Raw genomic sequence first — 144,179 nt, forward strand, 5'->3', positions numbered from 1 at the left:
GGTATCTTTTTTATGTCATCTTTGGCATTTGTCACGAAGGCATATGTACAAAATCGTTGATCTTTAAAAATAACACATCGCAAAATTTGTAATTCTTTAGTGTAGATAATCGAATGAGTCGACACTTTAAAGTTTGGTGAAAAACTTTCAAGAAATTATGTCAAGTATATAAAAAGGACTGACAGACCGTACATTCTCTTTAGATTATTGCTGCTAAACGACCTTCAGTATCGATATCTCGACGTTCTCAAAATTAGGTATTCATGATTCGACTGCTTGCTGGATTTTACCCGTGGATGTACCATGTCCCATATTTAAATGATGCCATTTTTTACGTATAATTATTAAGCGTCGTATTTTGAATAAAATTAGTGAAACCTGAAAGAATGTATATGTTGTATTTTAAAACAACATCTGGGTGTGCCTTTTGAAATACCCTTTATTAGGCTTTAAGGAGAATATGTTGAAAATGAAAAATGACTTAATTTTAATGACGACTCATGTTATTTCCTCTACATTCTGTGAAGTTCAATTTATATCATAAATTGTCTGAAAATACTTATATACTCTGGGCAGGAAACTCATAGAACGTAACACAGTTTTGAGTAAATTTTCTTGGAACATATCTGGTATGCAACGTATGCAGCTTAATTTTTTGTCGACTCTCAGATATTTTCGTACATCATTTTAGCTAAAAATCCTTGCTATGTTATTACTTATTTATTATACTACATTTTACTGGCTACGGAAAAACTCTTCGGGTTAGGTAATCTATCAACTTCAAGTCTCAATGTCAATGTGACAGGAGTCTATTACGCATTGGCCTCGGCTCCGAACAAACTAACCCGCTCCGTTTGCGTGTATGCATGACTGCACGTTTGTAACTTTATGTGCCAGTATGCATAACTGTGCGAAATTCCAACTCGTTTTCATGAGTAAATGAAGAGAAATTAATTGAAAGGATAAAGACGTCTAAATTGTATGCAAGTCACATAGCCGATAAGCTCATCAGGAGTTGTGTGTGTTGCAGAGCAGACGACAGGCGGCGCGCACGAATGCACAGCGAAAGATTGATGAATTACAGAGGCACCAAGTCAACGCAGGACTGTGGCTACTTGTACACACTATACATATGCTTAAAGCACAGTCCACTGGGAAGAGTGGCTGCTACTACTGCTATCGATACATCACGGCAATGAGTTTCGTACACTGTCTTACCTTAAATTTACATTATTTACTTACTTACTTGTCTACAATAAATAAAAAAAAAACCCATTCCCTTTCCCCGCAAATTCAAAGTTGCACACAGTCTGCGCCAAAATCCATTATCTATCTGCTCCGACTCCCACTGCGACTTGAAGAACTGCGACGTTTGATAATTGCCAGCAGACCGGATGCACTCGAGTCTGATGATTGTTGTTTAATTTTCGTTTTCGTGAATTCCAACTGTTGCTACATGCTGGGGTTCCAACTCGACGAAGAGGAGTATCTGCAAAGTAGCACCTTTTTGAAGGCTTTCCGAAACACCTCATTGAAGGTTGTGTAAAAGATGGGATTGACCATCGATGAGGCATAGCCCAGCCATGTAACGACATCAAATACCCAGTGTGCTATGCGATTTTCGCAGTCACCACATATTGTGGGTAACAGATTGAGCACAAAAAAGGGCGACCACAGTATAACGAAGGTAAAGAATACAACACCCAGCACTTTTGTTGCTTTCTGCTCGAGTTTGATGATACGTCCATGGCGCGATGAATTCCGTGAAATCACGCTTGAGTTGCGCGAATGGTGTGAGCGTACGGTCTGATTGCGTTGCAGCTGACATGGTGAGGAGTGTGGTGTGCGAAATTGTGGACGCAATCTGCTTAAGTCAATCGTGTTGGTTGTGCTATCACCCGCGGAAGCCGAAGCATGAAGATAGTTCATATTGTTGTGACTGCGCAGTGTGGCGGAACGTTGTAGTGGGGTTGCTGACGATGATGACGTTAGCGCGCTGCCGGTTTTGGTTGGGGTGAGCAGTAATGTGGTGCGCGCACTGCCGAAGCTGGAACCACGTCTGCGGTGCCGGCTCGCATCCCACATCACAACCGAAGCGGTCTTTGAGATGCTGAGCTTACGTCGTCCCGGGCAGGGTGTGCCGGGTGGCGCACCTACGCTCAGATAACCAGTCGTACTGCCATCACTGGAATGCACGGTAAGCGAACTACCCGTATTGTTGCTGTTCATGTGCGCCGCCGAGTTGGGGCTGAGACGTGAGACGGTGCCATTGCCGTTTGCAGTGCTTGTAACCAAAATACTACTCAGCTCCTCCTCGGGCGGATTGAGCAAGCTTTCGATATCCATAGCGTTGGTGACCTTAAAAGTGGTTGATATGATTTTGACCTCGGCTGGTTTAACGCAATTTTGCAGCGGCCGATCGCCGAAGTATGGGCACGTGCATACTGGCGGCAACTCAATCTGCTTTTCACTGACTCGCTGATAATGCGATTTGTTGATTTGCTCTACATCTGAATCGGAATGTCCTTTAGCGGGCGATGCATCACAGTCGGTACTAGTAGTCGCTTGACTGTTTTGGCGGGAGAGGAAGAGTAATGCATTTTTGGGCAAGCTGTTGAAGCGGTTACGCCGTTGTGGTGGTGGCGTATCGGGCCGTACCTCTCGTATGCCCTGTGTGGCCGTGGAATAGCGCCGACGATTCTTGCAGGGCATCATTGAACGCTGCGCTTTGCACGATGGCGAAAGAGATCTGAAAATATTTAAAAACGGAGGAAGGGTGAAGAAAATTTGACGAGTAAGTTTTTCAAGTTCTAAACAGATATATGTATATTTTGGTTTAACATCGGACATTTTTGAGGTTCTAAGTGATTCACTTGCATTTGCGAACTCCAAGAAAAAAAAAGAAATAGTAACGAATGAGGCACCAGTGTTGAACTGGTAAGGGATACCTTCTTTGGTTTTGACCAGAAAAATATATATTTTTAATTGGTTCATGAGTCTAAAGCGGAGGTATAGAAATTACTCAAACTCTTGAAATCACACATGAGGAGTTCGATAAACAGACGAAACTAGAGCTCAAACATAAGAAATTTGTATCTTTAGCTTGAATTTTTTCAAAGAGCTTTCCAGTTTCAATAAATTTTTAACACTTGTAAAATGAATTATGGCCAATCCAAACTTCATATTTCTACCTTTTTGATTCCAATATTTATTTAAAGAGCATCAGCTTATCTTTTAATTTGAGTGTTCAGTAGCAGGCCTCAATTAGAAGTAATAATAGAGGATTAAATTTACGTTGGTGTGAGTGATTGTAATAATTTATATAGTTATATTTCTACAACTGATTTAAATGGAAATATTCAGTCAGGATATTCAAAGATGACAATTCTAAATTGGCAACTTTTTTAAGATTTTTCTACCACAAAAAAATTATGGAAAAAAATATTTTACGATTATTTGTGCTGCCCTCTTTCACTTGATACTCACTTTTCCATATTCTTGTCGTAATATTAAGGTCCTTTAAAAAAACATTCACTTATTCTAAAAAACTAAATGGATCTCCAGTTCATTTCGTTAAAAATTAATTTAAATGCGACCAAATTGCTATACTCTAGTCTTGATCCAGTCGCTTTTAAAGAAAACTTTTTATTTTGTATTAGCTTACTAATTATATCACTGCGTAATAAATGATCTCCAAACCTTGTAGTATGAGTTGAATGGCCGATTTTCTTATGCAAATTTATTAACAATTACAAAGCTATATTAAGTATTTCAATCCATTAAAAAACGAAAACTCAGGACTCAAATTTTCGCTGATTACGGCCGCCGTAGACAAATGAGTTGGTGCGTGACTACCATTCGGAATTCGGAGAACGTGTTTTCTAATAGTGGCCGCCCCTCGGCAGGCAATGGCAAACCTCCGAACGTATTTTTGCCATGAAAAGCTCCTCATATAAAGCATCTGCCGTTCGGAGATGGCTTAAAACTATAGGTCCCTCCGTTTGTAAAACAACGTCAAGACACACGCCACAAATTTGAAGAGGAGCTCTACCAAACACCTAACAGAAGTGCACGCGCCAAATATGCTTAGTCCTGCCAAAAGTTCTGTTACAAGTTAAGTCCGTTATAGATATGAAATTATAATACTTTTTTTTAATGAAGTTAGTTTTATTTGAACATGTATATAATAAAAAACAATTTAATTTTTATTCGAAATGGTCACCATTTGCTTTTACACTAGCCTTTAAATGATTAGGCCATTCAGTTATTGCAGTACGCACGGCTTCCACGGATATTGACAGCGCTACTCGAACCAAAGATTGTTGGAGACTCTCGAAATTTCGGTGAGGTCTTCGACAGGCCAAGTTGTCCAATTCTGACCACAAACTTAGCAAACTTAAAAACTTGTTCAAATGTGAAAATTTTCTCATCTGTGAAAATAATATTTTCATGAACGTTGAGCGAGTGCCACCGAAGAAGCTGCTTGCATCTGTCGAGTATAATTTTCTTCAAGCGCGTTGCCAAAAGATGACCAGTGGAGCGATTAGTTGATTGAATTAATTAATTCCCCTGAACATAATTTTCTGCATTCTAAGGGGATTTCTGCTAATTCTTCCACGAATGGCCTTTATGGCTGCACTAGTTTGAAACACACAAGGACGACCACTTCTTTTTCTGTCCGTCACTTCAGACATTTTGGGAAAAACGAATGATTGTGTGGCAAAGAAACATCCTCGAAATATTAGTTTTTTCCAATAATTCGTAAATCTCACTTGTACTTTTATCCCACTCCGATTTTCCTTAACTCTCCACTTCATTGTTAACAAGCGAAATCTGCCACGAAACTGAGTATAATTTATGTATAGACAATACAGACGCACAAAAGCTATAATAACAGAAATTTTTTGAACGAATTTGTTCACACTGTATACATACATTGTAGAATTTGCCATCGAATTTATGGCAAGACTAAGCATATATTGTACTTAATTGTTGGGGTTAACCTTTTTACCTCACACTCTTAGTCTAGCGCTGTTCTAGTTTGTTGATCCCTTCTGAGTAATAGGATTTGCCCAAGTCTGAAAAATAGCCATTCGTTTCTGCAATCACTTCCAGACAAACGCCATAATATACCGATCTGGCTGAAACTTGGTGTTTGTTATTTCATTCTTCTAATTAAAAATAACTTCGATCTGCACCAGTAGTACATCTCTCTGACTTTGCGCCGGCTTTCCAAACGCCCCGTGTAAATAACGTAACCTAACCTAAATAACTCTGCTTCAGACAAAAATGACAACGCCGCTGCACAGTAAAAAATGATGGTTTATATTTAATACCAGTTGCTATTGAATTTATACAATTTTGGAATTAAATTTGATTTTTAATTCTAAAAAGTTTTATTTTAACACGATGAAATATTCTTGCAATTATTTTAAATCCAAAATGGGTTTAAAACAAAACTTTAATTGGTGCTGAGCGTTGCGTTTTTGAAATTTAATACCTATTAGATTTAACGTAAGACCAAAAAAACATTAAAATGCTCTCTTTAATGTTTCAAGTTATTTTGGTTTCAGTTTAAGTTTCAATTATATTAAATTTTAAGTTTATTGGTTTAAAAGTAACACCAAAAAAGTATTAAAAAATTTTCTCACTCTCAATTAATTTTAATGTACTCTGAACTTTGGTATTATTTGCTTTAAAGTAAAACCAAGAAAGTATTAAAAAATTCTCTCACTCTCTGTCAATCACTCACTCTCAGTGTCATTTTTTCCACTATTCTAGAAGCATGTTTTTAAAAGTGAAATACCACGCGGAACGAAAGCGATGATAGCGAGGTAATTTCTGAAGAAGATCTTCGTTTTTTCAAAACTGCATAGTTAAAGACGAACTGAATTTGGTGCAGCAGAAATTGCGAGAAACGTTAAAATCGAGACAAAAATTTATCGCAACTGCGTGGAATGTTTTGGAAATATGAAAGCAGTGTGGAACAAATTTTTATTGCTGCGAGTGGCGGTTCTAATTTGGGAAACTGTACAGAATGGACGTTTGAAGTAATACCTTATTTGATTTTCTTAAAGTTGCTGCCATCCACTGCCAGTGGACGCGAACAAAAAAAAGCAAAATTCCAAAAATCTGTCGACAGTTTTATTTTTGAAAACGTAATTTACTATACATTTTTTGTTCTTTTACAGCTTAGAAGAATATAAAATAACGTCTGGTCAGCCCACAATCGTTGCAGTTGGACAAGACAAAGCCACAATTTGCCAATATTTTATAACAATTGATGGTAAGAAGATAGCAGTTTCCGAGCATTATGAGTTTAGGCAAGTTTTTGACTTGTATTTTAAAGTATTTTACGTATTTAATATACAGTTTGATGTAACTTATATATATGTTGTCGATAACGAAATTTACTTAAGTTTAGAAATCTTTGTCACTAAGGAATTTAATTCCATTTTGCAGTGTTATGAAATTATTTCAACAGATCTTTCAGAACTAATTAAATTTAATATCCTTAAAAATGTAAAACCATTTGAAGTGTACTTTATAGATTCAAAAATGTTTTTATTAATTCCATGTGAAATTATAGAATAAAATTTAAATATGTATTATTATTTCACTTATGTATGTATATAAATTTATGTCATCACTACATTTATAAAACAAAGTCGCTTTTTCTGTCCCTATGTCCCCATATACGCTTAAATCTTTAAAACTACGCAACGGATTTTGATGCGGTTTGTTTTAAAGATAGACTGATTGAAGAGGAAGGTTTATATCTATATAATGTGAAGAAATATATAAAGGGGGCGTGGCAATCGGTCAAAATGTGGCAAAAAAACATAATTTTTTTGTTTTCACGGCCATAAATCATAAACGAATCAACCAATTAAAATGAAACTTTCTTGAAGTTTAACTTTGAAATATTTACTTTCGTTCTGCATCAAAAAAAATAATTGATTTATTTGTTATTTAACCAAAATTGTTTAAACAAAAGCAGCTCTTTTCCAAAAAAAGCTGTTTGTGTGTGTGTTCGCTGTCAACCGAATGAAGCAACAGGCGTTAAGCGATAATCTCACCACACCTCATTAATGTTGAATTACATCGTATGGTGACGTATGTATGTATGTATTTACGAATCGCTCGCATTATTTCATTTCGGACATATGTACATATGTATCTATGTATGTACTGAATTCCATGTAATTATATGTACATACAATTTTACAGCGAAATAAAACGCTATTTTCAGGTTCTAGTAAATCTAGTTTCAGTAAATCGCACATAATTAAAATACAGTTTTTGAATAGTTTTTATTGATTCGGAGCGCGTTTAGTTTGCTATCAATTCCATACAATAACATTTTTTGTCATTTACTTTTTACGACAACTAATAGCTTATTTTCGAAGCGATTTCAACAAATGGGTACAACATTAATCCTTATCCAATTAAATACCTTAAATACATTGTTGTTTTCATATAGATCTATGTATATGGCTCTTTACAGCATATAATTAAAAACAATATTTTTCAATATATTACAACAGTAATTAGTAATTGAGATCTACCGGAAAAATTGCGTTAGCTGTTGCGTCATCCGGCATTGCCGCTACTCTTTTGGAAAGAGTCTTTTGGAAAGAGGCCGAACCACACACTCTACAATGAAGCACCCGCTGAAAATCGCCACCGATGATGATAACAGCGTCTGTAGTGTTTCTAGACAGAGCAATACAGGAAAATTGATGCGTGACTGCTCATTAATAGTCTGGGACGAAGCTACCATGTCAAACAAGACGTCTGTGGAAGCACTGGATAGGATAATGCGCGATTTGCGCAACAAAAATGCACCTATGGGTGGATATACAATTCTGTTCTCAGGAGATTTCCGTCAAATCCTACCAGTTGTGACTCGAGGAACACGTGCTGACTAAATAAATGCTTCGCTAAAAAGATCCCACCTTTAGTCGTATGCCAATAAATTAGAGCTTAAAACTAATATGAGGATTTCGTCATCTTCACGTGAGAACAGGCTATTTCCAGAGATGCTGCTAAAAGTTGGCAATGGAGAATTAACACAAAGTGAGGGAAAGATTAGCCTAGAAAACCTTTGTGTTTTGATAGACAACATCCAAGAGTTAGTCAACAATGTCTATCCAGACATTGATAACATAAGTTATAAGACAATATCTTGGTTTAAAGAAAGAGCTATTCTGTCACCAACTAACGAACAAGTAGATAAAGTAAATAACTTGATTATTTCAAAGATTGATGCGCCGACGAAAATATACTACTCGGTCGATACTGTTCTCGATTTGGAAGAAGCTGTTCAATTTCCTACAGAATTTCTAAATTCTTTGAAACCGTCTGGACTCCCTCCTCACAAAATGGAGCTGAAAATGGGTTGTCCTGTTATTTTATTAAGAAACCTAAGTCCACCTAAACTTTGCAATGGCACGCGTTTGATGGTAAAATCACTGAAAACTTGCATAATAGAGTGCACAATACTCACAGGATGTGGTACCGGAGAAGATGTATTGATTCCCCGAATCCCTCTGATACCATCGGATCTACCATTCCAATTTAAACGCTTACAATTTCCGGTAAAGACATCTTTTAATAAATCTCAGGGTCAAACCTTCAACGTTGCAGGCTTAGATTTGAGTGTTGACTGTTTTTCACATGGCCAACTGTATGTCGCTCTTTCAAGAGTAACCTCTAGAGAAAACATGTTTGTATTGTCTAATGACAAGAAGGCTATGAACGTTGTATATAAAGACATTCTGTAATATAGTAATTGTTGTAAAAATAAAATAAATACATATGTAAAAATGCAAAGAGTTAATATGCAAAAATGTAGGGTATGAATTTAGATATCCCAAAGATAGCAGGAAATCTTCATGCTATAAAGAAAGGGGAATTGTTTTACTCCAAATTTAACGCGTGCGGGCCACGGGCAGTAATGAATGAGCCAAAACTACTGGACCGATTTTAATCATTTTTTCATAGGGTATATATTTTATACCCGTGCGAAGCTGGGCGGGTTGCTAGTTTTAAATAAAACGTAAATTTTTATTTAAAAAATTTATTTTGTTTTTTGTTTTGAGGATTCGTCAACAATGTACTAAATCTACTACAATTTTGGTTTGGATTCAATTCCTTTTTGGAATTAAAATATCATTCAAGGGTTTACTTTCAATTCCAAGAAAGTTCTACATTCAATACAATTTTGGATTTACTTTAATTCTAATTATTATTAAATTTATTTCAATTCTCGTATAAAGTCAAAACCATTTTAGCTTTATTTTTAAACCCTTAAAAGTATATAATTTAGTCTCGTTCTTAGTTTTTTAAAGATAATATTTTAATTAACTTCTCTCTCTCTTTTCTGAAACCGGAATGGTTTTAATCTTATACTTTCTGGAATTGTTATATTGTATATAAACACCAAATTGGTATTAATATTAAACTAAAATTTTTACTGTGTGGTAGATTATATTTCCTCATGAATTCTGAATATAATCCGAAACAGATTATAAATACAAATTTTCAAAATGACTAGCGCCGAGCGACGCCTCACGTGTACAAATTTAATGCAATTAATCTGCAAAGTCCGAAGAGAAGTTCTATCTGCGCACAAGAGAAATTATGTCTCATGCAAGTACCATACCCAGTATTTATATTTTGCTTCTCTGTTACGGCGGCCGCCGTAGCCGAACGGGTTGGTGCGTGATTACCATTCGGAATTCACCGAGAGGTCGTTAGTTCGAATCTCGGTGAAGGCAAAATTAATAAAAACATTTTTCTAATAGCGGTCGCCCCTCGGCAGGCAATGGCAAACCTCCGAGTGTATTTCTGCCATGAAAAAGCTCCTCATAAAAATATCTGCCGTTCGGAGTCGGCTTGAAACTGTAGGTCCCTCCATTTGTGGAACAACATCAAGACGCACACCACAAATAGGAGGAGGAGCTCGGCCAAACACCTAACAGAAGTGTACGCGCCAATTATTTATTTATTTTTTATTCTCTGTTAAATCTTAACAGAATGTTAAAACACTGTGAATACAAAGCAATAGCGCTGAGGTAATTGCGTCTGTGGTTGTCCAACTTGGTTTGGGTCACAATACGAGTATATACAATTTCTTTTCAATCAATATTTCCACACATTTTTATTCGTTGCTAAAATATATTCCATTGTTACAAATTTATTGGGGTGGAAAATCAATTTCCTCCAATAACAAGGACGACTAATGAGAAATGCTAAAAACGGGGAAGCTAAGTAGAAATGAATAAAGATAAAAAATGCTGAAATAGAAAGTTATATAAATATAAATGTAGAAATGAAGGCACATATTTGTGCACAAGTACTCAGGAGCTAACAATAATGTCTTGATGATATTATCTATTTAAGCTGAAGATTCTAATTTGGAATGGTCTCGTTCCCACAATTTTTTCCTATTTTTTGTATTTCTCTTTAGCGACAGTTAGCTGACAACCAACTATTTTATTCAATTGAATTTCTAAAAGAAATATGTGAACAATTTGTTTACTTGCATAATGTAAAAGTATATCTATCATGTCGCACGTGACTAAGTTATGGGCATTTAAAAAATTTTTTTTCTTATATAGTTAAAAAAAATCGAGTTTGAGCCGAAAAACAAAATTGCCGATAACTCTTGAAAAAAAAATTTTTCGGGCGAACAAAAAAATACGTGTCTCATTATTTTGACCAGAGAGCAACATATTTAAGTTACATCGATATCGAAGAACATGACCCGAATAGCCCGGTTGAATTGAAATGGAAAGCATCCTCTTCACATATTTTTTATTTTTAACAGTTTTAAAGATGGATTTGAATTTGCAACAACGAGCTTGTATTAAATTTTATGTTAAAATATAATGTTGTGAAAGAAATCTACGAAGTCTTGGGTTAATATTCAGATATCTGGGCTTTTTGCCACACCTGCGGATATAATTATATTTATATAATTGGCGCGTACACTCTTTTTGCGTATTTGGCCGAGCTCCTCCTCCTATTTGTGGTGTGCGTCTTGATGTTGTTCCACAAATGGTGGGACCTACAGTTTCAAGCCGACTCCGAATGGTAGATATTCTTATGAGGAGCTTTTTCATGGCAGAAATGCAATCGGAGGTTTGCCATTGCCTGCCGAGGGGCGACTGCTATTAGAAAAATGTTTTTCTTCATTTTGGTGTTTCACCGAGATTCGAATCTACGTTCTTTCTGTGAGTTCGGAATGGTAGTCACGCACCAACTCATTCGGCTACGACAGCCTGCGGATATAGCAGGTTTAAACATCATGCACCTGGTGAATTTCATTACAAGATTGAAGTAGTTAACGTAATTAATCACCGATTGGTCATCATCCTCCTTCTTCCTTTACCCAAATTTTACGGGGTTTTGTTTTATTTTTTCCTCTGTATGGCATCAAAAATTTGATTTTTTGTCCAAGTGGGTTATCTTTTGGGCAACCATTTATCCTACCCTAACCTTACATTTATAATATATAATATAAATAAATATAATGTGGTGGCGGTGTAAAATGCTTAACCCTGAAAAGCGCTCAAAGCACGGCAAAGGCTTTTGCTAGCACAGTTTAATAAACATAGTATGTATGTCATCCTGGGCAAAATATCTTCATTATATCCGTGGTGCACTTTTGTATGGAAACTTTCGCACCAATGGGGTTTTTATAGCGGATTAAACAAACATTTTTTTACATTGCATTTTCGTTTTATATATAATATATACGAGGTGTGTTCAAAAAGTATTGCGAATTTTTTGTTTTTTCAAAAATTATTTATTTATTAATTAATATCTATTTTGTCCCCTTCAAAGTAATCCCCATGAGATGTTATGCACTTGTGTCAACGCTTTTTCCAAGCACTTCAAAAAATCATTTTTTTGATCTTGTTCAGCTCCTCCTTCGATGCCGTCTTTATTTCGCCAATTGTAGCGTGGCGCACAGTGCGGCTGATTCCCAAAAAGCTGACCAAAAGTCGAAAAAAAAGTTTCTAGATAGAGTTTTTTTGTCTTTGGGTTGCCTACAGTAATGCCTTGAGTAGTGAAAACCGTTCATAGCAACGTCCTGTACCCTAAGTATTCTCTGTATTTTCAGTCGCAACGTGGCCTTCGTTTGAGCATCGTATTACTGTCGATGAATAGTGAAAGTTGTACACATTTGAAAGATTTTGTAATGGAGTAAATTGAACAAAACCAAATGGAATCTTCTTCGGAAGGTTAGTAAAATACGAGAAATCTTTAGTACATATCAATACCTCGACACAAAATTTTTAGCTGCAGCAATACGTAGATACATTTTTTGCAATTTTTTTTATAAAATTTGAGTTTTCAAACTGTATAGTAATACAACGCCGTCATATGCTGCTTTGAAACCTATTAAAGGTTACTCAAAAAAGTAATGGTTACTGAATAAAACAAGATTCAGCTGCTACCACTTGCTACCTTGCGACCCCGAAAACATATAAATTTACATGCATCTTGATTATGTTCTTGAATATACGCTATTTCACGTGAGGGGGTGGCCAATAGGGGTGGAAGGGGGTGGATTTTCAAAATTTTAAGATCAAATTCGTAATCAGCGACCCCGACAACCCCCGAGTAAGAAATTTTGAATCAATTACTTAATTTTTTGAGTTTTGGCCAGCTTTTCGAGAATCGGCCGCACTGTGTGGAGTCGTCTTTTCTCGGGCCTCTTCAGTTTCGGGAACAAGAAAAAGTCGCAGGGAGCAAGATCTGGGGAATACGGTGGCTATGGCATCATTGCGCATAACTTGCAGGTAATATTCCTTATTGACCGTTTTACCCTGTGGCAAGAACTCATGATACACAACGCCCCTGCAATCGAAGAAAACGGTAAACAAAACTTTTACATTCGACCGAACTTGGCGCGCTTTTTTCGGTCTTGGTTCGTGCGGCAGCTTCCATTGAGATGATTGAGTTTTGGTTTCCACGTCATAACCATAAATCAACGTTTCGTCATCAGTTATGACCCTCTGGAGCAAATTTGGATCGTCGCGGACAGAGTCCAATATCTCATTAGCAATGTTCAACCGATGCTGCTTTTGGTCGAAATTGAGCAGTTTTGGTACGAATTTTGCGGCGACTCGTCTCGTACTCAAATAAATAAGTGAGTACTAAATTTGACGGATAAGATCTTCGTTCCCCTTAAAAATATTCCGAATCAGTGTTAAACTCTGCAAAATATTCCTGTGAAGAACACAACTGCAATTTAGTTGCTGCAATATGTATTTTATGAGCGGGCGCCGTATGGGTTGCCATATCGCAACCGTTTTATTGATAACGTCTCGTTCATATTTGAGGAGAAGGTACATTTTGAGTTGTGACCCTTTTGTATTTAGGGTGCGATATATTCTTATATGTACATACATATACGAGTACATACTTATAAATGAGTAAGAGCAAACATAAGAAGGCGAATACGAATACGAATGAGTAGGTATATACAAATATGAATGTGAATAAGAAATGAAATGCTGGAGCTGAATCATCGCAGTCGCTATCGAACGCAACTCCAAATGTAATTTTGAGATTGCGGCAAACGATAACGAGTAGGCTTAGACGATTCAATGTGTATTAAGAAGATATTTTCTGTTAAAGAAATTTAAATCCAGTTTCCCTCAGCGCTACATTTTGCACGTTAAAGTCACTCTTCTTTGTGTTTTATACGTCGTTACTAAAATAAGTATTAAAGTGACTAAAAATAATATTGTTGTTTCATTACAATACTGGCATTGAGCCGAAGAAGCAAAACCAAAAAACAAAAAAAATAAAAAACAAATAATTCGAAAGCAGAAATGAATAAATAAAAAAATTAAAAAAATAATTGGCGCGTACACTTCTGTTAGGTGTTTGGCCGAGCTCCTCCTCCTATTTGTGGTGTGCGTCTTGATGTTGTTCCACAAATGGAGGGACCTACAGTTTCAAGCCGACTCCGAACGGCAGATATTTTTATGAGGAGCTTTTTCATGGCAGAAATACACTCGGAGGTTTGCCATTGCCTGCCGAGGGGCGACCGCTATTAGAAAAATGTTTTTATTAATTTTGCTTTCACCGAGATTCGAACCAACGACCTCTCTGTGAATTCCGAATGGTAACCCAACCCATTCGGCTACGGTGGCTTATGGCTTATTAAAAAACTGCATGATTTATTAGCCTCACTTGATTCCCTGTTCCTTATTTCGTTTTTGTTGAGTGAATCTTCGACACAAAACCGTTTTATTCGTGCAGAGATTGTTCCTTTAAATGCTAATTAAGAAAATCATGAAGTACGTAAAACAATACAAATACGATAGAAATCATATTTGGCCACATTATGCCAAAAAGCGTTAGTGTAAAAGCGAGGTACGAAAAGGAAAAAAAAATCGTGTAACGAAGCTAAAAGCTTCTACTAGGAATGCAAGCGTAAATTTTTTATAAGAATAAGTGAGTAGAAGTTTTTCCTCTAACATCATGTTGATGCCTTTATGAATGATGCAGAGGGCGGTAAAGGGTGCTCGAGCAGAGAAGTTGATATTTGAAGTAGAAGCTCTCTTAATTGGAAGTTCTTCTTATAGATATAAATTGTTTTTGGGACAGCCGAACTAAAAATGTATGACGCTACCTCATACACTGTTATTGTTTTTTTATTGAAACCAAGGAATATTTTGGTGGAAGTAACTAGCACTCTAACGTGATTAACCGTGATTAAGTTTATCCATACCTCTGCGCAAAACCATTTTGGGAGAGAGAAATTATTTTATAGAATTACGAGTATGACGCCGAGTGCGTCCTTGAAAGTTCGATTCGTGTAGTTGAAAGTATTTTTGGTGGTCAAATGAGATTTTCACGCCTCTGAACAAGGTGGCCTCCGGAAATTGGAAATAACATTTAATATATGAATATTAGTTAAATAGAATGTTTGGGCATAAGAAATAAATTTCCAAGATTAATTTTCGACCCTTTTCTTTTTGACCCTTTCTTTAATAAGTACTTCAATTTTCCATTAAAAAAAAGAGTGATAGTGTTAAAAGGTGCTACAATTATATCATCTTCCTCTTTACCTTTTATTATAGGCCTGTTCTTCTTTATACAAAAATTAGAATACATAAATATATTTTCATTAAAGTTTACATACATATGTATATGATGTTTTAGTGCACATTAAGGGGTTAGGTGGGTTTCAAAATTTCAAAAAATCGAATTTTTTTTTGCTTATCTCATAATTGAATATGTTGAGAATATTCCTTTAAAATTTTAAAACGATCCGAGTCATATTCTAAGAGATATAGCCTTTGGATTGGCAGGTATATCGAGGCAGCTGCTTACCTATTAGCAATCTTCAATCGCGTTTTTCTTGAAACTACATTTTTGAAATCGGTAGCCACGATTTATCGAAAACTTATGAACCGATCTCTTTCAAATTTTGCACACTTCTTCAAAATAACATTATCTCGTGCTTGAACGAAGGAATTTTTTTTTTTTCTATTCCAAGTAATTTTTCAAGGGCATGAAGTGTGCAAATTCTACTCAAAATAAGGGTTTTTTGTTTTCAACGCCGCCAAAAATGTAATTTTTTTTTTTTTTTTTTCCTTCGTCCAAGCACGAGTTTGAAACATCTACTAACAGAAAATTTTTTGTTTTTGAATTTCAGATAAATCTGTCATGAGTTATCCTGACTACGCCCAGAGAACTTTTTTTTGAGGGGTCATAGGAGACGACGTGTACACGCCTTAATTTTCAAAATTTTTCAATGAAAATTTCACAAACTACTTATAAAATATGTATCTTTTATGTGTTAAATTGATGGAATGAAATATTCTGTTGATTAAATAAAAAAAAATTCATAAAAATGTACCTATTTTGAGCTTTTGAAACCCACCTAACCCCTTAATATTTAGAGAAATTACACAAAAATTGTTGTATATTCCTGTACAAGATAATGCATCCATCTTATATCATTGTTGTGTTTAATTTTGTGTTGAGGTGGATATCCAACTTTCTGCTCGTCTTCCTGATTGTCTTCTTCCTTTTGGTATCCCATCACGAGCTATTTTTATCAACCGATTGGTAGGGGCTCGCGTCACATATTCGATCCATGCCCGTCTTCTGCCTCTAATGAATTTTATAATGTCGGTCACACCTGACTCTGTTCTTATCTTCTCGTTTCTTATGTGGTCTAGTCTAGTTTTACCAGCTATAGCCCGAAGACCGTGCATTTCGGTAGTCCGCAACAATTGTTTCTTGACAAGATCAATAAAAATTAGCAAAACATTGAAAAATTAACACCTATGGAATGATACATATTTCTTTTTTTTCATGGGTATATGAGCGATTCCAAGTAATATATTAATTTGCAAAATGGACGTATTACGAGTACTTTTTTTTTTTTTATTTATTAAGTAGTAAAAAACGTTCAATATAAAATTCTTTTTTGGTTAAACCTAATTTGCAGAATATGGTGTACGCTACCTTAATTCTTAAATATACTCTTTCCATAAGATAATGTTGAACAATATATATAAATTAAACTAAGGGCGAAAAACTATTATAAAAACCCTTATGAAAACTACGAGTACTTATGCTTCAATATTTTGCACTGATTTTTCAATGGTTGGCTGTACGAATTTGAATATAAAGCGTTTTTCAGTAAGAGCGCTTCAACTTTTGAACTTTTTTGAATAAAACACAAACGGTTTGACTTTTTTAACTAATTTTTTTTTTATTATCGAGTTTGAACATATACATTTAAGAATGAAATTCGATTTCTTTTGCATGACCACCGCGTGCACGTTTTACGAAGTCCAATCGGTGAACCCAATTTTCGACCACTCTTTTGCATAAATCGGCCGAAATTCCAGCAATTTCGCGTTCAATATTGGCTCTGAGCTCACAAATCGTCGCCGGCTTGTTAATGTAGACCAATGACTTCACATAACCCCAAAGAAAATAGTCTAGAGGCGTCAAATCACACGAGCACGGCGGCCATTCGACCGGCCCATTTCTGGAAATAATGCGCTCATCGAACTTACTCTTCAACAAATCAATTGTAGCGTGCGCTGTGTGGCTTATGGCCCCGTCCTGTTGAAACCACATGTCGTCTAAGGCCATACCATTCAATTGCGGCCAAAAATATTCGTTTATCATGTCGCGGTATCGATTTCCATTCACAGTAACGTGGCGATGGTTCTCGTCAACGAAAAAATATGAGCCAATTACGCCGCCGGCATGTAAACCGCACCAAACAGTGATTTTTTCGGGATGCAACGGTGCCTCATGAATCACGTGTGTATTGCTTTCTGCCCAGTAACGCATATTTTGCTTGTTGACAAAACCATTGAGCCGAAAGTGAACTTCATCACTGAAGATGATTTTTTGGAAAAAATCTGGATTAAAGTAGCAGCAACAGAACGATTATTTTCATAAAAAATTTGCACGATTTGCAATCGTTGCTCAAGTGTGTAGCGTTCCATGATGAAATGTATACTAATGAAGTTTACAAATGACAAGCGAAAATTAAAAAATATTGCGTCGTTCGCCCTCCCTATCGGAAAAAAGTTGAAGCGCACCTATTGAAAAACGCCTTAGTTCGAAATTTACGAAGCATCGTCTCGTCTCAGCTACAAATGAAAAAAATTATATAAAACTCTGAGCGAAATTTTCATTAATCACAAACCAACAGAAAAAAAAAACAAAAACGTACACATTAAAAAAAGATGTGTTTTGAAATAAAGTTGTTTAAAGAGTACATTATATCCTAAAAAACTAAAAAATTTGTTTCAATATTATTTCACTTTAAAAACTTTTTATAAAAATTTTGTATATTGAATAATTTGCAAAATTATTAATTTTTTCTCGAACGTTTTCCAGTTATTTTTTTTTTGTACTCAAGCCTATAAATAAATCAATTTTCAGAATATCCAATAAAAATAAAATCCATCATAGAATCGCTAAAATATATATTTCATATTAAATACCAGTAGATCCATGTAAGTATCTACCCCCACCTCGAAATATTTACCTACCCGTGCAATTTTGATATACTCACCCAAAACCATCATTCCGCAGCGAAAACTCCTATCCCCCACAATTTGGTCTTCAATTTGTCTTAAAGTGCTAGGTAGGTATGTGGGTATAGTGGTTGCCTAGGCCTGATGTAGCATCAGGACTGTCCTCCCTCCTCAATCTACACTGTCCTCATTGAATCAACCTCCGGCTTTAATGTATGTAACAATCTTTGTTAATTTTAAATTGACTACTTCGGGCAAATTGTTCTTCTACCCAGAGTCATGCCCCCACATGGAAAGTGTTCTACAGTCTCTTCTTCTTCAATGCCGTTAGAGCTTCTGCAGTAGCCGTTATAGGGTGCTCTGAGTCTGCTGGCATGTCTGACTATAAAATAATACCCTGTTAGAACTCCAAAAAGATTACACACGTCTTTCCTGTTAAGTTTCAATAATCCGTTTGTGCGGCCCATACTCCATTCTGGCCACGCCTTCCCACTTGTTGCACAGGTCAGGGACTGAGTTCATACTACGTTGGCAGATTTGATGGTGTGTTTGTCTATTAATAGCTTAGTTTATGGCTTTGCACTTACCTTCCATGTCTTCCATTATCTTCCATGTCTTTGTGATCAAACAAATAACAGCAGGTGCGGCCCAAGGATCAATACTCGGACCTGAACTCTGGAATATAAGCTACGATGAAATCCTTCGAATAGAGATGCCTGAGAATGTGCATTTAGTACGATACGCAGATGACATTGCAGCTGTAATAATCGCTCGAAACACTGACGAAGCCAAAAGGAAGTTAAATCAGGTGATGATCCGAGTTCAGACATGGCTAGAAGTCGATGGATTAAAGCTGGCCACAGAGAAAACAGAGCTAATCCTTCTAACGAACAGACGTATCCCATTAGAAGTAGACATACAAGTACTCGATGCCACTTTATCGACAAAAAGAGTGGTCAAGTACCTAGGAGTGCAATTAGACACCAGGCTAACCTCATGCTGCCACAAGAGCTGCCAAAGTAAGCGGCATATTAAGTAAGCTCATGGCAAGCCTTGGAGGTCCAACGCAGAACAAGCGAAAACTTTTAATGGACACGACGAACTCGATTTTCTTATATGGATGCGAAATATGGGCAGATTCGCAAGGGGATGCAATGCCGGTGGAAAACTCTGCAATTTGTGCAATGCACCTGCGCTATCAGAGTGGCTTCGTTATACAGAACAGTATCTGAAGCAGCGGTGTTAGTTATCAGCTGAACCATCCCTATATATACTCTAGCACAAGAGCGCAAACGGAGATCGGAGGCATAAAACCTTCAAGTTCAAACGGTATGGTAGATGGACAGCGATACTAATACCCGATCTAAAAAAGTGGGTAGAGAGAAAGCACGGTGAGGTTAACTATTACCTCACACAGTTTTTCTCCGGACATAGGTCCTTTCGCAAGTATTTGTGGCGAATGGGTAAAGTGAGCCAACCAAACTGCATATATGGAGATACTGAGTATGATGATGCGGAGCACACCTTCTTTAAATGCGAGAGGTGGAACGTAGAGAGAACAGGTCTGCAACGAGCTATTGGTGTATTTACACCTGAAGAAATTATCGAGAAAATGAGGATAGACGAAGAAAAATGGAATGCCGTCACAAATTTTGTGGAGGATATTATCCGAAAAAAGAAGCGCGAAATGGAAAGTTATGCTGAAGAGCATTGAGCATAGGTTTCTCAAAACAAGCGTCTCTGGACGCAGGGTGAGGAAGTAAGTGTCCTTCTTAGGACGCCGTCTTGGCCCTCTACCTCGAAGCAATGCGGAAGCAGTCCCGGGGTGGAAGGAAAACTCCAAGAGAAGAAGAGGGATATTTTTAGTGGAATAACCACACACGTAGTAGCGACGGTTACTATATGGTGCGAGGGTAATTTTAACCCAACATCACCGCCAAAAAAAAAAAAAAATGTCTTTGTGATAGTTCTGTTAAAACGACGGTACATTGTGCATTACAAAAGGTAAGAAAGGGTATTCGTCTAGTCTTAAAGTGCTATCAAATCTCTTTTTAAAATTTTGTGTACAAAGTGTAAGCGAAAAAACGTGCTCCCTCTCCCTCTTTCCTACTCTATTCCTAAAGGCCATATCGTTGATTAAGAAGTACCATTTGCACTTTATATCTGTTGCGCTTCCACATTGAGTATATACAATTTTTGATACACCCTGTTTATAAGTACATATGTACATACATCAACTTCGGTTACTTACTTTAGTTGAGACTTGAGTTTTGTCGCACACATTTTCACAGAAAAATCCATCCGTTTTTTCTTTTGCATAACATATCCTTTTCTGTAAGATGCACTCTCCATTCATACTACGAGACTCTTACGCACACTCACACTCGTATATATCATACACTTGTGCACATTTTGGTATCCACGTTGCAATACGAGCATTAACATTAAGCAAGGCTATATACCTTCTTAAGTCCCTGCAATAGCAGCATGTGGCACACGCAATATGGTCGTCATGTTACAGCTAAGAAAAAATTTAAATATTTTCTCTGGCATTGTAAAATGTGCAATATTTCATAAGCGAGCAGCTGCAGAGAAGAAATGAATGCAGAACGGCACCTGTCCTGTGCATGTTTAGTGGCTTTCCGAAAAGGAGCGCTCTACACATAAGTAAATTTAAATGTTATATTATAGTGCAAGTATATAAAATATTGCAGAAAGAAAGAAGTAGAGAATGGACGTGAAGCATATTTGTAGAGTACTACATACATATTTTGATATACTTAGATATATCCTTCACCACATCTTGCATTGCAAATATTTTTAGTTTGAACTATGATTTTATTTTTCCTTAGACGTGCTTTCCAAGAATTTTGCATAAAAATGACATTTTTTTCTTGTGCAAAATATTTAAATTGAATTTTGTATACCTGAAATGCTAAGCATTGTTTGCATTGTTCTTTGGTCTCTAGCATTTGCTGCTAGTAAGTGGAGAGTGTACATGAAGGCCTCTTAAGCTGCTTAAATGTGTTTGTTGTTGTTTTTACATTTTAGGCGGAAGTTTTACGATTTATGGGAATTTATATGCTTTCTGAGTATATATTCGAAAGGATTTCGTAAAGCGCGAACACGAAGTTGATTCATCAGACTGATGATATACGCTGAGTAAGAGCTAGAAGGTGTTTTTTTAGCGCTTGGCAATTTTTGGTTTTTTAAAGAATTTTATACCTATTTATTTTTGTATCTTGCAAAATGAAATACTGTGGCATGGACTATTCAGTATACAGTGTATACACAAAAAAATAGTTCCAAAGTAACTAAGAGTTATCGTTTTCAAAATACAAAGTAGCGCAAATGTCATGAGTTTTTTTTTTTTTTTGAATAACCGTTTTACAAAAAAAAAAAATATTTTGAGTAAGGAAAACTTTTATTTTGATAGCAGTGTAATCATTCGTCGGTGTAATGACAGATTTGCCATTAAAATTCACCGCAGAAGAGACTTGAACGCTTGACTTTTAAGATTTAACAAATCGCTTAAATATCTTAGGATTTCACTTAACCCTTCGTTGCACACCTTTTTTAAAACCATCGGTTGGATATCCGGGGGTGGCCTACGTTACATTAGTTGGCATTATGCGAGCCAACAAACACTGCATTCTACCAGAAATGAAAAAGAACAATTCTCGCCCAGTGCTTTCCTGATTGTTTGGTTTTCATGAAAACCTTGTTACACTTAGCAGCTACGCACTATGGGTGTTTGGCCGAGCTCCTCTTCCTATTTGTGGTGTGCGTCTTGATGTTGTTCTCCAAATGGAGGGACCTACAGGTTCATACCGACTTCGAACGGCAGATATTTTTCTTTTTCATGGCAGAAATGCATGGCATTGTTTGTCGAGGGGCGACCGCTATTAGAAAAACGTTTTCTTCATTTTGGTCTTTCACCGAGATTCGAACCGACGTTCTCTCTCTGAATTCCGAATGGTAGTCACGCACCAACCCATTCGGCTACGTCGACCACCAAAACATAATAGAGTGGTTAATTTAATATACTTGCCACCATTCAAACCAAAGATTGCGAAGGCGAAGCAAAAAAACTATCGCCCATTATTTATTTAATTATAATGCACACAATGCTGGCGTCGATTATATGGATCGAATGGTGACATATTTCACATCAAAACGGTCAAAAAGTCGATATACCTTTGCTTTCTTTTGCAACATATTGGATGTCATGGTATTGGTAACGTTTTGTATTTGCAAGTAAGTTGATGGGCTCAGAAAACGTGATGCGGGACGAAATTTATCGACGACTTTATCGCACACATTGGTCCTTGCAAACATCGAAAATCACCGTTATCTCAATTCACTACTCGTTCGGCTATAGAACCACTTTTCAACAAACCAATTGCTATCCCTGGGAATATTGTAGTCAACCAACCAGCCGGAGCTGATACACGGACAGCGAAGAGAGATTGTCGCCTTTGCCTACAAGGAGCGAAAAGCTTTGTTAAAAAACTGTTCCTGTCCGAGCTGTGTTCAAAAAATAAGGTGAATTTTAATTTTTCTCAAAAAATATTTATTTATTCATCAATTTCTATTTTATCTCCTTCAAAGTAGTCCCCCTCAGATATAATACACTTGTGCCAGCGTTTTTTCCAATCCTCGAAGCAAGTCCTGATATGCACTTTTTGGTATGTCCTTGAGCTCCCTTAGCGATTCGGTTTTTATCTCTTTAATCTTCGCCGTCCTTTCATGGGTTATGAGTTATCTTGGGAACAAGAAAAAGCCAAATCTGGTGAATACGGTGAGGCAAATAATCTCCCACAAGCAAAAATGAGTAAGCAGGTGCTTAATCATGATGCAAGGGCCACGCATTTTTTTTCACAATTCTCGGATTTTTTTCGTTTGCCTCACGTAAACGGCGCATAACTTCAAGGTAATATTCTTTATTTATGTACCGTACGACCTAATCGAAGAAAACAGTGAGCAAACCTTTTTTTGGTCTTGGCTCTCCTGGACTCTTCCATTGGGACGATTGGGCCTTGGTTTCGATATCACAACCATATACCCATAATTCGTCACCAGTTATAACCCTTTTAAGCAAATCTGGATCATCGTTGACGTCATTCAACAATTCCTGAGCGATGCTTATGCGACGTCGTTTGTGGCCAAAATTCAGCAATTTAGGATCGAACATCGCTGCCACACGCTTCATGCCCAAAATTTCCAAAAAGATTGCATGGCATAAGCCAACCGATATGCCAACATCCTCAGCAACTTCTCTTATAGTGATTTGATGATTCTCCATAACAATTTTCTTCACTTCACTTTTTCATCGGTTGTTGATGTACTGGGGGTGTCCAAAGCAAGCGTCGTCATTTACCTCTTCTCGATCTTCTGTGATAAGCTTCCACCACTTGTAAGCATTTTTTTTACTCAGATTATTCTCAGCGTACGCCACTTTCAACATTTCAAGTGTTTTTGAGCACTTAATTCCAGTTTTTACACAAAATTTGATGCAACTTCTTTGATCCATTTTTTTCAAAAGCAGAAAAGGTGGCATTGGTAAATCATCTGGTTTGTTTTTTTTCTTTCGCCGTGTCCGTGTGGCTGAATGAAACGAGGCGAATTCATTTTTTGTTTTCTACTTTTCTAATACTATGCTCTAAAAATTAAATGTACAAACCATTTTGTTGATCTAGTGCCACCACCTGTAATGAATGCGCTTTTGTCTCGTCTTATTTAGCACTGATAAAGAGATAAAGAATTCGATTGAGCTTATTTTCAAAATGATTAATTTGTACTGAGTTTAGGCTTAACAGATTATAAATAAAATGAAAATGTGACATTAGTTTGAACTAGGCTTTGCTTGCAGAAGTTAGTAGACCAACCGAATTTCGGGAAATTAGTTTTAATGAGCAAGCAGGGTGCGCTTGCCATTACATGAGCCGGTTGAGAGCAGTGGGTATGTGATAGGCTAATGAAGTAAAAAGCACACAGCCCAACTTGATACTGAGAATTAAATAATTATTGGCTTGAAAGTTGATTAGCATATCTCTTAAACGCACACAGTTCTGCAAGAAATATTCATCAGTAGACTAACAAAGTTCTACTTTTCCTATCCTCTACTCACTTTCAGCATTGCTCTTAAATGTCGAACTGCGCTAGCTGTCATTGCAATGCCATAAGCAATTTATGATTTGAAATGTCACATTTCACAATCTTATTACCCGAAGATATTTTTATATCTGCACCCACAATAAAATATTACATATATACGAATAGAACTATCAGTGCCTTATGGCAAAAATTATTGGAAACGCCTGACCTAATTTACCTTTTGGTATAAATATGGTGAGTCGAAAAATATTCGATTAGCAATGGCGCGTAACAAATCGACAGACGTGCTGCCACGTGCGCAACGTACAAACAACATAAAAAACTGAAAGTAATGCAAAAATTTTCAATAGCAAGTCAAATAAAAATTGTGGCTGACGAAAAATTGACCATTTGGCTTGGTGCAAATGGTCAAAGAAGAAATGCAGTGGAGTAGCGAGGGCGAAATGCGAATGAATGAAGTGAAGTGTAGTGTGAAAATATGCATACATTTAAAAGCCATAACAATAATAGTAAAAGCAAAGTGAAATATCTAAAAAGAGTAAAAAGTGAACTACAAAAACATCACTTTAAACTGGTGTACGTGGAAAGATTCGCGAAAAAAGCAAAGTTCGCAAGGTGTGTTATAAAGGGTGCTTAAATTTCAACGGCCGATGTTGAATGTAAACCACACCTAAACGTCAAGTTTTTTTCTGCATTTCATTTCCCATTTTTCAATTTCTGACTAATTAAATTTGAACCATAGAAAGATACACAATCGAGCAACGCGTTAAAGTTATTCAGGCTTATTATGAAAACGGGCGTTCAAATCGAAATGCATATCACGCACTTCATCTTCAGTGATGGGGCACATTTTCACCTCAGTGGATTCGTCAAGAAGCAGAATTGCCGCATTTGAGCGAAAGGTACTCCAAGAGTGATTGCCGAAAAACCAATGCACCCACAAAGAGTGAGTGTTTGGTGCGGTTTATGGGCCGGCGGCATCATTGGGCCATATTTGTTCCAAAATGAGACCGGTGAGGCAGTTGCTGTGAATAGTGTTCGCTTTCGTTTTATGGCGCGAATTAGAAGATATGGATGTGGACGATATGTGGTTTCAACAGGACGGTGCCACTGGTCACACAGCTCACGAAACAATGGCTCTTTTGCGCGAAAAATTTGATGACCGAATAGTCTCACGTCGCGGTAATGTCAATTGGCCGCCAAGATCATGTGATTTGACCCCGTTGGGCTTCTTTTTTAGGAGTTATTTGAAAGAAAAGGTCTACGTCGATAAGCCAGCAACAATTCAAGAGCTAAAGGATGAGATAATTCGGCACATTAATGGCATAGAACCTCGATTATGCCTCAGCGTCATCGAAAATTTGGATCATCGGACGGAGGTGTACCGCCGAAGCCGCGGCGGCCATTTGGCCGATATTTTGGTGTATACGTAATTGAGATATACCAGTATTATCATAGTAAAGAGAAATGATAATAATTTTTTAAATCAGTTGTATTTTATTCGAAATCAACACCGCCCCTTGAAACTTGACCACCCTTATTATATAAAAGAGGGCAGTGTGAAAATTAGTTTGTTTTTCAATAATACCAAAGCAAAAGTATTTATTTAAAATTTTATATTTTAAAACTAAGTATTAGAAAAATAAAAAAAAAATAATGGTGCAATGGATCATTTACATTGAGAGGATATATCTGGTGTTTTGTAAGAGCTTAAAAACTTAAAATAAGAGTACAAAACAACAATTTGGGAATTAAATTTTTTTTATTATAATCTGGTAAATCATGGCATTTTTGACGTGATAACGTCTTATAATTCGATTTAGCCCGCACGAAAAAATGTGTCGTTACCTTGCTCAATCGTCGTTATCTTGCTCATTAGTGTTACCATGCTCATTCGTCGTTACCTTGCTCATGGTCGTTACCTTGAATGCACTGCAAGCGAAAGCGCGAAACGAACGACAAAGCAAACGAACGGCAACGTTCGACATCTTGCTCTCTCCTACTTGAGTGAACATATTTATGTATGTATGTATATGTATGTATACGCGCATTTGTATATAAATTCACATACTTGTATTTGCATATGCCTTCTTCCTGTGTGCATGATAATGAACCATTTCTCTGTTGAAAATAGGACGATGATAGAAAAAGTAGGAAATGAAAAGGAGTGTTTCGAGTGTTAAGTGTCTTGAAAAAGGCAAATCGATGATGGTACCTCTTAGTGTTGTTGACTTATTAACGTCTGATGCACAATCGAAATTGAACATATCTTTCATGAATTTGATAAATGTTTCGTCATTTTTCACGTTTGTGTTAATGTAACTTGACCTATTCCATTGCAATTCCATTTACCTCCTCCTCTATATCCATACAAAATATCTATCAAACAAATAAAATTAAAATTTTGTTTTGAAAATTGTAACCATAACATCAGTATTTTCTTATGACGTTGTCACGTTAAACTATCGTCAGTAAACCGACTTTACAGACAACCTCTTTTCCTTATGATATCTGCCATTTCCGCCGCGATTACGGGTCCATTCGATCAGTCTAATTTTTAACTATTTTTTCCAAAAAAATTGGCCGTAAGGCGTCAATAGTAGTTTGAATATTGCAATAAATTGATTGTCAAGTGCGCTGTATGGCAAGTTGCGCCGACTCGTTGGAAGCAAATGGCGTCGATGTTATGCTGATAAAGTTTTGGAGGCAAAAATTCAGTCAAAGCGGCTCAATAGCGCTTGTCTTTCATTGTAACGGCAGTTCATTCCTCATTTCGAAAGAAATAAGGACCGATGACCACTAGTTCTCAATAAAAATGGTTTTTAAGTAAACTTACACAATTCGGTAGCGTCGTTCTGACATTAAAAGATTCGGGATAACTTGCAAAACCTTACTGAACAGAAATGTCAACACAGTTTACCACTCTTAGCTGTGAACCATAGAAATCAATATCAATAGTTCTCAGCGCTAGATCCTAATTTTCAAATATTATAAAAGGAATGAAAATAATGTATTGTAATTGCATCTCATATTTGTTAAAAAGTGGACTAAGCTCCTTTTCACTCTAATCAGCGACATTTTTCTTCATGTTACTTAATTTCAGTATTTAAAATTTTGTTTTCGAATAACTTTAGAACATTTATTTTAGTATTGGAGGTCTTTATTTTTGTCTATAAATTTCCCACACCACGTGGCACTTGTTTTTTTCTAGCAGAGTTACGCATTTCCTACGGTATATTTATTTCAGTGATAATTAATGGGAATTTGTAGCCACTTCAAACTTTCACTATAATTGGGTCATAAAATTCGTACCCAACAAGGCTAAGCCTATCATCTACAGTGCTTCTGGCATACTATTAGATACCCTTAAGATGGCAACCAAAGTTTTTGCCACATCGTCTTTGACTGATTCTTTCATTCATTTAGTTTTTATTTATTATTAAAAACGAGGCTGCATCTGTATGACTTTTTCGTTTTTTACAAAACATCAATTAACAAATATATTTATATAGGGTTATTCAATAGGTGCGCTTCAACTTTTTTCCGATAGGGAGGGCGAACGACGCAATATTTTTTATTTTTTGCTTGTCATTTGTAAACTTCGTTAGTATACATTTCATCATGGAACGCTACACACTTGAGCAACGATTGCAAATCGTGCAAATTTTTTATGAAAATAATCGTTCTGTTGCTGCTACGTTAAGAGCATTACGGCCATTTTACGGTCCATTTAACAAGCCGTCCCGTTTTGGGGTTATGTGAAGTCATTGGTCTACAGCAACAAGCCGGCGACGATTTGTGAGCTCAGAGCCAATATTGAATGCGAAATTGCTGGAATTTCGGCCGATTTATGCAAAAGAGTGGTCGAAAATTGGGTTCAACGATTGGACTTCGTAAAACGTGCACGCGGTGGTCATGCAAAAGAAATCGAATTTCATACTTAAATGTATATGTTCAAACTCGATAATAAAAAAAAAATTAGTGAAAAAAGTCAAACCGTTTGTGTTTTATTCAAAAAAGTTCAAAAGTTGAAGCGCTCTTACTGAAAAACCCTATACAAAGCAAACTTAAAACTAACTATGCATAAAAAAAGCAAAATAAACTTGGATATAAATATAAAAAAAGTGAGACACATAAATAGGAACTTATAAGATGGGGATTAACATAATAGTAGAAATTAGAGAGACAGAGAAATGGTGGCAGTTTAATTGCAACCTCATTCATTATACAGAAATAAAGTGATCATATGCACAGATATAATCACAGATATAATTGAATTCTAGCGCCTCACAGAAGAACAGCTTTAATGAGAACAAGTAGAAATATTTGGTGATAATCAGAGTTTGATGCCTATTAGATAATATCAATGGTAATTTCTCGTAAAGGGAGTTTGGGAGTTTTGGAAAAAATTATCTAATGAAAAATGCTGCATCCTAGAATTTGTTTTTTCCACAAACAAATTCTTTTATATGGTCAACACCGAATTAACAACGAAGCCTAAATTTTCATCTTGTTAGTGAAGATCAGTGTTTTGGAGGATGGTCCATATGTAGAACTCCACGCAATTGGGGAAAGTTACTGATTGCTATTCACTAGCGAGTGGTCAGGACGATTCTTACGCACATGGTCCAAGCAGCTCACAACTTTAGCCCAAGTATCCTCTAGGTAGCTTTCGAACACCCGTTCGAGAGCGACCTAATGTGAGAGGCCGAAGAAATCCAGGATAGCTGGTTTTGCGCTGGGTTCAGAACTCGCCACGTAAAATCCCACCCAATGAAAACGAAAACGAAGAAGAACTAGGATGAGAAGAAGGATGAGAACTATCTATACTGATGACGACCACTGCGAATGAACTAAGAGTTATGATTTGAAGGCATGCACCAGGAATGTCAGGCCCGTTAATGGGGAAGATGTCTCTACCTTGTTGGTTGATGTCCTCATAAGAGCAAAGGCTGACATCACTGCCTTTTAAGATACGCAATAGGCGGGACAAAGCAAGAGGAGCATTGAACCTTTCGACATCTACTACAGCTGCCATGTAAAGAAGCGCAAATTCGGTGTTGGATTTGTATTGGAAGAGAAAATTGGTCGCCAAGTACTGTCGTTCACTCCTGTCGATCGAAGAGAAGGACGTTGCGGCCAAAGATTTCTTCTATGAGTGCTGTCTCGACCACGACATAAAAATCGTGCTTGGCGACTTCAATGCCAGGGGGGCAAGGAGGAAATTTGTGGTCCCACAGTCGGAAAATTCAACTTGTACAACGAAACATCCGGTAACGGATAGAGGCTGATCGATTTCGCCTGTGCTCGAAACATCGCAGTCTGCCGCACCTAAGCCGAGAGCTAAGAAAGGAAGAGAGACGTATTATTCGAAGGAAGTAACGAGAGGCCGAAATACGTGAATGGGAAGAGCTTGAGATGCAGGCCAATAGGAACAACGCCTGTTAGAACAAAGACGGTGATCTAGTGCCTGACATCCAGGGCGTGTTTAAATTATTGAGGGAATACTTCGCAAACCTGCTAAATAGTACCAGCTGCGCAGGTTAAAGAGAATGTGAAGATCCCGATACCCCAATCTTTGACGACGGAATTGCCGTTCCGCTATCCGACCATGACCAGGTGAGAATAGCAATAACGCGGCTAAAGAACAAGAAAGCTGCGGGCACCGGCGGACTGCCGGTTGAGCTATTCAAACATGGCGGCGAGGAGGTGGTAAAGTGCATGCATCAGCTTCTATGGAAAATATGGTCGGATGAAAGCATGCCTGCCGATTGGAATTTCAGTGTGTTCTGCGCAATTCATAAGAAGGATGATCCTGGAATCCGTCCGGGATTAGTCTTCTTAATGACGCCTATTAGGTCCTAGCGTGCGTATTGTGTGAAAGGCTGAAACCCACCATCAATCAACAGATTGGACCTTATCAGTGTGGCTTTAGACCTGGAAAATCTACAATCGATCAGATATTCACAATTGGAAAAAGTCATGGAAAAATCCATCAAATTGTTGTCGATGTCAAAGCTGCATTCGAGAGCACGAAAAGGAGTTGCCTATATGACGCGATGTCTGAGTTTAGTATCCCCGCCACACTAATACGGCTATGCAAAATGACGTTGCTCAGTACCAGCAGCGCCGTCAGCGTTTGATACCAAACGAGGTTTTAGAGAGGGTGACTCACTGTCGTGTGACTTCTTTAACTTGAAGCTGGAAAAAATCGTGTGAGCTGCATAACTTAATACCTCCCTCACAGTTTTTAATAAGAGTTGCAATTGTTGGCTCATGCCGGTGATGTTGACATCATCGGACGTAACAACCACGCTGTTCATTCTGCCTTTTCCAAACTGAATAAAGAAGCAAATCTAATGAATCTGGTGGCGAGCTAGGGCAACGCGAAGTACCTCCTATTATCAAACAAACAGTCGGCGCCCTCGCGCATCGGCACCCACGTCACTGTTGACAGTTATAATTTCGAGGTTGAAAAAGACTTTCTTTATATAGGAGCCAACATTAACAATGCACAGTGGTCCCGCTGCGTAGGAAGAGCGGTCATAGGAACTTTTGGCGTGATAAATGACTTTTTAGTACGTTTTTAAGTTGATAAATGTTTTTATTTGTTAAAAAAACATTAAGACATATAAAAAGTAATATATATATAATAAGAATATATATAAGATATAATAATAATAATATATAATAAAGTAATATATAATATAATTAATATAAAAAGTCAAAGGAAAATTAGGTACACACATTTTTTACATAAAATTTTTTTGTTCCGTTTAAGGTTTTGCATAAATCTTAAATTATAAACAGTAATAGAAAAAACATTAAATTCCGAAAGGATGAGTTAACTTATTCTTATTTATGAAAATAATAAAATATTCACTTTCCAAAAAGTTAATGTACTTAGAAATACAAAACTTTTAACTCAGTAAATCTAACACTTCTCTTGACATCATAGATTTCTTTTTACATGGTAATTTTCGTAGACTAGATATAAATGGATCGGAATTAAGAAGAAGCCTGTGTAAAAGATCCGTGTTAGTTACAGTTCTTGAGTGCTTTCTGGTATTGTCACGTCTGAATTGTTTCACTAATTTATTACATGATTCAGCTGCCTCCTCTGATAATTCTCCAATTGATAATAAACAATGATCGATTACCTCCGACCCATGAATGAGCACTTTATGAACTGGTGCAGGTAAATTATACCATGAATATTTACTAACTAGAATTTTAGCAGTGTCTAGTGCGTATATTTTGAATTTATCCGAATTAATTTTAAAACCAGATGAAAGGCATTGTAGGAGATAACTACATCTGTCTATAACGTGTTTGTCTATTCCTGTGATTTCGGATGATATGGTTGAATGAAGGAAAAATTTTCGTGCTGTATTTCCATCAATAGAGATGCCACTTCCTCCACTTCGCGGTTTGTCAACTATCAAGCCTAATTGTTCTCCAAACTCCCTCTGAACGAATTCCTTTCTCTTAGCTAAAAGTGCTTTTTCCTCAGATGAACGTGCTTGCCACCTTTTAAATTCGATTCTATAAGAAACATGAATAAAGTATTCAAAAAATCTAATCCAAGAATGCAGGGGTGATAAACCAAATTCAAATCTACTGGAGTTTACTTGTTTGTTTCTACACTTTTCTACGCCATTCATTTCTTTAGGTGTCGCACCACAAATCTAACATTTACTCGTAGATGAGTCACATAGGTACAGATTAGACCCTATATCAAGCGCAGTCGCAGGTCATCGCAGCTGGAAACTATTTTTTCTTAAAGAGGACATATGTAAGAATATTTTAATGTATGTTTCATTTGTGCGAATTCGTGCGAACTTAGTTAAAACTTTACAAACTTCTTATAAAAAAAAAAAAAGGGAAATTTTAAAGTACGTATTTCGTACGGTCTGAAAACCCATCAAATAATAATTAAAAAAGATAAGAAAACGTTCAACATGTTTTACATACCTTCAACTTGAATTTCCATTGTACAACAGGTCATAAACACAGTAATTCTTAGAAAAATAACACTTCCCGGAACTGCGTAAGTGCGGAGCGGAGACCACGCTAACTATCACTTTTCAAATTCTCTTACTTTGGAGGCACAATTATAAGTGAAGTGTTTGTGCAGTTGAAATTTCTTTTATACTCTAAGTTACTATGACTAATGAACTAACATTTAGCTAAATATTGTTGCATCATTTTAACATGACTATTTTCATCCAATGTCCTATGGCGGAACCACTGTGCAATGCATCAAAATTTTTGTGAACTACTGTAAGTAAGCGGCTTTGGGTCGAAATCTGTAAACCATTTTTTCATAACTAAGATAAGGGCAGTTTTATAGAAATTAACTTTATATACAATAGAATGAAAGAAAAGTTAAAACAGAAATACTCCTAAGGCACCAGTCATAAAATTGAATCCCACGCTTTCATTTAAGCACAGATTATGTAGAAATATTTTTCTGCTATACATTTCTTATTCATGTATGTAAGCAAATATTTATGAATATTTACCATATGCCGGCCATTGCCCGTGAATATGGTGCAATGCAGCGATTCACACTCTGGATTGCGATCGTACGAGTATTGTGTTCTGACAACTTAAAATGTCGGTAGCGAAATTCGAGTTATTATTCTTGTGGAAGTCACATAACAACGCAACACAGAAAATTATGCGAAAACCAATAAACTGGTGCAAATTGATTGGCACAACAACAGGCGTAATTGTGCATAAATATGGCATGAATGGCCAGTTTTTTTTTTGGTTTTTGTTTTTGGTTTTTGCAATCCTCACCCACGCGACGGGTGTAGAAAATTAAACGGGCTAAACTGAACGTAAAGTCTGATAAATACATAATGGCTTAAGGCATACATACATAGATGACCAGTGGTGGTTGAGACTGAAATGAATTGAAATGGGATGAAAAAAAAGAGAAGGGAAGGAATTTCGAAAAGAAATTATTGTAAAAAAAAAAATCCACCAATTTATTCAAAGGATAAGAGGCCTTCCGAAGAATGTGATTTTTATAGTCTTCTACAATATATTCAGGTAAAAGGCACAGCTTTTACTCTCGATAATTTGTGAAGGATTATATACCATTACGAATCTCATAGTTTAGGAAGGGGTATCTTTGCTCCATTTCCTCCTTAGTATTTTTAGTTAAACAAAAGTTTAGAGCAGAGTGAAAGGATTAAGTTGCCATGACAGTCGGTTCTACGTTACCGAAACGGCCCGGACTTATATCCGGCCAAGGACTGTCACTCCAGCAGTATTCCCCGTATGTAAGTATGGGGAATGTTTATGCTGCTAAAACAACAACAACATTAAGTTGCCTATTTAAAAAAACAGAGATTTTTAAGATAGAGTTTAAATTCAACACATATTACAAGTGGGAGCTCATTACCTGTTTATTGTTTTAAATGTGTATTAAATAATTATTTCCAAATGCTATCCGCATGCATTCTTATACATGCCCTTTTTTTTGGTAAAAACTTCGATAAGATTTGAGTAAAATTGTGACTCTATCTCGCCCATTTGATGCCCTTCAAAACTTTATTGCTTTTGGAAGATTAAAATCACTTCTACTTTTTAGTTGGTTCTACAATATATAGTTAAAAGACATTCAATAGTACGGACTTGTAATTCAACCTGCTGCAGAATTTCGTGTCTACTAAATTGATTATTTCGATAGTTGTGTGGCGTACTGCACCGTTTTGTTGAATCCACATATCGTCAACATCCGTACCAATAGGCAAATGTCTTGGCTACAGTTTCAAAATCAAGAATAATTAATTCTGCCTGACTATTCAAAAAAAAAAAAAAAAAGAGGTTGTCTGTAAAGTCGGTTTACTGACGATAGTTTAACGTGATAACGTCATAAGAAAATACTGATTGAATGGTTGCATTTTTCAAAAGAAAATTTTAATTTTATTTGTTTGATAGATATTTTGTATGGATATAGAGAATGAGTTAACATTAACATAACATAATATACTTTAACATAACATAACATAGCATAACATAACACAACATAACATAACATAACATAACATAACTTAACATAACATAACATAACATAACATAACATAACATAACATAACATAACATAACATAACATAACATAACATAACATAACATAACATAACATAACATAACATAACATAACATAACATAACATAACATAACATAACATAACATAACATAACATAACATAATATAAAAAAAAAAAAAATAATTGGCGCGTACACTTCTGTTAGGTGTTTGGCCGAGCTCCTCCTCCTATTTGTGGTGTGCGTCTTGATGTTGTTCCACAAATGGAGGGACCTACAGTTTCAAGCCGACTCCGAACGGCAGATATTTTTATGAGGGGCTTTTTTCATGGCAGAAATACACTCGGAGGTTTGCCATTGCCTGCCGAGGGGCGACCACTATTAGAAAAATGTTTTTATTAATTTTGCCTTCACCGAGATTCGAACCAACGACCTCTCTGTGAATTCCGAATGGTAATCACGCACCAACCCATTCGGCTACGGCGGCCGCCGTAATGTAATATAACATAACATAATATAACATAACATAACATAACATAACATAACATAACATAACATAACATAACATAACATAACAAAACATAACATAACATAACATAACATAACATAACATAACATAATATAACATAACATAACATAATATAACATAACATAACATAACATAACATAACATAACATAACATAACATAACATAACATAACATAACATAACATAACATAACATAACATAAAATAACATAACATAACATAACAAATTACCCCGTATTAAAGCACTTATCAACAGCTTTCATTTGATACCCATATTGTACATACACAACCAAAGGTTACCCGGGTCCACGTTTTGACCTATATCTCGAGACCCCAGTCACGGAGCGGCATGAAAAATAATCTGGACTAAAGCATTCACCAACAGCTTCCATTTGATACCCATATTGTACATACACATCCGAAGGTTACCCGGGTCCACGTTCTGACCTATATCTCGAGCCCTATTTCCAAAATAAAATATAATCCATGTTACTCGTGGAGGATGTAGCTTTCGAATGGTGAAAGAATTTGCAGTTCATTCAATGCAATGAGCAAGGTAACTACATATGAGCAAGGTAACACTAATGAGCAAGGTAACACTAATGAGCAAGGTAACACTAAAGAGCAAGGTAACACTAATGAGCAAGGTAACACTAAAGAGCAAGGTAACACTAAAGAGCAAGGTAACACTAATGAGCAAGGTAACGACACATTTATTCGTGCGTGCAGCCTGTTAAATCGAATTATAAGACGTTATCACGTCGAAAAAAATAATAATAATGATGTTAGTCAGCACAAGCCACAAACATTACCCTAAAAGTAGATCTTTAATGTGGAAATATCTGCAAACTACAGACTACAAGTACAGCCAATTCTTTTCCGTTTCTAAAGAGATCTGCCAATCCTAAGAGAAGCAGTTTCAGTGAAAGGTCTATCAAATACGCTAACATCAGATATTACTCAGCATATGCCCGCGACGACCCTTCTTCCCAGTGCCTGTAATACATTAGGATGTCAGCGTATTCCTAATTGGTATACGTTGTCATGTTTACAAGCAGAAATCAAAATCCAGTTCTCGAGCCATGTTGCACAGTCAGAGAAACTTTCTAAAAGTCCTAGCCAAGTCATGTGTTTACAAATATTTTCCAAGGGTACGTTGTAGCACTTCTAAAGTGGATGAAACGCATAAGCAGACTAAAGAAATAAAATAGAGACCAAGATAGTTAGCTAAATAGGGGTGTCAGGGTGTGCCAGATATTAAGTAAATAATGTTTAAAACCGACGTTTTTTTATGTTTGGCTATACGAGGAGGGTTCAATAAGTACCCGTGTTAGAAATGAAGACAACATTTTTTCAAAAATTCTTCGTTTTTATTTTTCGGCATAGGACATAGGATTTTAGGAAGTTACACTTCTCCCAACGCTCCTGCCATTTTTTAAACCCCTCCAAAAAATAGGATTTGTCGAGCTCTCCAAAATACACCTTTGTCTCGGCGATGACTTCCCCGTTTGAACTAAATTTTTTTTCATGTTAGGGAGCAAGAAAAAGTCGCAGGTAGCCCGATCGGGTGAATACGGGGGGTGCGGCAACAATTCATAATGGAATTCATGTGGTTTGGTGGCGAGACTTCTTTTTCGCCAAATGCGGCCGTGTCTCCTCCAATTTTTTGAGAAAGCGGTCCAATAACTAACTGTAGTATTGTCCAGTGATCGTTCTTCTTCCTTCTCTTTTTCTTTTTCTAAAAAAATCATGAGGATGACACCGTTCGTATCTCAAACAATAGTCGCTATGACCTTTGCGGCCGATGGGACATTCTTCGCCTTCTTAGTTGGAGCAGATTCACTGAGAGAAATCCATTGTTTCGATTGTTGCTTAGTTTCTGTTGTGTAGTGATGAATCCAGGTTTCATCAACGATGACAACTCGATGCTTGTTGTTGCTTGTGAGCAAACGCGGAACGAGAATTTTTTCATCGCCAATTTATCCTGTAACATATTAATTGCCGTTCCAGTCGACACACCTATGGTATCTGCTACTTCGCGCACTTTCGTTCGTCGATCAGCGAGAATCATGCCATGGAATTTTGGAATGATTTCCTCGGTGACCACGACTGCCGCGCGTCCTGGTCGCTCCTTATTACAAAGGGATGTTCGCCCCCGTTTGAATTCGTTGAACCAATTTCTAACTGTAGTCATAGATGACGAAGCGTCCCCATAGACAGCATCCAACTTTGCTTTCATCTGATCGCATTTTTTTCCATCCAAAAACAAAAAGCGAACTACCGAACGATACTGCTTTTTTCATCACGAAACACGTCTTACTCCAAAAAGCTGTCAAATCCAAACTGACCTATCAATGTGTCTGAAATTTGTTTTGCCTTCGTTTAATAGATGGCAGTACTCAAACCACCCTCGTAATTTGCAGAATACAAAGAATTTAGTTTTAATAACGTCAATTAGGAAACACTTAATGGAAGATCATAAATAAAAATCTCTTTCTAACCTTTACGAGGTTAAAAAAAAAATAAATAATTGGCGCGTACACTTCTTGTTAGGTGTTTGGCCGAGCTCCTCCGTCTATTTGTGGTTTGCGTCTTAATGTTGTTCCACAAATGGAGGGACCTACAGTTTCAAGCCAACTCCGAACGGCAGATATTTTTATGAGGAGCTTTTTCATGGCAGAAGTACTCTCGGAGGTTTGCCATTGCCTGCCGAGGGGCGACCGCTATTAGAAACATGTTTTTATTCATTTTGCTTTCACCGAGATTCGAACCAACGACCTCTCTGTGAATTCCGAATGGTAATCACGCACCTACCCATTCGGCTACGGCGGCCGAACGGACCTTTATTTTAAGGGCTTGATTTAAATTTTATTGATTATTCTTTTCAAACGATGCACCTTTTAACTAAAAATAAAAATAATATCGGAACCTGGTATTAACAATAAAAGGAAGCGGTGAAAGTACAAGCAAAAAAAAAAAAAAATAATATAGTTTTTTTACCGTCTTTCCCGGTAACTTTGTATATATAATACTATATATAAGTATAGATATATAAATGAACTTATATGATATAACCCGACATCATAGCGCTGGGGTTCACCGAAATATGTGGAGTTCGCGTTGATGAATTAATTTATCGAAGTTAGAGTCCCAGATAACAGAGTTCCGAGATTGTCAGCCTTTTCCTGGACCTGTCTGTAAGGAGACTGATATACCGACGTAAATATAATTCCACAGATTCTTTGGGGTTATGTTCAGTCGAGATCTGAATGGTAGAGGGAGTTTGAGATGTCTGTCTGGAACCATCACCCTGTACGTATGGCTTCAAAACGGATATATGTATATAAGGTTAGGGCTTCTATGATTTCTTGCGGAGCAGAATATCCTTTCGTTTGCCTGATTTAGCGGGTACTTGTAAAGCAGAAACGTTCGCTTATGTCCAAAGCTGCCATCTTTAGAAGGTGAGCTATGGCGTATTATGACCCATTCAAGGCGAACACGTGAATCGTAGAATCCAGCAACTTCAGACCATTAGCGGAACGTAGACTTAAAATTGCGAAGATCGCCACCTTTCTTACTGGGCACTAGCCTACTAGCCATCCCGATAAAAGGCTGGTCAAAGCAAAGAATATTTTGCTGAATAGGGGGAAAATGCAGAGTAGGCAGTTAAAAATTTTCGATGTATTATATTTGAATGCCCGACTTTATTGAGAAAAAGGTAGGTCACATAATAGGCACATTATCACCATCATCATTCCTTGATCTCCGTTGCGGAGCATAAGGTCAAAGTAACATTTTTCTATTCACTTTCTGCCAAGTTAGGGTTTTGTTCACGGCTATAAATTCCTCCTGTATGCATGGTCGCCAAGTACTTCTAGGTCTGCCTCTCCAGCGCTATCCTTGAGGGTTCCAGTCCAGTCGTGCTTATCTGCTGATTTCAGTCCCGCCTTTCCGCAAGGCATCGCGAATTCCCGTCCATTTGCGTTCTTCGATTTCTTTTGCAGTACGTTTTTGATAGCACCGCCTATTCCATTCGGTGTTGTATATCGAATTGTCTGGCCACCAAATACGTAGAAGACGCCGCACCATGTTTTCCATTCGTAAAAAGGGACCGGCTTCCCTTTTGGGTTAAAAACTTGGATTTTGGTTATCACGCGAATTTGCTTGGACTGCCACACCGGACGGAGAAAAGCGAATACACTTCGATATGAGTGTATGCACTATCCGCTTGAATTAGTTTGGCGCTATTGAAAAATATCTACATTTTCAATATTTTCTTCTCCAATATTGAAGAATGTATCGTTCGTGTGTACTGCCAGATTTTTTGTTTTCTTAACATTGACTTTAAGTCCAGCGAAACTATGACGTTTCATAAGGTCATTCAACTTACGCTGCATATCCGATTAGCATTGAAAGAGGAGTAGGATGGATGATGTGCGGAGCAGAGGGGTTTCTTCTAAATCAGCCAATTAATCTTACTTGGAGGTTTGCCACTGCCTGCCGAGTGGCGACCGTTATTAGAAAAATACGTTTCCTTCATTTTGGTGTTTCACGGAGACTCGAACCTACGCTCTTCGAATTCCGAATGGTAGTTACGCACCAACCCATTCGGTTACGAAATAAAATTACTGACGAGATTGCTCGGTATGGGTCGACTTAATTGGTCTCAAAGGCCACTCACCCGGCCATCGGTGTTCTCCTGATTGTTGTTAAAGAGCAGTTGCACAAATAATTTCTCAGAAAGACGCAGATCAGATGAATCTCCATTCGTGTGCTATTTCGAAAGCCCTTCGGCCAAGTACGATAGATGCAGGACACAGAAAGTCCCTTGGAGTTTGTAGCGGTGTGTAATGGTCAATGGACGATCGACACTGTGGGGACCAGAAGCTGTTGGGACCTTTTGGAGAAGGATGTTGAGCACTTTCTCTATAAATGTCCGGGCTTGACAACTAGACGACTAAGGCTACTGGGGGCTCCTTTCTTCGACAGGCTGAGGTAGTGCGCCAACTTAAGTCGCATCAACCTTCTCCGTTACATCAACAGCTCTGGTTGCTTGTAGATACTCGTATCTGCCCATTGGATGTCTCATAATAGTATCAAAACGGCGATTTAGTGCTACTTGGTACCATTTCACGTACCTACTTACGATGCCATCGGCCAAATCTAAAATATTCTCAACTTTATAAACTGTACTCGTTGGGTTTGACACTGCATTCAGGAGGTTATGTTTCAAAATAGTACTTAATTGCTACTGGAGCATTGTGCCTCTTCGTCACATTCGTAACTTCATGTAACCTTATCAAGAACGAACGTGATATGTGGCCCAGCTTTGCTTACTTCCTTCCTGGAAGTGAACCAAATGGTAGAGAAACTATTCTGTAATTATCCTAGTCAGGACAAGACAAAAATGACAACTCATTTAATCGCCTACTACATTTTTTCAACCACGGGTTAGGTTAGCCTGGTTGGCAACAAGCTACGCATAAACCTTTTGGTACCTAGCGATACCACGGGTTAACTGAGTACACAACTCCAGCTCTTCTTCTTTCTGATTTCTTGGCTTAAGGCATAACAGCATACTGGAATTCGTTAGGTATTTTACATCACGTACAAGCCGTATTGGAAAACAAACGCTTGCGTGATGTATTGAAAATTTTACAAATTAAACATAGAAATCAGTTTGAAAAATGGAAACATTTTCTTCTCTTCAAACATGTCGGCTGGACTGTACTTTTAACCCATACTGCACTGTTCATCGCTTCTGCCGCGTTGGACGCGTGAAAAGCAAACATGACCGGACACTAGCCGGCACAAAACAAAAACCTTTTTACTGACGTGCGAAAGGCGTAAAAATAAACAAAGAACACCGAGTTTACGGGGCAAAGAATTTATTTTATTTTTAATTTGTTTCGTAGAAAAGTGAAGCAGGACGAAAATGATGGAGGCAAGAGCAATAAAAGCGCGTCGGATTCTGTTTGTTTTGATGTGCTTTTGTTTTTGTTATTTTTATATGACTTTCGTGATTGTTTTCGTTAGTGCTGCTATTTTATTATAGTGTACGGTTGTTTGTCTGCCTGTGTGCCGGGGCATTCGAGCACACCGTTGAACAAGAATCAAACGGAATGAAATTGTTTGCATAACACTTTAAGTTCGAGCAAAAATTGTATACATAAATAAATTATTTATGCCCGTACACTGGTTGCATGATGAGACGAATATTTAACAAAATTAAAATAATTGTTTTTGTGTTAATTCGAAAAAATGAATAATGTAAAAGGTTAGGCGTTTTACGCTGGACGCTTTTAGTGAGCAATATGTCACGGTGTGTACGAGTATACTGCACCGGGTCATACTAGTCAGCGATTTAAAGGTGACCTTATGCTTGAAACATTTTTTTGACAGTTTTGTATTAGTTGCATACTACGGCGCTCCAAAATGTGGTTAAAAAAGAGAAAATTCGGTACACTCACCAGTAACTGGCCATAAAGACTTGGCCTCAAGTGAGAACTGCCGTAAAATATTGTGGACAAATGGCAGATCGGTAAGCTCACATTAATGGTCAAGAAGGTGTCGTTGTGCGTTTGATGGTACTGCAAGGGCATCATTCACTAAGAGTCACTGCCATTGATACAAATACTCAATTTGGATCTCTACTGCCAACAACTGATCAGCTTAAAGTAGGCGATTGAACGGAATTGGCGAACAGGCAGAGTGTTGGGTTCAATCACGACACACCAGTCCACACAACTTCTTAAATATGAGCCAGATACCCAGAGAACTTGAATGAGAGACTCAGTGGCATTTGCCGTATAGTTCAGATTTGCCATTAAGCGATTAACACTTTTTCTAGTATTCGGAAATTTTTCGTTTTGGTACAAAATGAGCTGCGGAGTGACTTGCGTGACAGGTTTTTTAGGGATTAATCCATTTTTTTTAATGGATTAAATACTACAGGGTAGGCCAAATAAGACCTACTAATGTTAAACACAAATAACTTTTGCAATAATCATTTATTTTGGTTAATTGTTTTTATACATTGAATATATTTTTCCATTGCACCACATGATGTTTCTGGTGAAGGCTCAGCATTTCGTCTCGAATATTTTGCTTCAGCTGTCTAATAGTCTCTGGTTTATTAAGATACACTTTGTCTTTTAAATATCCCCATAAGAAAAAGTCGGGTGCAGTCAAATCTGGCGAACGAGGTAGCCAAGGGATCTGAATTTTTGGAAATCACACGCTCGCCAAAAATTTCACGCAGCGGGTCCATAATTTGTCTAGCAGTATACGCAGTTGCTCTATCTTGTTGAAACCACAAATTAGGATACTGCTCCGCCATTGACCGCAAAAAGTTTTCAATCAATGTTTTGTAAGAAGCTCCTGAAATCGATTCCGGCGTTTCATTCTCATTTTCGAAGAAATATGGACTGATAACTCTAGTGGCCATAACACCGCACCAAACAGTACATTTAGATGGGTGCAACTGATGTTCGTGTGTTGCCCTTGGATTTTCAGAGGCCCACAATCTATAGTTTTGTTTGTTGACTTAACCAGTTAAATGGAAATGCACTTCATCCGACATCAAAACATTATTTAAAAAATCAATTTGTGTGGCTAATTGTGTAAGAATAGAAAAACTTGATAATTTGTGTTGTACTGTAGGGTTCCATAATAAATTTCCAACAATTCAATTATAACCTACAAAAAGAGTAAAATATATATGTTAAAAAATAAAAAAAGTTATTTGTGCTTAACATTAGTAGGTCTTATTTGGCCCACCCTGTACTTATATAACAGAAATTTTATAATAATAATTGACGGCATGTCTTCTGAACTTTTTTTCGCCTCCCCTGTGGTTTCCCAAGCTATTGCTACGCTTGTTCACAAATAACATAACCAGCTTCAGTTTACCCAAATTTTTTCCTATGCTTTGGTTTTGTGTGTTTTTAATTTTTTAGAAGGCGTTTGAGCCTTATATAAAAGGATACTAATAAGCAATATTCATTTGATGATTTAACTTACTTTAAGAAGCACTTTACAATATAATAGCTATCCGCTCTCCATAAGGTCTGCTATTGTTGTATGCTTTAAACGTCTTTGAGTAGAATTCAGCCGATGACTTGATTTTTTATTCGATGTTTGTGAGCTATTATAAGCTGCTTCGATACTTCAGCCACATTTGATAATAATATATTAAGAACACGATGAAGGTTGCTCCTTATATAGTATGGCGCATTTACTAAGCTCCGCGGTATTTTCTTTTGCAGACAGTTGATAGAAGTGATGTCATTTTGACTTACACATCCCCAGACTTGTATATCGATAATTCTTGCCGGTCTTAGTGTTCGTTTGGCTCAAAAATTTTGAATGCATTCAAAATACATTCTAGGGTCAAACAGGGATGCTTATTGCCGCCAATGTTATTTGCCCCTTGCATAAATGACTTACATGAAAGCTTAGAAAGAGGATTATACACACATAGAAGGAAAAAATATTAGACTCCTAATGTGTGTGGATGATAATATTTTGTTAGCAAATCTCCCCAGCAAACTAAAAGATATGATTAATATCCTCGAAAGTTACTGCAACTTTTGAAAACTTGAAGTAAACTGCTCAAAGGCACAAATAATGCTTTTCAGAAAGGGTAGAACACTTATTAAAGAGCAGAAATGGTATTATAGTACGGAAGAAATACAAACTGTGACTCGATATACTTACTTAGGAGTGGAAATAACACCTCAGATGAATTTAGAAAAACATGTTGAAAACAGAACAGCTGGAGTAAAAAATGGTATTAGTGCTTCGTAGATTTGTCTTTTAAAAAAGAAAGACATTCCAATTTATGCTAAAGGGCAACTTTTTCTTGCAGTTTGTCGTCCATTACAGTCATAGACATCACAGGTGTGGAGTTTTGGGTGGTTTTAAGAAGTTGATATATTGAAAAAGTGTTTTGTAAAGCGAATTCTGAAGCTGCCATCACGTATGCCTGTCTACATACCTACTTTTTGTGGAAATCGGCATGCAAGAAAATCATTTGTTTACTATAAAACTTAAGTATATGCAAAGAATTTTCTTTATGTACTCAGAAAATCGGCTGCCGCATTATCTGTCAAAAATTGTTATATAGAAAGAAGTTTTCTGGATTAAAGATTTAAAAAAATATTTAGTAAAAATTATGTCATTTGGCAAATAGATAACAGCCGGAAGCTGGATAGAAATCGCAAAATTGCTTTAACAATCCACAATCAGGCAAGGATGAATGTGTACATACAAAAAGCCTTAAGTAGTAGTAGGATATATGAGGAATTATACTGATCGAAATGTTGGTTTATTTATTCAGATTATTAATGATTAATGTTATGAAATCCAAGCTGTAAAAAGATTTACTTAGTGTCATACGACAGGTGTAATTAATAAAGGAGGCAAAACAAAAAAAGTATTTGGAAAAATATGACTTAGAATAAAGCATGTGGATAAAGAAGAGTAAAGGCGTCAGGGTAATTTTAAATAACAACAGATTTCTCAGGAAATAAAACTTACACATTAATAATTTCGGCGAGCCCAAATTAAGAGTAAAATGAAAAGTCTTTTTCGGGAAATTTACATTAACTGATTCACAACTGATTGAGATACCCAATGCGGTACATCTTAATTCGAAGAAACTTTTGTGCTTTATTAAATGTGCCTTTGGTAGAAAGATTAGTTAATAAAAGAGTTTAACTGGTTTTAAAAGCTGAAAACCGGATAATTTTTTGCACGAAAAATAAATTGAGAGACGGCTCATGCCATGATCGTTAAATTATTCCAAATATTTTTTTTCTTAATACTAGAATAAGTATATATATACATATATGGGGCACTTACACCCTTTTTGAGTGTTTGACCGAGCTTCTCCTCCTATTTGAGGGACCTACAGTTTTAAGCCAACTCCGAACGGCAAATATTTTTATGAGGAGCTTTTTCTTGGCAGAAATACACTCGGAGGTTTGCCATTGCCTACCGAGTTGCGACCGCTATTAAAAAAACTTTTTCTTCGTTTTGGTGTTTCATTGAGCTTCGAACCTGGGTACTCCGAATTCCGAATGGAAGTCACGCACCAACCCATTCGGCTACGTTTGAAAACCTTGAGCGTCTCCCAGTGAGATAATATAAAGTTTATTTAATTTCAAGTCAAGATTTTTTTTGTTGTTTCTCGACAAGAACTTTCCGGCGCAGTTTGGCAACAAGTGTTATGGCAAAATATTTGGCCTCGTCGACATATGGGTTTATCGACGCGTCGACGAAGATTGGTAGCGGTTTTAGGGAAAGAACGAAGTGTGCTGTCTTGCTTTTGTTTAAGTTTATTCTCCTTTTCTTAGCCCTTATAGCAAAAAGGTTAACAGCTTCTTATGCCAGTATATTTAATACACAAGCGGATAGCCTAAGAAAGAACTAACAATAAAAAAGAACGAAATAAAAGTCCTTCCTAGTACAAAGTATTTTGGTGTAACTATAGATCAAAAACTTAATTGGGAACGACATGTAGAAAATAAACGAAATGAAATCAAAAACAAGTTCATACAACTATAGTGGCTGTTCAACAGAATTTCAAAATCAAGCCTTAACAAAAGTGGATAGAAATCTGGGGCACAGCAAAAAAACAAACATCCAAAAGCCCCAATCTAAAGTTCTTTGAATAATAACAAAAGCATGCTGGTATATACCGAACGACGTATTCCACAACGACCTCAATATCGACACAATTAGAAAATGCAGCATCCGATATTTACAAGGACTAACAAATCATCAAAATGGACAAATTCGCAAACGACCACAATCGGATAAAGTAAACAAACGGAGATTAAAGCGATTAACTCCAACAGAACAGATTAAACAAAAAAAAAAAAAAAAAATAATAATTATAACACTTAATATAAAACACTTAAAATTATATAATATATAATAACATAAATTGAATTTAATCTGAAGCAAATTTTTAGCTAATATTTAGTATCTTGGAGACCTCTTATACTATAATATTTAACATTATTTACTATCCAGTTTGTACGAAACCATGTTTAAACGAAATCTGGGCATTACTTTTTCGAGTAAATTTTCTACTACTTTTCTTTTAATAGGCACATTAGTCATATTATTTCGAAGCCTTACTCAGCCTTAGGCATTGTGAGGCGAAATTGTTCCAAATTTTCTAACCTGCGCCCTCTTAAGTTATAATAAACAGCTTTCGTTCGTTCTAATTTAGAATACGCTACTTTCGTCTAGGGGTCAAATCAACGCAATTACATAATTTTTTTTTTTAATATGCACTGTCGTAAGGCGCACATTGAGGAGAATGAAGCCGAGAGTGTGCGACTAAATCCAGGAACATTATCATTTAATATTATCAACAGATTTATCAGATTTTGCACAAATACCTTGCAATATTCGCTTACAAGGACCACTTGTTTCAGGAATTGCAGGCACATGACTAACCGCTTTGATATTACTTCTCAGTTTTATCCTTGTAATAGACTCGTAATAGACAAAAATTTTGCTAGAAAAATGTTTCTTTCTGACAAAGAAAGAGCGGTGGCATAATTGGCTAATTTTTCTTTGCAAATGCTGCTGATACGCCATTCGGTCAACGGGCAGCACAACAGTGGCATGGTAAACTCAATCTTTTTCCTTTGGCATTCCACGTGGGAACCAAACAAAAATCATTTTGTTCAATACTTTAATATTATTTTATAATTTAATTTTCCAGCAAAAGTCATCGAACTCTCGTAAGTGAGTAAGTACGGAAAAATGCAAAACTTCAGACAGTATGAATATTTTAAGATATTTAAATTTAGTCTCCATCCTGTCCATTAAATAAAAATTGCATTGAAGTGCCTGATCTGAATTCGGCGCCGCTGCCTACTTCTGATTTAAACACACTTCCCTTCAGCTACGCTTAAAATTGATGCTGCGCTGTCCTTCAACTGTACAGTATCTAACCAATGAATTGCGAACAGTAAGAGTTTGTTTTTATATACACACAAAATGTGAATCTAATAAAGGGTTTTCCAATAACAGGTGTTATCTATCGCTATCGAGAGATGATTAACGATATTTTATGGCCACAATTGGTTGGGATTGATCTGGACAACTTTTATTTTCAGCAAGACGGCGCTATGTGCCACACAAGCAACGAAACCATTTATCTTTTACAGGAAAATTTTCCGGACCGTGTATCTCTCGAAGAGGTGATCACAACTGGCCACCGAGATCTTGGGATTTAACACCTTGTAACCAGAAGGTCTACGCCAACAGCCCAGGGTCGATTCAGGACCTCAAAGAAGGAATTCGTGAGGCTATCGAGGACATAGGGCTGCCAATTTGCAATTCGGTTATGGGAAATTTCATGAAAAGTATATTGTCCTGTAAGCGTGGTCATGGAGGTCATTTGCCTGATGTTATTTTTCACTATTAACGGCATACCTTCCTCTTTTTAATGAAATAAACATCCGATCATTTATATTAAAAACAGCATTTTTCTTTGAATATCAAACGAACACCTCTTATTGGAAAACCCTTTAGATTAGATTCGTCCCTCATTGTGGACTTAACTACATGAGGACTACAATTAAACCTTTTGGAGCAAGATTTAATTCAAAAAAAATTCGTATGTTATGTAAATTTAATTTAATTTCTAGTTTGAATTTACGTAATTTTTACGTTAATAAAATATAATATTATTATGAGCAAAAATAATAAAGCCCGTCATACTTTTTACTCATTAAAGGTGACGAAATTTGGTGACGAATACTAATCGTTTATGCTGTGCTAAAAATGCAATAGAGCTCCTGTTTGTTTTTATGCCAAGACTGCGGAAAATACTAATTGAATGGTTGCATTTTTCAAAAGAAAATTTTAATTTTATTTGTTTGATAGATATTTTGTATGGATATAGAGAATGAGTTAACATTAACATAACATAATATACTTTAACATAACATAACATAACACAACATAACATAACATAACATAACTTAACATAACATAACATAACATAACATAACATAACATAACATAACACAACATAACATAACATAACATAACTTAACATAACATAACATAACATAACATAACATAACATAACATAACATAACATAACATAATATAACATAATATAACATAACATAACATAACATAACATAACATAACATAACATAACATAACATAACATAACATAACATAACATAACATAACATAACATAACATAACATAACATAACATAACATAACATAACATAACATAACATAACATAACATAACATAACATAACATAACATAACATAACATAACATAACATAACATAACATAACATAACATAACATAACATAACATAACATAACATAACATAACATAACATAACATAACATAACATAACATAACATAACATAACATAACATAACATAACATAACATAACATAACATAACATAACATAACATAACATAACATAACATAACATAACATAACATAACATAACATATCATTAAGCATTCACCAACAGCTTTCATTTGATACCCATATTGTACATACACGTCCGAAGGTTACCCGGGTCCACGTTTTGACCTATATCTCGAACCCTATCTACCAATAGGTATCCAAACTATACGGAAACCATCTTCAATACCTACTTAACAATGTGTGTAAGTTTGGTTTAATTCGGTTCAAAGACACGGCGGGTCCACGTTTTGGCATATATTTCGAGACCCTAGTCATCAATAGGTATGAAAATTACCCCGTATTAAAGCACTTATCAACAGCTTTTATTTGATATCCATATTGTACAAACACATTCTAGGGTCCACGTTTTGGTCTCTATCTCGAGACCCTAGTCACGGAGCGGATGGAAATACTCTGAACTAAAGCATTTAACAACAGCTTCCATTTGATACCCATATTGTACATACACATCCGAAGGTTACCCGGGTCCACGTTTTGACCTATATCTCGAGCCCTATTTCCAAAATAAAATATAATCCATATTACTCGTGGAGGATGTAGCTTTCGAATGGTGAAAGAATTTTTAAAATCGGTCCAGTAGTTTTTGAGCCTCTTCATTACAAACAAACAAAGTTTTCCTCTTTATAATATTAGTATACAACATATCTTATAAGGTATATGGCAAATATTATTACCATACATTTTTTCCTTCATATATAATAAAAAAATTAATAATAATAACATTAAAACAACAGGTATTAGTAACAAACTTGGTTTTATTTTAAATTCTTCAAGTGAATCAAATTAATAATAATCAATAAGAAGGCATATGCAAATACAAATACGTGAATTTATATATGTACATATGCGCAAATACATACATATATACGCTCACTTAAGTAGGAGAGAGCAAGATGTCGAACGTTGCCGTTCGTTTGCTTTGTTTGCTTTGTCGTTCGTTCCGCGCTTTCGCTTGCAGTTCATTCAATGCAATGAGCAAGGTAACGACAAATGAGCAAGGTAACGGCAATGAGCAAGGTAACTACATATGAGCAAGGTAACACTAATGAGCAAGGTAACTACATATGAGCAAGGTAACACTAATGAGCAAGGTAACGACACATTTTTTCGTGCGTGCAGCCTGTTAAATCGAATTATAAGACGTTATCACGTCAAAAAAAAAAAAAAAAAAAATGGTTACAAGTGAATCATTTAAAGTATTGCCAATCGCTGGCTACTATTCTTTCTCATCTTTCTGGTAGATCTCGTATATCATCGCGGTAAAACTGTTTATCGTTTGATGCTATCCACAGATCAAGCCATTTTTTGATGTCTTCATATGAATGGAACTGCTGGTCAGCTAGACCATGTGCCATCGATCGGAACAGGTGATAATCGGTCGGCGCAATATCTGGAGAATATGACGGGTGGAGTAGGATTTCCCATTTCTGTGCTTCCAAGTAAGTTTTAATGGGCTTGGCTACGTGAGGTCGAGGGTTGTCATGCTGTAGAATCACTTTTTCATGCCTCTCCGCTTATTGCGGCCGCTTCTCGCGCAGTCCTCTGCTCAATCGCATCAATTGAAGTTGATACCGATCCCCAGTGATGGTTTCGCTTGGTTTTAACAGTTCATAATAAATAACACCAACTTGGTCACACCAAATACATAGCAAAACCTTCGCAGCGTGTATATTCGGCCGAGGCGACGACGTAAAAGCATGACCGGGTAGTCCCAATGACTTTTTTTTCTTTGAATTGCTGTAGTGAATCCATTCTTCATCATCCGTCACGATGCGATGAAGAAAATCCTTCCTTTTTTGCCGCTGGAACAGTTGTTCACAGGCGAAAAAACGACGTTCAACAACCCTTGGTTTTAACTTATAAGGAACCCAAGTCCCCTGTTTCTGAATCATTCCCAAAACATTCAATGCAATCGCTTGGAAATGGATTGGCGGGTAACTGCTAATACTGAAGCAAGCTCTTCTTGCGTGTGACACGGATCCTCATTGAGCAATGCCTCCAATTCCCTGAAGGTTTTTGGCCTTCCTTCACGCGGACGGTCGTCAACATTAAAATCACCGTCTTTGAAGCGACGGAACCAATCTTGGTACATTGTTTCGCTTAAGGTAGCATCTCCATAAACTTTTTGGAACTCTCGATGCGCTTCAGCCGCCGTTTTTTGCGAATGAAAGAGGAAAATCAACACTTCCCACAAATGACGATTATTCGGCACAAAATCACACATTTTCACAAAACCAAAAGTATATCATACCAAAAAAAAATCACTAATGTGTCGAAGCAGTTGGTTTACCATATATCTAAGGTTGGTTTATGCTGTTTAGGTTATGTTATTGTATAATCGATTAGCACACACTACTGGCGGAATCTATTGACAAACAGCGGGAACTTAGTTGCGCTCTTAATATTATTTTTATATAACTTTTCTAATTTTTGCCGTTCTTTATTAAACTCCAATCTCAACTTTCGACCGTTCTTTATTAAACTCCAATCTCAACTTTCGACCGTTCTTTATTAAACTCCAATCTCAACTAAAAACTATATTCTTACAATCTACCCTAAATCCCTACTTGCGGTGTAGCTATTGAGTTTGTGTTGGTGTAGTTGCGCCGGCAGCTTTGTTTGTATGTTGGTACGAATGCATTCTCAGCTGCATTCCTCAAGCTGCCAAAAGTCACGTACGTAAATTGATGATCAGCTTGACCGCTGTAAGATTTGTTTATTTGCAAAATCCAAAAGACGGGCAAGCGTAGGAGTAAGCTGTGCGATCTAATTACGAACAGCCAGTAGCGTGGGAGTGATTCAAGGGAATCATCAAATCTCTGTTTTAGCTTTGCAAGTGTGCAATGCGCTAACTTCTCCCCCTCTTAAGACGAGCCGTCCTCGACTCGTGCCAAAATTTCCTCTACTGCCCTCTGAGTTTTTACTTTATTAATATACTTGCTAATTTGTTTCTGCGGTGGATGAAAAAAATTGCTATTGCGATCAATAATAATGGAGGAAAAGAAAAAATCGTCCAGAACAAATTACGATGAACAGATATACCCTCCTTCAATTCGTGAATGCGAGAGATGTTGTCGATATAAATTTGGTGCAAATATGGTAGGGACAAACTCGTATGGTGTTCCAAGTAATTAATGGATACGGTTTTTGGAGGATGTGGTTGGATATAAGTCGGTTCTCTTTTTACCACGTAAGTTGTATCATTTATGGTGATAGAGTCACGAAAAAGAAGCAGATACGTTCCCCTTATTTCCAATTTTCGTTGATCAAATATTGTCGTTGGTTGCACGTTGTTAAGAATAATGATGCCCTCTTCTATTTTTTGAACTGATGGTATGTGATATGCCGATTCTGATGAACAATTAGCTGTGTTATTATTTAGCATCTGACCCAAGCAATCTGAGTGAGCCGGTTTGCACACTTTAGCTACCAGAGTGTCATTGCAGTTCTCGAGTGGTTGAAACGTATCGCTACATTTTGCCGCAAGCGTGGTCTCTAGCTTTACGATACTATTATTATGGACTACAGGATAGATTTTTAGGAATTGACAGAAATTTGTAACCTTAGGAACCTTAAGAATATAGTAAATAACATCAGAACTTTGCAAAATTTTTACCTTAGATACTAAAAGTAAATTACTTAAACTAAAGGGTAATTGTTCGGAATTGAACGCTTGATCCATCTCTTCGTCATCCAAAATAAGTGGATTTATGATATTACTTTTTGCCAACACAATGGAGAGTGCTAGTCTGTTTAGTTGGCTGATTATATGGTTATTTCTTCTTACCAAATTTTCACAGAGCAATGTTTCCTCGTCTTTTAATATCCAATCCGTTTGATTTCCGCGAAGTGTATTGATTAGGTTGGTAATTTCGTTAATTCTATTTTGTAAATCGGAGTTAATTCTAATCTGCCTATTGTTGTTTTCTATTAGTATGCTTTCCTTTGTCAAGAGCAGTTCAAAATCTTCGTGGTCCGGGGTACCGGCTATAAATTTTAGGGCGGACCCCAGAAAATCTATTGACCTTGCAATTCTCTTAGGTATTTCCAAAGTGCGAATTATGTGTAGTATTTCCTCACCTTGCTGTTTCAAAATATTTTCGTTCACTACCTGATTTTTTGATTTTGATGTGAACCATCGGCTTTCGTAAGCTATCTGGCGATAATCTGTTAGGTTGGTGGCGTGCACGAGGTAAATGAATTCATTATAAATAGCCACATTTCCCCGAGGGATGGTGATAACTTGTGAGGAGGTGTAGTCAATTAAATTGGCTCTAGTGACGAAGACTAGGGCAAGCGGCAATCTGAAATTGATTTTATCGTAAATTACTTTTATGAATTTTCCTGCCTTCTATCTGTACTGTTGTACCTAAATCTCTTTCTACTATTTTTTCCACGAACACCTTCTCAAATTTATTTCCCAATCGCTTATTTCGTCGAAGAAACACCCTTTCACCAGGCTGATATGTTTTGGTTATTCTTTTCTCATTCAATCTATTCAATACTAAATTCTGGGCTCTTATTAATTTATCTCTAATTTCCCCAAATTTCTCCGCTGGGCAGTTCTGCAAAATTTCGATTGGTTTCGAATCTACAACCGAGTGAATTGTTCTGTTGTACTTGTAAGCAGCAAGCAAAATCAGATCTTTAACCTCGCTTATCTGCTGCTGTGCCTTCACGCATCTGGCTATTTCCAAAAGGGTTGAATGAAACTTTTCGACCTGTCCGTTGCTTTCGCTATGTAAGGTGGGTACGAAAAACTGTTCTATGGAGAAATGATCGCGTAGCATGTTTCTAATTAAATTTGAAGTAAACGCTCTTTCGTTATCTGTGACAATTGTTTTAGTATTTTGGAACATACCTAATACCTCTAATAAAGCTTCTTTTATATCAATGGTACATCTTGAAATAACAGGTTTAACAATTGCAAACTTTGAAAACCTATCAACAGCAGTTAAGAATAGCTGCTTTCCAGTAATTAAAATGTCTAAGTGGAGAATTTCTCCTGGGTGCTCTGGGATTGGAGTTTTCCCAATTTCCGGATTTGGTGGTTTTCTTTGGTATTTATTTTCCAGACAGATCTTGCAATTTGATACAGCTGACCTGAGCATTTTCCTCATGTCGGGAAAGTAGTATTCTGATAGAATTTGCTTAAAATTCTCGGACAGAGATCGATGGGCACGGGCATGCTCCGTTGCTATTGCTTCCTGTTGATCGTTCGGATTCGTTAGATCGATTACAAATTTTTCTGTATGAATAAATTTAACCCCCGGGAATGCTTCGACAAGAGGTCCCTGGATCTCTGATAGTGTCGGAAGATCGCAACAAAGAGCGTTTGTAACGCTAGGGTTTACGAGTTTCTTAAGATTATGCAACAAATTTACTATTGTGTCGTAATTTATAGTATAACGAATTTTTTTCTGAAAAATTATTTTTGTACTTTGGTGATAATGATCCCCCTTCGTCAAAATGAATTGTCTTTTGAATTGGTTTACTGGATACTGGATAGTTTTAATTGTGTTTGAGAGCGATGACTCGCTATGTGCTGTAGCATCTGTATCAGTCATATTATTCAAAAACTGACGGGACAGAGCGTCTGCTACGACGTTGTCTCTGCCGGGTTTATAAACAAATTTAGGCGAAAATTCTTCTATGAACGCACGCCATCGCTTCATTTTTGTATTAGGATTTTTGTTCGAAATAGCGAAAGTTAAAGGCTGGTGGTCTGTGAATATTACGATGTCTTTAATACCGTATAAGTAATGTCGAAGGTTTTTAAGGGCCCACACTATAGCCAAGAGCTCACGCTCGTTGGTTGCATAATTCTCCTCTGTTTTTGATAATGTTCTTGAAATCATTGTAATGGGCCGACCATTCTGGGAGAGGACCGCGCCTAAAGCGCTAGAGGAAGCGTCTGTTGTTAGTTCGAATGTTTTGTCATAATCCGGATAAAACAGCAAAACATCTTCCGATGCCAAAATGCTTTTTACCCTTTTAAATGCTTGAATGGCCTCGTCATCAAGGACTATTTTAGTGTGTTTGGACTTGTGGGATGACACATGGCCATTCTCCCCCCGAAGATACTTTGTTAATGGTTTGACGATAGACGCATAATCCCTTATAAACCTTCTATAATAACCTGACAGACCCAAGAAAGAGCGTAATGCTCGAAGTGTTTCCGGCTTCCTATAGTCGATTATGTCCTTGACCTTATTTGGACATGTTTTTATCCCCCTTCGAGAGACAATAAAGCCAAGAAACTCAACCTTATCTTTAAAGAATTTAGTCTTTTCTGCTGAAACTCGCATACCGGCCCTTTCCAACTTCCCCAGTACCTTATCGACATGTTGAATATGAGACTTTTCGTCCCTTGAAAAGATGATTATATCATCCATATAAACTTGGCAACTTTGGCCAATGTCGTCTCTCAAGACGTCATCAATAGCCCGTTGAAAGATACTGGGCGCATTTTTTAACCCGAATGGCAATCTATTAAATTCGTATTTGCCATTGTTAATGCTGAAGGCTGTTTTTTCGCGGTCCTTCTCCTCAAGGATTATCTGGTGGAATCCAGACTTTAGATCTAAAGTAGTAAAAAATCTGGAACTGCCCAGGTTTGCCAATATGGTAGAAATATCTGGTATAGGATATTTATCCGCAATCGTTTTTTCGTTTAATTTTCGAAAGTCGATTACCATGCGGAGCTTTTGTTTACCATATTCATCCAGGCCTTTTTTATTCACTACATGGACCGGAGAGTTATACGCCGAATTAGATTTTCGGATAATTCCTTCTTTCAACAGTATTTCTATTTCCTTATTAATGAATCCTGCCGCCGAAACCGGGTATGGATAAGATCGGGTGTAAATTGGTTCCGAGGAAGTGGTACGAATTTTAGCTTTGACCTTAGTATTAAATGGCAAAGCGCGGTTAGGTTCGGCAAAGGCCTTAAAATTCTTTTTAATCATAGAGTCAAACTCGTTTTTCACAAGAGCTGGGACCGAGTCCTTGTCCAAATATATGGAGTTAACTTGCTCACATTTGACGTTATTTAATTTTTCCTTACCACCCTCGTAATATAAGTATCCGGATGTCGTATCAATTTTAGATTCTATCTCCTTAAGGAAATCGTATCCCACTATACCATCGAAGCCCTTTATATTAGGAAGAATGAAGAAAGTTGAGACTTTCCCCAAAACGAAAACCTTACATTTTTTTTCTATGAGATTACATCCGTTTATAGTTTTGACCGTAAACTGTCTCTCCACAGGGATAATTCCCTTTAGGAAGCTCAAATTTTTGATATAGTTTTTTGAAGTTCCTGTATCAATCAGTAACCTAAGCTCCTGCCCCTCCGACGCCTTCTTGGTAATGTAAGGTAGGAGCGACCTTATACTAAAAAATTAACCTCGTCTTCCATCGCGAAATTGGAAGCGATCTCGACATCCGAATCACTGTCACGGTCCACAGTAATTTTCTTTTGTGGATCCACCTCTGGGGTTGTCTCCAAATGGTTGGTCCGTTGCACTTTCGGCTTCCGTGAATTTACTGAATCTCCCCTTCTGTGCTCCCGTTTATTCACGTATTGATTAGCATCCCTTTTGGGGTGCCCTCCCACGGCATTTCCCTTTCTATAACTCTGGTTGGACTGTTTTGTACGTCGGAATGCGGAGGATCCGCGGTCTACATCCATTGGAGTAGGGGTGTCCTTGAGCATTTGGGGATTGCCAGGATAGTTATTGTGGTATTTTGGGCTAGTGGTAGTTGCTACGTTGTTAACCGCAAATGTTCTGGCGAAATCATAACGCATGCGGTTGTTCGCTAACCCCTGGGCAGTAGCCAGTGCAGAAGGCAAATCTTTAGGATTGGCAGAAAATAGAATGTCGCATAACGGCCGCTTTAGGCCAGAAATAAAAACTCTTAATGCGTTTTCTCTAGCTCTATCATTGAGCGCGGCGGCAAGCTGCGTATTGTTTGAATGAGTCATTATATTTTTATTTGTTATGAGTGTTAATTGCTTGTCTACCGTATCATAATATTGGTAGATTGACAAACTGCCCTGCCTCAGAACGCTGAGCTCTGTTTCCAAAACATGTAGCGGTCTTTTGTCCGCGTATGCTTTGTCCAATCTAGCTATTATAGCTTTAAAATTTAAAACAGTTGAGAAGGAAGCGAGCGTTGCATTTGCGGGGCCTACTATCTTGTTTCTAAATATCCCCATGGCAACATAATATTGCTCTGAACCCTCTTTGTAGTAGCCAATGGCGAATTCTGCTGCGGAACGCCAGGCCGGATAAGAAGCAGTATCCCCCTTAAATTCTTGTATAGATTTTATTAAATCCATATTTGTGTTGCCCCCGACCACAGTTGGATTTATTTCCACGGGAATGTAACTCTCCGCGGATGGCGGCTCTAAGCGCCGAAGAGTTTGCATCACTTCATCCAACTGGGCTTTTAATTCTTTTTTATTTTGCTCATTTTGTTGTCTTAAAATTTCTATTACCTGTTCCCTAGTTACACTCATGTTAATTTTGTTTTGCTTTTTTTTTTTTTTTTAAAAAAAGGTAAGAAAGAGCCGAAGGTATTTCGCTTTACAAAAACTTTATATAACTTTTCTTTAATTGCACTGGATCAAAACCGAACAATTACTTACAGTATTATTATTTCACGTATTGCAATCATTTCTGCCGTGCAGGTTTCCTTCGTTTCCACAAATAGTTGATTGTATCCTTCGTTGTTAGATTCAGTTGTTCTGCCAGTTGGGTTCAGTTGTCCTGCTAGTTGGGCTCGGTTATTCTGCCAGTTGGGTTCAGTTGTCCTGCTAGTTGGGCTCGGTTGTTCTGCTAGTTGGGTTCAGTTATTCTGCTAGTTGGGTTCAGTTGTCCTGCTAGGTGGGCTCGGTTGTTCTGCTAGTTGGGTTCAGTTATTCTGCTAGTTGGGTTCAGTTGTCCTGCTAGTTGGGCGCCACTTTTCTAATTTTTGCCGTTCTTTATTAAACTCCAATCTCAACTTTCGACCGTTCTTTATTAAACTCCAATCTCAACTTTCGACCGTTCTTTATTAAACTCCAATCTCAACTAAAAACTATATTCTTACAATCTACCCTAAATCCCTACTTGCGGTGTAGCTATTGAGTTTGTGTTGGTGTAGTTGCGCCGGCAGCTTTGTTTGTATGTTGGTACGAATGCATTCTCAGCTGCATTCCTCAAGCTGCCAAAAGTCACGTACGTAAATTGATGATCAGCTTGACCGCTGTAAGATTTGTTTATTTGCAAAATCCAAAAGACGGGCAGGCGTAGGAGTAAGCTGTGCGATCTAATTACGAACAGCCAGTAGCGTGGGAGTGATTCAAGGGAATCATCAAATCTCTGTTTTAGCTTTGCAAGTGTGCAATGCGCTAACTTATACATACTGTATTTTATTATTTTATATACATACCGCACATGTAATATTTTGCTCCGAACACAAACAGGTTTACCGCAAAAAACTTATTTTAATTGACATAAGGATCGGGTAAAATTTACGTTTCTAATACACATTCAATACATCGGTACTTACTTCGAAACGAAAGTTTGTAATACTTTCATTGGACAGATACTGTATTTGTTCATTCACTACTTCCAAACGCACAAAAGTTCTGGTAATTCTACGCACTGCAAACCATTGAATTGAATTTGATAAAAAAATTTCTCTAGTCGTTCCTTCGCTGCTTATCTCTGTATTCTCAATCCTCTTTTTCATACTCTATCGACTTTTTAAATAATCTAGTTTGCATTTTTATTGCCCCACCTCAACTTAGACTCCGCTTCACTTATCTGCGTACCTCCTTCCCATCCAAATTCACCTATTTGCTTACCTTTTGCGTCCCCTACGTGCACTACGCCGCAAACTAGTTGAACGCAGTAGCAGAGGACTATCAGCTGCGGCAGCCGCCAGCGCCGCTGTGGGTATTTGTTGATGTTCCCCACTCAGATGTTGTTGTTGTTGTTGATGGTGCTGGAGGTGCGACTGTTGTTGACTGGATTGTTTGTTGGTCACATAATGCTGTGGACTGTTGCCGGTGAAATGATTTGATGATGAAAATTCCGATTTGGTTGGTGAGCAAGTGGTCGAAGAGGAGGCAACCGACTCTAGACCTCTCGACAATTTCAACATTTCCGCACCGAATTGTTGCAATGCCGTCACAGTAGTGGCTGCGTGCTCTGGTGTGCTTTGAAAGCCCAAAGTAAAAATTAGCCGAAATATAGTTGAAATTGAAAAATTGGGAAAAATGGAAAACAATTTTAAAACATGCAAAACGCTGAAAGCAGATGGCCAATTAGAATGCACACTTACTTTGATTCGGTCAGCCACAATTCATGGGTATCCAGGGTGGAGAGCTCTGTGTCGGTGGAGTTGGCCGATTGAGCCTGCGTCACTGCGCTAGAGTTGGGTCTGAGTAGTTGACGCCAGGTGCGACGACGTTCTGAAAAAAAAGCAATGAATGTAAGAAAACATAAAATTATTTAGAGGATTAAGAAAATCTGTAGAAAATTTAAGGAAGGATAACACACAGGTTTGCTCGAGTACAGCTGAGCAATATTTTTATCATCAGCGAATGAAAAGCTGAAAGCAGCAGCTTAACTGTAACGGAGTTTGGTGCTGTTAAAAAAATGATAATAATAAAAAGAAACCTTATGAAACAACAAAAAGTGCGATGTGAAAATTTCATACAGCAACATAAATATTTCTGCACTCAAACCAGTGCGCAAATATTATCGCCTTCGGCAAAGGCAAATGTTTAAGCAACTCGACTTTAGACAGGCTACGTATTATAGAATATTATAAGCATTACCTTGGCCGGCTTGTTAGCAGCTGTGAGCACAGACATCCACATTACTAAGAGTGGTGTCGGAGGTAAGTGAGATTTGGTATTTGCTGCGCATGAAGCTAGCGGTATCTTTAGTCACTGCCAACAGTCAGCTTCTACTGGTTGTCAGCTTTTACTGGTTGCCAGCTTCCAACTTCCAAGGTACAGTAGCGAAGCTAGCTGGCAGCAGGTAGTCAGCAACCAACAGCGCTGGCAGTAGCTTTAAGTAGATTAGCACGTCAACTAAACTGCTGGTTGGCAGTCGACAAGCTGGCTGTTTGCGTACCTACCTGTGATAGTGAAAAGTCTCAACATTATGTTTGTGACAACGTATGATACACGGTGCGCAATTTAAAGCTATTCGTATTGCGCTTGAAAAATATATTTTTCTGTCATATATATATATATATATATATATATATATAATTGGCGCGTACACCCTTTTTGGGTGCTTGGCCGAGCTCCTCCTCCTATTTGTGGGGTGCGTCTTGATGTTGTTCCACAAATATATATATATTTACATATTTATATGCAAATATTTTCGTTGGTTTTTCGGAAACTGTTCTTATGATTTGGATTCAATTTCTTACTTTGCTAATATTACTATCGTCCCTGGGATAAATGCGCGAAACGCTAAATAAAGTGGCAATATATGGATATCCATATTTATATTATATATGTATTCATATTATCTTTATTACACCAAATTGAGGATGGTAGATTACAAGTTTTGACCATCCAAAGAAAAATTGTGAGAGTAACTTCAGCTGTCACGCCATCGGGGATTCGGCAGCAAAATTGTGTCGCTCTATTTACACGTACTCTTACGTTCCTCCAATCAGTCGTTGTTCAGATGGCATTGAAGTAACATTGATAGTGGCTGCCTTGATTTTTCCCTATACCACTATTAAAAATTCAGTTTTTTTGTGAACAAACCGCTGTCATATCACTTGTTACGTCAGCAAATCAGCTGTTTCTTTCAAAATCGCTAAGAGCCAGTTAATGGTCTGTTGTGGAAGATATGGAGAGAGTAGTACTTTTGGTTTCTAAAAACTTAAGATTACTAAAAAGTAGACAGGAGTGGTAGGATGGGATTGGATCGAAGAAATTTGGAGATCTAAAAGTGAAAGGAAAGCATTTGAATGCTGTCTTGTAAAGGATTCGGACAAATGTTGTTTTTGAATAAAAAATTTAAAAAATTAAGATTCTTTCGTGTTTAAAAATATGTCTACTAACAATTATATCTGAAAAATGAAGCCATTTCAATTTGTTCAAAGTTCACGTCTACAGGTGAAATCCGCCAAACAGTCGATTCATGAATATCTAATTATTGAGAACGTCGAAATATCGATGCTGAAGGTTGTTCAGCAACATTTAGCGCTACACCGGCAATATTCTCAACAGAGAATATTGAAATATTTTCACCTACATTTGAGTTGTCGACTCATTCTCACGATTATTTCTACCAAAAAAATCACGAATTTTGCGATATGTTTCTCTTAAATATCGACCAGTTTTTTAGTAAGTTTAAATAATTTTATTGCGTTGCTCTATCACGTAAAATTTTTTATCTGTCTACTTAACAAATGTCAAAGGTGATTTAAAAAGGATGCTTTTTAGGAATTATTCACTAGGCGTTACTTTGTGGAATATTTTTTAATATGAAATGTATGTTGAAATATGCTCGTACATTGAGTATATTAAGAAACAATGTGGCGGTCACCATGCACCCGACTAGTATTGAGGACACCCTGGGTAAAAATAGGATGTCTGACAACTGAATATAGAATTGTCGAAGGTGTTTAAGTGGGGCTAAATATAAATAAACTTTTCGCAAATTTACATTTTGGTAATTACAAATTTACAATTTCAAATAACCATCGTTTCGAAGCTTTCAGGACGGAAGAAGACAGAAATCTTGAGAAACCATGAACGCCTCAAAGGAGACCGTGAATACATCGAGAATTACGAATGTAGTGGCAGGCCATCGACATCGAAAACTGATGAGCACATCAATAAAGTGAAAGAAAAGTTGATTATTAACCGCAAACTAACCATCAGAGAGCTGGCAGAGGACTTGAACATTGTTTATGGATCCATTTAGAACATTGTAGTTAATGATTTGGGTTTGCACTGTGTGGCTGGAAATTTGGTCCCAAAGGACCTAAATTTCTTGCCAAACCGAAACCGCGTTAATATCGCCAAAGACGATTTCCAATACTGAATCCGACCCAACATTCATCAAACGCATAACTATTCGAGACGAGACGTGGGTTTATGAGCACGAGATGCAGTCCAGACCAAATCAAAGGAGACCAAGGAACGGTTTCAGTCAAAACTAAAAACGATGTACACGGTTTTTATGGGCTACAACGGTATTGTACACCACGAATTTTTAGCATAGACGAATTTTATGAGATGTTTATGTGAAGCGATTCGCCAAAAAAGAAAGGATTTGCTCCATGAAAACACCCAGTGACATCATTGTCCGTGAATTTTTGACCAAGAGCGGAACGATTACTATCCAACGGCGATGGAATTTAGTTAATATGGCCTCCCGCGATTTTGTTTTGTTTGATCGATTCAACAAACTACTACGGGGAACAGACAAAAAGAAGTAATGGAAAAATCGAAACGGCTCTGATGGCTCTACCGATAATAGAATTCAAAAAATGTTTCGGGATATGGATCAAACGCTGGCATAAGTGCGTTGCAGTTGATGGGGAGAATTTGAAGGCGGTGATATCACTTTTGAGGAAAATGTAAAGTTTCATTTGTTTTTGTGTGTTAAAATGTATACACATTTCATCAAATTGACCATTTATTTATTTTATTTATTATGATTAGGTACAATAATACAATTATTATACTTAATAACTAACAGGAGTGCTAGCAGCCAAGGCCTTCGACTCTCTTTTAAAATTGCGTTTTTGTTAATCCTGTAAAATGTACATATACATGTATTATGTTTAATATCTAAGTACAAAGTTTAAAATTATTTAGCTTTTATGTAGTATATTACAAGCTTTAAGATAGTTTATAAATTTAGACATGTTTTCAAGGTTTATAGTAGTTAGAAGTGTGCTGGGTGAAATAGTTCCGAAAAATTTTAGTCGAAAGACATTTAGTTGACTGCAGTCGTTTAAAATATGCTCCGTGGACAGTGTGCTGTTGCAAAAGGGGCACGCTGTACGTTGTGAATTTTGTAATAAGTGTTCATGTGTGAGGTGAGTATGGCCAATACGAAGGCGAATGAATGTTTGTGTTTGCTGTCGAGTAGATGTGCTTGGGAAAATAGCTTTTTCTCCATGTTTATTAATCAATGTGTACTTATTATTATAATTAAGCCATTTAGTTTGTTTATCAAGGGCTAATGTTCTGTAAATTGCGTTTAAAATGTCATTGTTGCTTGTTGTGTGAAACGTGAAGCAAGGTGTTAAATGTGTATCGTCTGCAGCGCGGTCTGCGAGTTCGTTTCCTTCTACACCTTTGTGCCCTGGTACCCACATGATTCGGATTTTATTGCTGTTTTTAATACATGTCGTTCTGATTTCGGATACGATATTGTTAGCGTTGCCTATGTTGCGTATTACATTGATTGCGGATTTGCTATCGGAACAAATTACAAATTTCCCCTTATTTTTTTTTGCGTAATCGGTAGCTAATTTTAAGGCTAAAGCTTCGGCTGTAAATATTGAGCAATGTTGGTCAATGATTCCTCGGGTAATTAGCGTGCCACTACTTCTCAAAACTGCAAACGAAGTGCTATAATCGGTTTTCGAACCGTCAGTGTATAAAAAATTCCACCCTTTCTTCCGGTATGGTTCAATTATATTAAGGAAGGATTGTTTAAAGGTGGCACTGGTAGTACTTTCTTTAGGAAATTTCTCTAATTCCAAAATAAATGATGATTGGTTTAAGTTCCAGTGTGGTTCGTTTTCCGGTTTGATCAGTTGAGGTCGAAGGATGATTTTTAATGTTTTAGCAAAGCGTACACATCGCCGAATCGTTGACTCGACCTTGTAATTTTTTTTGCTTTTAATTGTTGACAAAACATCCTTGTAGAGGAGCTCATTGTGGGCGTTATAAAGTTTGGGGATAAGCTTGTATGTAGATTTAGTTACTAGCTCCAAAATACTTGGTAGTCCTGCTTCAGCAAGGATGGCAAATGTGGGCGAAGTTGGGAAGGCATGGATGCTTCGTCTCACTGCGGCGTGGTAAGGTTTGTAAATAAGTTTCAAATTACTGACAGCGCACCATCCGTATACGGGCAGAGCGTATTCGATTTTTGACAGTACTAATGCTTTCGTAACGTTAATTAGGGTGCTAACATGAATTAAACTATGTTTTGAGGAAAGAAATTTTACAATATTTAGTCTGGCTGCTAGGCTATTTCTTAAATTTATACATTGTTGTTTAAAACTAAAATTTTTTTCGAAAATTATTCCTAAAATTTTAATATGATTAACAAATTCAATATTTATGCTGTCAAGGTACAAATTAAATTTCTTACAGTTAATTTTTCTACAAATGTGAAGCATTTTACATTTATTAATTGATAAATTAGCTCCGGACGAATCGCCCCATGTTTTTATGTCACTTAAAATATTTGTGAATAGTGATTTTATTATATCCATGTCAGTTATGTTTGTGAACAGTATAGCATCGTCAGCATAAATTGAATGTTCTATTTTTTTGTACTTGGATATTATTTTGCTCAGTTGTTCAAAAGCAATTATAAACAGAATCACCGATAATGGCGATCCCTGGGGCATACCGTTGTGAAGAGGGAAGGTATTTGAATACTGAGAGTTAATTGTAACCCGAAACTTGCGGCAGGTCAAAAAAGCTTTAACTACATTAAAGACTTTTGGACCAGTGCCCCAAGCTTCGAGCTGTTGAAGGACCACATGCACACCGATACGGTCGAAAGCTCTTTCGAAATCCGTTGCCAATATGGTAACGTGATTTCTGCATGAAAGTGCATTGGATACGTAATGTTGCAGGTGCAGCAGCACGTCGGTTGTACTCTGTTTACCTCTGAAAGCAGTTTGGTTGGGGCTAATTAAGTTGTTTCTGGTAACAAACCACATTATCCTTTTGGCAATAATTTTTTCGAATGTTTTGGCAACGCACGATAAAAGTGAAATAGGTCTGTATCCGGAAATTTCCGATGTAGGTTTATTTGGCTTGGGGATTGGAACAACCACTGCCGTTCTCCAGTCTTGAGGGTAAATGCCTCTATCAAAAATGCTATTAAATAAATGAATCATTCGGCTTTTAACTGTCGGAGGAAGGTTTGCTATCATGGGGTAGTTGATGCGGTCGAAACCTGGGGTTTGCCCCTTTGATCTTTTTAGTGCTTGCTCTAATTCTATAGAAGTTATATTAGTTTCTATTTTCTTTGCAAGATTTGTGATGCTGGATGGTCTGTAGTTGTTGTGTAGTGTTGCGTTTTTCTGCCTAATAAACTCTGCATGGAAGTTTTTGTCTTCGGAACAAAGAGACCAATTTGTACCGAAAAAATTTGCAATTTCTGAAGCGCTTGTTATGATTTTTGAACCGGTGTTTACTAGTTTAATAGAAGTATTAGTTCTGTTACCTGTCAGAATTTTTATGTCATTCCAGATCTTTTTAATAGGGGAATTTGGGTTAATTTTTGAGGTAAGGTTTTCTAGGCTCAAGTTTTTGGCGTCTTTGACCGCCTTTTTAAAGTTGTATTTGGCTTTTTTGTATAAGATGAGGTTTTCCTCGCTTCTAGATCTTCTATAGTTTTTCCAAAGGGTTTGTTTCTCTTGTCTGAGCTTCTCAATGTTTGAGTTCCACCAGGGTATAACTGATTTTGCACGGAAGGGTTTAGATTGTGGAATTGACATATTTCCTGCAGAACGAATTATTTTGTTTAATTTAGCCGCTTCTTTATTTATGTTGTGTGAGTGATTAGTTTGAGAGGAAAAATGAGAGCAAAGATTTTGGTATAAAGGCCAGTTTGCCATGTCGGTTTTAAATTTAAGTTTAGGTCTAATTAGTTCATAGACGAGCGTGGATTGCATGCTAGTGACAATAGGGAAATGGTCACTACCGTGAAGGCTGTCCAGAATTTGCCAAGTGCACTTTGGGGCTAGTATAGGAGAGCATATGGTGAGGTCTACATGGGTAAACGACTGATGTGTGGAGAAGTGGGTGGCTGATCCGTCATTCAAAACTACCAGGTCTTCGCAAATAATAACGTCTTCGATTAGGATACCTCTTTCATTAGATTTCTTTGAACCCCATAAAGGGCTCCAAGCATTAAAGTCGCCAGTGAGTATTATTGGGGGTGTGGCGTTGCGGGTAATTGTGGCTAATTCGTTGGTGGAAAAATTTTGGTGTGGTGGAATATAAGTATTTATGATTGTGAAACTAAAATCAATTGCTATTTCAATTCCTATCGATACGATCGATGAAGTAACATGTGTTTTTTTATGAGGTATATGATTTCTTATCAATATAGCAATTCCCTGTTTAGAGGAATTTATTGTAGGTAGATTTGCAAAGTATCCGGTGTACCCTTTTGGGAGTACTGTGTTGTTTTGAGTATGGGGAAAATGTGTTTCTTGAAGACATATAATGTCTGGGTTTAAATTGTTTATCAACAATTGGAGACCGAGAAAGTTATTCCAGTAGCCTTTAATGTTCCACTGAAGTATACTAAACATAAAAGAAAAATAGCTTAAAAAGAAAAACAAAAAAATGGTTTTGTGTGTGTTATTGATATTGTTGCTATATGAGAGTTAAGAGAGTATTTGCTTGGTTTATTGTTTTTTTTTTTTTTGTTTGTTTTTAACTGTTGGTTGTACTACTTGTTATGCTTAGAGATTTATTTCGTTAATCATCTTCTGATGACATTGTAGTGTCATCAGCGAGAGGTAGGAAGCTGTATTTGGTTTTAACCATTGGGAGATTTGTGTTATTTGATTGTAGGTGATCGGAAGAGAAGTTTGAAGTTGAGCTAAAATCTGTGGTAGTAAAATTTGGGGAATGAATAAGAGAAGAGTGAGAGTCTGTGTTAGCAAAATTGATAATGGATGTTTCTTGAGTTTGAGCGAAATTCGAAAGTGAAGAGATATTTATTGGGAGATCTTCTGTTGAATGAGTGAATGCTGGGGCTATGAATGGAGTGGTTATGTTATTTAGAGTTAAATCGGATGCGCGAAGAGTTTTTTCTGCATTATTGTACAATTGATGTTGAGTTAATTGTGGATGTGGATTGGAAGGTGTTATTTCTGGAATATTTGGCTGGCAGTTTTCCATAGAAAGAACTGTTGAAAAGGAAAGCGCGTTTTCGGGGAGGGAGGGAGTAGAGGTCTGGTATATTTTAATAGCTTCCCTCATGGTACATTTATTGGTTGTTTTAATTTTTTGTATGTCTTTTGCCTGAATAAATTTAGGACACTTGTTCGACGAAGATGGGTGATCTGCTAAGCAGTTAGCGCAAAGAATGCGAGTGCAGTTATCCGGCTGGTGGGGTGGAAAATTACTATTAACACATGCTGGCGAGCGTTTGCAAAATTTTGCTGTGTGCCCAAGTAGCTGGCAGTTTTTGCATCGCATTGGGTTGGGGATATATTGCCTTATGCGGACGTTTCTCCAAGCAATGTCAATCTTGTCAGGAAGGTGAAATAGGTCGAATGTTAATAAAACGACCCCGGATGGAACTAGTTTATCATTGGTAATCTTCTTTTGAAACTTATAGGCCGCCACTACACCTTGTGCGCTAAGCTCACTTACGATTTCACTTTCATTGACATTATTGAGAAAAGGCGCGAACACGGTGCCCTTATTAAAGTTAAGATTTTCATGGTATTTTGCTTTAATGTTGCATATACCAGGAAGCTCTTTTAAGCCAAGGAATCTTTCTGCCACGCTCTTGTTATTGACTAATAACAGGATGTTGCCGTCACGTAGTTCAGAAATGGATTGAATTTCTCTGCTTACTGCACGTATGGATTTGTCAACTGCAAAGCACGAATAGTGACTCAATGGCTTATTTTTGTCAGTTGCCTCGAGGACTACGAACTTGGGGTTAGGTTTTTTAACACTAGGAAGGCCAGGGAAAAGGTCTTGCAAGTTAGTCGTTAGAGACTTATTCTTTTTGTCTTTGGATTTTTTATTCTTTTTGATGGTGGTGCTATCGGCTAGTAACGCAAACCGATTAGTACCTAAATTGGGAGGCCCAGGGGCCATGGCGAATGGTCTAGGTGTAGCACTGTATACTTTTGGATTTTGCCACTCCGAATCAAAACACGAACTTAGTTTTATTTAAGTGAAAAAATAGACTAGGTAAACACGTGTCAATTTGTGATTGCGAAAAGCACTAAAGAAAACCAGAGAAAAAAAAAACAACACCTCTGTTCAGCGCGAGTGGTAGTCGATGACTGTGAACAAAGTTGATGGGGAGAATTTGAAGGCGGTGATATCACTTTTGAGGAAAATGTAAAGTTTCATTTGTTTTTGTGTGTTAAAATGTATACACATTTCATCAAATTGACCAATTCACCTTTAAGTCATGCATTTGCCAATGAGTGATGAGAAAATGCAAACTCTAGAATTTATAAACTCTATAATAACCCATTATCTATCTTCTGGAATTTTCTTCGATGACTGGAAACTTGGAAGTATTTTCGATATCACTACATATTATAAAACAAAGTCGCTTTTTCTGTCCCTATGTCCCCGTATACGCTTAAATCTTTAAAACTACGCAACGGATTTTGATTGTGTTTTTTTTTCAAAGATAGATTGATTGAAGAGGAAGGTTTATATCTATATAATGTGAAGAAATATATAAAGGGGGCGTGGCAATCGGTCAAAATCGGCAAAAAAACATAATTTTTTTGTTTTCACGGCCATAAATCATAAACGAATCAACCAATTAAAATGAAACTTTCTTAGAGTTTAACTTTGAAATATTTACTTTCGTTCTGCATCAAAAAAAAAATTGATATATTTGTTATTTAACCAAAATTGTTTAAACAAAAGCAGCTCTTTTTCCAAAAAAAGCTGTTTGTGTGTTTGTCCGCTGTCAACCGAATGAAGCAACAGACGTTAAGCGATAATCTCACCACACCTCATTAATGTTGAATTACATCGTATGGTGACGTATGTATGTATGTATTTACGAATCGCTCGCATTATTTCATTTCGGACATATGTACATATGTATCTATGTATGTACTGAATTCCATGTAATTATATGCACAAACAATTTTACAGCGAAATAAAACGCTATTTTCACGTTCTATATTAGTAAATCGCACATACAGTATGCAAAGTTCGTATTAGTACACCCTCTTACAAATAAAAATACCACGTATATTTTCAAATTTACTTTAAAGCAATTGATTTCAATCGTAGTGCGGTATTGTATAATTCATAAAAAAATAGAATAATAACAAAAACTCCGAAACATTTGCATAGAATTGAAAAAAATAGCTTTAGTAGCAGTGTAGCTATTTCTACTGCAGGCAAAATTCATATTAGTACACTTAGTATGCGTTGAATTTGTAAACAATTAGTTGGTATTTACCTTTATTTTCGAAACGATTCAATGTTTAACCTTGGGCAGTTGCGTTTTAGTAGCCATTTGTTCAAGTTCTCGGAGTTAGCTTGCAATGTCGCCAAAGTCAAACGAAACTAGGAGATTAATAATGAATATGAACAAAAACGGAAAGTATTTACGCGAAATTGCGAGAACATTGCAGAAAAGTGTGTCTACAATACAAAACTTAGTCAAAATTTTTAGAGACAGTGGAAGGATTGACAAAAAGCTTCGAAATGTGAACAGGGCAAAGCTTGGGCAGAGGCACAATACTTATTTGAAACGCCTTATGAGAAAAGACCCCACCGTCAGTGGAGTTTCACTAGCTGCAGAACTAGAAAAATACTTTTCTATCAAAGTTACACCTCAAACAGTGCGCAATTAAGTAAAAAAATTGGGATTTAGAAGCAGAACTGCGGTTAGAAAACCGTATGTAAGCTCAGTCAATAGAAGAAAGCGTGTTATATTCGCCAGGCAATATTTAAACAAAAATATGCGGTTTTGGAAAAGGGTAATTTTTTCAGACGAGTGTAAATTTAATATAAAAATGTCCGATGGACGCATACAAATTTGGAGAGAGTGTAATACTGGCCTTCAAAAACGAAATCTGCAGCCTTCTTTCAAGCACGGTGGTGGTTCTCTGATGGTATGGGGATGTTTCGGGGCAAACGGAGTAGGAAAGTTGCATTTTATTGATGGAATTATGACTGCGAGGCAATATATTGATATTTTAAAAAAGAATCTACGCAAAGGTGCCAAAAAATTGGGTTGCAAAAAAAAATGTATATTCCAACAAGATAACGACCCTAAGCACACGGCGTTGGATACAAGGTTATGGATGCTTTATAACTGTCCAAATTATCTCAAAACACCATCACAAAGCCCGGATATTAATCCCATAGAAAATGTATGGTCGATTTTCAAAAAGCAGCTGGAACATCATCAAATAAGGAACCGAGAACATTTAAAAAAAGTCCTCAAATCAGAGTGGAAGAAGATTTCTCCAAATCTCACAAAAAAATTGGTGGAATCTATGCCGAAGAGATTGTCTGCTGTTCTAAGGCAACGAGGGTATCCTACAAAATATTAATTTTCTGAACTATTTTTTATTTACTCTTTAAATCATTAAAAATACATGTGTACTAATACGAATTTTGCTTCTGTGAAAAGTGTTCATTTTTTTCTTTCTTATTTTTTTTTTTTTTGCATTTCAATACACTTTGTGAGCGGTTTTTTTATTTGGCCTTATTTTAGTTAATTATCTATAAAATAAAACGGTTTCAAGCATTTGTTTTAAAATTAATTTGAAAATATACGTGGTTTTTTTATTTATTAGGGGGTGTACTAATACGAATTTTGCATACTGTAATTAAAATACAGTTTTTGAATAGTTTTTATTGATTCGGAGCGCGTTTAGCTTGCTATCGATTCCATACAATAACATTTTTTGTCATTTAATATACTTTTTACGACAACTAATAGCTTATTTTCGAAGCGATTTCAACAAATAGGTACAACATTAATCCTTATCCAATTAAATACCTTAAATACATTGTTGTTTTCATATAGATCTATGTATATGGCTCTTTACAGCATATAATTAAAAACAATATTTTTCAAGATATTACATCAGTAATTAGTAATTGAGATCTACCGGAAAAATTGCGTTAGCTGTTGCGTCATCCGGCATTGCCGCTACTCTTTTGGAAAGAGTCTTTTGGAAAGAGGCCGAACCACACACTCTACAATGAAGCACCCGCTGAAAATCGCCACCGATGATGATAACAGCGTCTGTAGTGTTTCTAGACAGAGCAATGCAGGAAAATTGTTGCGTGACTGCTCATTAATAGTCTGGGACGAAGCTACCATGTCAAACAAGACGTCTGTGGAAGCACTGGATAGGACAATGCGCGATTTGCGCAACAAAAATGCACCTATGGGTGGATGTACAATTCTGTTCTCAGGAGATTTCCGTCAAATCCTACCAGTTGTGACTCGAGGAACACGTGCTGACGAAATAAATGCTTCGCTAAAAAGATCCCACCTTTAGTCGTATGTCAATAAATTAGAGCTTAAAACTAATATGAGGATTTCGTCATCTTCACGTGAGAACAGGCTATTTCCAGAGATGCTGCTAAAAGTTGGCAATGGAGAATTAACACAAAGTGAGGGAAGGATTAACCTAGAAAACCTTTGTGTTTTGATAGATAACATCCAAGAGTTAGTCAACAATGTCTATCCAGAGATTGATAACATAAGTTATAAGACAATATCTTGGTTTAAAGAAAGAGCTATTCTGTCACCAACTAACGAACAAGTAGATAAAGTAAATAACTTGATTATTTCAAAGATTGATGCGCCGACGAAAATATACTACTCGGTCGATACTGTTCTCGATTTGGAAGAAGCTGTTCAATTTCCTACAGAATTTCTAAATTCTTTGAAACCGTCTGGACTCCCTCCTCACAAAATGGAGCTGAAAATAGGTTGTCCTGTTATTTTATTAAGAAACCTAAGTCCACCTAAACTTTGCAATGGCACGCGTTTGATGGTAAAATCACTGAAAACTTTCATAATAGAGTGCACAATACTCACAGGATGTGGTACCGGAGAAGATGTATTGATTCCCCGAATCCCTCTGATACCATCGGATCTACCATTCCAATTTAAACGCTTACAATTTCCGGTAAAGACATCTTTTGCAATGACCATTAATAAATCTCAGGGTCAAACCTTCAACGTTGCAGGCTTAGATTTGAGTGTTGACTGTTTTTCACATGGCCAACTGTATGTCGCTCTTTCAAGAGTAACCTCTAGAGAAAACATGTTTGTATTGTCTAATGACAAGAAGGCTATGAACGTTGTATATAAAGACATTCTGTAATATAGTAATTGTTGTAAAAATAAAATAAATAGATATGTAAAAATGCAAAAAGTTAATATGCAAAAATGTAGGGTATGAATTTAGATATCCCAAAGACAGCAGGAAATCTTCATGCTATAAAGAAAGGGGAATTGTTTTACTCCAAATTTAACGCGTGCGGGCTACTGGCAATAATGAATAAGCCAAAACTACTGGATCGATTTTAATCATTTTTTCAGTGAGTGACATAGGGTATATATTTTATACCCGTGCGAAGCTGGGCGGGTTGCTAGTAAGTTATAAAATAATATCTTGGTTTAAAGAAAGAGCTATTCTGTCACCAACTAACGAACAAGTAGATAAAATAAATAAGTTGATTATTTCAAAGATTGATGCGCCGACGAAAATATACTACTCGGTCGATACTGTTCTCGATTTATAAGAAGCTGTTCAATTTCCTACAGAATTTCTAAATTCTTTGAACCCGTCTGGACTCCCTCCTCACAAAATGGAGCTGAAAATAGGTTGTCCTGTTATTTTATTAAGAAACCTAAGTCCACCTAAACTTTGCAATGGCACGCGTTTGCTGGTAAAATCACTGAAAACTTTCATAATAGAGTGCACAATACTCACAGGATGTGGTACCGGAGAAGATGTATTGATTCCCCGAATCCCTCTGATACCATCGGATCTACCATTCCAATTTAAACGCTTACAATTTCCGGTAAAGACATCTTTTGCAATGACCATTAATAAATCTCAGGGTCAAACCTTCAACGTTGCAGGCTTAGATTTGAGTGTTGACTGTTTTTCACATGGCCAACTGTATGTCGCTCTTTCAAGAGTAACCTCTAGAGAAAACATGTTTGTATTGTCTAATGACAAGAAGGCTATGAACGTTGTATATAAAGACATTCTGTAATATAGTAATTGTTGTAAAAATAAAATAAATACATATTTAAAAATGCAAAAAGTTAATATGCAAAAATGTAGGGTATGAATTTAGATATCCCAAAGACAGCAGGAAATCTTCATGCTATAAAGAAAGGGGAATTGTTTTACTCCAAATTTAACGCGTGCGGGCCACGGGCAGTAATGAATAAGCCAAAACTACTGGATCGATTTTAATTATTTTTTCAGTGAGTGGCATAGGGTATATATTTTATACCCGTGCGAAGCAGGGCGGGTTGCTAGTATTATATATACAAAGACCAATTTCTAAACTCTCGACAATTTCTAAACTTTTTGAAACTATATATAAAGAAATGATGCCCTTTCTCAAATTTCATGAAATCAGCACGGATTCGTCAAGGGACGGTTCACCGTGCGTAGTCTTGCAGTTTTTAATTGAGATTGCATTAGAACCTTCTCAGCAGGGCTGCAAGTAGACTGTATCTGCACTGATTTTTCCAAAGCTTTCAACAGAGTCTCTCATAATAATTTATTGGATAAATATCCTCGCCTATGTTAGGTGGTGTCAAGGACTAATATATTTCTATGGTATGACGCTTAAGTTTACGTTTAAAGTTTTTTTTCAACTTATATAGGGGAATGAATTTTGATAATGTTTTTCTGTTTTTTAAAGGCGTGCGAACGCACAACATCCATCAACTTACGTTATAAAATATGTTCAACAATTTTATTTGAATTACTGTAAGTATATTTTTTTTGTTGCGACCTCGGTAGATTAGTGCAAATGCACTACCGTGCCGTCCAAGAGGGTGTGGGGTCGAACCCCACGTGAAGCACGGTTCATGCATTTTTCGAAATTCCTCTTCTTTAAAAAACTTTCTGACCCCAGCAACATCTCCCACTCACTCCCGCATAATTGTCAACATATTACTTGCATTTTGGCTGCTAAAACGAGCAAAAACATACAGTTATACAATGCATTAGCGATATTAACAATAGGAAATGGGCAGTGGCGGTAATAAGACAGAATAATTCAACTGTAACGAAGTCCTCAACCATCTGTGCGATCCTTCTGGGAGACAACAAACATAGATGGTGCTTTAGCCAAAAGACGATGTTGTTCCCAACTAGCGACAAACGGGCATCCCCGCTACTTAAGACTGATAGCGGCAGGCTAGTCACCTATCCTGGCAGTAATCTATCTGATTAACGCAACCAATACAAGACAAAGGCTCGAATTTACGATCTCGCCTATGATAACGACATTCGGCACACGCACCAGGTCAAGGACAGCATAATGGAACTTTAGAACTCTCAGGGAAGCATCCAGAATTATCGGCCATGTCAAGATCAAGCCGAACTGCAGGAAGAAAACCAACAAACTGCGTCGACATAATCGATTAGACGTCCAGCTGCTTCGCTATCCTGCGACCAGAAAAGAAATACTACTCACTAACCAGAACAACAAAGATTGGAAAGCTACAAATACCATACTTAGTCAAATCGATCAAGAAAAAATTAGCACAGTAAAACCCAGCAATATTAAACTATGGATCTCTGATGCTACTCAGCAGCATTTATTTAGCGCAGAAATGAACTCAAATATCAACTTAGCTCACTTCGGTCAGCCGATAGAGAGGCAGCAAAGCAAGTCAAGCGGCAGCAGGAGCAACTAATATGCGACAGCTGTACCCCTTAGTTAGCCGCCTGACCAATCAGCAGGGTAGTAGTAATTAGTCGATGTTGCTGAATGTTGCTTAGAGTGAAAGAACACTTTGAAACAATTAGCAACGTTGGTCTTAGCCGTGAATCTAGCTTTGAGGTGGGTGGCATAGCAACCAGCAGCAAAATAACCACATTCTGCTCCAACATCCATAGAATGTAATTAAGAATTGAAGCTCAACAAAGCCGAAAAGCGCAGATGACTATATCAGGTACTACTGATTGCCGATTCGAAATTCTTTATCCCCACACCCACAGCCACAGACAATAAAAGCTGCATTTGTTCTGGATAGAAGGCATTATCGTGAATCAGCCCAAGAAAGACGTCACCTATAAAATTCTAGCCATGATCATACAAATCAGACTCCAATGTATTGAATGCTTTTTAAGAGACGAGCAAGCTGGATTCCGCTCTCACTTCACCAATACGTATTTGATGCACCTAGATTTAAACCTACGCACTAACGTATTTTAGTCACGCATGAAACCATTTGACCATTTGGAATCACTGAATTTTCAGACTTTGTCATTAGTATCTATACGTAAATGTCGTTTTACTTCCTTCTCCATTTTGAGGTGACTCAACATTCTTCTTTTTTAATATTTTACGCATGCGGCGTTTCCTTACATGTTTGCATGGTGGAACAATATTTCTTGTTCACCTTATAAAGGCCCGTTTTTGTCCCTGTTGGGTGTACTAAAGCATCAAGCTTTTCTTTATATATCATCAATTGACAAATATTCGCAAATTTGTAGATGTTTTTGTTGTCTATGGTCTTGGACATTCAATGGTTTTTGTCAAATCCGCCTATTTCGCATGTAAAAGCCAATGATCAAGGCATATCTCGCCGTAGCTAAGCTAATTGTACAATTTAATTATCCTCCGATCCTTAAGATTATTCGTTAGTTTTAGTAGTGCTTCGTGTAATGCTTTTGCGAGCTTCTCTGGCAATCGAAGTATACATTTATTTTCCAAGTCGACGCCATCATCGCGGGACTTTGTTTCATGCTTTACCTTCGCCGCATTCTTTTCAATCATTCTTTTCTCTTAATTAGAAATTTGAGGCATAAACCTTAAAAACGTTATGCGACAGATTCTTACAACAGCTTGGCAGCGTCACCATCGAGAGCTTTGCATCGCGACAAATAAAGCTCAACTTGAGTCGTTGGCTGATTGGCTATCAAAATAGGATAAGCAACCAAGGAGTGCATCTCCTCAACTGAGGGTTTGCTAATGGCCACAATTGGCTGAACGGGAGCCATAAAATTCTTTCGGAAGAAACGCGGACCTACGGAAAAATTACTTGTAGAGTAAAGACACAAATGAATACATTTAACCCTCGCTTGTTTTATTTAGATCGGGTTAAGAAAACTTAGTTTATTGCTTACAACAGATATAATTCTTTGGCACTCTTTATCATATTCCATTGGCGAAATCTTGCTATTAACGGAAGAGCTCATTTTATGATAATTGTTCAGTGTAATATTTCTTTAAGTGCAGCTGAAAATATAATGCATGTATAAAGTTACTTTTTCTGCATTAGTAGTTCTAACTGACATCGTCGTTACCGCCACCTTAACCGCTACCTTTAACACTTTCGCATACATTACCGTTATTGCTATTCTACCTGCTGCACATTAGAAACGTGACAGCTAACCATACCAAAGTCAACCAAATTACATTCATGCCAAGCAGATAATCTGGTCACCGTCAACTTCAAAACTGGTGTGCAAGGGCATATCCCAATCCAATAGCGAAATCAGCGTACCGTTAGAAATTACAAAAATGTATACGCATACATATGTTTATACAAACACATTTATACAAACATATTTATGCAAGATCCCAGCGGGGAAAAGCCAAACATTCAAGTTCAGGTCTGGTATTTAACAGCAGAAATCATACCATTTCGTCATTGAGTAGGGTAGTACCAGTAATAAAATGATAAATTTGTGTGCAAAATATGGTAGTAAGTTTTTATTTTTCCAGCCTGTAGATGCACCAATGCATCGGTTGTTCGTTGGTTCAAGTGGTGGTTCTCCAATAATCCAATTAGCTCTTCCGTATCATTTTACTGTCATATCCTCGCTACCAACCAGTTTGTCAAGGGTTAAGATCCTCGCCTTCCATAAGGCAGGACATTCACAGGGCATTCCTTTTGCTCCGGTTGATTACAACTGTGACAGTATGAAATGTAAGAGATACCCATATTGGTTGCTTGTTCTCCTATGGGTCAGAATCCAGTTACCACTGTCGTTAGTCTACCGACATTCTTTCGTTTCATATGTATCAATGTTGACGTTTGTTAGTGGGTGATTGGGTTTGTAGGTGGGCCATAACGTTTTGGTAACTTTGCATGGCGTCTGACCTCTCCATTTACATACAATTCACCATTCGTAGGTGGTATAAGGATATAATATTTATCCTGTATATATGGGCCAATATTGCCTAAGCCACTTTTAACAATGAATATTTCTATAGAGCTTTCATATAAGCCGATGGCACTTTTTTACTTTTATTATTTGTTAAAACTAAATTTGTAAGTCGTTGATTTTTTGTTATATCTGCCATTGGATGCGCTGGGAAAAAATAATTACGTATGCTGTATCTGGGTCATAATTACCCAACAACTTAATGGCACATGTTTTATTATAGAAATTATAATTTTGGAACATTACCTTCAGTGTTTGGGCACACTTGAGTTGAACTAGATAGCATAACAATTAAAATATATTTTGGGATTTTGCTCATATCTGGAGTATGGTATTTCGATTCCATGTCGAATCACTCCATAGTTTGTGAGATGATACAATAGTAAATGCCTTCTGACTTTCAAATCGGCAAAAAGTTGGCGTAGATTTCAAAATAACTCTTGAGTTGTAAGATTTGAAAATCAATTGAATAGAAATGAGCGGCAAGCTCGCGATAAGCTGGCTCTAATTAGAGATGTTTGGAGCCGTAAATTGCTTTACATCATAAAGAATATAGTTGTATAATAATAAAAGTAAATGCGAAATAAGTTTCTTCAATATATTTTTATACAGAACAGGAACAGAAAATTATTAATATTTCAAATTCATTGAAGGGAGATATACGAAAATGTTGTAAATATTTTATGATTATAAAATTGATTGTGCGCGAAATTTGGTTAGCCATATGCAGTTAAAAACAAAATATACGTGTTTGGATAAAAAATATGTGTATATTGTGCTTTTAGAATGAAGGAAGAAGGTTCAACTTTCTTATTCATGGTCTGGAAAATTCTTTTTGGGTGCGCGTCATTAAATTTCCGCTGTGTATTTATGTTCACATCCATTCACGATAGTAAAGTTGACGTTTTTAGTTTTTGTACCGTTGAATACTAGCGACCATTTAGATACACAGCCTTTGCAATTATGTCCCAAACATTTTCAATGGGATTTAGGTTCGGACTTCTGGCTGGTCAGTCAAGCAGGGGTATCGAATTCGATATTTTCGTATTGCTCTTACATTATTTGGGAGAACTGCCATATTTCTCCCTAGTTTCAAAAAAATTCTTACAATCTTTTCCGATCAGCTAATTTCTTTTTTCTTTTTTTAATTTAGCCCTTTTGGACATCATTTAAAGCTGTGTTTCGCACCATTATTGAGAGGTGCAAGTAATCAACAGTAAAGTAAGCCTAACAATAAAAAAATATTCACATTCAATTGGAACTCAAAGAGAACGGATACCTTACCACGAGAATAAATAATATAATATAAGAACGCGGCTAATCAAATTACGTTCCGTATATCAATGTTTTATTCACATTTTAGTACTTTGATACAGTTAGGTTCTTGATTCTGCTAATATTTGTACTAACTGCTGATTATTTACTAACACGTTTTAGAAAAATAACAACACAACTTTAAGAGTGGAGACATGAATAGTTATTTGTTTCACGTTCTGTGATCGCGGCTAAGCAAACTTCGCTCAGTGCATACAAAAAATGCGCAATCTTGGTGAATGCACCACAGTTGATGAACATTTCAGCCCATTCAAGCAGTAGGGCATATGCCATTGAAACCTGGAAAATTGGGGATTGAATTATTGAAAAGTAAAATAACCCTAGTTGGGACAGTCCGAAAGAACAAAACATTCTTATCTGTAGAAACTACTAAGAAATCATACACTTCTTTTTTGATAAAAACAACAAAACCAGAATTGATGGCATTGCGGTATTACGAACGACAACGTAACATCAAGGATCTCGCAAGGATCCGTTTTAGGCCCACTGCTATGGAACGTAATGTACGACAGTGTTCTAAGACTAGATGTGTTGCTTACTATAACAAAAGTCAATGGGTTCCCGGACGATTTCGCGATAGTAATGATAGCAAAGCACATCCAAGATATTAAGAGTATCGCCAACGAATTTGTAAATTGGATCAAGGCTTGGTTGATGTCGACGAACCTGGAATTAGCTGAGCTCAAAACGGATGTGGTTTTAATTTCCCAAGACGCTTCCTTTGTCATTGCTGACTAATCCTGGTGGACATTTTGGCAAAAGAAATGAAGAGAGGATATATATAAGTCTATCCAACCATGGCGGTAGAGCAAGACGTAAAGAATTTGCAGCAGAAGAAATACGTCTCTCGTTCACCCACTGACAAGACCGGTGGAGCAGATCACCTAAGGGTAAATGGAAACATGAGTTAATACCCACCCTTACGACGTGGTTAGAAAGGAACCACGGGGGAACTACATAACTCAATTCCTTTTAGGACACGGAATACACCTCCTTAGATGTGGTCATGCTAGTTCACCAAACTGTCCAATCTGTTCAGAGAAGGAAGAAGATGTTAATCACTTCTTGTTCCACTACCCACGCAATGCTCGAAAAACCTTAATTATCTTGAAAGGAGATAATACTGTAGACTTTGTGCTGAAGTCAGCTGATGATTGTAAAGAAATTTGTGCGCATGTAACGTTCATAAAAATCTAAAACGTGCGGAGTTTCGTAGGCGTCAATCATAATTAGGAGCCTGTGAGTTAACCACTCCCGTGAGGTAATACCTTTTTGACAGTTCCGCGAGGAGAGTGATAGATTGGGGAGAGGGGTTTAGTACGTGGGTATAGCTGTGAGGCTACAAGTCGTGCATACAGCGTCGGTGGTGTAGCAGTTTCACCTTCATGGGCGTCATCATGGGGGAAAAAAGCATTTCATTTACAATATTGTCGATATAAGCGCAAACAAGTTTTTTATATTTTTTAGTGAAATAAACCCTGAATAGAGAAAACTAAAATACTTAAACGTCGTATGTTCCTTGTAGAGCCCCAAACTTAACTAGAATCTCAGAAAATATCGTACAGAGCTGCCCTCCCTCGTGCCAGTCCAGTCAAAATCATTGTTAGAAAGCAAACTTCATTTGCATAAATCGATGAAACGACACAAAATATAGCAATAAATATGTCAGCTGCAAAAAATTCATTTGTAAAGTTCTGCAATAAAGAGTCTGCTTCAGAATTTGAAATTTGGTTCAGTACTCAAAAATCTTAGACAGACATACGATGGCTTTTTGGGTGAAGAACTCTTACGTAGGTTGGGTTAGCTTGAATTGGGTGACTTGTAGGCACGCATAGAGCGACCTGGTCCATAGCGATACCAGATGGAGTTCATTGGTTATGTGTTTTGAAGTAGTCCACCCGCTTTTACATAATTAAAAAAAAGTTGTAAATATGTTTTCTAATTAATTTATTTTGTTTCAGAATCTAAAATAAGCTTTACCACCATCGATGAACCAGAAGTCTTATAAAGAAAATCACTTAGTATATAGAGTAAAAAATGGTTTTCCCAAAATGGGGTCGTCGCCAAAAAATTCTCGTCTTTTTATATTCTTATTCTTTCTCGCTAGAACGAATTGGTATTTAGTTGTCATTTTGCTGATACATTGTCGTAGATTTTAAATTTTGCAGGCCATCGCCGTATTAAAAATACCACTTGCTAAAGATAGAAAAGAAAGGAAATTGAATTGCCATTATTCTAACTCACAACTAGCATTTTTCCCTGCAGGGACAGATCTGCAATCGTGGCAAGTGGAATGGAAAGAAGAAGCAGTTCAGACTCTAGCATTTAGGGGAGAGAACAAATATAAACTGTTGCTAAAGCCAACAATCCAACATTCAGTCAGTTGTGTCGGCACTATGGTAAGCTAGTAATATGCGTCTAGATTGACATCTCAATGTTGCTCTGTGTGGGTTAGGCAGCTAATGGAATTGCCTGGAGTGGCCATGCAGACTGTAGAGATGTAAAGTGAGTGGAGCAGATATGCAATGACAGCGAATTTGGTAGACAACAGTAGAAAAGGAAGCTAGGCTGTGCAAAAACTACGTTTTATGTATGTAGTGTAGTGTAACTGCTTTTGTATTAGATCTTTTGTCGAAGTTTCAGTTATGACCCAGGCTTTGAAAATTAATAAATTCCTATAAATTACCAAATGGGTATCAAATGAAAGGAAAATAAGTTGGAAGTTTAAAAATAAATTTAACTAGCAATTATTCTTTCTGAAATATGTGAAACAATGCCTTTGCAATCTTTGGTTTTACTATCCTTTAATGTTTTAATTGTGATTTGTTAAAAAAAAAATTAAAAAAAAATGATGATCAACACCTTTATTTTGACTTTGTTAAAACTTTGTACAACTACTGATTTACTTACAAAGGGCTTTCAAAAGTGTTGCCTATATGTAAGTAGTGAATAATTCCTAGTCGGTACCTTTTTGTATTTGTTAGGTAGACAATTTACGTACAATTTTACTCGATAGGATTCATCATCATTATAATACATTTACAGCTCGGCGTCAGCTAATGCTGGGGTTCATTGCATGGCTTCTTTGTGCGTTCACGCTACACAAGTCGTCTTTCGCATAGTTTGCCCACGTTCTATTTGGCCGCCCGCGCTTTCTATTGCCCAAAATACGAAAGTTGAAAGTCTTCTTTGCAATTTTGTTGTCATCCATTCGAAGTACGTATCCTAGCCATCGGAACCGTTGCGGATACTGAGCTTTTTGTTCTTATTGTTATGTTTTATTCTATAATACCCATTAGATTCTCGTAAAGGACCAAAAATGCATCTCAAATTTTTACGTTCAAAGCGTAGAGGCTAGTTTCATACATAACATTAATAGTCAGATCGCCTGTTTCACATCCATAGGTTGCTATTAGTCTTACGAGGGTCCTATAGATCTGTAGCTTACATGTTTCTAAGCAATTTGAGGTCTGCATAAAAGCTTCTATTTCCAGTGAACAGTATGCCGTGGATCTGCGGTACTACTTAAGTTCACCTCTACGTACATAAAGGTTTCGACTATTTAAAATACGTGGGACCCGAATTTTAAATTCTTCTCTCTTCTTAACTGGCGCGATAACCGCTTACGCGCTTTTGGCCAAATTTAACAAAGCGCACCAGCCGTTCCTTTCTCGTGCTAACCGGCGCCAATTGGACGCACTAAGGGAAGCCAAGTCCTTCTCCACCTGATCTTTCCAACGCGGAGGAGGCCTTCCTCTTCCTTTGCTACCACCGGCTGGTACCGCATCGAATTCTTTCAAAGCGGAGCGTTTGTATCCATTCGGACGACATGACCCAGCCAACGTAGCCGCTGGATCTTTATTCTCTGCGCTACGTCTATGTCGTTGTAAAGCTCATAAAGCTCGTCGTTCCATCGGCCGCGATATTCGCCGATGCCAACGTGCAAAGGTCCAAAAATCTTACGCAGAATATTTCTCTCAAACACTCCAAGCGTCGCTTCTGCGCCATACGTTAGGACGGGCATGATGAGAGCCTTGTAGAGTGTTAGTTTTGTTCATCGAGAGAAGACTTTACTATTCAGTTGCCTACTTAGTCCAAAGTATCATAGCACTTTTTGACAAGAGAGATTCTACGTTGGATTTCAAGGCTGACATTGTTATCGGTGCTAATGCTGGTTCCTAAATAAACGACATCTTTTACAACCTCGAAGTTATAATTGTCAACAGAGACGTGGGTGCCGGTACGCGAGTGCGCCGACTGTTTGTTTGAAGACAGGAGGTACTTCGTTTTGTCCTCGTTCACCACCCAGACCTATTTGCTTTGCCTCTTTATCTAGTTTGGAGAAGGCAGAACTAACAGCGCGGTATTTAAGGCCGATGATGTCAATGTCAATAATTACCGAATTTCAAATTACCGTAACGAAATTTCCAGCTAACTAACTAACTAACTGACTCTAACTAACTAGTTTTGCTTTTTTAAACAGATCGTCAACATTGACACAGATTTGAGCGTCCCGAGAGGAAATAGTCGCGCTAGAGTTGATAGCTAAGTTCAAAACTAAGCTTAAAATTACGGCAGACAATGTGTCACCTTGCTTGATTACTCTAAAAAAAATCGAAAAGGTCAGAGGGTTTTCCTTGTGTCATCACCTTAGATTCCTTGTCGACGTAGAATGAACGGCTGCTTTTTTCTGTCGATGCTGTTAAATACTTTTTTGGAATCTCTAAAAACACAATGATTTCATTTTTAAAAATTTTATATATGTTGCTGCTGTATTGGTTCTAAATCCGCACTTGTACCTGACTATAATATTCTCTGCCACCGGACTAATTTTATCGATCAGTATTTTTGCGAGTACTTTGCAGGCAGAGCTTAGAAGAGAGTAACCCTCTAGTTATTGACGTTACGTTAATCTCTGTTTTTATGGACCTGGGATATTAAGCTACATTGCCAGCCCCAAGAAATCGTTTCATATTCCCAAATATGCCTTTCTACTTTTGTTAGAGTCAACACCATTGTCGGATAGTTTTATCGTTAAGCGTATGAACTATTGATGCTCGGAGTTTAGCCATTGCCTGGCGAGTGGCGGCTGCTATATATTAGCGAAAATTTTTTCTACCATTTTGTTTTTCATGCCCCTTATATGTATAGGGGCACTCTGTCCATCAGATTTTTTAAATTTTTCACTTTTATACATAGATATCATAGAGTAATAATTTCTCTTGCCCTGGATTTTAATTAAAACTTAGGAACAAAAAGCAAAAAATAATAATAGTCCTGACTTACTGGTGCGAAAATAAAAACTGACTGCAATTGAGCTCGGACAACGCACGTTTATCGATTTTCTCATTTACAAGGTAGCGCAAAATTAATCATCTCAGCGTAAGATTTAAAATTTCTGCGAATGGCATTATAATATTTGTAAATGGCAGCAAAGTTTGACATTTGCGAACTAGCCAGCTGCAGTATACAAACAGAGATGTAATGGAGCGCGTAAAGGTCAAAATATAGGTTTCCATCACTTAAATTCATTTTTTATTTAGTTTCACTAAAAATGAGAGCCAAAAATAAATTTGGATCATTCATTTTGTGCCACAAAAATAGTTGAATTTTGTCGCATTATGTAAAATACATTTGTATGTTCTCGCCCATGCAGCTTTTTTCCTCCTCTAATAATTCCAATTATCAATAAAATTTAGAAAGGTTTTGCATGTCTGTCGACAGACATGCCGTTATAGGCTTCGTATTTTTAGCTTAAACGAATTTCAATGGCTATTTTTACGAGCCTTTCAATTTGTTGACCTTGAAATGTATGCGACAGTTGTGCTGCATTCAGGCTTCACATTTATTATCATAGTTTTGGAATATGTAGACTTTTGAATTGTGTATAAATAAATATCTGTGTGAACTTAGAAACCTTTTACATTTGGTCAACTTCGTCAATCAAATTTATTTTAAACAGACAATTTGAATTTGAAACGTTTTGAGTAGTAAAAATAGAAGAAATAATCACACACATGAGCACATAGAAGGAATAAAAATACACAAAAAGGAACAGCAATGAGGCATGCATTCAAAGAAGGAAAATAGATTGCATACAAAGCAGTTTAGAAAAGAAAAATTTATTGAGGGGGCTTAGATACAAAAAGAAAATCCATTTCTAAACAGTCTAGAGATTTTATGTGGTGCGATTTCTAGATTTACAAGGGAATTTAATTCTTTGCCAAAAAGGATATAATAGAGTAAAAATATAGGCAACACAATATCGTCTGCCAAGCAGCTATCAAAATACAAATCACCAATGCAACAGCAATTTAAATGTTCGGAACAGAGTATTTTACTGCGCTTATATCAACTCAGTTTTTAGGTTAGCAGGAACTTTACCTATGAGCTAGAGGATGAAATTTTTGAATATAGCTCAAACGTCGTTTACAATTCAATATTTAGCAATTTGTTTCAGGTCTCAATAGAATTGAGATGTCATAATTCATTAGCATTTCCTTTTCAGGAAATAACTTGCTGTAGTGTAGAAATATTAGCCTCGGTATATAGGGGCCATGGCATTTGGCATTTAGACCACAAAGTGATAGCCAATATGTCGCTAAACTCAATTAAGCTAGAGAACTGAAACTTGGCTTTACAGCTTAAATTGCATACCTACCGTACTTATGGTGAAAAGTGGTGGGTTTTGGAAAAGAGGACGTGGCATCCCCCTGCCTGATCTGAAATTTCCAAATCGGCCTTCTCGGTCTCGTATTTTTAATTGAAATAGAACAAATTGATTGGGTAATATTTATTACTTTTGTGTAGAACCATTCATGATATTTATTTCTTAAATATAATCCCTTTCAAATGTTGGCCTCAACTACGCCGTAATTCGGTTATCCATAGACACTAACTTTGAATGACTCGCTGGAGGACTTCCGTCGGTATCTCTTGAGTAACTTCAGTAATGTTGACCTCGAATGTCTCAATCGAAGCTAGTTTATCCACAAAGCATTTAGACTTTACAAACATACCCCCCACAAATAAAAGTCCAAAGGTGTGACATTCCACGATATTGGTGGCAAATCCACTGGTCTGAGACGATAGATAAGTCACTCACCGAAAAGACGTCGCAGTGAATTCGTTGTTTCACAGGCTATATGGGAAGTAGCGCCATCGTATTGGAACCAAATGTTGTGGAGCTCACGGGCTTCAATTCGACATCAAAAGGTCGCTAGTCACGGCCCGATAGCGTTCGTTATTCACTGTTACATAGACGCCAGCCTCGTCTTTGAAGAAGTATGGACCGATGATTCCTCCAGCCCATGGGTCGCACCAAACGATTGTTTTCAATGGATGTAATGACTGTTCTTGAATGGCTTTGGATTGCACTTCGGCTCAAATACGGCAATTTTGCTTAATGCCGTAGCCATTAGCCAAAAACGGGCCTCTTCGCTGAACACCATAAGTTGGTCTAAACGCGCTATGGTCTCTTTTCACAGATCATCGATTACACTGCCCTGCAAATTTCAATCTTTCTGATGCGAATAAGATGTGACCCAGTGTTCCCGAAGGGAATTTTCGCGCTGAGCACGAATCCGAGTTCAAAAATTTTCCATCACGTCAGGTTTTCAAAAAAAAGTGGGTTGAAACCCCTAAAAATAGCGTATTTGGCCATTTTTCAAAAATTGTGGAGCAGAACTCTGACCTGCTACGATCTTCGTTATTGTCAGTAATTGAAGGCTGAACTTTGCTCTTTGAAATAAGCCCAAACCCAAATTGTTCGCATGCACCCTTAGAGTAGGGGGTGTACTTATGTCTACGGGGGTAGGGAAAAAAATGAACATAGGAACTTATTTTCGTCCGCCATTTTGAATTTTGGGAATCTGACTTCAGATTTGTAATCAGCGACACTAAATACCTTAGGAACACTGCACCTTTCATTATATCTTATCTTTGGTGTAGATAAGTTCCTATGTTAATTTTTTTCTCTACCCCCGTAGACATAAGTACACCCCCTACTCTAAGGGTGCATGCGAACAATTTGGGTTTGGGCTTATTTCAAAGAGCAAAGTTCAGCCTTCAATTACTGACAATAACGAAGATCGTAGCACGTCAGGGTTCTGCTCCACAATTTTTGAAAAATGGCCAAATACGCTATTTTTAGGGGTTTCAACCCCCTTTTTCTCGAAAACCTGACGTGATGGAAAATTTTTGAACTCGGATTCGTGCTTAGCGTGAAAATTCCCTTCGGGATCACTAGGTCCCATCTTATTCGCAAAACCGATGCAGGGCAGTGTTATCGTTATACAAGTATAGAAACTATTTGTAAACGTTGTATGCCCGACATTTGAAAGCTTTGACTAACTCTGCGAAATAATGGACTATAACTTTGTTCCTTAACACGAAAGTTGTTTACTTTTGATATATTTCAGCCGAATTAGATGGCACGTGACTACAATTAGAAATTGATCGGACAGGCGCACGCCACGAATAGAAGGAGTACCTCGGCCAAACACCAAACTCACGGTGTAATTGCTAAGTGTATATTAATGGGGCGCAGAATTAATCATTAATTTTGTTTTTAAACTTTTTACGAAGAAAAAAATGTTTTGAGTGGTGGACCTCTTTATTTCTGCCTTTATGCGCTCCATTGTTTATCTGTGTGTATTCTACTGCTGTCTAGTTAACAAGTGTCAAAAATGTACAAATTGACGTACATTTGCACAAATTGACGTACATTTGCACAAATTTTCCATTAGGGTGATTAGTTTTGCGTATAAATTTGTATGTATACCTGACCGAATTTCTGCTCCCTGTTAAAGAAAAAAACTTTGAAACTATTGTTTTACGTAACATTCGAAGCAATGGGGCCTAAGTACGGCTCTGCTGGCACGATGCAAATATAGTGATGACAGCATTTTGCTTTGACATCAAAGAAGAGTATAACATCTCTTTTCGAGCTTCAAGCCAACCACTTGCTAACTTGAGTGTTTAGACTTTGCCCCACAACCTGATTAATATTTTTTCAGAAAGACTTTGCTCTACCACCTGCCGACTTTTTTACGGTAGGTTAGAGGTTGAACAACAGCACTACTTTTTCTTTCAGCCGTAGTTGCTTTTGATCTCGCAATGTTCTGTTTGAAACATCTAAATCTCTTGGACAGCTAACTGTCTTTTTATTGAACACTCATTTCACTTCTTTTATCAAAGGGCTAAAAATACTGATTCAAGTGGAAGCTAGTGGGTTAGCACACACACTGCACAACAATTTCTCATTAACCATTAATATATAACATATTATAACATTTTTGAATAGAGCGTGAAGATGTCCACTTTCATTTACTCAAAGTTTGCCAGTTATCTGATTTTTAAAAATCTTGTACAATGAGTATCGTCTTTTTTAATAAAATTATTTATTATCATGCATTTGGTCTCCCTTAGTAAAAATGTAATGAGTTTAAAGTTTTGAAGAGCCAATACAATATTTCAAACAACCGTAGAGCTAGAAATGTGTCTTTATATTACTATTTGTAACTATAACTATAGCCATTAAATGTTTTTTAGTTAATTTTTTCCATTTAACTTACCAAATGCGCTGCTTTGCCCCAGCCAAATACTCGCCCAACCCGGCGTCTGCGGCTGACTCATTCCATCCAGATTATGGCTTTTCTTCGCCAATAGACGTATAGTCAGACAGTAGGTAAGTAACATAACAAATAACGGTATATAAAAGCAAATAATTGATCCGACCAATTTGTAAACAGGATCAGGTATCTGACATGTACCGTTAACCATCACTGAGTCGTGATTCTGTGAAGAAGAAAAGAGATAAACAGAGAATTGAAAGTGAGCAGAGATAAGCGATAATTAAAAGAAAGCACATAGTTGAATCGCAGGTGGTAATGAAGTGACTGGAGGCACGGGAGTGAACAAAAGAATAAAAGTAGGATGAAGTGATATCATGACGTGGACAATTAGTGGCGTTGGCTGCTTAACAAAGCTTGGAAGAAATTGAAAAAGTAATTAAAAATTGTATTTAATATGAAATGCTTTCGTGGGTGATTTAAAGTTAAGTAAAAAATACAAGGAAGCCGCTTTCTTATCTTAGTTTTCCCATTATTACGATTTAAGTTACCACGTAAAGCTTTTTAAGACTACTGAAGAGAGAATATAAAGGAAAGAGCTGAAAGGTATTCCAAAATCACTTTATTAGAAGAAACTTTGCAATACGCATATTATTTGAAACGGATATTAATTTTATGGCAATAAAATAAATCTTAATGAGTACTTGAAAGAAATCTCTGTTTTTAATTATAATAAAAATGTTCTATTTTCGAGATAAAGTTACAATCTTCATGTAAATGAAAAAAAAATAAAATTAGACTCCTTAATAAGAATTTTCAAAAAAAAAATTCGCGAATAAAGTTATATTGTTAAATTAATATTTGTACAATATAAAAAAATGTCAGTTTCAAGTTTTTCTTGAAATTTTAGTGAATTTTCTTAATATAACGAATTCTTCACATCTTTTTTTTATACGAAAGTAAACTCAACTCAACCGAAAAAAATCAAAACGATTTTTATTATACCAAAATTATGTGGGCTTTAGAATTTTTTTCTAAAACATCTGTTTAAAAAGTTTGAAATTTTGGTGAACATTTTGTATTTGTTTTTAATTTGCATGAAGTTTGTAAACTTGGACTTTAAAAATGGAATTGTATTTATAAGAGTCAGAAATTGACAGTGTTTTCAATTACTCTTTGATATTCATTTTATTGTTATATTTGAGCTTGGCTTTATATTTTTTGTTTGTAGAAAAGTGAAGTAAATTTTTATAAAAAATTAAAAGAAAATTTAAATTAAATTTAACTTAAACTAATTAAATTTTAAACAAATAACATTATATTAATATTAACCAAGGCAATTATCATAGTCTGTTCATAAGTCCCCGTTCCATAGGTTTTTGACGCGGTGTTTTAAAAAAAAGGAAGAGAAATTCAGGGTTGTAATAAAAAAGGGGTAGAAAAGGGACTCCAAAGTTTAGGGTGGTCAGAGGTGTATTTGCCCAACAAGAACGTCGGGTAAGGGTATCAAAGTACGTAAAGGGCCTAATTCACAGAGGTCAACATTTATTTTGGTGCGAGTCAAATTATGTTTTCAAGGACCAGGGTTGTGACGAAAAATTTGAACTAACATTTAAAGTATCTATCTGAGCTGTACGTACTGTTCGGGCATATGAAGTAAAATTTTAGGAACTATTTTCTTGTAAAGCATTTTAACCTACAATGATCGGTTTTTTTTGTGTTAGATATGTTAAAAAAGTTAAAAAAACGTGGTAGAAACTCAAACTCTGAAATTATATACTTCTAGCCTTTATTTGTCGAGTCACGAAAAAAAGAGGTTGTTACTGACGATAGTTTAACGTGACAGCGTCATAAGAAAATACTGATGGAATGGTTGCATTTTTCCAAGGAAAATTTTAATTTTATTTGTTTGATAGATATTTTGTATGGATATAGAGGAGGAGGTAAATGGAATTGCAATGGAATAGGTCAAGTTACATTTACACAAACGTGAAAAATGACGAAACATTTATCAAATTCATGAAAGATATGTTCAATCTCGATTGTGCATCAGACGTTAATAAGTCAACAACACAAAGAGGCATCATCATCGATTTGACTTTCTCAAGACACATTACACTTGAAACAATCCCTTTCATTTCTTATTTTTCCTATCATCGTTTATTCTCAACAGAGAAATGGTTCATTACCATGCACACAGGAAGAAGGCATATGCAAATACAAGTATGTGAATTTATATACAAATGCGCATATACATACATATATATGCTCACTCAAGTAGGACAGTGTCGAACGTTGCCGAACGCGGGGGCCGATTGTGCTCTTTGTCGTTCGTTCCGCGCTCTCGCTTGCAGTTCAAGCAAGGTAACGCCGCATGAGCAAGATAACGACGCATGAGCAAGATAACGCTGCGTGAGCCATTTTTCGCCGCATTTTTGGTGCGTGCAGTCGGCTACATCGAATTATAAGACGTTATTACGTCAATATGCTGTTAGGAAAGGAGTTAGACGGTTAAAATTAACTAAATTTTTTTTCCTTGTTCACTCTTCTCGGAAGCATAGGGCCTCAACAAGTCTAAGTCTTGCGTTGATTTCGTTAATCTATTTTGTGTGGGTCTTATCTCACAAAAACTTAATATTATTACTAAGCGATAGTAATTTTATAAATTTATTTTAAGATAGTTTAAATCTTTGTGTTCAACTGAAACAAAAAGCAATTAAAATTTGTAAAGAAGTAAATGAATATTTAGCTGATAGATTATGGCCACATCATAACTTTTTGACCCATAAAAAGTATGAACATAATTAGTGTATTTCGTTTTACTAAATTTACTCACCTTCAAGTACATCAAACACAGCGGTAGACTTGTCGATAAGGATAGGAACCAAACTAGACCGATTTTTAAAAAGACTCGTCGACTAGTCTTATTCCGACCAAAGCGCATAGGAAAGGCCAGCGAAAAAAAGCGATCGACTGAGATGGTGCAGAGATGCATTATACTGGCTGTACAAAAGAGCACATCCAAGCAAATCCAAATGAGGCAGCATAGTGAGCTGAGTGGGAAATAACCTGCAAAGTGCAAATCAAAATTAAAGATTTCATTAGTAAGGAAAAATTGCAGGAATTTAATTTCAATAATAAATAGAATGCGTAAATTTGTATGGTTAAAATATTATATGCATCTAAAGAAAGGGATGCATGCTAAAGGATGCACATAAATCATCGGTTGTCAAAACAAGTAACCGCTGCAAATAAAAAAATATATTTTTTTTATACAAAAAAATATCTCAACTGGACATGTGCGAGTCGCACAAAGGCCAGACATTTATAAATGCAAGCAAAGTTGGAATATACAAGATAATATATTTACACTACAGAAAAATACACCGTTGTTTAAAATAATAGCAACGCGACATTTTGCAAATTTTCGTCTATATTTTTTTTCTATGATTTTTTTTTTTATAGAAATATAATTTATACTATAATACAAATACTATAAAAAACTTTGGAAAATTCTTCAAATTTTCATCAAAATGTCAACCTTTTTAGTCAGAATTTTTAAAAACAATTCGAGTACGACAGTCATTTGAAAAGTACGTGCAAAGTCTGAGAGATGACACTACTGGCGCATATCGAGATTATGTTTAGTTAGTAGCATCTCTTGGAAGAACGCACATCAATTTTTTTCCAGGTTTTAGCCTATTTCTTTATGGTTGGCATTCGTTTGAATCGAAAAAGGGGGGGGGGATTTTTCTTTTCCATCACGACAACGCACCAGCTCCCGTCTCAGCCGTTCTGGTGACAAAATTAGTAGAAAAAAGGTTCGAACTCGGATCCGTCGAAATACTATTTGTTTCCCAATTCGAATAAATGGCTGGCGGGAAAAATATTTGATTCAAACGAAGAGGCGATTGCAGAAATAAATGGTTATTTTTCAGACTTGGGAAAATCTTATTATTGGGAAGGGATCAACAAACTAGAGCAGCGTTGGACGAAGTGTATAAGCCGGAAAGAAGACTATGTTAATAATGAAAAGGGCTTACCTCAAACAATTAAGTAGCTTTTATTTTTGCACCCTCCTGTGTAGTCGCGCAGCCCATTAGGTATTGATACAATGAAGTTAAAGTTTGAAATTTTTTTTCGCTGCGGTCTTGTGCATTTGCTCTATATAAACAAATTTCTAGCATTACTGATATGGAAGAAAATGCTTAGCATCGTCAGATGAAAAAAAATTATCAGAAATCATTGTGCGGAACTTTTGACTTCATGCCTAGAATTTTTTTTTAGAAATTCTAACTAACAAGTTTGAAATATTGATGAAAATTTGTTTAATTTTGTACATTGTTCGAAAATTTTAGTTACTTACTTTTTTTGGTGGTACGAACTATAAGAGTATTTTTGTAAAAGCCTAAAAAAAAAATTTATGTATATTCAAAAATTTACAATACATCACGCTGCTATTTTTGGGAACACAAGTGTATATGTACAAGACCTTTTGGGTGCAAAATCATGCTGACCCAAAAAATGGTAAGTTACATCAAATCACATTGAAAATATTCAATTTCCCTTTGCTTTATTGTCAAGGCGACACCAGCACACACACAGACAAACATATATGTATATACGCCTTTTTATAAGCAAAGGGCAACGTTTAAATCTGGCTGCTCAAATTTCGCCATAATAAAGTTTATCAATTTGCCGCAATGATCACTTCAACAAAAATAACAACTGTGCACATACATATGGCATGTCGGTGAGTAAAATAAGGATGTAGTGGAAGTAAAAACATTAAAAGCGGACGGCCGTAACCAAGGAACATGTGAAAAAACAACGGATTCATTCGCCGCACATTACCCGCACCTTCAGCGCACTACATATGCGATGCCTGGGAAATATCACTCATACGCCCTGTTGTTCCGTTGACCGGCCACATGTTTTCGCTGTTTATTTGTTTGTTTGTTGTTGCTTGTTGTTTGTTATCGTTTTCGGTATCCGCTGACACAGTAGTCGAAAAATATATGCATGTACATATGTGTGTGTGTGTAAATGCATGCAATTTAAGAATATATACACAGTGGACTGCCCTTCAGGAAATTCACGGGCTTTCAAAGATTTAGTGAAGTGAATGTAATTGTAGCAAGTATGGAGACATTGAAATGGAATATTTTACTACATCATTTGGTTTTTTCGATCCAGAAATTACATAAAAATGTTTAAAATTAAATATTAGATGAAGTAGAATATTTCGATCATTTTTAAGGTGGGGGTTGCGCTCTGAAATAATGTTTTCGGGAGTGTTTTTGATGAACTCAGTTTGATTTTTCTAAAATAGAGATAAAAGAAGGAAACTCGATACATTTTTCAGTACCCCCACATCCAAGTTGAAAAATGGGAGCAGGCTGCCAAAAAATAGTTTAACGTAACAATAGAGTAGCGAGTAAGATTATTTTTCTTGTAATGTATACCTTGACGATTAGACATTCTGTAGCTAGCCAATATTAGAAAATGTTGATAAAATCATCGGAATGCGAGAGGGGAGCCTGTATGAACACTTATTCTAATGCACAGAACAAAATCAAGAGCAGGGCCTTGCCTGGTTTTAAGAAAAGGCTAGGCGTATGTATGCCGCATGAATCGTTTCATATTGATTTTGGATCAAATTCGCGCCTGCGATGTCTTACAAAAACGTGCACAAGTCGATCAGTTTTTGAAGCGGATAGCAAGTGGCGATGTTTTGCTGTTCGGTGGAAATATATGAAAAACATTCACTAAGAGCCGTTTCCATCAATTAAAATACCCAATTCAAACCTCTACTATCAACAGTTTACAGATTAAAGCAGATAATCGCCCAAAATAGGAGAATAGAAATGGTGTGTTTCAACAAGAAATTAACGTATTTAATTATCATCTCATCTAGGCTTGCGTAAATGTACTTGTTCTTGGAAATAGTGCAGAAATTCGTTAAAATTTTATAAAATATTATATTTGTCATTAGTCGATCAAGATGCCAAAATCTTAGACCTACAGAAACAAATCTTTAAACCTGACGAAAAGTTGATATGCTGGAAAAGATTAATACCAGGAATGAAAGATATCAGCATAGACGAAGTTGGCATTGATTTGGTCTGCAAAGTTAAATATCTTGGCTTTGTCCTGAATGTCAAGCATAACTTGTCCAAAGAAACAAAGGCTCTCATAATCTGCGAACGTCTAGCAAGAAAATCGTAGGATTGCAGCCCGAAAACCCTAAGATGAATGTACATCACATCAATAAGACCAATAAAAACATATGGAGCGGTTGCTTAGGCTTCGAGAGCCGCTCTCTGGACAGTGCGCGCAGCATTTGCATTATGGTAGCGATGCGGACCTGCCTCAATGCCGCTATGGAGATGATGCTCGAGCGGACACTGCTTCACATACATAGCTATCCAGCAATCAGATAAGCGTACCCAGATAAATATTACTAGGGAAGGCTTCGGTAAAGGAAAATTATATCATCTAAGAAAATGGAATTGTAGAGTCTGCTATTCCCAGAGATGATATTTCTAAAGTTATTAAATTCGAAAAGAAGTTCAGAATTGAACTGGATGCCAAGGTAAATCTGCATTTGGAAAGAAGCTCCAGGAGTATACCCTGAACTAGTACACAGGTGACTCAAAGACCCCAGGAGGCATAAGGCTGGAATTTATGGTCCCAAAACCAAGCGTCCTGCGCCGGTGGGTAGATTTCCAAGCATCTTCCTAGAGGAGATGTATGCCATTTTCCTATATGCAGAGATTAACTTAGACAGACTTCCGGAATGAGCGATTTACCATTCTGAGCAACAGTCAGGCGGAAGCCAAGGCTTTGTCATTCTGTGAGATTAGGTCCTCACTGTTCCTTGAGTGTATAGAGAAACTGAATCTGTTAGGTACGCCCAACCACATCCAGCTAATTTGGGTTCCATAACACATCGGTGTAATTGGGAACGAAGTAGCGGACGCATTGGCAAAAATAACAGCCTCGTAAATAATAGGACCCTGAACTGAGAATTCTGAGATGACTGCTGGTCATCTGTCCATGATCGAGATATGGTTCACTAACTCTTGTCGCGTCTGTGACCAATCCCAGGAGACTTTAATGCACCTTCTCCTTGAATGCGTTCGTAGTGAAAATCTACTGTAAATCTAAATAGAAAACTAATGGCGAGTTTCACAGCCTGCATACTTCGCAAAAAGTGTCCGGGAAAAGTTTTTGTTCTTAAGTGAAGTGATGCTTAACGACGCGCCTGTAGATACGAGTGTTGGAGTTTTAGGTTCTGTCGCTACATTACTGCATATTCTAGACCTGACATCAAACGATTTTCAATCATTTTTAATAAACAAAAGAATACCGTACTTTACATGTCACTAAAGTTATTGAGCATGTTTTGTTTCTGAATTTGAATATCAATGAATAAAAGTATAAAACATTCTGGCCTTATAACCTTTGTTTTTACGAATTGTGGCAGACAATTATTATACAATAAGCTAATCTTTACAAAGGTTATACACACCAAAGACGCTTTAAAATTTTGTGCAAGACTGTAATTAGTCCTGTAAGCTATAAGCTTTGATGTAAGTAAAAAAATATGCTGCTTCTGTTAGCTTAAGTTTTTTCCTTGCGTTGTCCGAAAACTTTCAGAATAAACTAGGATTTGCAGACGCAAATCTATTTCACTTTTAGCTTAATAACGCATTTTCATTGGCAACTAATTATTTCTAAGGCAAAAAACTGGAGTTTACTTGGAGATTTTGCAAAAGTTTAAAGAGTCTTATAAGTGCCCTAAAAAACTTTTAGCCACTTCGATGTAAAAAAAAAAAAAGTTTATCTATTGTACATGCCACTATGTTTGTGTGTATGTACGCATTTTCTCTTTCCAATAGCAAAACTTTTAGAGCACGTAAATTCGATTTTATATTAATCTTTTCACCACAGGCAGCTCTAGTATGGAATTTATTTATTTCACCAGTCGGCGTTCAGTTCGAAGGCATTGCTTGAACGTTGGCGCGGGCATGGGAGCACCATCCTTAACTTACATACATTCATGGCACTCATACGCTCAAAATTTATATGCTCCTTGCAACGACAACGGCCACCAGCTGTTGGCCATAACTCTTTGCCAAGTTGCCAAGTTGGCAAGAGTTCGCAAGGTTAAAGTAATTCAGTTGGTACAAGTATGAATGGGAGTGGTCAACTTTATTTCCGCTTAAGTGCTTTAATGCTCGTCGACTGTCATTGCCTGCTGCAGCAGAGCTTCGCTTGAACTATCGACGCACAGTGCAACTTCATTGGATCCAAGTTAAGCTTTTTCATGGTAGAGAATTTAAACATATTTGATGTAATTTTTAACCGAATTTATAATTAAAGATGAAATAATATTCTGTTTCTTTGCCAGTGACTCTGCCTAAACTACGACAAGCACTTCAAACTGATTTTGATTCTGTTTTACTTTTACTTTTATTTTTCAAATTTATTAAAATGCATATTTTCCACCGGCTATAATGAATGAATGACAAAAATAGTTTTTAGTTGTACTGCATTCATTCATAGTTGCTTTAGCAGTTGAAAGTGGAAAAAATTTGTGCTCTATATATATTTTCTTTTACAAGTAAGACTTTATAATACAAAACTTTATAAATTTTCAAATTGATGGCTGCCGCAATCCTTAGTGGCACGACCTGTTTTTACACCCCATTTGGGCGTTTCCATACCAAGTGACTCAAGCATTTTTTATAAAGTGGTAAATTTTTATAAAAATGAATTTATTTGTAGGTTGAGTATATCGGTTAGATTTGAAAAAAAGTTAAAATTTTGATACTAGTCAAGAAACCAATTTAGCTTTAATTAGTTTTTACGACAAAATATCCTTTGATCTAAATATGATAAATTAAAATTTTGCCAAAACAAAAAAATGTTTAAACTATATTTTACCCTAAAATTCAGAATAAAAATATTAAAAGGTATTCCTATAAGATATTTGACTCTAAAGAACATTATACAAAAATAATCATCACGGAATAAATTAGAAAATAATACAATTTTTCATAATATAACATTTCAGTTTATTTCTTATTATAACCCAAACCGACAAATAAACTTATTTTCGGAAAAATTTGCAACATTCTCTAAAATGCTTGGATCACTTTTCATGGAATTGCTTTGGTATCTTGTGCCCTTCCAATTTTATACAGCAATTTACTACTTTAAAAACAATAGGGGATCTGCACCATCCATAATTTGAGCTAATGTTGGGAACATTTATTCGATACCCTCAGCTGTTAGTCTATATAAATGACATAGACGTGAGATTGGACGAAGGAATTTGAAATGAGGCACTAGAAGTGAGTGAGTTTTATTTAATTTTGAAAATTATGGTATTGTGTGTTTTGAGGTGTAATATCTACGTTTTTAATTTTCTAGTATAAAATATGTTTAAAAAAACGAATTCTCTTTCTTAAATATTTTTTTAAAATTAATTTTAAAAATTATGCTCTTTAGGTTTTTGAGTTGGAATATTTACTTTTTACATTTTTTGGTATGAAATATGCTTAAAAATTTATTTAAAATTTATTTAAGAAAAAAATGTAATAATGTATGTAAGTTATATAAAATTTTTGGCTTGAGTACAAATATAATAGAAATAAACTGAATTTTGAAAAAAATATTTTTTTTTCAGATTTGTTCAAAGTTGAATATTCTGATATAAACATTTTATGAGGCGCAAATCTTCAGTTTTAGATTTTTTATAATTATTTTTCTCTGAATAAAAAACATTTTTTTTGTGTAAAATATAACATAAAAAATTTTTTTTAAGAAAAGATAGTTTTTTTGCTTACAACTTTGGTTTGAGTAAAATGAGAAATAAACTAAGAAAATTTTAAAATCTAATAATCAAGGTCAAATCAATATTGAAAATTTGGTAGTAGTTTTTTAAAGTCATATATCTGCAGTTTTTTTCACACTTTTATAAGTTTTTTTTTTAATTTTTTTTTTTATATATAAAATAATTCAAAAAAGTTTTTTGGAAAACTCTGAGGGGTGTTTCTGAAAAATAACAAAAGAAAAGTTTTAAAAAAGAATTTCAAGTGTGTTCAAATTTATTCCAAAAAATTAAAAAAGGATAATTTTAAAAATTTTAAAAGGAACAGAAGAAATTTAAAAAAAATTTTATCAGAATTTTCTACACTAAATAAATCTCAAATTATAAAATGTTTTTAAAAACTTGTTTAATTTAGCCCTTATTATGTTCAAGCCTATAAATAAACCAACTTTTAGAAAGAAGTACCACATTGCCTAAAATACTTGGTTAACTTGAAATAGGATCGTTCAATTGTTAAATTGCGTAATTTGTTCTTGTCATCGATTAATGACAAATGTTCCCATTAATTGATATTTAATTGCATCGAAAGGGCTTAAAACTTATTTAAAAAGGAAAACCTTACACTACATTTTTTAATTTCCAAGTTCCGTAACAAAATGAAAAATGCTGGTGGCTGCTGATAGATCTAGTGGAACGTCTAGACTATGATAAAGGTCCATTATGAAGTCACATTTAGCTAAGATATTCATCGCTTGTATCATCCACTTCTTGTGAATAGGCCCAGGCCTATGAAGTCAATATCAGCCATCTGACTTATTGTGACTAAGAATAGAGTTCCTGGATGCGGCAGCTTATTCCTGGAAAATGCAGGGTAGTAATGGACGATATGAGAGGGCGTGCCTTTCTAAAGTGCTGTAAATGCCTTTCTACATACATTTTTTTTCTCTACAGAGTCCGGCACTCGAAGTGTAACCAACTTCAGACCACTCGCCAGCTGACGCAGCTGTCTGTTAGTTGGCTAAATGACAGTGCAGAGTATTGTTTACAAGCTCGCGGAAGCATTTTGCCGAGAGTAAATGCGAAAAAATAAAATCAGTCATGGATTCCAAACGTAATAGTGTGATTGCATTATATTTGGCTGGAAAATCACAACCAGCTATTATTCGCGAGCTTGAGCATCTTAAAATGAACAAAGTTTTTGTTTATCACATCATTATTCGTAACAATGATACTGGTAGCATCGCGAAACGTCATGAAGGTGGTCATCAAAAGACTGCGACGTCACGTGAAATGGTTCAGAAAGTGAAGAAGCGATTTGAGCGAAATCTCCGACGAAGTGCCAATCAAATAGCGAAAGAACTGAAAATATCTGGTTGTGGCATCCGCCGTATACTGAAAAACGATCTCAAAGGCAAGCCTTACACGATCTCAGACCAAAGCAGCAACAAGTCAGACTTGAAGGTGGAAAGAAGTTGCTTCGCTTGGCTAAAAAGCAACGTTTCGAAGTTCATAACGTCCACAGAATAGCTCTCAAATTCACCAGACACGAATCCGGTGGATTAATATTACTATAAATTTAATTATACAGGGTGCGCAATTTTTTATGTCGGTATGTAAACGCTGAATATCTTTGTCATTTACCAACCGATCGACTTCAACATACATGTTTTCGATACGTCAATTCAGTACAATTTCAACCATAAATCGCTTTACACCGAAACAACCGAAATCGAGGTTTGTGATTGCTAATAAAGGTGGCCACTTGATTGATATTGTATTCAAAAAATAGTTTTAATAAATTGTTAATAATCAAACCAAGCAAAAATTTCTCACTTATACAAATCAGTTGTTTTTTTCCAAAGTTATTCAATGTTTTCATACGACATAAATGATGGCGTGCCCTGCATTTTGTTGCTTCGTCGAGCTTCTGCTACAACTTGTCCTACAAATGGAAGGATCACCGAACCGCCTATTTTATGAGAAGCTTTTTCAAGTCAGAAAGACACTCGGAGGGTTACCATTGTACACCGAGGGGTGACGGCTCTTAAAAACAGCTTCTTCTATTATTTGATGTTTCATCAACATTGTGGGTTTGGAACCGGTAACGCAAAAGCCCATTTGACTAAGATTTACTTCTTTGTAATAATCAAAAATTTTTAAAATAAGAAAGTAATAAAGTAAATTTGTTAATGCAATGCATTAGTGGTAGCGATTGGGTTAATTTGTTTGGGAAGTGAAAGAATAAATTTTCTTTTTCTTACCAAACACATATATGAAGCTTCATTTAGACGTGGAGTGGACCAAATAGTATAATAAATATGTCTATGTATTGTAGTAATGGTGGTGAATGGGTTAATTTTCTTCTTCTTACTAAATATAAAATAATAGCATTTTACAAACCCATTGATCAAGCAATAAAATATATGCGTCTATGTATTACAGTGAAGGTAGTGAATAGGTTAATTTGTTTTGGAGGAGTTTTCAAACATGAAATTGCTCAAATAATGAAATAAACACAGCATTAATGCTCGTGATTGGGTTAATGTTTTTTATAATAAAATTGTTATTCTTTATACATTTCTTCTTTATACATTTCGCTCAATTGAATACTGAACTTCAACAAGTTCCAACCATTTCACATCTTTTACCGCTCATATGAGTAAAACAGCACACCGTGCGGCCCGCTGCGCTGACTTTTCTGCAAGAGAATTAGTGTTGGCATTTTATATAGAGTTGGCGAGTTGGCTGCCGCATAATTTATGGGCTGAATTTTTGTGCTGATGTGGGTAGCAAAAAAACAAAAAACAATCATAAGTTGTCCACTTTTTTACGGCTTCGTTCTGAAATCAAATGAATTTTCATTTTTCTCCCACTGGGTTTGGTTTTTCGCTTCCGTGTGTACTTGCTGTGTGAATTTCATGTCTTCTTTGGCACAAAAAATGCTACAATTACCATTTTTTATTTCCAAAACCCAAGCGACCCAATTGGCTGCTGCATAGGAAATTAAAAAAAAAAATGAATACGAACAAGAAGCAAAATGGTTGTGAATTGCTGCAGTCGAATTTTTGCAGTTTTTTGGAAAGCGAAACAACTTTGTAGACCTAAAAAAACATACAAATCCACATTAACCACATTGACCGATTCGCTTGCTGGTTGTTGCGGTTAGTTACGCGGTTTGTTTGCCACCATTCATGAACTTTGTGACCACAAATCGTACAAGGCAATGCGAAAAAGGAAAGAAGCATAAGAAATAACAGAAAGCTATGCCACAAAACTGAAAAATTCGAAAATGTGATTACTCTGTGTCACGCGGAGCATCCCCTTTGGGGCACAGTCACAAACAGTTCCCAGTTCGCAGTTCACAGTTCAATTTCATTCAATCACTCATTCAATCACTCTTTCATTCACTGTTTCGTTCATTTGCTTATTTCCGTGAAGTTGGATGTTGTATTTGCTTTTTATTCACCTTTTTACTCCCTCTCTTTCTCTCCACACCTCCTCGTGTACGCTTTTTCTACTTCCTTGTATACTCTGCTATACCTTGCGCCATGAGTTGTCAATTCACTTAACCGCAAGTAAGCTAATGACTTACAAACCCACTTTTTCGTATTTTATGTACCACCCTTTTGGCAGCTTGATTCCTTTGATTTTATTATCGTTTGCTGTGCTGACTTTTGTTCCCCGTTTGGCGACCCTTGTGCGATTTAATTCATTTATATTTCATTAATTACTACAAATGTTCATTGCTTCGTTTTGTAATGTTTTATTATTGTATTTTTTATTATATTATATTTCCCGTTAGTATTTCAATTGCTATATCACGTGCTTTCGTGGTATTTCGAAAGCGTCGTTTGGCTTTAATGTTTTTGTGAATGGCTTATAATTTCGTAAATAAATCGACAAACAACATGAAGAATTTAAGCACAGTGCGCGAGGGTTGCCTGTTAACAGGGTCTCCTTTGCAACACTGCGTGTGCTAAACTGTAATTCTATATTTTTATTGAAGAGTTTGGTATTTTTAGCATACACGAACATATAACGTTTTCATTTAAAAGCTTCATTTGTTCTTTTTTCAGTGCGTTCACAAATGTATCTTGCCGAAAAGATAGAAGAAACTGGTGAAAATGTTCTTGCAATGATTTATTACAATATTCGATGTGGATCATCGAGACAGGAGTGGCTTGATGGACTTAATACGAATTTTTGGCGTTGACGCACCACATCTAGCCACTGTGAAATGTTTGTTCAAAGAGTTCCAGCGTGGACGTCGATCCTTGCAGGATGAATTTCGTGAAGGGTGGGCAAAACCGATTGTTGTGTCAGAAAAAATGTATGCTGTGCGCAAATTGATAACGCAAGGTCGTAATGTGACATATCGCGAGGTAGAAGCATCCTTGGGTATTAGTGGGATCAGCTTACATGCAATATTGCATTAGCATTCGGTCGTCATTAAATTTATTCTCTTAGTATTGCGCGGTATAATTTTACAACTGCCCAAAAAAGGGCAGTAGAGGAATTTAAATGCTTACGCCATTTTAATAATTCATCCTCTGTTTGAACACACAACAAATTTTATTCCGCCCTGATAACACAGTGTGACAATTTTCAGGTCATCGGCTCGGGCCCAAACCAAACCAATTGCAAATGAAAGTACCCATTTGGTGGTGGTCAAAAGCTGTATTCGAAGGTGCGAGGTAGACAGCGACAGCGATTCGGAAATATGTCCTCCGAAAAAAAGCGAATTTAACCCTGCCTCTAAGCATCACTAGTTAAATGTATTAAACGGATGTTTTTTCAGAGCCCAGCTTTTTTTCTACCAAAAACATTTCAGAGTTTTATTTCGTATGGAATACATGAAATACATAAATTTGGTTTTGTTACATTTTTTAATTTTTAAACGTTTAACCCATAGGTGCTCAATTTCTTTGACAACCCCTAATGAAATTTTCCAAGGAATCTTCTTGTAGAACATATTAACCCTTTAATATTCAGTTCAAGAGGGCTTTTGAACAGCTTTGAAAAAAATGGGTTAAATAGTCACATCACAGTGGGATTCAACGGGTTAAAATGTTCTATTGTACAAAAAAATTTTCATTGAATTTTACTAAAAGTGTTCTAAGTCGAAATTTAAGAGAAATCAATATTTGGCCTGGATTTACCATATTATTTAATATGGCATTTGATCAGTTTGATTGCGAAACTTTAATACACTGTAAAAAAATTGTGATCCGGTAGACCAAAATCCAGTTCGGTTTTATTATTCTACATGAGTACTTTCATTTGGTTTTCCCCCAAAATTGCTGCCGCACAGTGTAATTCATTCTACAAGCCATTTGAAGTTGATGTAATAAATACCGAGCAGTGATAAAATTCTTAATTTTGGATGCTGTTACAACAGAAATTCATAAAGAAATAATGTGAGCGATAAAGCAGTCTGCTCCTTCATTGTCAGTGGTGCATCGTTACGTTTTAGAGTTACATAAACTGGTCGTATAAGCTTTGAACAGCAACACCAGAAAGCTAGCGTATGGTATTATTTGTGAAGATCCAAGTGTAAAACTTCTGAAACCATAAGCATCTTAAATTTGATCCATATTTCACGTGAAGAATTACAAACTTATGAAAAGCTCTTCGGAATGTTAATACCAAATTCGTTAGTAATCTAACAATAATCTATTGAAAAGTTATTAAAGATACGATACCAAAAGGTTTGAAGGATAACTGGGGTAAGTGTAGGGAAGTAAGGGAAGATTCTGTTAAATAAAAATACTAGTTTTATTTGAAAATTCACATTTATGCATTTCTTTTGCGTACTTTTCAGTCAATCTGTACCTTATGAGATGTCAAAGACGAGGCGATAGTTGCTAGGCTGTTCGTCGAAAATGTCGATAAAATTATGAAAGCCTTGGAATTCGACGGAAATGTAAGTATTTACTCCATTTTTAACGAAGGTAATATTAACCAACTTTGTTAAACCCATCAATGAAGCAAGGCGAAAAAACTGAAAAAAGCTTTTTAATTGAAATGCATGGAATCATCAGAGATATTAATATGCGGAAAAATTATCAAACCACGGGTAATATTACAAACTTAAATAAATAACTTAAGCAGATATGACCAGCTGTAGTCGTACGATGTTCTCCTTGGAGGGATGAAATAAGGGTATAAACCCAAGTCTGTTCCGACTCTGATCGAACTTAGACATAATAGAGGATGCATACGATGGTTGAGGACTTGCATAAATGTTGCTACAATTTTCCGAAACCATAATTTTTCTTTTTGCTCTTTTTCAACTAAGACGTGGAAGACCACAATTTAATTCAAGAACTCAAGAAATGAAGCAACATGCAATTATGATTGCTATAAGAACAATCACCGATTCACCGATTTAGAAATCTCTAATTTTCTTAAGTGCACCCGTTTATTCGTTCATTAGGTTCGCCGTAAATTGAAAGCATCGCGGGTGATGCAGATTCTGTTGCAAAGTGCAAAAAATAAAAGGCACGTTCTGACACTGAATTCAGAATTTATTCAACAAGTGCAAGCGATCATTGAAGAGGACCTTTCAAAATCAATGAAGGCACTTGCAAGGAAGCATTAAGCTTCTGAGGGTCTTATCCGCTGAGTTATCCAAGAAGATCTTTGGTTCAAATCCTCCATTATGCGCAGAAGACAGTTTATGTCGGAGCAAACACGAGAACAGCGAGCTATCCAATCAAAACGTCTTCTAAACAAAATTAAACTACGCCTGAGATGCAATGTTTTTTTTTAATGAAAAAGAAATTCGGTTCAAAACCAAAAGTCCAGCCGTAGAAATGACCAGAATGACAGGTGGCTATGTTTCAATCCTGTAGAGGTGCCTGTTGTCATTCATACGAAGTTTCCAGTCACTGACAGAGTTTATGTGCGACAAGACATTCCACCCCTTTTCTTTACTCAAGGACTTCGAGTGAACTCTGCTGCATATGTCGAGGCAACAGTAAAACTCTGGTTCGGTAGTGTACAAGGTGACAGCACATACATCTTTCAGCAAGACGACGATGGCGACACAAGACTGGATGGCTAAAAATTTCCATGACCACATAACACCGAACTTTTGGTCACCTTACTCCCTTGGGTTACTAGGCATAGGACGTATTTGTGCGCGAAACCAATAAGCATCCTCATAACACCTTTCTTCTATGAAGTCTGGAACTAATATCGTTATGGTCAACATGAAGAAGAAGCATTTGATTAGACATGCCATCGTTTCCGGACTCGGATATGGGAGGTTATTGCAGCTAAAGGAAATTGTATCGAATGATTTTATAGATATATTATATAATAAAATATTCGTAAAGTTTCATTAAATTGTGTCAAAAATAAAAGCTAATTAGTTTCACTCCCAGCTTGTCCTCAAATATCATATCATATGCACTCTGTATATATTTTGAAAATGAAAAGCTTAGTTGTTGAATGAAGGGCCAATTATTTTTTCCGTTTCTTCCAAAAAGAAGTTACAATTTTTGCCTATATAAAGTGAAAGTTTTCAAAACTTAAATATATTTCTCAAGCATAGCAGTTTGGCAATAGGCTGACACGTGTCCCATTTTCATATGACATTTGCCCATTTTCCATTTATTTTTCTTAAGCTAATTTCGCTATTCAACTTTAGACAGAACAACTTTTTTTCTCAAATCACACACGCCTATACTAAGACTAAGACTAAACTTAAAAATTTAAGAACTCATGCATTAAAGTTGTCAACTTCGAGAACAAATGTAATAAGTTTCAAACAACAGTTATTTCTCATACACTCACAGCACAAGTGTAATCACAAGCCTGAGTGCACTTGGACTCCCAAAGGGAGTGTCAAATTTGAACAACTCCTTTTGTTGGTTGTATCTTGCAGACACTACACTTCGAAGTTTCCAAAGTAGTTTCTCTTTTCTTTAAATGTTTTGTTAGATTAATTTTCACTTTTTCTTGTCTACTTTTTTGCCTTAGTTGGCTATTGTGTTGGAGATGTTTGTTGTGAAAATTCAATTGTTTGTTATGTTTTTGTTTTTATTTTGATTTTTATTCTTATTGCTCTTGCTATTGTATTCTGCATAGTAGCTGTTCTGTGCGCTTTTCAGGTTTCACTCGAGAGTATAAATGGTGGACACTCACATTTGTTCAAGCCCCTTGCGGCCAAGTGCGCAAGTTCAAGGGCCTATTGGATTGTATAAACATTAGGGTGGGTCAGTTTGCTGGTATATATGAATATATAAATTAAAGAAAATTATATATGAATATATATATTAAAGAAAATTACTGGCTTTATTATAGCAGCTGAAGTATTTGAAATTTTTTGGATTATTTATTCTCCAATTCATATTCTCATATCTAAAAAAATCATTTTATTTTTAGTCGTTTCTACTCAGTTTCTACACTTTTTTACTTTTTCAATTATTTCAATTCTACGTTTCATAAGAACTACAAAATGGTTCCACGAGGGAAAGTAAATGGGGTTCCCGTGCAGCACAGTGGTATCAGAACGGACCTGAGCTGGTCGTGCAGACCGACTACCACCATAACCTAACCTAACCTAGCCTACTCAGTATTGAGCAAATTTACTAAGGCCAAAATACTTACCGCAAATGTGATAAGTCGCAAAGAATACGAAAACTGTTCATCAGCGTTGTGTATATCAAATCGTTTTAAAGAAAAAATTGATGAAATAAAATCCGTGTTTTCACAATATTTTCAATTTTTTATTTTAAAAATATTCTTTTGCCGTTGTTGTAATTTAGAATTAGCGCTCCCAGTAGACACAGTGACAAACATGGATAATCCAAACTGATTCGGCGAATTTCTAACGGCTGGCCTTGAGTCCTGTTGATTGTATTACGAAAACAAGCTGCATTGGAAGTTTAAGTCCTTCGATGTGCAAAAAACCAAAAAAATAAAAATAAAAAACAGTTAAAACTTTGAGCTTATGGGTATTCAAACATAATTCAAACGTCTGCACTTTCCCTTGAGATTGAGGGACCTACAGTTTCAAGCCGACTCCGAACGGCAACTAGTTTTATAAGGAACTTTTTCATGACAGAAATACACTCGGAGGTTTGCCATTGCCTGCAGAGGGGCGACCGCTATTAGAAAAAACTTTTTCTTAATTTTGGTGTTTCACCGAGATTCGAACCAATGTTTTCTCTGTGAATTCCGAATGATAGTCACGCACCAACCCATTCGGCTACGGCGGCCGCCTACGTCATTAGTCTGTTGATATTATAAATTCATTATAATAATGGAACATACTTTAAAACATACTGTAAAAATACTTATAGTTGAAATAATTTCAAAAAAAGGCACGAACTACTTCTTGAACCATGAATGTGAACGCCGATTTGCATTCGCATGAAATTGTCTGACATAAAGGGTTTGTCAATTAGCGCGGGTCGATTTTGACGCCCTGTGGTAGCTATTTTGTTTTGGTGACATCTGTCAAATCTTTTGTTTATTATTCAGTTGTTTATGCCAAATCATCATGGCAAGTTACACGATTGAACAACACGTTCAAATGATAAAACTTTATTATCAAAATGAGTGTTCATTAACGCAAACGTTGCGTGCATTGCGCCCATTTTTCGGTAGACGTGGTGGCCCTTCCAATTTCTTATGGCCCACACAGCAAACGCCATTTTATTCCATTTCAACATCTACCCGCCCTTATTGAAAACCTTTTTAGAATTCGGTTTGGATGGCTGCATTGAGTTTGTTGAAATTTTGATTATTAGCAGTGGACTTAGAAAAGTGTGGTTTTTGGTATGTGTAGTTATTTCATTCCTCTTTCATCAGCTGTCGTTGATCTTAAAACGAAAAGAAATTCCAGAAAAAAAATCTGTAAATACCCTGGTTTGGCAGCTAGACGTCAGCCTGGGGCAGTGCTCCAACCTAAGTTCCATCACCCGTCTTCATTACATCAACACCGCTGGTTGGCTGTAGATATCTGCCCCTTGTAGGTCTAAAACTGATATCAAACCGGCGCTTTAGTGCTACTTGGGGAGTAAAGGATCTATTTTGTGGTCATCATAGTGACTCTTTTTCGCACTAATGTAAATAACTTTGCGGGTGACTCTACCATGATTTTGGCTCTCATGTAATCGAGAACGAGTCGTGTAATCGAATTTTCGGGTCAGATTTAAATGAATCATCATCTCATCATTTTGTAAGATGTTATTATTTTCAAAATCGTGGTTAGAATCTTAACGAAAATATTTGCAATATAACTTTGGGAATGGCCATTTTGATGTTAAGGACAGAGTGCTTCTGTCCATGACTTTCGTCATGAGAACTCACCAAATTAACAGCTCCTTTAGCCCAAGAACAGTCAATATGCATATAAATCTGAGCTGGCCCGATTGAGAATTATTTAAGAAAACCGGTATTTATCACAACACCAAATTATTTTTGCACTGTTTCTTTTTGCACTATTTCGGTTAAACACAACGCCAATAAGACATTTAAGAATAAAAACGCGTTAAATAAAAAAAACTGAACATATCGTCAAGAAGTAGCGATTAATAGACTAATTCATTTTATATTAATTTTTTAAATTCATTTTACTTTTGATTTTCACGTTGACAACTTCATTGTGGCATATACTATAAATCACTGTTTCACTTATTTTAACTAGGTGGCAACGTTGTTAAAAAATTTGTCTAAAATATGACTTTTTTGGCTTTCGTTAGATATGAATATTGTAATATTTTATTTAATTAAAATATAAAACTATTTATAATTCTTGATAGAGTTGGCGGTCATATTTTTCGAATTTCGAACATTAACCGCTAGTGAGTTAAGCGGACTTGAGTGAATATCTTTTATTTTGAACATACTATATACAATATCCCCTAATTGAAAGCCTACGTGGAGAGTATTTCAACGTATGGGTGAAAAAGTAAATTATTCGTTTGAGAAACAAAATGGTGGCAACATTTCGTTAAAAAGATCATTATGCACAAACTATCTATGTACAACAAGTAAGCTTTGAAATAAAGTAAAATATCTAGCGATCTAGTTTTTTGTATATCTCACACGTTTTTTGTATATCTGTGGATATTGCAGGTGTACATATCGTGCACCTGACTAATTTCATTTGTAGTATGAGGCGGTTAACGCAATTCAAATTAGCTATCGTTTAGTCTTTTCCACAAACCTCAAATATAACTCTCATCTGTCTTTTCTGTCTTTCCCATTTTTACCCTCATAATGGTACGAGTATCAGAACAGATAAAATTTCTGGTTTCGTCCAAGTGAGTTCTTGTATGGGCGACCTCATGTATAGATTGCACACCCTGACGAAATTAAACGAAAATACTTTACTAAAAATAAGGGTCCACATTACCTAAGAAACGAAAGTTAGTAATTTTTAATATTCGATATCTCAACAACAAAGAAATATTGGAGCAAACTCAATGGCATTCGAAAGAAGAATACTTAATATATTATAATAATTCTTTGTAGGGTGTGCGTTCTCGTGCTTTCCTACAAATGTAGGGGTCTACAATTTTGCTCCGTCTCTTCGAAAACTAGGTGGTTTTTTATGAGGCACTTCTTCATGACAGAAATACAATTATGTTTACCATTGCTTGCCTCGAAGGTCGAAGGCCTAAAACCTTTTCTATCGTTTCGAGCCCAGGCAGTACCGAATTGTAGTCACGCACGTTCGGATTTGTATTCAGTAAGTTGAAGATCTTTGGAAAAGTTTCTGTTTACATTTTTGTTGGTTTCCGTTATTAAAAAATACTACTGTGGGCCAAAAGTAAGGTGAATTTATTTGTCAAACTTCGAGGGATTAAAATTTCGCTCTAGTTATTTTTTTCATGAGTTGGCAGCACTGTTAGTAACATCTGGGCCAACTTTCAAGTGAATGTCATAATCAGTAATATATTTACGCTTGTGTTTACCAAACGACCAAGAGTGCATTTTTCGATTTTTACAATGTCTGATTTGATTGAGCAAAGAAGTGCCATCAAATTTTGTTTGCGGAATGAAATTTCGGCTGCGGAAACGTTTAGCAAGTTGCAGAAGGCATTTGGTGATTCGACCATGTTGCAGAAAAATGTTTATAAGTGGTACAAAGACTTCAAAGAGGGTCGAGAACGTGTTGATGACTTGGAGCGCTCCGGACGATCATCGACGTCAACAGATGACCAACACGTCAATAAAGTGAAGGAGTTAGTGCTCAAAAATCGTCGGTTGACTGTTAAAGACCTTACTGATATGTTCGGAATATCAGAAGGATCTGTGAAAACCATTTTGAAAGACCGTTTGGGCCTACGAAAAGTCAAATCTCGTTTGGTATCGAAAACTCTAAATTTCTTGGAACAAAGTCGTCGCGTTGATGTGGGTGAAACAATGCTTTCAGACTATCAGGACAAGCTCAAATGCATTATTACGGGATATGAGACTTGGATTTATGCTTACGACCCTGAAACAACCGACCAATCAAGCGAATATCGTGCTAAAGGCGAGGCCTGACCGAAAAGAGCACGTCAAAGTCGTTCAAAAATAAAGGTCATGATGACAGTTTTTTTTCGATTTTCGTGGTGTGGTGCACTATGAAGTCCTTCCACCTGGCCAAACTGTTAATAAGGAATATTATTTGAGCGTTATGCGTCATTTACGTGAAGCAACTCGTCTAAAAAGACCAGAATTATGGGCCAACAACTCTTGGTTTTTGCATCACGATAATGCACCGTCTCACACTGCACTCGTTCTTCGTGACCATTTCGCCAAAAATTCCACGCATATCGTTCCGCAACCACCGTATTCGCCTGATTTGGGTCCGTGTGACTTCTGGCTATTCCTAAAACTCAAGAGACCACTCCGGGGAATGCATTTCGAGTCGATTGAGGAGATAAAAGCTGAATCGAAGAAGGTGCTGATGGCTATACCGGAAATGGACTATTTGGCATGTTTCGGGGATTGGAAAAATCGTTGGCATAAGTGTACTTCATCGAGAGGGGATTATTTTGAAGGGGATGAAATTGATTTACAAAAATAAATAAAGATTTTTCATTTTACAACCAAATTCACCTTACTTTTTGCCCACAGTAGCACAGAAACAAAGAAAAAAAAAACCCACCTTAATATTCATACACACAGAAGCAGATATGGCACAATTAGCGCAAGCTTTATATTAGGTTTTGCCCAAGGTTTTGGAAGGACCTACAGTTTTATGCCTACGAAGGACAGATGTTTTGTATGCGGGTTTTCTTCATAGCCAAAATGTACTCTCAAAACTTTTCTACCATTTGATTTTCAGGGCCTCCAGTGAACATTGAAATCAAGACCAACCGGTTGGTAGTCTCGCCCAAAACCACTCGGCGCCCTGCCTATTTCTTTAGTCACATAAAAATATCTGCTGCCTGCATGTTTGTTTATTTATGTTCATATGTGTTTATGCGTCTTTGTGCATGTGTTGTAAACAATTTTGCATACAAAAGGAGATGTAACGTGAGAACTTGGTCTTCTGACTTGCGAAGCCAATTGTTGTTAACCGTTAAGTGCAAAGGCGAAGCAAAACTATTACACAAAGAAACTCAAATAGGAGAAAAAATTTACAGAACGTTGCATGCGACCACATTGTTGTTGTTGTTGCTGTCCGCTGTTACTGTTACGAGTATCTTAATAAAAGGCAAAGTTATTCAATTTTCCAAATACTTTCTCACATCCTCATTAAACACTTTGTACTTGAAGTGGCAAAAGGGACTAGGACAAGTTGGTGAGCAGTGGGCAAATAAGTAGAGAAAATGGAAATGGCTTTGAAGTTCATTGTGCATACATACATACACATAATAGTTTGTCTGCGCTAGAATTGCGAGCAGTGCATTTTGCAGCTGTCAACAGTAGTATGAGCAACAACACCACCAACAGTAGAAATATAATTAAGGACCTGCTCTCTTTTAGCTTTTCGCTTTCTACTCGATGTCAACTGAAAGCTGTTATTATTTGGAGATGCCTTCAAAAAGCGAAAAAATTTAGAACAGAAAAAAGAAAAAAAAAAGTAGTTGAAGGCGGAAATCTTTGATAGGACAAGTCTTGCGCAGAGCAGCTGTCAGTTTGTTGGTTTTCGACTGCGTTAGTTCTTTACACTTTGCTGGAATTGTCTACCCAAAAAAACTATTTTGTTTACTCCACTTTTTTGCAAGTACTTACTTATATAAGAAATCTTGACTATTTTACTTAATCAAACTTGTTTGCTGAATTCCATTAAAAACTAAAAAAAAACAAAATGGAACATAAAAAAATGAACGAACTTTATGATAAGTTGCGTTTGCTAAAGCGAATGGCTTGTTGAATTTAGTTAAGCTTGTTTGACTGAGGTAGGCGATAAGAGATAATGTGAAAATTCACAGGATAAAGCGATAACAACAATACAACAATAACAGAGTCGGAGCGCAGTGGATGGAAGTGAAATTAAGGTAAGCCACGAAAATCACAGCGAAAGTTGGCATGTAAGGAAACAATGGAAAATTGTGCTAAGAGCAATGCAAAGAATTAATTTCGTTTTAGTTTAAAAATTCCAAATTTTCACTTATTTTCGAAACTTCCTCGAAGTTTTAATTGTAAGTACTTTCGCAAGCGAAGTGCATAATGCATTGTGTTGGGAGTAGAAAGAAAAGTTGTACGAGGAATACGAGGTGTGCCCAGCTACCGATGTACAGAATGCAAAAGTGTTTCTGACATCACAACATTAATCGGCTCTCAGCGAATTTGAAGGAATCAGCTGATTTGCAAACGTAATAAGGGTTCTGACAGCGGTTTGTTTGCAACAGAGACCGGCAGAAGCGGAGATTGAGCTGTTCATATATGAGAAAATTAACGCAGCCCCTACTAACGCTACTTCGTTGCCATCTGAACAACTACTGATTGGAAGAGCGCAAGAATAGGCACGAAATGAGCGCACACAATTGTACTGTCAAGTCCTCTATGACGTATCAGTCAAAGTTACTCACACAACTTTGTTTCGGATGGCCAAACCTTATAATCTCTCATTTTTCGGTCTAACGATTTTGATATAAATAGAAGTAAGTGAGTTTTTTAAGAGTTTTAAATGAAAATACCAAGCAGATACATTTTTGGAATCATTTTTTTATTAAAATCTGGTAGATGGTTTCATGGCATTTATTTCTTTAATATACTATCGGCCATATGTCCGCCGTGGTTTCGAGTTACATGATTGGAGCAGTCCTGTTATTGACTACTTTTTCCAATAAATCTAAATAATAAATGTAAAGGAGCTCAGTCAGCAAAAATGTGCCGGAAGCTATGGCCATTTGGCTTAAATTTTTGCATGAGCTGTATTTTAGGGGCACGCAAGCTGAAATACCTACGTAAAATTTTTCACGTCGTCGTTGGACAATGGTCAACAATTTGAGAACGACGATGAATCGACATTTCGGCGTCTTCTAAAACTTTTCGCTATATGAATTTCGCGAACATATTTCTTTTTTTCAAAGTAAATTTCCACAATTTGGAAGCGTGTTTGTGGCGTTAAGCGATTCATGATGACTTACCGAACGTTACTGAACAAATATGTCGACACTGTTTCCCATTCTCGGTTATCAAATCATTGCTATCGATATCGATAGTTCTCATGCAGCTAAAAAACAGCATGTGGCAAACGCTAGCGGCCGGCAGCTACTTATTTAGTCCGAATGTATTTTTTTTAATGTATGTATGTAGTACCTCTAGCTGCGGTTGATGGAAATATTCGATCATGCCTTATGACATTCTTAATGCCAATGTGAATAAGTTGAGAGAGACATTTGCGAATGTGAAAATTTGCATCTTACTCTAGTATATGGATTTTGGCGACAAATTAAACATATAGCTCTCCATCTCGCTAAAATACTTCTTTGCAGTTAATGCTAAACTAAATTTTCTTCCCATATGACAAATCACAATTGATGTACTTTCTAGTATAAGCTAACAAATTAAAATAAAATATTAAATATTCACCATAAATAAATGAAAATCGAACCATTGTAGTATTTGCTTTGTTTTCTTAACATTCATTACATTAAATAACATATTTACTATTACCCGAACTCTTTTAGCGCGATGTTCCGAATTTTAGGTCATAGGTTACGCAATAATTTATTCAACTCCATGATGGAAAGAATAATGAGATGGCACCTATCGTGGTACCGTTACTTTGCTATAAGCGAATTTGACAATGAGTGACGTCGTATTAGCATTAGCATGGAGAGATTGCCATTTTCGTAATTTGATTTAGCATTTTTCGTTATTTTGTCGCGGAGTTTTAGTTCTTTCTTCATGCCATTTTTCTTGCCTGTTCTAATTAAATGTAGTGTTTATAATTTTGTAAAATATAAATTTTCTTTAAATTACTTCATTAGTTTCACTCAGTTTTATTTAGCTTAACTTTTTTTAACATCTGGTCGCATTGTCCACGACTGCGGTTATTGTTGGTGTTCTTCTCCTTCCAGCAGTCAAATCTCTCTCTCGCTACTGCAGTGTTGCCTATATGTATATAATTGGCGCATACACTTCTGTTAGGTGTTTGGCCGAGCTCCTCCTCCTATTTATGGTGTGCGTCTTGATGTTGTTCCACAAATGGAGGGACCTACAGTTTCAAGCCGACTCCGAACGGCAGATATATATTTTTATGAGGAGCTTTTTCATGGCAGAAATACACTCGGAAGTTTGTCATTGCCTGCCGAGGGGCGACCGCTATTAGAAAAATGTTTTTTATTAATTTTACTTTCACCGAGATTCGAACCAACGACGTCTCTGTGAATTCCGAATAAATCTGGGTTCAAAATGATCGTTATTACTTACACGAGCGAGTTCATGTAGAAACAATTGCAAAAAAGTAGTTGAACATTTTTATTTAGCAAAAAGTGTATTCTTTTTATAACTTTTTCCAAATCAGGAGGGCACCCCAAACTTCAATTGAGCTGAATGCCCAGTAGCTAAAATGAGTTGTTTTTGAGTAATGAATTTTTCAGTAAAAAACCTGTTTCGCACTGCTTGTTTGTCTCTGTGAATTCCGAATGGTAATCACGCACCAACCCATTCGGCTGCGGCGGCCCCCAAGCAGTGTTGCCTAGCTTTGGATATAAAAACGCACTAAAATGTCTATTTAAAGAAAACAAAATACCAGATTTTTATTGAATTCCTTAAATAACTTTGTATGCGTGATAAATTGTCTTTAAAATGTGCGTTTTTTTCTTAATAAATGTGTTATGGTTACGTACAATTTAATTTTGAGTTTTTGTTAAGAGAAATTCTTTTGTTAAGAGAACGACTTTTTTGCTATGTTTCAGGTTATGTCACAAGATAATGTGCTATTTTTGTAAAAATTCCGTTATAGTTTCTTCAGTAGTACTTTGTTGCTCATTTTTACTATAGATGCTTTCCATTTCAATTCAACCGGGCTATTCGGGTCATGTTCTTCGATTTCGATGAAACTCAAATATGTTGCTCTCTGGTCAAAATAATGAGACATGTATATTTCTGTTCGCCCGAAAAAAGTTTTTTTCAAAAGTTATCGTAAATTTTGTTTTTCGGCTCAAAATCGATTTTTTTTAATTATATAAGAAAAAAAAAATTTTTAAATGCCCATAACTTAGTCAAAAATGAACCGATTTTAATAAATCTGGGTTCAAAATGATCGTTATTACTTACACGAGCGAGTTCATGTAGAAACAATTGCAAAAAAGTAGTTGAACATTTTTATTTAGCAAAAAGTGTATTTTTTTTATAACTTTTTCCAAATCAGGAGGGCACCCCACACTTCAATTGAACTGAATGCCCAGTAGCTAAAATGAGTTGTTTTTGAGTAATGAATTTTTCAGTAAAAAACCTGTTTCGCACTGTTTGTTTGTTGCAAAATAAAAAATGTTCAACTACTTTTTTGCAATTGTTTCTACGTGAAGTCGTTCGTGTAAGTAATGGCGATCATTTTTAACCTAGAAACATTAAAATCGGTTCATTTTTGACTCAGTTATGAGCATGTAAAAAAAATAAATTCTTATACCTATAATGAAAAAAAATCGATTTTGAGCCGAAGAACAAAATTGCCGATAAATCTTAAAAAAATTTTTTTTCGGGCGAACAAAAAATACGTGTCTCATTATTTTGATCGGAGAGCAACATATTTGAGTTACATCGAAATCGAATAACATTGCCCGAATAGCCCGGTTGAATTGAAATGGAAATACATCTCTTGATGCCCTATATCTCACTAAGGATTAAGGACCGAAAGAAACGATTACACCACTATGGTTTTAATTCGCATTCAGTAAATTCGAACGCTTTGAGTTGAGAGATGGACATTTAATATTCTTGCATAACCTTAAAAGAAGCAAACAATTAAATTTACACTTTCAAAATATCAGATTTTATAAGAATCAACAAATTTTCATTAGCACTAAAATCTTCTCAGAGTGACCTTTTTAAACTTTCTTTTGTTTAATAATACAGTTTTTTAACTCACAGTTTCGGTAGCTTTAAGTCAAAAATAAGAAACAAACACCAAACTTAAAAATTTTCGCATTTCGATACATGAAAAAGCACTAAATTTATTGCGAAGAGCAAATGGTTGGCAACACTGCACAACTCGGCCAATGTGACGTCACGCACTCTCTGATGGCCGCAACCTTGTTTCTATCATTCTTCATTCCACTCCAATTTTTTCGACTTATCAGCGATTTGAATTTTTTTATTTTCATTTAATTTATTTAATAATTTTTCTTAAAATGAATAATCATAAAGTTGCCAAATACTAACACCTATTTCCGCTCCTGAGGGCATGCGCGAGTTACATGCCAGCAATTAGTTCAGCAACATAACAAACAAGTCGTGCATTAGGTTACATTCAGTATACTAAAATATTAATAAAAATGACTGTGAAATTGTACCCAAGTTAGGTCTGAATTAACAAATTGGCAAAGAGCAATAAATGGCACATTTAAAATTGTTTTTTTTTAGTTAAGGTAAACTTGACATCGGTACCTCGCGCGCTCTTACGGTAACTACCGAATGTCACTCGCCAGCGCACTTTGGACTTTGGAGTGATATGTACAACCCTTGACATCTAATTGGGAAAGCTAGTTTTGTCTACTTTTCTTTTGGTTTTTTTTTTAATTTTCAAACTATTTTTATAATGATATAGTTCTTTCTATGGATTAAACTTTCAAATTTGGGCAAATTAAAAAAAAATAAAAACAACATTTTTCATCACCGAAAAAAATTTCAATGCATACCATGGCTATATTATTGAATTATATTACAACAGAGTGCAAATTTGACGTGGCTTGAAGTTCGTTTTAATTTTTGTTTTGAGTTTTCTCTTTGTGTAAAATAATGTCATGCATTTTTCTTAGGATTCTGAGTAAATGGTTTGAAATGTTAAGGAAATTTTTTTTATTTTTTTTTATTTGCACAGTTTTTAAAACTTGGATTTATATGATGTTTGTTGCATAATAAACTATATTTTTTCATATTAATGAAAATTAAAAAGAAAATTTTAAACTGCCCAATACTCCAACCAGTCCATAAGTTCGTGCGAATTTTACCCATAATTTCACTTTTGTACGATTTTTGCATACAAAAAATTATTCGCGGAATATAACGGAACTCTTTATATTTTCTTTGATATATTGTGCATTCAACAAGTGATTTTCATCGCCGATAGAAGCACGTGTTGTTAAAAAATAAAATGGAATCTTCGAAAGCGTATAAGAGGCTTAAGTAAGCTAAATCCTTTCTTACTTTAGAATCACTTTCGATTACAAACCATTTTTTTTTATTATTGGGGTTTTTAAATTATTACTTTTTCACAGAACGTATATTTAAATATTCAACCATCCTAACACACCCCAGATATAAATTAAACTTTTCTTACGCTTCCAAAACTCGTAAGCACTTAAAAATAAACTTAAATACTTATCAGCTTACTTCGTGCACACTACAACGCGTTTGTATGTATGTGTGCTCCTACTTTGTCTTGTTGCGTTAATGAAACTTACTGAAGAAGAAAACTACAGAATAAATACGAGTATCAATTACAAATTACTTAGCAAGCAGCATCACAACTTCTAAGTGGTTGTGCATGTGTGTACATGTAGTTTTGGCAGCTGTTAGTTCTCAAGACCTGGCTACAGAACAATAAGAAGAAATACAATATTTTGAACAAAACCGACAGCAACAACGTAAGCACATATCAATTTACAGACATTTTTTCCCCAATGAAAGAGCTCCTCATGGCTTGTGCGTCTCACGGCTTGTGCTGCCGCCCTCCAACCCATTTTAGGCGAAGCGTTAAAGTGTTTCATTAATTACCGTAAATCATTTGATTTTGATTTAATTACAATTACACTTGTTTTTCTTGTTGTCGCGCATTATTATTGCGTTGCTTTTAGTATGTCTTCATTACAAAAACAAAGGCTGTAATTTTCTTATTAATTTACAGCATTGCGTTTATTATAGTCTACATTCGCTTATATATCGCAAGCGCTAGCTATCATTTAAAACACAAACATACATACATATGCTTACACACATCTATAAACGCACACATATACGCAACACTTGCCACTTGCGTTAATTCGCTACCCCTTAAGTGGCAACATTTTCCCTATTACCTACAATAACTGTACTCTCAGTTTTTGCCCACCCAGTTGGTGGTGTAAAAATTGCAGTTACACACGCAACAGAAGGTATACGCTGGCAGAAAATAATTATGTGTGTGAAATGAAAAAAGTAAAATGACAATAACAACAACACCACTATCACTTGCATAGCATAGCAAAGTGTCAGCACAAGTTGGCAGGCAAGCATGTGAACATTGCTCGAACATCATGACTATGAAAGCATACAGCGCAGCAAAATATCCAGCTGCTTGTAAAATACCAGCATCATCTGAAGCCAGAATCAATTCTAGCAGCCACACTCCTAGTACACCGGATCTCTATTTCTTGCTCCATGGCTAAACTCTTCTCTCCTTAAACGTCACCCTAAGTGGGCCTACACAGTGGCGCCTTCACGGGGATTTTTCGAGTTCGGCGTCAGATAAACCAATACCCGATATTTGCTTATAGTAGTCAGGGTATAATATGCAGAGTATTAAAAGAAGGATATCAAATATTTAACTTGCCAAAATAAGCAAAAAAGCCTTTGCAAAAATGGTTCCGAAAACTAATGGTTTTGAGGATATAGTAAGTTATTATTTTACGAAACATTTATTCCCAGTTACCTGCTTAATTTGGCTGTGCAAGCAAACAAAGCAGGAAAAGGAGCGACTCCATCTCAAGTGATTCAAATGATTTGTACATTGTTGAAAATTCGTCTAAAAATTAGTTATTAGTAGGCTTGAATACTATTTATAAGAAGTAAACGAAACAAATTTTGAAAAAAAGTTTATAATTTTGGTTGGTATTTATTCAATGCGGAGAATTTCGGTACAGAGTTTTGTAAAGTGTTCAGTTGTTTTGAAGATTTTTATTTTTTTTAAATAAATATAAATATTATATTAATAAAATATTCGTATTAATTATATATAAATAGGTATATGATTTCGGGCGAAAAATTATATTTTTTGTTAAACAGTTCTTAGAAAATTTTTTTCTTTAATATTTGGGCCTCAAATGTGACTTGTAATAAGTGCCACAGTGACCTTTATTCTTTGTTCAAAGATGGTGAAAAAGAAGAGGAGTCGAATGAAATCGGAGCTCAAGAAAATTAAGAGCTTCCATCCCAAACAGCTATGGAGAAACTCGAGTGCAATCTAAAAATTCCGCAACACTAAAGAAGTTGTAAAAATAGAGCGAACATAAGCCGAACCACAAATATAATTCGATGAACTATATTCATTTCTTATTGAACAAAGTGTTTCCCAGGTATATATATATGTATGTACAATGAGAATGTCTTCATTTTGTCGGTATTGAATGTGGCTTATCTTCGCTAGGGATTTTTACGTTGGCGACATAAATGATTTGCCTAAAAAGACCTGTAGTAAAATTTTAGAAAAATAGTTTTCCAGAACATTTTAACCTTCTAACGACTTTCCGAATGAAACATGCAAGTTAGATTGGGGCTCAGAATAGGTAAAATCGGTAATTAATCGCTCTTAACTTCTATGTATTATACTCAAGCAAATTTGTCCAAACTTTGTAGAAAATATGATATCCCAGACAAAAAAACACTTGGTTTAAAATGTTGCCCATGGTACCGCCTACTTTTGATTAAGTACATATGCGTATCTACGAAACTGATTAATTAAGCTCGACCAATATTGCATTTGACTTAATCAAGGAGTGACATCATAAGAACAGCCAAAGCTAAAAAGCTCACGCGTTCGTTCATAAAAGTCGCAAGAAATTTTATATTCTTGCTGAACTAAGCAATGAAATCTCTATATGTTATGGGATAAAAGTCTACCGATTTTCAGTTTTGTCAAACGCTTCAAGACTGAACTGCGCATTGAAAAGACACCCTTCCAAAGTCTAAAAATTACAAAATAAACCAAAAAATGATAACACATACTCGGACGGATGCTTCCCCGAAGAAAATACCGTCCCAGGTGCCTGCGGACTGGGGAAAATATGGTATGTAGCACTAGGCAAGATTACAAGTTCATTTCAAGCTGAGGACAAGACTCTTAACTCCTTCCAAACCCATAGCCAGAGAGAAGACAACTCTTATTCAGAAAGCAGAGGAAAAACAAAGAAAATCTCATCGGGACAATTTACCAGGTGTAGCGTAATCAAAGACAATGAAAGGTGGCTTTAACCTAGTTTGATTTAGAGATTTTATGGAATCAAATAAGAATAATTTTAGAATAATCACAAGAGTTCTAATACGGCATTCTATATTAAATCATCATCTTACTAATCTAGCACTGTACTCCAATGGAATTTTCTGGTTCTGTACGAAGGAAGACGAAACCTCAAGATTAAACCGGGGAAAATACCTTCGAAAACATATTTTACCAGAGGAGAAAATAAAACTCAATGAAATACGATAAATACTAAGATTTGTTGAAGAAATTGGTTTCAGAGAAATACACGATACACGATATATCTTTCCCCCTTCTGTATAACATTGCTTTCCAAAGTTACTAAAAAAGCGATATTTCCGTAACTCACGCCGAAAATTTGTTAAAAGCTAGTAAAATTCGATGGTTATATAATTTCGTGAGCCTTCCGCTTCAAAATCCTGCGTGCGCCTCTGTCTCAAGTACTAGTTTTTAGCTGCACAATTGCTCTTTCGTAGGCTTTTTTCTTGGTTATTGTTTCGCCAGCAGCGTTTACTTTTCTATTTCTCAAAATGTTTATTTCTTGTTGTCGGTTTTGCTTCTTCACTGCATATTATAAAACAAAGTCGCTTTTTCTGTCCCTATGTCCCCATATACGTTTAAATCTTTAAAACTACGCAACGGATTTTGATGCGGTTTTTTTTTAAAGATAGATTGATTGAAGAGGAAGGTTTATATCTATATAATGTGAAGAAATATATAAAGGGGGCGTGGCAATCGGTCAAAATGTGGCAAAAAAACATAATTTTTTTGTTTTCACGGCCATAAATCATAAACGAATCAACCAATTAAAATGAAACTTTCTTGAAGTTTAACTTTGAAATATTTACTTTCGTTCTGCATCAAAAAAAAAATTGATTTATTTGTTATTTAACCAAAATTGTTTAAACAAAAGCAGCTCTTTTTCCAAAAAAAGCTGTTTGTGTGTGTGTTCGCTGTCAACCGAATGAAGCAACAGGCGTTAAGCGATAATCTCACCACACCTCATTAATGTTGAATTACATCGTATGGTGACGTATGTATGTATGTATTTACGAATCGCTCGCATTATTTCATTTCGGACGTATGTACATATGTATCTATGTATGTACTGAATTCCATGTAATTATATGTACATACAATTTTACAGCGAAATAAAACGCTATTTTCAGGTTCTATATTAGTAAATCGCACATAATTAAAATACAGTTTTTGAATAGTTTTTATTGATTCGGAGCGCGTTTAGTTTGCTATCAATTCCATACAATAACATTTTTTGTCATTTACTTTTTACGACAACTAATAGCTTATTTTCGAAGCGATTTCAACAAATGGGTACAACATTAATCCTTATCCAATTAAATACCTTAAATACATTGTTGTTTTCATATAGATCTTACAGCATATAATTAAAAACAATATTTTTCAAGATATTACAACAGTAATTAGTAATTGAGATCTACCGCAAAAATTGCGTTAGCTGTTGCGTCATCCGGCATTGCCGCTACTCTTTTGGAAGGAGGCCGAACCACACACTCTACAATGAAGCACCCGCTGAAAATCGCCACCGATGATGATAACAGCGTCCGTAGTGTTTCAAGACAGAGTAATACAGGAAAATTGATGCGTGACTGCTCATTAATAGTCTGGGACGAAGCTACCATGTCAAACAAGACGTCTGTGGAAGCACTGGATAGGACAATGCGCGATTTGCGCAACAAAAATGCACCTATGGGTGGATGTACAATTCTGTTCTCAGGAGATTTCCGTCAAATCCTACCAGTTGTGACTCGAGGAACACGTGCTGACGAAATAAATGCTTCGCTAAAAAGATCCCACCTTTAGTCGTATGTCAATAAATTAGAGCTTAAAACTAATATGAGGATTTCGTCATCTTCACGTGAGAACAGGCTATTTCCAGAGATGCTGCTAAAAGTTGGCAATGGAGAATTAACACAAAGTGAGGGAAGGATTAACCTAGAAAACCTTTGTGTTTTGATAGACAACATCCAAGAGTTAGTCAACAATGTCTATCCAGACATTGATAACATAAGTTATAAGACAATACCTTGGTTTAAAGAAAGAGCTATTCTGTCACCAACTAACGAACAAGTAGATAAAGTAAATAACTTGATTATTTCAAAGATTGATGCGCCGACGAAAATATACTACTCGGTCGATACTGTTCTCGATTTGGAAGAAGCTGTTCAATTTCCTACAGAATTTCTAAATTCTTTGAAACCGTCTGGACTCCCTCCTCACAAAATGGAGCTGAAAATAGGTTGTCCTGTTATTTTATTAAGAAACCTAAGTCCACCTAAACTTTACAATGGCACGCGTTTGCTGGTAAAATCACTGAAAACTTTCATAATAGAGTGCACAATACTCACAGGATGTGGTACCGGAGAAGATGTATTGATTCCCCGAATCCCTCTGATACCATCGGATCTACCATTCCAATTTAAACGCTTACAATTTCCGGTAAAGACATCTTTTGCAATGACCATTAATAAATCTCAGGGTCAAACCTTCAACGTTGCAGGCTTAGATTTGAGTGTTGACTGTTTTTCACATGGCCAACTGTATGTCGCTCTTTCAAGAGTAACCTCTAGAGAAAACATGTTTGTATTGTTTAATGACAAGAAGGCTATGAACGTTGTATATAAAGACATTCTGTAATATAGTAATATAATTGTTGTAAAAATAAAATAAATACATATGTAAAAATGCAAAAAGTTAATATGCAAAAATGTAGGGTATGAATTTAGATATCCCAAAGATAGCAGGAAATCTTCATGCTATAAAGAAAGGGGAATTGTTTTACTCCAAATTTAACGCGTGCGGGCCACGGGCAATAATGAATAAGCCAAAACTACTGGATCGATTTTAATCATTTTTTCAGTGAGTGACATAGGGTATATATTTTATACCCGTGCGAAGCTGGGCGGGTTGCTAGTTCAACATAAATAGCAGTAGTAGCGGATTACTAATTCTGTTTGGAGGGGGTTAGTAAATATCATTTTATTTTTTTTTTATATTTTGGTTTTTTACTTAGATGGATTACGATTAGAGTAGATTGCAATTTTTTTTCAGCGTGAAAATAACCTAACCTATGGTTGTTGCGGTTGACCATTATGGGACACACTCAGGATCGTAGCAAATTGCTTTACAGTGTAGAGAATTTGTTCTTATCTCTTACTCTCTAAGGGTTCTGATTTCAAAAAAGCTGAGATTTTCCATCTCTAGGATAATAATCTATGCCAGGATCAGGAAAATAAAATAAACTAAAGTTCTGAAAAAAACCTTATTTTTCGCGCCTAGGCCAACATAAATTAGTATTTTTAACTTACGGTGAACAAACATTTTACACTGGTCTTGCTGTTTTTACTCCACTGTTACTACACATATACCTGTTCAATGTACAATATATTTTTTGATATATGGATTTTTTAAAAAAACGGTGCTTTTTTATAACAAAAACTAAAAAAATTTCATTCTAAATGTAATAAAGCGTTTTTCAGTAAGAGCGCTTCAACTTTTTTTTTGAATAAAACACAAACGGTTTGACTTTTTTAACTAATTTTTTTTTATTATCGAGTTTGAACATATACATTTAAGTATGAATTCCTATTTCTTTTGTATGACCACCGCGTGCACGTTTTACGAGGTCCAATAGTTGAACCCAATTTTCGACCACTCTTTTGCATAAATCGGCCGAAATTCCAGCAATTTCGCGTTCAATATTGGCTCTGAGCTCACAAATCGTCGCCGGCTTGTTACTCTAGACCAATGACTTCACATAACCCCAAAGAAATAATCTAGAGGCGTCAAATCACACGAGCGAGCCGGCCATTCGACCGGTCCATTTCTGGAAATAATGCGCTCATCGAACTTACTCTTCAACAAATCAATTGTAGCGAGTGATGTGTGGCTTGTGGCCCCGTCCTGTTGAAACCACATGTCGTCTAAGTCCATACCATTCAATTGCGGCCAAAAATAATCGTTTATCATGTCGCGGTATCGATTTCCATTCACAGTAACGTGGCGATCGTTCTCGTCAACGAAAAAATATGGGCCAATTACGCTGCCGGCATGTAAACCGCACCAAACAGTGATTTTTTCGGGATGCAACGGTGCCTCATGAATCACGTGTGGATTGCTTTCTGCCCAGTAACGCATATTTTGCCTTTGACAAAGCCATTGAGCCAAAAGTGAGCTTCATCACTGAAGATGAGTTTTTGGAAAAATTTGGATCGTGGATCAGCAACAGAACGATTATTTTCATAAAAAATTTGCACGATTTGCAATCGTTGCTCAAGTGTGTAGGGTTCCATGATGAAATGTATACTAATGAAGTTTACAAATGACAAGCGAAAAATAAAAAATATTGCGTCGTTCGCCCTCCCTATCGGAAAAAAGTTGAAGCGCACCTATTGAAAAACGCCTTAGATCTTGAGATCCGAAATGGGTATTTAAATACCCTAAATAGCTTGATCCATGCTCCTAAAAAATGTGAAATTGTTATCAATGGTAACCGTTTTTTCGTCCTAAGAGATTGTCAGCTGTTTTGCGAAGTGAAAACAAATAAAATTACTGAATAAAGTGAGTGAAGTACAATAGCTATAAGGGATAAAGCACTTTCAGAATTTTTCTTCTAAAATGGCATGACAAAATAGTCGTAGTTTCAAATTATTTTGCCTTTTGCTTCAAGTCCCGTTAATTTTGAGCGTTGCTTGAAATTTGGGGCTCTTGAAGGAAATACTTATAAGGGGCAAGTGCTTTCGTTAGAATTTTATTTCTTGTTGTGGCAATTGCATAAAATATTTCGTAAGGTAAGCTGAGTAATTTCCATTAGCAAATAAATAATATTCTTGCGGGGAAAATAACTTTTTAGGACACTATGCCAAGAGAAGCGCAGCTATTTACCGAGGAGCGTGCTAGTATTCTGGCTTCCAGTGAATTGGGAGTGTCAGTTCGCAAAATAGCGCTAAGAATAAGTCGAAATAAAAATAGCACAACTTCTTGAAAAATCCTTATGAATGTGGAAAAATTAAAAGAACTAGTTTGACGACAGGTGTAAGAAAGAGATAAGATGGTTGGCTATCAATAAAAGTATCAGCTCTAACCCAATTAGATATGAACTTGTTCTCAATGTTACGAAGAGAAGAGTACAACAAATTTTGAGTGAAGATTCAAATTTAAAATATCAAAGTACACCGGCTAAGCCGATGCTTACGCCAGTTGTTGAATGGCAATCCGAAATTTTTAGCGATGAAAAAAAAAAAAAAAATCCGATGGGCCTGATTAAGTTCAGAAGTATCGGAGAAATATTCGCAAGCCACGACGAACGCGTCACTACCGAAACTTCTGCGGGGCTTTTAGCCGTGGTAAGACCCCAATTGGTTCTTCTTACGTAGAAGTCTTTAGTCTGAGTCTTGGACGTAGCAACAGGACAATGTTCCAATCAACAGCGCTTAGCGTAAAAAAGAGTTTTTCGCGTCGAAAAAGAATCCTGTGCTGAAGTGGCCCGCGGTTAGTCTAAACTTAAATCCAATAGAGAGCCTCTGAAGGATTCTTAGCAGGAAAGTTTATAAAGGCCTATTACCACTTAAAAAAGCTATCCAAAAGAAATGTAGTTATAATAAATAGCGAAGCTATTAAATATTATTTATTTTATATTATTTTGTTAAGATTTAATTTATGTCAGTTTTTTCCATATACTTATTTATATCCTGTTATAAGTCCCTTGAAATTTATTAAATTGTGACAACAGCATGTTTTACTTTTACGTTTTCCCCCCTTTATGCCGAAAGGTAAAAGGATAAACCTCTGATTATTTTATTACAAAAAAACATTTTTTCAGTGTCCCGTGTCAGATTAAAAAATGCTCAAAAAAGAAAGTACAATTTCTAATTGGTGCAATCAGCGATAATGAGGAATTGGCCGACAATATAAAAACAAATATTTCTCATACAAAATAGATTGTTTACTTCGTATGTTTTTGAGCATCTACAGCCTATCGAGCATTAAGGCCGGCGGGCCAATTAGATGTCCTAAATTCAGTAGTTTTCGCGAAGCGTTGTAGGATGAGAAAAAAAAAACAATTAGCCAAATGAAGTTTTGGGGATAGTTTAATATATATTTGAACTAAAAAAAAAAAATTTGTACAATCTCCAACAATATATTATCAATAGATTCCCAGAGCGCCTTGCCACTGAAGTATCCAACTTCTGTACAAGATACAACTTGCAATTTTCATTTGAAAACAAAAAAAAAAAAGATTATTAATTTTGATGTAATTATCTTCGATGTGAACTAAGAAAATTGGGAGAAACACGTAAAATTCGAATTTTTGGGGAAGGTAGAAAAAAAGTGGGTTTTCAAGGAAAAAAAAACTCTTCAACTGGGTAAAAAAGTCGCTTAAAAATAGTTTTTGGATGTTTTTTTAGTTCACATAGAAGAGAAAACAATACTGAAGATAACGCATTTTGAATGAAATGGATAGCTCGTTTAGTTTTTTTGCAATCGTGTACATAAATTAGGTAAAATCGTGAAAATGAAAAGCCGAGAAAACGCGCTTCAAACTACAACAATAAGCGCACGGTTGCTCGACGCCGCACTACGCTCGGCTCTGTAGCTCTGCAAATACTTGGAATTTAACTCTGAAAATTTGTGTCTCATATTCTTGAATATCTAAGCTATTGATTTCAGGAAAAAAAAAATCGATTTTTTTGACCTTTTAATTGGCCCGCCGGCCTTAAATTGGGAAATTTGGCCTCATGATCTCAGAGAACCAAACAAATTTTTTCTGGGATTTCGCCATTTTGCAGCATTCAAATAACTGTAATAGATATTAAATCGATTTTTATTTGACGGCAATTTTGTATTATTTTTTAAACTCTACAGTCAGGAAATAAAAATAAATCAATATCAGTTTGATGGATTTTTAAATATCCATCAGCTTTCCGCATGGTACGCTTCAGACTGATAGAGGCTGCATCAAAATCGAATCGAGTTTTCCAAACATATTTTTCACCTTAATCTTTAAATTATTAGGACATCTTTTAAGCAACAAAACAAGAAAAACAAAAAATTTTCCAAAAAAAAAATCAACAGATTTTTTGAAATTTCATACCACCATTTTCGAACTCGAGAATAAAACAAGTGAAAAGTGAACCTCTTTTTGAACACCTTTCTTGGAGCAGTCCTTTGTAATATCGAGTTTCCTAACCATTCAGCGCGTGTTTTCTCTTACCTTGTCTCCCCCGTAGTTCCGCCGTTGTTAGGTAATAGTTACTGCACTTTAAGTTCGTGCTACCCTTGTATGACTGACACTGCACTTTTGCTATTGTTTGCATTTGCTGTTGTTATTACCTTCTAATACTACTATTTGTTCTATTACTAAGCACAACCAATACTACTATTAGTGATTTTTTCATTATTCGTATAACCTTTGCTAACATCTTTCAGTTTCGCCAATTTCTTGTTATTCTCTTTGTTATTATTGTTATAGCTCATTTTACGCTCTTGACGAAGGTAATGCTTTTTTGTGTTATTGTGCCTGTTTGTAAGACAAAAACAATGTTTTCTCACCATTGCTCTTCTCAGCCAACATTTTCACTTTATCATTTTTTTATTTGCACAACTGACCTAAACCAAGCATTTCCTCTACTTTTTGGTGTGTAGCCAAATAAGGGATTCTTGCTTCAAATTTGAAACTATCAAGGTAATTGCACTTAAGAAGATTAAAATTTATCAAAAGCGCAATGTTGTGTCCTTGTATTTTTATTATTAACTTGCGAAGAAATAAGAAATATAAGGTAATGTTTTACATTTCGATTTAAATTTTTAAAAGGGACAATCGGACTATTGTCCGATTCAATTGTCTTTATTCGTTTAAGCTCAACTTAAGATTAATTATATTATGTTTCTTACTTCTACATTACACCTATTTCGACCATCAATATGCTGACTGTTGTTGACTCTTTATTGTTACTGATCGATACATTTACTAATTTGATGTAAATGTTCGTGGAATGCTGATGCAGGGTCAGCGGTTATAACGAATTCACCGGATGTATTATCGGTGCCACTAACCCATGGGGTCATTGTCCAATTCGAGGTTTTGTAAGGTGTGGTGTTAACTTATATCAAGAATTAATAGAAGTCCTCAAATTTTCGTTCATTTCAGATATCATTCATTTTTCATATTTATTTAAAATCAATACTGCACATTGGAGAATTTAAACAGTTGGAAATCCTTTGCTTTGAGCAGTAGTTTGTGAGATCCAGTCTCTGCGGTATACTATGACTTTTGGCATCTCCAACGTGACAAACAAGGATCTTGATGAGCTAAATATTTAAAGACGGTAAACGTCTCTCGTTGAAGAAGTAATATGATAGGTGTATGGGCTATAATCATTGCAATCAGTTTACGAAATAGTTTTTTTTTTTATTAATTATTCTAGCTATGTTTTCGAAATGTCGGAAAGTTTAGAACTTTTGCAAATGGTGACATACGTCATTCGTATTTGACACTTGAGACACAACGTAGTCCTCCTCACTAGTGAGTTTCATCATGCGTGGACTACATAAGACATTATTAGCTTTGTAAAGGTTGATTAGAGTGAAAGTACTTTTTCCAATAGGGCTTATTTGACAGATCACTCGTGACTACTGTCAAATTTAGTACATAATTTTTTCAGTGTTCATTGATATTTCAGCACGGAAAGACTTACGCCTCAACAGCGTTTACAAATCGTACAATTCTATTATGAAAATCGACGCTCTGTGAAAAGTGTTCATCGCGTGCTCGGACCCCCTTCTGGTCTACGTAACCGTTAAGCGACGAGGCCCAGTTTTGGCTTAATGGCTACATTAATGAGCAAAATTGCCATATTTGGGCTAAAGAGCAACCCGAAGCTATTCACAAGGAGCCTTTACGTCCGTTGAAAACAATCGTTTGGTGCGGCGTGGTGGACTGGAGGAATCATCGACGCATATATCTTCAAAATAACAGTGAATAAATGCGCCATGATAAAAGACCTTTTGATGCCGACGATTGAAGCCCGTGGTCTCCACAAAATTTGGTTCCAACAAGACGGCGCTTCTTGCCATACATCCCCTGAAACAATGGATTTACTGCGTCGTCGTTTTGGTGAGTAATTTATCTCTATTCTCGGATTTGGCTACCAAAATCGAGTGATGTCACACCTTTGAACTTTTATTTGTGGGGGTATGTAAAGACTAAAGGCTTTGTGGGTAAACCAGCTTCGATTGAGGCATTGGAAGCCAATATTACTAAAGTTATTTACGATATACCGACCGAAGTCCTTCAGCGAGTCATTCAAAATTGGTATTGCGGCCAACATTTGAAAGGGATTATCTTTAAAAAATAAATGTCGTGAATGGTTCTACAGAAAAATAATAAATATTGCCCAATCAGTTTCAATTTTCGTTGTTTTATTTCAGTTTAAAATACGATACCTCCAAATTTATCACCCTTTACATAAACCAAATAAAGAAATATGCATACTGTTAAGTAAAAGATAATATCAGTCAAGTAGCTGCCGCCAGTGTTGAAACATATTTGCGCCCGTTGCATCGCATTTTGGTTAAACTGACTTTCCGCTAGCTGGTTAAATCGATAATGCTTTTTCACAATATCCATTGTGGCTGAGCTATGCGTGTGGTTGCACCGTCTTGTTGAAAAGTCATGTCCACAAAGCCCGTTTATCATGGCTCTGTAGGGTTCGTCGGTAACAGTGACCGTATTGCCAATGATGTTTAAAAAAATACGGCCCGATCCACCCTCACAGTGGCTTTTAATGAATTTTCAGTGCCCCACAAACGGAGGTTTTACTTATTGACCTAACCACTTAGATGGAAATGCGCCTCGTCACCCAGGATGATTTTCGACGCAAAATCGTTTTCGCTTGACAGTAATTAACACGTGACTGACAGTCAGCAGGCATTAATTTATTCACTGTTTACACTGTATGGGAATATATGTAAGTGTTGCACTAAAATTCGCTGTAGAGTCCCAGTGATTCCCAATGGCGTGGCCCGTCGTCTGGTTGAAGGTTCTTCGTGCTCAGCGACATCGGCAGCCACAGCCGCGATATTCTCAGCGGAACGAAAAGTCCGGTGGCAGTTACGGCCTGCTAGGTCTCGTGTGGCTCCAGTCTGTTCGAGTCGGGTAGCTAGGCGCCGAATATTTGCCCAGTTGGCACCACACAGTTAGGAAATCGACGTAGATATTCACGTTTCGCCAATACCGCCGACCGATTATTGGTCCAAAATGTCGACACAATTATTCCATGCTTCGTTGTTTGCTAATATAAATAAATATACCTTCGGTTATTCTTCTAAAGAAATTTCCATACACAGGCGCGACTTTGCTACAGTTTTATTAATGTGCCTATACATATATCTTAAAATTATCCAAAAGGGAGAAATATGAAAAATGTTAAAATCAAAAGACTTAAGTTGTAGGTACTAAGTTAAAGTACTAATTAGTAAACAAAAAATAGGGGAAAAACTCAAACATTTCACGCCAGCTAGATTGACGAAAAATCATACTGTACACCGTCTCACAATACATATTAAAAGTAGATTTAACTTTTTAGCTATAGCAATAAAAAAGTTACTTAATATTAACGGTTTGCCTGCCGACCATTAGTGCTGCCGACACTACCAGGAAGAAATAAACAAACATACAAATATACACACACACATAGGCGTTTCTCTATACATCAGGCAATAATTAAATATACATACAGTCCGGTTCACTTGATTAGTGGCAATATTTTTTATGGAATAAAATGGTTATTAAAGCCATTGCATTTGATCTAGTAACCCAATGTTTTCTGATAATACAAGTGGAAATTATACTTTGCTCGAAAATAAACAGGCATCAAAATATTATTCCAGCTAACGGTATTACGCAGCAGTAAAACGTCAGCTGCTGTAATATTAATTGATTTATTGGTTCACTTGAACAGAGGCACTCAGGTTGCCTGTATTATTTGCGCATTAAAGCTGTGAAAAGGGATCGTTTTTCTAAACATTCATTATGTTTGGTCGAAAACTTCCTAATTCTAATGAAATAGGAAAGCAGAAAAGTTTAACAGATCACGAAAAAGGAAAGTCGACCCTCAGAGGAGTTTTAAAATCGCCAAATTGCCAAAAAGATTAGTTGAAGTCTAAACGTTGTTGATCTTTACGTGAAGTAAGTGCCTCCTATGGTAGAAGACAGAACAGCGATAGCTTTGACACCGAAGCAAATCCGCAAAATCTTTAGGATTGCATCCAATTCCGCCCTTCCAACAGCAAAAGCCAAAGAAATGGCAAAATTTGCAGCAACCAAATCCTTGTTCGAAGTGCTAGTCCACCATTTAAAGCGCCACATCTGAATCATATAAAATTACTAAAAAAAAAACACCTTAGGGATCACATGGTTTCTAGTTTTGTTACAAATAACGATCCCGATAAATGGAAAAAAGTTGTATTTATTGACGGCAAGAAGTTCAATTTGGATGACCGGATGCGCTGGATAAATACAATTACTATTTCCATGACTTAAGAATGAGGAAAAGGCACTTGAGTCGACATCACAAATGTGAAGGGGAGCAATATCGTACTACGGCGCGTTCGAATTGAAAATTGGAGACTACAAAATGACGAGTACCAGCTACAAAGCTTTGATAGAATCATCTTTTTCCGAGATTCGTGAAACATTTGGACCTATTAATTGGCTCTTTCAATAGGATAATTCACCTGTACACATCTGAAGTGTGGCCAAACCTTAGTTCAGACCCAAAACGTTGAAATTTCATCATGACTCCGAATCCTTCAGATTTTAACGTTATTGAAAATCTATGAGGATGGCTTGCTTATAAGTTTTATGAGAGTGGGCTATAATTTGATGACAAAAATGCTTTAATTCATCATTAAAATGGTCCGGTCTAAAATTTCATTAGGCTATGTGGAGAATTTGGACAAATCTATTCAACATTGTCTTTACGAAGTAATTTAAAAATAAGTTGCCAGCACAAAGCTATTAAGCTTTAAATAATGAATGTAAAAAAAAACAAAATTTTCCCAATTTGTTGTTATTTTTTCTTGACTAATAAATCAAGCACAGCATTACAGCTGCTGAAATTTTACTGCTGTAAAATACCGTTTGACGGAATAATATTTTGATGTATGCTTATTTTTGAGCAAAGAATAGTCTTCTCTTGAATTATTGGAAACCTTGGACTACTATATCAAATACGATTGCTTTAATAACCACTTTATTCCATAAAAATGATTGCCTCTAATCAAGTGAACCGGACTGTATGTGTCTTAACGAGTAAGTAGATGCCCGTGCGTGTTGATTTCGTTGTTGCAGCATTATGAGCCGTTGTAAAAACATAAACTTTAGTGGGGCAATTGCTGGGGCGTACAGTGGAATTGAGTATCTTAGGCTCGCCATTAGGCGCAACAAATGATTTGCCAAAGTAAACCAGCAAATGCTTACACACACACAGAGACTTTGTAACATTTACCTATAATGCCCGTATTCATGTCAGGAGACAAATACAAATCGCCGGCATACAAATGTTAACAGCGTGTCAACAAAACGCAAAGTTACTACCAGACACTTCGTCTTCATTTCCACCCCACCCCAGCCACTTGAATTGCTTAGGGGCGAACTTATTTTTCTTTTTTTTTTGTAGATGTTATTGTACTTAGCTTATGCTGTCACATCACCGTTGCCATCGTCATCGTTGTGGCTGCCTTGCCATTATCATTCCTATTTACTGTCGCGGTTATCTCTTGGCGCAGTGTGTAAGAGTGGGAAGTTATGGCGGAGAGTGTGAGAGTGTATGCGGATGTAAAACGCAAGTGTCCTGCATAGTGTTGGCGTTGATTGCGGGTGTAAACGGTGGGAGACTTGACAACGTCAGTGACAGGCACAGCTGGAGATATTACATAGATATTTATTCAACAACAAGCAAAACACAGTGGACGAATGATTTGCCAGTGAATATAAATAAATTCTACAAAGTTAAGGTAATTTCGTATCTGATATTACAAAAAGTTGTATAACTTTACTTCAGTTACGAGTATAACTGTAACTACATATGTAAGAAAATTCATAGATGTAACTATTAAGACAATGCCTTTATTAGGTTTTACAGGTACCAAAAACATTTTTCCATATAGAACCAACTAAAATAAGCTCCATTATTTGTTCAGACAATGAGACCTGTTGGATATTATTCTCTTAAATTGTTCACTATTTATATCATTGTCTACATGGTGTGTTAACAATTAAAGACACTTTTTTTCTTAGAAAGATGAGCCGCAACAAATACGAACAACGGTTTGTTTGGCAACATAGAAGGTTGTCCACCGGCAGGTATTTTTCCACAAATCAAATTCATTTGATAGCTTCTGCACGACCAAAGGAACTCAGTACCATACCACCGAGTGGTTGGATTGCTTTAAATATAGTGAAAATCAGTGAATGCAGTACCACTCAAACAGTACAAAATTAAAAAAAAAAAAACGTTTCGCTTAACATAATGCCCTTTCACATCCTGGAGCGAGCCCTTATTTAAGGGAAATGTTACCTTCTGAGGCACACAAAAATTGATAAGTGCGTAATCTGTCATATTGGTGGTGTCACCCTGTGTTGCCAGGTGAAATATAGACGTTAAGCAATACCAAGAGTTCTTTTAAAATTAGAAAATACCTCTCCAAGCCATTTGTTAAAAAACCAGGTTTTAGACAGTGCGACTCTCTGTTGTGTGACATCTTTAATCTGATCCTGGTAAAGTTGGTGTGAGCCGCAAAATTTAATCGCTTGGGCACCATTTACATTGTTTTGAACAACCGCAAATCTGTGTGTCCTCTGTGAGACTTCCCTCTATTCAAACAAAGTTATCGTATTGCCTGCAGAGCACATTTGATGCCATACTTTTCAGAAGACGATAACGAAAGCTCGTCAACCATAATTGGCGAACGGTATCGAACCATGCTGAAAAAGTTTTTAGTACTGCAGCTGGGTAATGATTCTAATGATCTAATGGTTCCAACAGAGCAGTAGCATCGTTCACGCAGCGGCTGCCGTCAATGAGTTTTGGGGAATACTTTTCCAGACCTCTTGATTTCCCAATTAGGGCATTCCAGAGTACTCAGAGTACTTTCTGTAGGGTTACTTAAAGATGATGGTCTATGTACACAAGCCTCATACTATCCACGTCCTCAAGCACAACTGTTGAAATAATTTCTATATTTTAGTTACATGGCAACTTTGTTTTGTTTATTTAGACTTTTTGGCGAAATGTATTACTACAGACTCTGTTCAAGCTTTTACTTGTAAGCAGGCACAGCGGATCTATTGGCGTTTATAGTTTGCATTGTACTTAAATAAAAACTGAATTGTTATTAAAATGAAATAACGCGAATTATACAAAAACAACGGTAGCAAAAATATCGTTAATTTAATGATGAAAATCTTGCCAAATGGAGATGAAATTTGCTTCTGTTTTGGGCATTACTACCCATTAGATGACATTTTGGAGAAATAAAAAATTTAGTTTATTGCTTTGTTGTGATTTTACTGGAAGATATGGTGATTCAGGGGAAATACAGTTATTTGATAGCAAGTTTTTGTAAAATGTGATTTTTTCAGACAACTGATAAAGTATAAAATAAACTAAATCATTTAAAGGGTGTTTAAATTTCAAGGGCCGATGTTGAATGTGAACCACACCTAAACGTCAACGACACCGTTGGACTTCTTTCTTTGGGGCTATTTAGAAGAAAAGGTATACGTCGATAAGCCAGCAATATCTCAAGAGCTAGAAGATGAGGTAATTCGGCGCATTAACGGCATAGAACCTCAATTATGCCTCAGCGTCATCGAAAATTTGGACCATCGGATGGAGGTGTGCCGCCAAGGCCGCGGTGACCATTTGGCCGATATTTTGTTCGATACATAATTGAGCCATACCGATATTATCATAATAAAGAGAAATGACATTTTTTAAAAAAATTCTATTTGATTCAAAATCAACACCGGCCCTTGAAAATGAACCACCCTTTATAAAATAAAATATACTGTCCTATTGACGCCTCTTTGCCATTAGATTTCTAACCTTATTAGAACTTTAGTGTTAAATATTTCAAAGTATTTAATTCGATGTGAAATTAACTCCCGAAGGACTTTCGAGTATCAGTAACTTTCATAGAATACGAGCAGCGTTAAAGCACATCCAATCGAATTTCTTTAAATGGTTTCAATCCGTACGGTTTAACAACAAAAAAAAAGTACCTTCATGTAGCATGAAACCACATCCATGGACTGCATTCCATTGGTATTCGTGTGTGAGATTCAGTATGTAGGTTGTCACTATCAATTTTATTTGCCTATTTTCACTCCGGTGGCATGCAACTGCCATGTTATGTTATCACAAACACGCGACTCACCTACTGCTTCGTTTGTTCTACCACCAATGTTTACATAGCCCAGGAGGAGCGTCTCTATACATACTCTTATGCATGTGTATATGTAGACAAGGATGTATTTAAAGATATAACGAACGATTAAGTAAATACACACAGTTACATATACAGGTGGACATGTTGACATTTCTCAGTTGCCGATAGTCTTTTGGTTGCACTAGAATAACAGAGGGCGCGCATGTTGCATGTGCCCGTACGGAATTTTTAACACACTTCGTTTTCGATAGAAAAATAAATATTTGTGAAGGTCATCCATGCCTCATGACATGGAACATACGCCCTGGTAACCTTTTTTGTAAATAAATAACCAGTCGGTATGGTGAATAGGACAAACAGTTATGAAAAATAATAGACCTGCCACAATGGGTCCGTTGCGGCAATGCATTTGACTGGCGTGACGTGGTTCCACAATAAAACTATTGCCGCATATAAAACAAAAAAAAAAAAAAAAAAAAAAAACAGTACCTCTCTCAGCTCCTCTCATGAAAGTAAATATTGGTGTATAAATAGGATTTGGTTGGTTGTGAAATATATTCTAAAATTAATGCTTATTGTAGCGAAATAGGTTTTTAATAGAATTTATTGGAGTCGTAGATTATGGGTGGGTGTGTCGATAACTTCCAGATTGGGACTCACATTAGTTTTTCAGATCAACTTGCTTAAGTCAAGACTAGACGAAAAGGACCCATCGCGACGGGCAAATAAGGGCTGCAACGCGACCTTTATGTATTTTGAAGTATATTCTTTCCTTAAAAAATCCACAACGTCAAATTGCATGCTCTTGGTAGTTTGTTTACATGGCTTCGGTGCTAGACACGAGTACACTCGAACTATATTCTCACAACTCTCACAAATTTGCGTACTGGATTTCCGGAATTTCTATGCTTTTTGTAATTGTGTATTTCCCCATGATTTAACTGACAGCTGTCAAGTAAGGACGACCGAATTAAAGATATCTCGATAAATTCGAAATATTCGCGCTTAATGTGACACATAATACTTCTTTTCTTAAATCATAAGCTTTAATCATAATTTTAAATGCTAGATCACAAATTTTATCCCATAAATTATCAAGTACATATCACTATTATTACCATACTCAAAAGTCACTAACGATTAATTACTAAATCTACTAGTCACTAATCTTTACTGATTAATCACTTATCACCAATTCCTAATCATTAATCACTGAAAATTATTTATTAATAATTAGCTATCACGCAGTAAACTTTAACCTTTAATTAGTAATTACTAATCATCAACTGTTTGTTATCATTAATCACTAATGATCAATCATTAGGGTACTGAACCCAATAATACTTAATCGCTACTCGTTAACAATCAGTAATTAGGCCTTAACCATTAATTATTAATGATTAAACAAAAATCATTATTGTTCAGCATTAACCATTAATCATAAGTCCTTAATCATAAATTAGTAATCACTAATCATTAATCAGTTCTTATTAAGCAACAACCATTAACCACGTGTATAAATCATTAATCATTAATCAGCAATCAGTAGTAATTTACCATCAAGAAATAATTCCTAATTTTCAACCGTACGGCCATTAATCGCTAATCATTAGTCAGTAATAAATAATTATTAATCTTTAAATTTTAATCATTGATCAATAACATTTATCATCAACGATTAACTAGTTATTTGTTATTAATCATTAAAATTTCATTAATCACAAATCATTAATATTTAATCTTTAATTATTAATCATTGATCATTAATCATTAATTATTGATCATTAATCATTAATCATTAATCAGTCATCATAAATCATTAATCATTAATCAATATTCAATAATCATTAAGCATTAATCATTAATCATTAATCATTAATCAGTCATCATAAATCATTAATCATTAATCAATATTCAATAATCATTAAGCATTAATCATTAAGCATTAATCATTAATCATTAATCAGTCATCATAAATCATTAATCATTAATCATTAATCAGTATTCAATAATCATTAAGCATTAATCATTAATCATTAATTATTATTCAATATTCAATAATCATTAAGCATTAATCATTAATCATTACTCATTAATCATTAACCATTAATCATTAATCATTAAACATTAATCAATATTCAATAATCATTAAGCATTAATCATTAATCATTAATCAGTCATCATAAATCATTAATCATTAATCATTAATCAATATTCAATAATCATTAAGCATTAATCATTAATCATTAATTATTATTCAATATTCAATAATCATTAAGCATTAATCATTAATCATTACTCATTAATCATTAACCATTAATCATTAATCATTAAACATTAAACATTAATCATTAATCATTAATCATTAATCATTAATCATTAATCATTAGTCATTAATCATTAATCATTAAACATTAATCATTTTTCATAAATCATTTATCATTAATCAATATTCAATAATCTTAAGCATTAATCATTAATCCTTACTCATTAATCATTAATCTTTAATCTTCAATCTTTAATCATTAATCATTAATCATTTATCATCAACCATCAATCAATAATCATAAGTCATGAGTTGTGAGCTATAAAAAATAAAAACAGTAAATTCATATTTTTTAATCCAAATAAATTTCGCCCATCCGTGCATGCCCGCTTCATCCTAGTCATTTGCTTTTATGGCAAAGTCAGCCCCTGACAGTTACTACGTTGCCAACTTCCACCTACCTTATAATAAAAGATCGCATTTCATAGCCGCTACTAGGCCAGTAAGCTGTGCTTACTTTACCATGTAAACATTTGTATATTTTAGGCAATAATAGCAAGGGTCTAATTGTATTTTAATGCCAAAAACCGTCTGCCTGTTGTATGAAGTACTCAAGTCAAAATGTGACACCCCACGGTGCGCTAAACATAGACAGATCCAACAGGTAAGTTACTGTACTGGTGGAGAGAAAACATAAAGTGGGTAGTGGGTTTATGAATGGATCAATCAGACTTAGCGTTCGAGTGCTAGCAAACTGAACAAGTGAATTCTGACCGTGCAATTACCTTTATGAGTGTTGAATGTGTAGGTTGACGTTTGTCTCTCCGAAGTCTACTGCTGTTTTCTTTACAAATATTAAATTTTTATTTACCGCATAGATGTACATACATACATACATATACAATTCCTAAGAGAAGGAATATGAAAGGAAAAAGAAAAGAAGAACTCTTATTTAATAAATAATAATATATTCTTTATTTGACAGATAAAAACTGAGATAGGTTAGCATTTTAACAGGTATAAGGGGGCTATTAAGACAATTGAAACACTTTATTATGATATAAATGAGCTCAAACCCCTTTTTCATTACCAATGATAATTAGTGGTAAGCGTTTTGGCACGGACAGAATTTTGTAATGACTGATAACCGCTTGTAAAGGGAAACTTGTAACAGAAATAGTTGCAAACTCAGTCAGAACTAAATGAAATGAGAAATTTTATCCGATTACCAGCTGCATTAAAACTTAAAAACATCTGAGTCTAGTATAAACATTTGGTACATATACTACAATTTTGAACTACACGAGATAAAATTGGCCTGGTGGGCTACGAAAAGTACGATGGCTCGAAATATATTGCTCAGTTTCTAGGCATTGAGAATTCAGACGTGTTACTTCACAACTTTGCCAATAGCTCTATCATGATACTGACCGACTTTCGGCACCATGAAAATATACCAAATTGCTCCATAACCGGTCTATCCGTTCTTGAACTTGGCCATTGCAAATAGACAAACAGGCAGGTTTAAAAATGGTTTACTTATATTAGTTCGAGGAAAAAGAAATCCATTATTTTCTCAGTATTTTTGTTTTTTAAAGTTTATGCTCGTTGTCAAGCTGATATTAGTTATGGAATGATTTCATTAACAAATAATAAATAAAAATAGTTAAGTAAATTTTAAGTATAATCATGCAGGGCTGAACAAATCCAAACATATTTTAAGAATAAAAAAAGATAAACATGTTTTTCCTAAACAGCAAACAAAGAAAGTAGTTTACAAGTCGTGTACCTAAAACAGTAAGATGAGGTATAAGTACCTATAAATACGACTGTCAAATATGTTGGCCCTAAATTAAATTCAAAAAAAATAATTTTTATATTAATCGCAATTCAAGGAAGTTCTTAGCTATCCACCAAGTCTTTAACTCATTTCGCACTAAAAAATTATCTTGCTGTTTTTTGTTTGTTCCATTCACTTGTGAGTTACAAGGTGTTAACAATGGGAGTCAACAAAGAGGCAAAGGCAAAAATGCAAGCCAGGCCGCTGATATTGTGAATGTTTAAAGTGACGATACTGTAGCAGCTAATTACGAGCAATTTAGTTTCATCGATTCTGTTCAGGTATTTATGATGGTGAAGATCGACTATAAAATAGTTCTAAGCCATTTGTCCAAAAATCTTATGCAAAAATAATGATATTCTTTTTCCCAAACCAATATTTTGTTACACTTCTTACATCACAAACAATTTTTTTCTTGTATGTTGGATTTATTTTAATATATATATTTTTTCCTTGTTCATTCCTCTCGGGAGCATAGGGCCTCGACAAGACTCAGTCTTGCGTTGGCTTCGTTAATCTGTTTTTGGTTACTGACAGGGTAGGTGATTAGCTTGCCGCTACCAGTTCTAAATAGTGGGTATGCCCACCTGTAGTTGCTTAGGAACAACGCCTTGTTGCTACTTAGAGCGCCATTTGTGTCTTACATATTCTTGGCAGAAGGATCACACAGCGCACAGATAGTTGAAGTCATTGCTCAATTTCGTGAGTCTGCGCTATTACGGTGATCGCCGGCTTCCTCTTGCTGGGGCCCCTGATGCAATGTGTAACTGTGTGTTTTTCTTTGGTTTTTAGCTTGATTTAGCAGCCACAATACAAATAATGCGGAAGCATGTAAAGGATAAGTTTTTGGGGTTGAGAAATGGAATTGGATAATTTTTTTTAGAAACAGGGAAAGTAGGTACATTTGGAAAAGCGCGACTTTACTTGGGATTTGAACCCACAACTTCTGGGATGGCAGGCTAGTGCACTTACGCTAGACTACCGAGGCTCTATTTTAATATACTCCTACTACAATATGTGCAGCCACCCTGATCCATTATTTCCTTTACAGCACAGGAAATATAAAATTTAAAATTACAGAAAATTTAATTAGTAAAAATAAAATAATATCTGTTGCCAGTCAATGGAAGGACCTATAGTTTTAAGCCGATTCCGAACTGCGAATGATTTTTTTATGTGGACATTTTTCATGGCAGAAATACACTCGGAAGGTTGCCATTACCTGCCCAGGGTGCGCAACTAAGTTCCCGCCGTTTGTCAATAAATGCCGCCAGCAGTGTGTGCTAGTCGATTCTAATAACATAACCTAAACTTTATAAACCAATCTTAGACATATGGTAAACCAACTGCTTCGACACATTAGTGATTTTGTTTTGGTATCAAATACTTTTGGTTTTGTGAAAATGACTGATTTTGGGCCGAATAATCGTCATATGCGGGAAGTGTTGATTTTCCTCTTTCAGTCGAAAAAAACAGCGACTGAAGCTCATAGAGAGCTACAAAACGTTTATGGAGATGCTTCTTTAAGTGAAACAAGATGCCGAGATTGGTTCCGTCGCTTCAAAGACGGTAATTTTAATGTGGAAGGCCAAAAACCTTCGAAAACGCTGAATTGGAGGCATTGTTCAATGAAAATCCGTGTCAAACGCAAGAAGAGCTTGCTTCAGTATTAGGAGTTCCCGCCAATCCATTTCCAAGCTATTGCATGCTTTGGGAATGATGCAGAAACATTGGACTTGGGTTCCTTATGAGTTAAAACGTTTTTTCGCCTGTGAACAACTGCTCCAGCGGCAAAAAAGGAAGGGTTTTCTTCATCGCATCGTGACGGATGATGAAGAATGGATTCATTACAGCAACCCAAAGAAAAGAAAGTCATGGAGACTGCCCGGTCATGCTTCTACGTCGTCGCCTCGGCCGAATATTCACGCTGTTTGGTGGGTCCAAGTTGGTGTTATTTATTATGAACCGTTAAAACCAAGCGAAACCATCACTGGGGATCGGCATTGACTTCAACTGATACGCTTGAGCCAAGCACTGCGCGAGAAGCGGCCGCAATACACGGAGGGGCATGAAAAAGTGATCCCACAGCATGTCAACGCTCGGCCTTACGTTGCCAAACCAGTTAAAACCTACCGGAAACGCTAAAATGGCAAATTGTACCCCACCCGCCCTATTCTCTAGATATTGCGCCGCCCGATTATCACCTTTTCCTCAAAAGATGAACAGTTTTACCGCGACGATATACGAGATCTACCAGAAAGATGGGGAAAAGTAGTAGCCGGCGATGGGTAATACTTCCAATGATTCACTTGTAACCATTTTTTCAGAATAATGTTGTATTTTCATAAAAAAAACAGCGAGAACTTAGTTGCGCACCTAATACAAAAAGGGTTTTCTATCATTTGATGTTTTATGTCCGGAAATTCGAACCTGTGCACTTCTGACCGGGCACCCATTCGCTACGGTGGCCACCATAAATATATGTATATACTTATAAATATTTTACAAAGGCTTTTATTTTCGGAATTCTATCACTTCGACAAATTGCCCAAATAAACAAACTTTGACTCAGAGTCATCTAGCGCCCGTTGCACCCACTGACAATAACGCCAAGTGCTGTTTTGTTTTCTATTTGTTATTATTGTATTTTTTCATTTTATAATGGGTGGTTAAATTTCAAGGGCCGATATTGAATGTGAACCACTGCTAAATATCAAGGTTTTTTCTGCATTTCATTTAACAGTTTCCAATCTCAGACTAACTCAATTTGAATCATGAGAAGGAAACACAATCGAACAACGCGTTAAAGTTATTCAAGCTTATTATGAAAACGGGCGTTCAAATAAAAATGCATATCGCGCACTTCATTTTCAGTTATGAGGCACATTTTCACCTCAGTGCTTTCGTCAATAAGCAGAATTTCCGCATTTGGGCGAATGATAATCCAAGATTGATTGCCGAAAAACCAATGCACCCACAAAGAGTGACTGTTTGGTGCGGTTTATGGGCCGGCGGCATCATTGGGCCGTATTTTTTCCAAAATGAGGCCGGTCAGGCAGTTGCTGTGAATAGTGTTCGCTTTCGTTTTATGGCGCGAATTGGAAGATATGGATGTGGATGATATGTGGTTTCAACAGGACGGTGCCACTTGTCACACAGCTAACGAAACAAAAGCTCTTTTGCGCGAAAAATTGGATGGCCGAATAATCTCACGTCGCGGCGATGTCAATTAGCCGCCAAGATCATGTGACTTGGCACCGTTGGGCTTCTTTCTTTGGGGTTATTTGAAAGAAAAGGTGTACGTGGATAAGCCAGCAACAATTCAAGAGCTAGAGGATGATATAATGCGGCACATTAACGGCATAGAACCTCAATTATGCCTCAGCGTCATCGAAAATTTGGACCATCGGATGGAGGTGTGTCGCCGAGGCCGCGGTGGCCATTTGGCCGATATTTTATTCTATACGTAATTGAGCCATACCAATTTTGTCATAATAAAGAGAAATGACAATAATTTCTTAAAACAATTTTATTTTATTCACAATCAACATCGGACCTTAAAACCACCTTAACTACCCTTTATAAATGTAGTGTTTTTTATTGTCCTTTTTTGCACAAACAGATGTTTAGTGGCGCTAACATTTTTTGTCATTAACTTTGTCCATCAATTCGCTCTGTTATCGCTCATGTCAATTGCGTTAGGCAGTAAAGATATGCGGTCATAGTTCGTGTTTTTGTTAATGTTTTCCTATTTCAGCAGCTCGTTGACACTCGACGCGCCGCACAAATGTTGCTATTGTAAAATTGGATTCCGTTATATTTTAGGAGGCAATCGCCTTATTATGAGTTTTCCCCAGTCTGCAGTTTTCTTCTTTATACGGAGTGAGTGTTTCTAACTTTATTGTTTTTGTTGCCAATAAATAATTTTCCCAAAATGTAGGGTGCGTTATTCTGAACCAAAATTTACAGCTATGCCCAATTGAGGCTATTTTTTTACATAATTTTATATGAAGCTGTATTCGAATCTTTGCAGAAATGGGTTCCAATTTTGCAATTCTTAGATAGGAGTACCAAATGTCGCACAAACATATTTGAGCTTCCTTTTTAGTTGTGCTGTGTTTTGGCAGCAGTCACAGTTCTGGGGCTGTTTTTGATAGATAAAAATAAAATGAAATCTAACTCATAACTCGCTCGAGAACCGTATAAAAGTAGTTAAAACCCATTACGTAATGATGGATGTGTGCAAACTAGTACTCTCAAAATTTCGAATACGATCGGTCGTTATAATTTTTCAACAGAGCCCGGAATAAAAGAGTTGGATATCAAAATCTAGTTGCAAATGCTTTACCGTCAACGGGGATATATTAACAATGTTTTTTTGGCCCATTGTTGATCGTATACCAAGGATGTTCTTTTTACTTTGCGCCTAATAA

General features: G+C 36.2%; 1 protein-coding gene across 1 annotated transcript; it reads right to left on the reverse strand.

The window, feature by feature from the left end:
- Positions 1-1,319: 1,319 nt before the first annotated feature.
- On the reverse strand, positions 1,320-92,987 carry LOC128859603 (dopamine receptor 3). The gene is made up of 6 exons (XM_054096586.1): positions 92,972-92,987; positions 90,343-90,575; positions 87,510-87,732; positions 58,576-58,705; positions 58,097-58,450; positions 1,320-2,749 (listed from the first exon to the last, which is right to left on the reverse strand). Exons 1-6 carry the CDS (start codon positions 92,985-92,987, stop codon positions 1,453-1,455), a joined length of 2,253 nt encoding a protein of 750 aa, XP_053952561.1. The 3' UTR covers positions 1,320-1,452.
- Positions 92,988-144,179: the final 51,192 nt, after the last annotated feature.

This window comes from Anastrepha ludens, chromosome 2 (genome assembly GCF_028408465.1).
Source record: "Anastrepha ludens isolate Willacy chromosome 2, idAnaLude1.1, whole genome shotgun sequence".
NCBI lineage: Eukaryota > Metazoa > Arthropoda > Insecta > Diptera > Tephritidae > Anastrepha > Anastrepha ludens.

What these genes read in the sequence shown, in the direction of transcription:
- LOC128859603 (XM_054096586.1), bottom strand. An exon ending in TGTGTTTGATGTACTTGAAG is followed by an intron (nt 87,733 to 90,342) that starts GTGAGTAAATTT and finishes TCTTCTTCACAG; the next exon opens with AATCACGACTCAGTGATGGT. An exon ending in TTGTGGCTGACCGAATCAAA is followed by an intron (nt 58,451 to 58,575) that starts GTAAGTGTGCAT and finishes GGGCTTTCAAAG; the next exon opens with CACACCAGAGCACGCAGCCA.